The 121,896-nt window shown below is 44.3% G+C and overlaps 4 protein-coding genes across 8 annotated transcripts in view; 2 read left to right on the plus strand and 2 right to left on the minus strand.

The window, feature by feature from the left end:
• Positions 1-9,869, plus strand: part of LOC119180887 (uncharacterized) — a 459,598-nt gene extending 449,729 nt beyond the window's left edge. For both annotated transcript variants that reach the window (XM_075875563.1, XM_075875564.1), the window contains 2 exons: positions 6,513-6,573; positions 7,498-9,869. In XM_075875563.1, coding sequence (XP_075731678.1) covers positions 6,513-6,573; positions 7,498-7,668 — 232 coding nt within the window. In that variant the 3' untranslated portion in view covers positions 7,669-9,869. The remainder of the gene's footprint in view (positions 1-6,512; positions 6,574-7,497) is intronic.
• Positions 9,870-12,100: 2,231 nt separating this feature from the next.
• On the minus strand, positions 12,101-51,693 carry LOC119180850 (lysosomal alpha-glucosidase-like). Its single transcript, XM_037431988.2, has 24 exons — positions 51,406-51,693; positions 49,506-49,745; positions 47,212-47,447; positions 42,941-43,113; positions 41,494-41,674; positions 40,459-40,555; positions 39,537-39,649; positions 37,176-37,301; positions 35,698-35,820; positions 33,853-33,981; positions 33,536-33,655; positions 32,184-32,292; positions 29,765-29,909; positions 28,863-28,999; positions 28,750-28,784; positions 28,540-28,650; positions 27,580-27,713; positions 24,347-24,431; positions 22,403-22,459; positions 19,036-19,163; positions 16,674-16,759; positions 15,638-15,687; positions 15,332-15,493; positions 12,101-14,498 (listed from the first exon to the last, which is right to left on the minus strand). The coding sequence occupies exons 1-24, from the start codon at positions 51,509-51,511 to the stop codon at positions 14,421-14,423; spliced, it is 2,961 nt and encodes a 986-aa protein (XP_037287885.2). The 5' UTR covers positions 51,512-51,693; the 3' UTR covers positions 12,101-14,420.
• Positions 51,694-57,541: 5,848 nt separating this feature from the next.
• Ythdc1 (YTH domain containing 1) lies at positions 57,542-98,812 on the minus strand. 4 transcript variants are annotated; one of them, XM_037432473.2, is made up of 20 exons: positions 98,656-98,812; positions 98,046-98,135; positions 94,618-94,961; positions 93,881-94,016; positions 92,067-92,231; positions 88,220-88,663; positions 86,773-86,856; positions 85,919-85,963; positions 83,729-83,841; positions 83,359-83,412; positions 82,754-82,808; positions 81,097-81,214; positions 80,473-80,557; positions 74,980-75,197; positions 72,639-72,718; positions 71,984-72,026; positions 69,954-70,005; positions 65,334-65,408; positions 58,979-59,089; positions 57,542-58,077 (listed from the first exon to the last, which is right to left on the minus strand). In XM_037432473.2, the coding sequence occupies exons 1-20, from the start codon at positions 98,681-98,683 to the stop codon at positions 57,991-57,993; spliced, it is 2,427 nt and encodes an 808-aa protein (XP_037288370.2). In that variant the 5' UTR covers positions 98,684-98,812; the 3' UTR covers positions 57,542-57,990. The 4 variants fall into 4 exon arrangements, with proteins under 4 accessions (XP_037288370.2, XP_037288369.2, XP_037288367.2 ...); XM_037432472.2 differs by having other exon boundaries at positions 93,881-94,013; positions 98,046-98,150; positions 98,656-98,807; XM_037432470.2 differs by having other exon boundaries at positions 98,046-98,150; positions 98,656-98,807.
• An 8,569-nt stretch (positions 98,813-107,381) lies between these two features.
• On the plus strand, positions 107,382-119,985 carry LOC119180723 (store-operated calcium entry-associated regulatory factor-like). The gene is made up of 8 exons (XM_037431853.2): positions 107,382-107,724; positions 109,967-110,145; positions 110,720-110,830; positions 112,804-112,865; positions 115,851-116,131; positions 117,527-117,632; positions 118,529-118,650; positions 119,852-119,985. Exons 1-8 carry the CDS (start codon positions 107,634-107,636, stop codon positions 119,875-119,877), a joined length of 978 nt encoding a protein of 325 aa, XP_037287750.2. The 5' UTR covers positions 107,382-107,633; the 3' UTR covers positions 119,878-119,985.
• The last annotated feature ends 1,911 nt before the right edge of the window (positions 119,986-121,896 follow it).

The following is a 121,896-nucleotide window of genomic DNA, read 5'->3' on the forward strand; positions in this document are numbered from 1 at the left end:
TCGAGATTTGCTGGAATTTTTTCTGCTTTTTTCTCAACACTTTTTTTCGGTGTAGGGAGAGTGGGGAAGTGGGACACGAGTGATAGCGTACTGCCTCTTCGTCGATGCGTTGAAGTCTGCGGCCTGCTAAGACCATGACGAGTGTGAGGCACGCCCTACATTGCAGGGTTCCGATTTGAACCTCAACGACTAGTGATCCATGCAGCTAAATAGAAGTACGCAGGTTGCGTTGAATTTTAACGCGACAGCGTTAAGGAGCCCCCTGTAGGAGACGTTCCGGTGTCGTCGTCGTTGGTTGTGAGCGAACAACCATCATTGCCCGTGACAGAGAAAAAAAAAACGTGGCTCTTTCTAGAAACTCCTTCTAAGAATCGGTATAACACGAAAGTGAAACACGTTGTCACAGAGGTAGTTGAGCGATTATTGTGCATCGTTTCGCCACAAGGGCGAAGCAATGAATGCTTCAGCAACAAAGTGTGAAGTGAAGCGAAGAACTGAAAACACTTGCAGCGCGCATCTCAAGCGGAAAGCACGCACGAAATCAGCATACACAGGACGAGCGCGGATAATCAACTTTCACAGCGTGACACTTAAAGCGCGCTGTTCAAACAGAAAAGAAAAAGACGCAGGAAACGAATGCACGAACATACACAAGGCAAACAAGGCAAGCTTGAACAACTGCCACAATTCTTACTTCTTCGTGTGTGAGCAGCGAGATCTTTTCGCGAACGCTGCCGTGGCAGCGAGCGAAGTGACTTTTGTGCCCTCCCGAATCGCGAGTCTGAAGAGCGCGCGTGCAGGAGAGACCACGCCCCGTGGAGGTGGCGCTCAACGAAACGCGATACGCGACAACCTTAGCGCACCCAATGCGAGCACGTCGCGCCATCTCGCTACTGATGACGAAAACGGGCCAAAGTTTCGAATTTCTGAGGAGCGCCAAACAGTGTATGGCGCAAATAAATGGCTTGCCGTTGGAAAGCTTGACAACGTACGCTTCATCGAAATTGTGTTTTGCCTCTATCGATAGTCCAACCCGCCGCCTTGACACCTCGCTTGTCCAAATACCACGGCAAGTCCTCGACGCACGCTTAAGTACATATGAGCCTGTTTACAATGGGTCAACGGTTTCATCTCGTTTTCTTATAAAATACTACTTATAAGACAACCAATGGCAAAAAAAATGCTTACGCAACCGCCGTACCGGAGCAGTCTTTAATTTTTCTTTTTTTTTCGTTAGATGATAGCACGCCGTTTTCAATTCTGAGTTTTCTTTGAAGTGCTCTATACGTCATATAATATGCAGAAGGTGCAAACAGCCGATGATAATCAAAACTTTATTTCTCCCAAAAGAGGGGACCGACCCGAAGATGCGTTAAGCCCCTCACTGAAAACTGATGGTGGAGCAGCGACGCCCTTAAAAGTGCTGGGCGAGCGATTCGTGGTAGAGCATCTGCAAGCCGCAGTCCCCTAGCGCCATCTCTTGGCTATAGTGTCTACTCGAAGTGGCGTCTCCCTCGTTTAGCGGCTATATTGCAGTTCGAATGCTTGCAAACTGCGACCATTTTATTTATGCGGAGCGTGCTTGAGCTTATCAATGAGGTCTTCTTGTGGAAAACAGCGTGGAAAGTGAACAAGGCAGACAAACTGCGTGGTTCGCCTTCAAGCTCATGTCCTGTAGTAGTAGTTGCAGCGACGTGAGGGTAGAAAAGGTGCTCGTTTCTACAACCCCGAACCAGACACAACGCAGCGTGGTTGAGGTCAAGTGGTCAAACAAATGAAATTAAAAGAAGATGCCACCTTAAAGAGCAAGGAGTGCCCGAAATACCGAGCGCCAGGCTACAATACGTCTTCCCCCCCCCCCCCCTCCAAAAAAAAGCCTTTGGGTCCCCGGTGGCACTGGCGGTCGAACTGTTTTTCGCATAGCAAGAGAGTTGATCGCTGCCCTATTGTTTCCTCGTTTTTTTTTTTTTTTGCGGTTTCCACACACGCACACACAAATAATATCATTTTTTTTTTCTTTGGCTTCTCCTCAAGCAAGGCATATGTGCCGTGAAAACAGCTCTACAGGCAGGCCGGGGGCAACGTTGGCTAGAGGGTAAAACGTGGGCTAGAGGCGTTCTGGTGGCCAAGAGGTGTAACGAGACATAGTTATTAATGACTTAAGTAAATGGTCACTAAAGTAAATGGTGATTATTATGACGACGACGAGGATGATGATGATGATGATGATGATGATGATGATGATGATGATGATGGTGGTGGTGGTGGTGGTGGTGGTGGTGGTGGTGGTGGTGATGAAATAATCACATAGAATAACCTGTCGGACATTTTAACATGTGTTCACCGTTTTACCTGCCATGTGTTAGTGTCCAGCAAATAATTACTAATATAGATAACCAGTTTTGTAATAATGAATAATCAACAACATGATCACTAATAAAAAGGCCCAGGTGAGCTCTAAATGTTTTTGTTTTTTTTTTTGCTCATTTTTGTGCCTTTTACGCATCTTATTTGCTGTGAAACGTATCCGGTGCTATACAAAAGCACTAATATTTTGTAAACAAGGTATATGAAAAAAACTGGTCTATAGTTCCTTTTTTTTTGGGGGGGGGGGGGTTGTTTTTCACTTTCCTTGACAATCTTCACCGAGCTTTAGCCTTCACGCATAGAAACTTTCACAATGTACTGACTTACAAAATGTTTTGTTCGAGTTCATTCAGTGCAATATTAGTCAAACAGAACGCGAGCGTAACACAATTTAGAAATTGAAACACTCTTTCGAATGTTAACGCTTATCAGCTTCTCAGTCAAGTAGACGTGAGATGCGTAAGAAAATTTTGTTTAAGAAGTAAGGAGGGGGATAAATTTTGTTTGACAATTCAACGTCCAGTCAGCTGAAACTGGCCCTGAAGTTTGGATGATACTTTCAACGTGAGTGACTTTTCACGTAGTCAGGGTGTAGCCATCGTCTAAAACTCGCGTAGTCGATTTTCCGAATCATTTGATGGTTAATTTTTTCCAAATCGCATCATTCCGCTGCAAGATATTGATGATGAGTGTTGGGGCTTCGCGTTAATTGTTCGGGTTTTTAAACAAAGCAAAACACAACTCAATTCGTGCTCTCCTTTCCGAGCAGTCTCCACTTCTTTCCGAAACATTCACTTCACGATCGAGCCAGCTGCCCGCGGCAGCTACGCGCAGTCGCCGCCGCATTCCGTAATAAAGCAGAGAGAACCAGCTTCGCCCAAGCAGTGTGCGGTAGCTTCATTACCTAATCTCGCAGTGTCTCTAATTTCCTCGCCGTACACCTCCCCCTTTTAAGTGGCTCGGGCGGCGGCAATTTTGATGGAGAGCTTGCGAGAGAGCGCGAGCTGCCGGAGCAGGCGTCGATTATGCCTATAAAAAAACGTTTTCCTCTTGGGCAGCCAGCTTGCCGATTTGGTCCGCACCGAGGAGTTTCTTTTCCTCGACTCCAAAAGAGCTCCGCCGGGGCCCAGCGAAGCGAGCCAAAGTGTGCGTTCTTCGCACTCCGATGCGGCAACGACTTTTCGCGGTGAATGTGCGTGACTTCGCGTTCGTCTGTCGGGCCGGCGGCGAGTCTTTTTCCGCAGTGCGCGCATTGCCTAATTTCGGCTCGACAATTAAGAGAGCAGCAGCCCGAGTGCTCGAATTTCGCTCGTGCGCGTAACAGACGACCACGGAGTGAGAGCTAGCGCAGACGCAAGCGCTTCCTTTTCGCCTCCGCCGCCTAAATTAGCCAGTCGTCGCCGCGCCGGTGTGCAAACGCCGTATAAGGAACGAAAGAGTGGTCGACGAAAAACCGTAAAGACCTTCGAAACAGGCCAACTTTTTCGCATTCCCGGTGCTTTCAACGTTACTCACGACGCCCCAACCTGCGCCAACCTCCCGCTTTCAGCCCAACTCCGGGGTGTGTACGCTTGCACGCGTTTTTTTCCCTGACTGCGCACCAAATCCGACCCCTCCTCCGCCCCCCCCCCGGCTTCACCGTTACGTCTCTGGCACCCGTTGTACTTTACCGAAACTTCTTTCCGTCCTCGCAGTCGTGGGTGCGAGAGCAGACCTCCTCCGCGGCGCCGTTCCACTGTATATCATAAACGCTCATTACGGAGTGTAAGCGCGGCAAAAATGTTTCCCCCCGGTAGTTTTGGGAGATGCCGCTCCATACACGTCTAAACGCCTCGGTCTTTTTCGTGCCCTCCTTTCGCAATTCGGGAGCTCTAAACCCGTTCCCCATCTCCCCATTTTCTCCTCGTGTCATCCCCCTTTCCCCTTTTCCTCTGCGTGCCCACGCTGAAAGTGGCGACGTACCTGCGGTGCGTATTTTTTTCGTTCGCCGCTTTAGTTCTCGAGCGCGCGTCTCCTCGCAAAACCTTCCATCTCTCGCGCGTGTGTACGCCTGCGCACATTGCGGCGCGACCTTACGCACGCACGTCTCCGCTATTCTCGAACCGCTACAGTCCACTTCCCCTCTTTTTCCTGGCTCTCTTTTCCCCACACACCCTGACGGCCCCGTCTCTCCAACGCCCCCTTGAGACGTCGAGCCGTTTTGAGTTCAGCATCTGATCACCAGCCTACCATCCTCTACCTCCCCCCCCCCTTCCAACTACAGTCACCATTCCGTTTTTTTTTTTCGTGCGTTCCTTCGTTCGGCTGTTCTTTATTTTTTCGTGTATGGATTTGTTCTCCCCTTCACAGCCGCAAGGACTCACAATGCAGGCGATGGGCGGGCGTTTTCATCGCCAGAGCGGCTCCTTCCCCGCCGTCCACCGTAAACGCTGCCAATGTTTTTCGAAATTTACATCCCTGCAACTTTTGCGGCATGCGGGAATCCGCTCTGGCCTCCTTTTACTCCGCAGGACTCTGTTCCTCTCCGCTCCCTGCGGTCTCTCTCTCTCTCTCCCCTAGATGGCTTCTTCATGTTCCCTCTCTGGACCCCGTTCTTGCATTTCGTTGGAATAATCTCTCTCTCCTTCGTGTCTGTTCTGTCGTAAGATGTTCCCTTATTTGTTTCGTTCATTATGTTGTTACGCGTACAAGTGTTCGAATGACCGGGACACAGTCGGCAGCCATAGCGGCGGAACAGATGTGATATCTACTGTGGAGATCCAGGTCCGACTTTCGTAGAGACTATACCCAGCCCCTCTACCAAAATGTTTCGCGTAAAGTTGCAGTATGTGCTATCTGGGTCAAGTAAAGCCCGAACAGCGGCAATCGTTTGTGATGGTATAGTGCCCAACGTCCACCTATCAGCATGAACAGGCACTTATACAAGCGCAGAGATGCGTGCGCCTGTCAATCGTGATAACTGAACGGCGCGCACTATACCGTTGCGAAGGCTTGCCACTGTTCGGGTTTCATTTGAGCCAGATAGTGTGGTATATTTACAATGTGTAAGAGGTGTAGCGCTGACGCACTATGTCAAGTGCAAAACCATCGATGTAAGCCCGAGTCACTTCAACTTCGTCTTCTGCTAGTATCCTCTAATCCACAATTGCACAATCACCTATGTGACAATATGACGTACGCTTTGACGAGGACATTGACAAGCAGCCCTGTTATCTAAACGCCTCCTGGGCACAGTTAGACATGAAGGCTAAGCTAAAGTCTGCCCTAAGCTGCTGTGTCAACCCAATTTATTTCAGCGCTAAACACAGACGCAACGTTGGCTGCGCAGTACAATTGCGCAGTACTAGTGCTGAGAGATAGCTCCTCTAACTGCTGTCTTGTTCGCTCCGCTTACTTCATATAGTAATGATAGTTGTGGTTTAACGTCCCAAAACCGCCGTATGATTAGTAGAGACGCCGTGGTGGAGAGCTCCGGGAATTTCGACCACTTGGCGTTCTTCAACACGCACCTCAATTGAAGCACGCAGGGCTTAAGCATTATCGCCTGCACTCAGCCGCCGCGGCCGGGATTCGATCCCACGACCTTCGGGTCAGCAGCCGAGTGCCTCAACCACTAGACCACCGCTGCGGGTGCTCAACTTCTTTTGCTGTCGGTGCGGGAATGGCGAGCGCTTTTAGCGCGCAGAGCGGAATGTGGAAATCAACTAACGCCCATCAAACAAGAAGAAAAAAAAGAATAATAAAGTGTGAAAATGCACAAGTTGTTTCGTGCAAGCTTGTGTGCTTAGGTTTTGATTCTCCGCCATGGTTATGTTGAATGTGGGTGGGGTCAGGCAGTTGGGATGTAGGCGTTCTAATTCATTAGACTTGCTTGCGAATCATGTGACAGCTGCAACAGTAGATATTTGTTTTCTTGCAATGTCATGCGACTATGTGTGGGCGCATCATGTGTGAACAGCTGCAAAACCACTTGAAATTACTCTGTCTCTTGATTGTCAGAAATTCTTGGTTTGATCGCCTGAAGTCATTGAGTCATCCAATGCCTTTTGTTTTACTAATGTACATTTGTTTGTTGGTCAGCAATTTCTCTTCAAACTGGCATTCTAACTGTTCCATCTGTATCAATCTTCTTTTTTTTTTTTTAGTGAACACCGTCTTCAAGGCATCGTGTCAGAGAGGGTGCAGAAAAACAGCAGCATCGAACAGGTAAGCCATTGGCATGCAGCTTCGGCTTGAATACGCAAGTTTATGAGCAAAGTTGCAGTGGTACTTTAATAAGGGTGTGCTAATATTTCGGTAATGTCTACTATCGGATCGAATAGTTTCCTATTCGATACGGCCTTAGAATCAAATGGCTTCTTTTTGTAAACAAACATATTTTGAGTGCTCTACAAGTATTTGAATACGTATTCAAATAGGCACAGAATCTGAGCAAATGCACGAGAAATTTCTTCCGACATGTAAGTATAAAATGTGCATGCCCACCTTCGTGCACCAAATCACATCGCTGGTGGTGCCCCACTTTACCATCCACACTGCAATCAGTCGCACTCCCCGAAAAGTTTTGTACACGCAAATATTCTGCTTATTTCTTTCTGGCACTCATATTTTGCTTTGAATACTGAAAATAATGGCAAGAAAAGTTGTTAAACACTCGGAAACTAATCGAAAAGTATTAGACATTCAATTGTATTCTTCTTGTTAGTGGTGCTACTGGACGTGACTAATATTATATGACATTTCTCCTGTACCTATAATTGTATCATATTATCAAATTATAAAGACACGTTATTCCTCAGTGACTGACACAAGAAGCTGCTTGACTGAACGACACACGTCTGTTTACTGCACCTTCACTTCGATACTGATTATTTCTCACAACATTTTCATTAAGGTATTCGTGCACATTTGTCACGCAAAAAGCACCTTCTTCTTGAAGGTCACGTGAAGCTTCGAAGGAAAATTAATACCGGCATGTCAGGAAAGGAAACTTTGCACCTGCAGAAGCATTCGTACTTGTTCTTCAACCACAACCAACAGTTTTTAGTTGGAAGCTAAAGAAAAAATTACCGATACGTTCGTGGTGTAGAACAGTCGATGACAATGGGCCTTTTTCTTTGCCCCACGCAGGAGTACCGCGACATCTCAAGCATGTGCACAGCTGCCCAGATGGAGATTCTGGAGCTGGAGCTCCGAGCCCGTGCCATCCGCTCGCTCATGTCCGCCAAGGCGCGCGACGCGACCGCTAAGACGACTGCAGCGCCCTCTTCGAATTCCAGTGGCGGATATGGGCAGCACTGAGCCTGCGCCATTGGAAGTTGCCGGGCCGTTGATCTCGACAGTTTTGGAGATTGAGATTTATCGCGCCAGAATCGTCTCAATCGCCTCTTTCTAACCGGACCTTAGGCAGATACACTAAGCCCTGTATTCTAGAACACTCCTCCACTTGACACTTCACCCTGACTAAACGAAGTCGATGGCAGCGCCACCTATTGATGGAGCTGGTCACTACGCTTCACGAATGCACCACGGTAATTCATGAGGAGTGTATAAATTGTGGCACGCCTGACAGGTGGGCGAGTTAAAACCTATGCATTGTTGGGTACGGCACGATCGCCTCATAACTCTCCTCTGGGTCCCTGCGCGTAGTGGGCACTCAAGCAACACGGCCGCTCACACCCGAGTCCTAGCACTCCTCAACGAGGCCCAAAGTGACCTGCCTTCGCTTCGTGGTGTCAGGCATCGACTCCTCAGCTGCCACGATATAACACTGTTTTGCCGTGATTCCTCCTTAACGTCTCGCATCACACATATCTCTTTTCAGAAACGACCAGGTTTTGTGGCGTAGACTTCAAACGGCCACATCATGACTCCTTTCTTTCTCTTTCTTACAACGCATGGCACAACCTCTTCTCACTCACACTTGTTCCCTAGCACCAGAGCGGCTTCGATCGCGTCATTGTGAATTGGCTCAGCGAGCCTAAGCTCCCGTGGCAAGGTTCAGAACACCAAGAGCGATGGGGGTGGCTGCTTTGCGCAGCTCGCAACCAGAGTTCTAGTTTTAGACAGTGTGCTGGACCGGAGGGGTCGCCGAAGAACATAAGTATACGGCCACCAAGAGCGGCCCGAGGGTCCATCATCGTCATGCTTCCACTTCTCCCCACACCCCTCTCGCATAATCTTTTTTTATGAATCAATAGAGTTATGTTACCTACGTACAAACAAATGGAACACGACGGAAAAAAAAAGATCAGCGCTTCTACTGTCCTCTTCCTTTCAGTATTGTCCATTTGTGCGCAACCCAAAAATAGAGCGCATAGATTACACTTGCGTCATCTTGGTGGTCATGTTGGAAGACCATAATTGTCAGAAACTTGCAGCTGTTGTAATCAGGCGCATCGTTTGTACTGTAAGTTTACACACACACACACACACACACACACACGCGCACACACACACACACACGCACGCACGCACACACACACACACGCACACACACACACACACAAGCACGCACACACGCACGCACACACACACACACTAACACACACACACACACACACACACGCACGCACGCACGCCAGAGGCGTCCCTATTGCGTCTCGGTGACATTGCGTTGGTCGTGGCACTGACATCCTTTAGCCATCATGTTGGAGCACTGGTATGGTTGTACGTGCAAGGCATCTACGGCATTTTTCTTTAGCCAAGAAGCAGTGCTGTGCTCTACTCGTTGAAGGAAGGGGACGAATTCAGTTTAGGTTTGTTTGAGAATACCGGGGCAATAAATATCTTTCAATTATAAAGAACTCCTTCACAACAGGTTGACGTCGCGGATTTTAGGGGGTATTTTTATCCTAATGTGTTTCTTGCTCCATTTCAGCCGTTTTCGATAAGTGGGCATGGTGTCTCACGCTGTGGCGAAAAATATGTGTGAACCTTGAACTCAGTGCTGTCTAAGTCGCGCAACTTCTACTACTGTATCTACTTGCACATGAAAACACACGCTAGCGCTGCTCATTTAGGGTTAGTTACCGATTTCTGGTGTTACCTTTGCGGAGAACCTTGCGTGCTATTTCGTTGTAAATGTGGTTTGTTGCCACATCTCGCGTGAATGCTGTGTATATGTTTGACGTCGTTCTTCGAAGGTCGCACGTTCGGTTTCTGCTCACGGCAGGAACCGAACCCACTTTTATTTCTTCACATTTACATTACAATCGGGTCTAATGACTTCCCCTATACATTCCTTGGAATTATTTGTCTGTTAAATATCATTAATATTCTGTCAAAACACGGAAAAATGAGCCCTTAAGTATTCACTTCTTTCGTCAACACCCTTCACCTTTCGGCATGCCGGTGCTGGAAGTTTGTACTTTCAAAAGTGATCCTAGCTGGACTTTTAAGAAATAATGTGTATGTTCTCACAGTTGTGGCGCGCCTCGCATTGTGTCTTACCTGTATTAGGGCTGAGGGCAATCTTCTAAATAAAAAGCACACATACACGACTCTTCTATCAATCATTCTCGCAATGCTACTGTCTTACGCAATATCACAGAAACCATGTCGACAGGCCGCGAAAGTGTGCCTAGCGAAATGCGCCTGCATTGGGAATTCATTTTATTCAGGACGTTTAGTACAGCGTTGTTAGTGGCGCTCGTTTTGAATCTCTTCTTTGTTTTCTTGTCTACTGTGTGTGCTAAAATATTCACTGTGAATGCTGGAGTGAACTTTTAAGCTCCCACCCTCCGTTCTTTCTCAGTCATTGACACATTCCCTGCCCTCCGAAAAAAAAATGGTTGGGGTATCTACACCTTTACGTCTAGTACATGCCTTGAATAGTGAATTATATTACTTTCACTCATATGGTCAACTACCTTTGTATACAAGGACTTCTGCCTTTTTCTTCAACTTCCAATTTCGCAAGTAGTATTTTCGTGGGACTACGTTCCTTCCTCCACTTCTCTGATTACCGGAAAACCTTTTCTCCACATCTCGCAAGAGATGCGTTGTTTTCCCCGACGCTATGACTTGACATACCAGTGAAGCGCCAGTGACCGGCCGCATGTTGTTGAATCAGCCGCGTAGACCAACGCCCGCCATCTCACCGGTAGCTCCACTGCATTCGTGATTCGTGATTAACTTACCATCCTAAGGTTCGAAGCCCTGTGTCATACGAAGCGAACTTGAAGAATTATCAGTCTGTCGTCGTAGGCTTTCCCTGTTTTCATGATTTTTTTTTAACAACGGATCTGTTAAGGCCGGAAGTAATATGTCTCCTGAATTGTCAACATGAACGTGCATGCGCTCTTTTACAGAGCGGCATTAGTTTTCTACAAGTAAGCTAGCCAGAGACTGAGCTCCAGGACTCTCATCAATGGTTCTATAGACGTTCCAGGGCGTGGTTGGCGTTCAAGAGATAAGCTAGCCAGAGACCGCTAGGACGCTTGTCAACGCGAGCCAGAGCTACAGTGAACTAGTACTTGAGCTGGAACTTAGTTTGCACTTTGATAAACGTGGGTGACTGATGGGAACCAGCTTGCGTAAGAAAGGGGGGGGGGGGGGGCTAAATGGTGAATTAGGCATAAATATTGTCCAGCTTAATAGAATCACCACTGTAATATAAGCGTTAAAAGCTCTTGTGACTTTCCGAATTAATTCGAACTTAATACCGCTCTTCTGTCCCTTTAGCCTTGCAACGCCATGCAAAGCTAGCCGTTGCCCTTTTTTTTTCTCTCTCTCTCAATGCGTGAGGTGCTCCACAACTGCGGTTTCCTTGTTGGTTGCTTTCATGTTCTCTGTATTTACGTGTAAACACCCCGATTTCTTTAAAAATAACGCTGTATAGTGGTGAATTCCGGATACATTTCAGCCAACTGAGGTGAACCCAATTATCAGTACCCGAGTGTTCGAAATGCGGCTGTCATGGCAGTGAATCCATCCTGCGTCCTCGAGCTTTAAAACGGGACACTTCGCCTGTTAGGCTACCGTGACCTACTTTAGCCCGGGTCCCCACTAGCTTGAACTTACCCTGCTCGCAACTCAACGCGAAACGTAGTCGCGCCATCTCTGATTGCTTCAGAGCTGCCTTGAAAGAATTTGCTGCAGGTTGTAGTCCCGCCAAAGCTGTGCGAACCAGAGAAAGATGTGGTCCGCCTTACACTCGCAGTTTTCACTTTCGCCACAAAAAATGGTTACGCTTATTTGGTACACTCAAGTGAAGTATACCATCGTACGTAGAACGAAACAGAAATACAGAAGCACATACACTCATACCTCAATATAACGAACACGGATATAACGAAATATCAGTTATAACGAAGTAAATAAAAAAGTAGTTTTGCGATAAAAAGTGCTAAGAATAACTTTATGGCAAATTTTTGGATATAACGAACGAGCTTGTAAGATGCTACTTTGTTATAAAGAGGTGTTAGTGTATCACGTGGTTACGTACAGCGCTGTGTGTTTGTCTACGCGTGGCCTCGGTGGCGTGTGACCGGAGGGGATCACGGAGGTTACAACCTTTGTATTGCTCTTTCGTCTTGTTGCGACAGAAGTGCTCGGGTAGGCGGAATTTTGAAGTGATCGAAAATTCGTCAACACGGGGGGCCCGTGCGGCCACCTCGTGGCTTCAGCAGAACCCCATGTCGAATTTTTCATCTCTTCCTTTTTTTTTTGTCTTTTGTGGAATGCGCGACAGCTATAAGCTGCGTCGGCAAAAAAGAGCCAGAAAAACAGCCCTGTTTGCATTTGTTTATTTACAAAACAGCTCATTTAATAGGCTTTCTGACGTAGTTTTCTTTACAGTATTACATCACTCTATAATCACCCATGCTGGAAAAATGTCTTCGATCGTACTAGGCACTCAACTGGAGTCAAGCCCTTTTGCTTATCAGTAATAGAGCGGTTACGCTTCACGTGTAACCTAAGAGGTTACAAATGGTGATTTATGATGACGACGAAAATCACACCATACGTTACAGCGAATCTGCATTTTAGGGCGTATGCTATAAATAACACTCCAAATCATTCGCATGCAAACACTCAATCAAACGGACACTTCGTGCACTTTTATGGCTGTGAAGTTGCAGACAAGTATGTAACGCACATCACTCGGATAACAAACGCGCGCATTAAATCACATCTATTTCGACATGCCAGACGCATTAAAAAAATATTTTGACAGCAACACACGTATCACTTTCCTTGTATCTTCGCTTGAACTTGCTCTCCTAAAATCGGGAGGAATGGTTTCATGCTCCTGCAATACTCCAGACCTGAGGCAAGCTATGGTTGTTTCAATCCGGCTAATAGATAATGGCGCTGAGAGGCTGTTGTACGCACAATAATTGCGCATAGAGGGTGCGTAAGTGTAACTTTTCCGTCGCAAGAAAGAGGTATAGAAAGAGAGAGAAAAGAGGGGTAGAAAAAGAGTGTCTTGAAGGCGTGACACATAGTGATCAACATTGCGGTGCTTTGATGGATCGCTCCGAAAGGAGCACGCAAAATGCAGACATCGTATTGTGTGTAATTGTTGTTTTAACTAGTTCTTTCGATCGTGTTCGACCTAAACGCTTCGGAGAGCTGAATAGTCAGCCAAAAACACTTCATGATCAGTATGCGTCGGTTTCAAAATTCATTCACATAGGTTGTTATGTTTTTGTTTGTTTGTTTGTTTGTTTGTTTTGTTGTCTTGATTTTTGTTTCTGCAGTATGCGAGCACGCAGCAAAATAATGCGAATTAATTAACCAAATCTGAAGATGTGCTTAGAAGAATTATTTGACAATTTCTAGTACATCGTAGACAACTATGGCAGAGCAGTGAGCCCTCCCGATAACTGTATTCTGTGTTCAGGCAAACGTTCGACGTTTTAGAATGCGATGCACTCTACTATGGGAGAACAATAAGCTGTACCGGTTTCAAGGTGATTAACGACTCGTAGTACTTGGTACTCTACTATTGAAGAGCAGAGAACCAACACAGCACACGAAAAAGTGTTTAGAAATAGTGGTTAGGGATTTAGAGTACCAGGTACCCTACTGTGCATAGCTGAAAGCCGTTCCCTGGGCCTCACACTAGGCCAGTTTATGGAGACGACCGGTTGCCATCTTCGAAAAAGTGTTTAGAAAAAAATATTTAACAATTTCGAGTACTTCGTACTCGACTATGAAAGTGCACTGAGCCGTCCCGCTAAATCCCTAAATTTACAAAAATCCACGCACAGTCACAAAGAGAGTTTTGTGTTTATATAAAGTGGTGAACGATGTAGAGTACTTAGTACTCTACTATGGGAGAGCATGAAGCCGTCCCGTAACAGAAATTGTCTCACAAAGTGTGTATAGAAAAAGTTGTGAACGATTTAGAGTACGATGTACCCTACTATGGGAGAGCAGAAAGACGTCACGTGGGCGTTAATACATGTACATCTTAATGCTAGCGTAGCACCACATTCGTAAATAACCACAAAGGAGGGTTTAGAAAAATGTCTAACGATTTAGAGTACTTGGTACTCTACTGTGGAAGCGAACGCTCGAGAAAACCTTTGCTGCAACGCAGCCGCAACGACGAGTGTGGTTGAATTACGCTGAATCACACGCTGAACCCTTCGCGCACGTCCTGGTATTTGCATGCAAAAACTGACTGTTAGTATACTCGCGCGTGCAATCCCAGATTAAAAGGTTTTACATCCAGCTGAACCATTGAACCGGAAATAATTTCTTTAGCTGGAAGTATTGGTGGTTTAATAATTCAACCCAAATCAGATAGATAATCATCCGGAACTTTATCAGTTATCGGCTGGAATACAGCCGTGTTCCAGCTGAATATTCATCGAATTGTGTTGCATTGCTGAATTAGCGAACCGCAGATCTTTCCAGCTGGACAGGTTTCAAAAACCATGTGGAACGCAACTTTTTTTTTTTCGTGTGAGATGGCACCGTATTTCTATCACGGTAGTGTTGTGACAAACCCTTTGCTTCATTCTTCGAACTCGCGCAAGCCCTTCTGACAGTTCAACTGCGCATAGCGCTGATAGGACTCATTAGAACCGTCAACTGCGTTAGTACAGTTGCAGAACGGCCTCCGTAGACATACTGTTGAGCGAGCGTAGCTGCAGGTTCACTGTGACTGTCAGACTCTGTAAAGATGCAGGAAAACGTTTATACATCGAAACATCTATATCTATCTATCTATCTATCTATCTATCTATCTATCTATCTATCTATCTATCTGTCTATCTATTTTAACAGTAATAACTGACGGGCTTTAACGTCCCAGCACCACGATATGATTATGAGAGGTACCGTAGCGGAGTGCTCCCAAAATATAGACCACCTGGCGGTCTTTGAAGTGCGCCTCTGCCAAAGTACACAGGTTTGAATAATTTTCTGCACCATCGATTAACGCGGCTATCTATCTATCTATCTATCTATCTATCTATCTATCTATCTATCTATATATATATATATATATATATATATATATATATATATATATATATATATATATATATATATATATATATATATATATATATATATATATATATATATATATATATATATATTAACAGTAATAACTGATGGGCTTTAACGTCCCAACACAACGATATGATTATGAGTGGTACCGTAGTGGAGTGCTCCCAAAATTTAGACCACCTGGCGGTCTTTGAAATGCGCCTCTGCCGAAGTACACAGGTTTGAATCATTTTATGCACCATCGATAAACGTGGCCCCCGCATTCAGGTTTCGAACCCGCGACTTTCGGTTAAGCACTCCAAGAACCATGACCACTAGACCACCGCGACGGGTATCTAAGCCAGATCTACGCCTAACTATCTAAGAAGTGCAGGGACACATGGAAGCCATAACAGAGTACAAATCCATGAATCATCGCTACACCTAATTCGTTGTGCGTGCCGTACAAGAATTAAATCACTGTACAGGGCTAGCAGAGGTCACTGTCGCTCACCTTCTTGGTAGAGTTGTGAATAACCGAGTTCTGTGCGACGCCGTTCTTGTTCATGGTCACCCTCGACGGCGGAGTGTCGACGTCAAAGAACACAATGTTCCTGACCGTCGCGTTCTGTCTCGTCCCGTTCCCGAAGTGACTGATCGACACGCGCAAGAGGTTCTGAAAGGAAAGTGGGCGTTCTGCAATTACGACGGCATCTTTACGGTGTATAGCCGAGCTGTTCAGAACAACACTAGACGATCGCACCTCTCCCACCCCCTCAAAAAAGAGAGAGAGGGGGGGGAAAGCGCGCTGCCACTTTACCTGGGCGAGAATGAAGCTGAAGAGGTCATACTGATTTGATTCAACGGTGCCTGCATGAAAGCATAAAACGCAGCAAAAAAAAAAGGTTGTTTTCAAAACACTCGCACAGCAATAAGGAAATTTTCTCTTTGCATTCACTGGAATCGTGGGGTATAGTTGAGGAAATCGGTGAATAAATATTGTTTTAGTCTGTTTCACTTTCAACAAAACAGAATCCAAAAGAACTGCAGCGTGTAAACAGTTTTTTTTTGTTTTTGTTAACTTTGCGGTCTCTCATATTTGCGTAATTGAAGGCTCCAAGAGCCTGCCAAACAGAAATACGTTATGCAATCATGTACAAAACGCTCATAAACCCTAATACCAAAGCTACCTTTGTATTAAAAGAAAAATGAGAACCGACGTATATTAAGAGTATACTGTCCTTGAAAGGCAGTGATAAAACTTGTGGTGCCTGTGCATATGATTGGAGATACGCAAGTTGACTATATGTGGGCTTCAACGTCCCAATACCACTATACGATTATGAGAGACGCTGAACTGAAGGGCTTCGGAAATTTTGACCCTTGCTGTTGTTGTTGATGGTTCGAGGAAGAATGTTCTTTAACGTGCAGCTAAATTTGAGAACTCGGGCCCACAGCATTCTCGCCTCCATCGAAATTTCAGCCACCGCTGCCGGTATTCAATCCCGCGACCTGCGGGTCAGCAGCCGAGTACCTTATCCATCAGACCACTGCGGCAGGGCGGAGATATGCAACTGCGTGCTAGATTCAGTAAGTGCGAAACAGGCTTTCGTGTTAGTAACGGATTTGCAAACCAAAGACTACTTACTATCGAGTGTATTATCCGTATTTTGTGTTTTATTTATTACCCAATTTTTTGTGAATGGTTTGAATAATGTTTACCGCAAAATTTACCTTGGTTATCCAATTCATGTGTGCCTCGCCTTCACAAAGCTCGACCTACGTGTTTGTACTTAACTTTTCATTTTTTTAAGTACCGTCCGTGTCAATTTGAGGCCATTTACGTTTCAACTTACCTTGAGATATGCCGTCATCTACAAAAAGTTCGCCGCTGGCGAATCCGTCTTTCGGGTAAACATATAGGTCATACGGAACTTTTGTTCTGCAACAAATATGTACACAAAACACAATAAGTAATAAACGTTTGGGACAATAATGCTTACGGCAAACGCTTACTTAAATCTCGAGTTTCGCCACGAAATTTTTTTAATCAACTGCTTGTAGGTGACCTACATTACGATGAACTCTGCTACGAACAAACGATATCACGGCGCTATCGGGACTTCAGTCTCGATGTTGTAATATGCTTATAACCGAAAGTTTACTGCAGCTGCCCTAAGTGACTCAGCAGACATCATACGATACCGTTAGTCACGCTCAATTTCCCGACTACGTTCGAACAACAGCAAAAATAACAGAGAAAAGAATCTGGTAATATATTAGGTGTATTGTGTGATGTACCAGTCAGTGCTATATAGCGTACAGCCGTGATGAGCACAGCTAAGGTGAACACGCGAGCGCGTGGCCGACAGCACTACCACCATCATCATCATCATCATCATCACCCTGACTACGCCCACTGCAGGACAAAGGCCTCTCCCATTTCCGCCAGTCAACTCGGTCCTGTGCTTGCTGCTGCCAATTTATACCCGCAAACTTCTTAATCTCATCTGCCAACCTAACCTTCTGTCTCCCCCTAACCCGCTTGCCTTCTCTGGGAATCCAGTCAGTTACCCTTAATGACCAGCGGTTATCCTGTCTACAGCACCATCAGTGCCGCTTAAAACCAATCGTTGTAAATGTTGCACATGTGCTTTGCGATAGTCTTTTTCACCGCGCGTGCCACGTCATGGATACGCCTGTTCGTCGTCCGCGAGCCGCATTTGTGTCGGCTGAGCTGGTGCGTCCTGCATTTGTAAATTCCTTTCCTTAGCACAATGCAGACGGTCGTTTTAAGGACTGGCTAACTTCCCTGTCTTCTGTTTCTCGCTTCCGCCTCCGCCTTTTAGTCGTGTCCGCTTGCGGATAAAATTGTCCACAAAGCAATATTAGCGCCAGAACTAAACGTACACGTCACCAGGTTTTTTTTTTTTTCCTTTTTTTAAGGAACGGGGAAGCACTTTTTGCATGCCTTCACATTTCGAGAAAAAAAATGCCAGGCCTGCGCGGTAGGCGGAGCAAGTCACAGCGAAAGCTAGAAGAGCGGTCGTTCAGAGCCTTTTCAAAGCACTCATTGGGTAACTACTGCCAGCGCACTTGCTTGGTACCCACTAGGGCATTAATAATAAACTTTTGGGTAGTAAGTAGCCCGGCATTCTCTAGGTTATTTTTCGTCATTCTTCGGAAAAGTCGGCTAAACACTTGCAAGGAATTTTGTGCCAATTGTCCATGCAGTGGCTTATGAGGACGATGAATTATGGCTCAAGTGGACATGCGCCACCGTTAATAGGGAAACGAGAACAAGCTTTTGTGATGGTTTGGAGCATTGGACGGCCCACTCGTTATGCTATTCGCATTGTGCGACGACTGGTTGTTTTTTTCGCTGTTTTAAAACGCTTTATAAGTCGTATTAACGCGATTGCTTTCCCGACATCAAGCCTGCCTAAGGCACGTTTGACAAGTCACAAGCACCGGTGTAGCTCAGTGGTAGACAAATGGGCTGGTAACCAGCGGACCCGGGTTCGAGCCCCACTGTGCCATTGGTGCTAGGTCATGCTTGCCTAAAGACAAGTTTGACAACTAGTTATAAGCACCAGCGTAACTCAGAGGTAAAATATTAGGCTGGCACGCAGCAGACCAGGGTTCAAGCCTCACTGTGGCATTGATGCAAGGTTGTTTTTTTTTTTCGCACGATGTGGTTACGGATACAGGCAGCGGCGGACAATTGCGCGTGAACCGAAAAGTGACTTCATAACAGCTTTCACTGTAAAACTTTTCTTTTGTGAAATACTCCCTCCATCAAAACTGGGGGAGGGTGTGCTCTAGCATACACCCTCCCCCCACCCCGGTTTCTGGCTTCGGGTCTGCGACCAACACTAGGATGCCGCAGTAGACCCAGTGTGTATTGTGTAATGGGGTTTTGTACAATATGGTGCTATATATATGTCGTTATAGGGTTTTGTACAATATGTATACCTCGCTCCTTTCCTTGGAGGTGGTTGGAAAGGGTTGGGGTGCTCTCTGCATTGCTTTTTGTTTCTCTCTATGTCTTGTTCAAAATTACCATTTGACAACTGTCCTATTATTTTTTTTTTGTGAATTCGGTAGCCTGCGATACTTAGGGGCATTAGTCAGGGCATTGTTTGTTGCTTTATATTCACATTTTATGATCAAATTTTATCCACACGAACATATCAGTCAGTCGACGCACGCACTTACCTGTCCATTGTGTTCTTCAACGTGGGCTGAACAGGGAGAACCTGGCCTCCCCGAACGTGGACAAGTAGCGTCGAATTCTCCGTCACGCTGCGGCTCATCATTTCTGTGGATCCGTCTTTTCGTAGTCCCTGTGGAGGCAAGCAGAAGGAAGACACGCTTCCGCTACACGTCAGATCTCGAGCCGTGGAAGCATCGGACATCGTAAGATGAAGGCCCTGGACAAAAGAGGCACTGCTGTCTGGACTGGGTCTCTGGCATAGTATTACGACGGTGGACGTATGATGCTGTTTCGAGGAAACGTATGGGATGGTAGCTGTTTGTGTAACCAGAAGAACGTTTCGGTGGCTATGTACGATAATGTAGAGTTTTAGTTTAGCGCGCGCAACGGCCTTACGCACGCAACGGTCGAAAAAGAGCAACACTGCGCGTGCGCCGAACCTAAGCGAGATGAGTACGTTTGCGCACGCTAGATTTCGGCGCTTACGTTGCGCCCGCGGTACGGCCGTTGCGTACCTTACCGGAGGCTGTCTCGCGAGATCTTGACGGCTGCGAGCGTCGACGGCAAAGAGGTTCTTCCTTGGTGGACGGCGTGGCTGCTGCGAAAATAAGACCGCGCCCGTGGCCTACTGCAGTTCATTTATTCACCTATAGATGGCGCAGAGCAGCACTCAAATTCAAGGCTGTTCACGCCGAAGCGCACTACGCATTTCGTTCGTTGCGTACGGTAAACTAACGCTGTGCGCGACAGCCTCGGCCATTGCGTACCCAACGCGCCGTGCGTTGCGTTCCTTTGGCGTTGCGCGCGCAAAACTAAAATTAAAATAATAAGACTACAGTAAACTTCATAGACAAATTGTGACGCGAAAGGCTGCTTTGCAACCAGTGGTGTGGAAGTAAGTCGAAATCTGGGCAGAAATTTAAAAACACGTTATATTGAAACAGTTGTAATTAGGCACCCCGAATAGGGCGTGTGAAACGATCACGTATATTTGATATTCGAGCCACAAAGTACATCATCTCAGTGAGTTTTACGCAGGCTAATGACAAGTCTCGGCGAAATTTCCAGAGACATGTTTCAGTGGTGTGTCACCAGTGAAACTGCGTTGGCAAAATTACTCATGTCAATGTGCGTTCAATACTTCCACAAACTTTTATAATAAAGGTGCTATAAGCAGTGATGTAAGTGCTGCTCCAATTGCTCTAACTGCTTCAAAAGAGAAACGCTCCTCCATGCTGCCCTAAACAGCAGTTTTTGTTAGTAATTGCTCCAAACTTGCTCAAAAAATGACACTTAGAGAATGATAATGACGAACATTTACTCTTGGACCAACACATAAGTCCTAAAGAAACTGAAAAAGAATTTGTGTACTATCATCCCAGTGTCCTACTAGCGTGGAGCATTATCGGCTGTGATCTCATCTGTGCGACAGGAACTGGCATGTTAAGCATATGGCTCATTCGGCAGTTTTTTTCTCTCTCTCTCAGCTAGACATGCAGGCTAGTGTGGTGAAATGTGAAAATGAAAATTGTTGCTTCTATCTCGCACCGATCATCTATTGCTTATTTAGCAACAGTTATATGGCACTGCGGTTACTCCTAAAATGTGGCACTCAGCTCTTCTGGTTTGATTCGATTTCTGCCACAAATACTAGTATTTGAAATTGTTGCTCATTTTACAGCACATTTTTGACAACCTGCCATTGTTTGCTACACGAAATTTGCATTGGTTGTTGTCTGATAAATATATATTATAATAAATATTATTATTTACGAGATGCTTCGACAATGCTCGGGACTCCAATTAATGTATGGCAGATTTAATATCTGCTTCTAAAACAACAATAGGTGCTCCAAACTGGCATTTTTTCCCGCTCCGAAAACACTTATGGCTGCTCCGAAGCAGTACTTTTCCTGCTCCAAAGTATGCTCCAAAAAGCAGTGAGTCACTTCTATCAACTGCACGTGTGGCTGAATTTTACGCTGCTTCTAAAGACTAAGTATCGAACTGGTGATCCACATTAGTGAAACAATAACCGGCTAAAGAGGCGAGGAGGGTGGCTTTTCTACGTGCAAAACACATCATTAAGCTCTCATATCACTCCAGAAGGTTGGGTGTTGTTTTTCATTTCTTCTGTTGTTTTTCATTTCATTTCTTTCTTCATTAAAGTACCTCGGCGTTACGTTAACAAACAACTTATGATGGAACAGCACATAGATAATATTTGCTCGTCTGCCTTTCGGAAATTATGCTTCCTAAGGTATAAGCTCAGAAATTCCCCTCCAAACGTAAAGCTTCTAGTTATTTCACTTTCGTTAGGCCGAAGCTGGAGTATGCGAGTATCGTGTGGGACCCCCATACTAAACAAAACGTTAAAAAACTTGAAAGGATTCAGCGGAAAGCCATTCCGTTTGTTTATTCTAGGTTTTTGCGAACGGACTCCCCCACAGACCTCATGCTAGCTAATAATATTCCTTCTCTTCAGGATCGTAGAAATAAGTCCCGCCTTGATTTTCTTTCTCTTTTATATAATCGCAAACTTTCCCTTGATCCAACCCCTTTTCTTTCTCCATTAAACACAAGACCGACAAGACATCGCCAACCAAATGCACTAACTCCGTACTTCGCGAGAACAGACACGTTCAAATTTTTATTTTTTCCACGCACCATTTCAGACTGGAACCAGACAATCGAATGTAGTACTTGCGATACTGAGTAACTGTGCACTGTTTTTTTTTGTTTTGCGTGTATTGTATTTCTCTTTGCATTACACCATGCCCTCCTGCTTGGACCGAAGTGTGGTCCGCAGTATGTATTAAACAAATAAAATAAATAAATAAATAAATTTCTAAACACCTGCACCAGTACTACCACTGGAGGTAACTTAAATTTGTATCTTAAAACTTTATGCGTTATGCTCCTAGGAATAATTAAGCTGGGAAGATCATATTCGGAGCAAGTTCTGTAGCAATTACCTTTCAGGGACTATTCGAATGAAAAAGGAAAAAGAAAAATTGCGTTTCGGGTGTCGATGTGACAACGCTGTTTTTAAAGAAGGCTACCGTTTTGTTTCAAGTGTGAAGCGGACACGTCGAAATTGGGAACAGGCTTGCCGACTGTGAATTCGTCACCAAGCGAAGTGCCAGATGATCCAGCAACCAGTAGATATTAGTTCAATATTTTCAAGAGCGCTATGAACAAGAAAAAATTGTGAGCGTGAAAGAAAATATACTCGGCCTGCAACCCTTTGCTACAATCATGTCGTACTCGTTGCTTTAAACAACTAAATGCAGTAAGCTGATGGAAAAATGACTTTTACGTGTTCTAGTGCTTGCAATACTGAGAGCATTCATTGTTTGAAGTACTCACCGACTTGAAGTCAAACCAGACGTCGGGTGGGAGGTAGTAGGAATGACTAGTAACACCCTGCAAAAAAAGAAAATAAAATCAACGCATGAGTACGACACTATGACAACTAAAGAACAAAAATGGTTGGATGCTGGCAATGATCATCTCGATTCTTTTTTAAATATTTTCGTCGTGCTATCACTTCGTTCTGCCGAATCATTCGTATAGTTAGTTCGTACGTGACACAGCGCACTAAGAAAAATACGTGGCGTGCTTCAAGGTACCGACAACTGGCCAGAATATGTGGGATTAGATCCTAGCAGAAACGAAAAGACCATGTCATATAGCGACAGATTCCAGCATTCCTTTTTGCGTTGTGAGTAGGATTCATAATTTTAAAACGTGCTCAAATATAACGAAACCCGTTACGTCACGCCACCTAGCGGAAGAAGCTGGATTAGGAAATGTCGAGTCGATGACATTGCTGTACGTAGTCGTGTAGTCTGATGATGCCATGCACGCTAGTCTTCAAAAATTAGGGTACGTATACTATTATCCAGCCCCGCTCAATTCTGTGCTGCTTACGACGTGTAAAGTGAATCGGACATTGAGAAGCGGCGGCGCTGCCGTCGCTGCCGCCCGTGGACTTAGTCGAGCCGCGGTGCATGCGCAGTAAACCAACACGCTCGAACACGAACCACTCTCGTGCTATGATCAGCATGCTGATGATATCAGCATGCTGATTATCGTGCTATTACCAGCAGACTTCATATTCGCTGCAGGTAGAAAAATTCTGGTTACTGATATTTCGCTGAGTTTCCCAATTCACAATTCCCAATTCACAATTTCGAGATTAGACTCACTGATCGGTAAGCTTTCCGTTGCACCAAAGAACAATTGCGCACCATAAAAATGGGTTATCGGTCCTTTTAAAAGAATAATAAACTAATAACGCATTCGGGTGATCATTTGACAATGCTCCGACTCTGTTTTAAAGTGGTGTGTTCAACATCTTCAAGGCTCTAAAACTAGAACAGTCATGTTACCACTTCCTCATTATATATTGGCCCTATCGTTTGAGCAGCTATGTTTATTTGCTATTTTGCATGATTTGTTTTTCAGAACCTCCGCGGAGGGCTCGAACACGCCCAGTCGAATGTGGCGCGATTATTTTTTCAGCTATACCAGATAGTCTGTCGTTACCGTATCCGGCTACACCCTCTGAAAACTGTGGATTCGTACCGTCTTATCTGTCGCACCGCGGAAAATGGGGAACGTGGTGAAATTCTTGTCGCCCCTTGCCAGTCTTCACGCGATAAGGTTGACTAGTTTACACTGTTATTTTGAGCGACCAGTACGAATAGGCTGCTTTTAACCGGTAGTTCACTAATAACACTCATTATTAGAGTCGGTCCGCCTTTTCCATTTTCCTATGCTGCCCTCTGCCATTTTGGTATATAGGGCTCTGGTAGGGGCCGGGACAACCGGCATTGCCAAAAGCAAGGCCTCCGAGATGAACAGGCGTTTCGTGACTTTTATGCTAAGTCAGGACAGGAAATAACGTTAATTATTTCTGCTGTCTCCCTTCTAGTTTTCCTTCAGCTAGAGCAGCAAATCGAGTTTTCAAGTATAAGCCAACTATTCTGCAGAGAAGTATTGCTTCACTTAGCGCGAAAGTCACAAAACGCCTCTTCATCTCGGATGTCTTGCATTTGGCAATGCCGTTTGTCCAGGAGGAAGACAGTAAAGAACGCTCTCTCCTGTCTCCCTTCTCGTTTTCCTGCAGCTTCGAGTTTTCGAGTTTTCGACAACGCGGAGTGAAGGCCGCTTGCGCTGGAACATCGTGAAAAAGGCGGATTTTCCCAGTGACTCTACAAATCATCGGTCAACGGCGCCATGCGGTGTAGATGGCGTTTGGTGTTATCACAGCACCTGCATAGTGGAAGGAAAGCGCCGAAACCTTACCTCGTCTAAAATTGGAGAAAACAGGATGGAGGAGCCCCACATGAATTGCTCGTCCAGGGTGTACGTAGCTTTGTCCAGCGGAAACCTTGACAAAAGAACAAGAAATACAAAGTGGCTTGCGTGGGCTTTCACGTTCGATTAATGATTGATTGATTGATTGATTGATTGATTGATTGATTGATTGATTGATTGATTGATTGATTGATTGATTGATTGATTGATTGATTGATTGATTGATTGATGTGTGGAATTTAACGTCCCAAAACCACTATATGATTATGAGAGACGCCGTAGTGGAGGGCTCCGGAAATTTAGACCACCTGGGGTTTCACGTTCGATTAGTGTCGCACAAGCGAGCTTGAAATGCTCCAGCGATACCTGTCTTAGTTTACGGCAGTAAAAATACGTTAAACCGCTACAATTCGAGCCACAGTGGCATGTGTGAGTTATCGGAGCCGTATATCTCCTTCGCTCTTTGTTATCGTAGCTGTGGCTCTGGCTCCGGCTCTGGCTGTAGCTCTGGCTGTGGTTCTCGCTGCAGCGTTTGTAATGCCGTATTCAGCGGCCATGACTTGTTTTTTAGAATCTATTTAGTCGTGTCTTATCTCGGAAGCAGGGAAGAGGTGCCACCTGCGAACTGCGCTTCCCAGAGTTCCTTCAACAGCTAAGGCACCGGAAGTGTCGCTTTCTGACGACACCAACTGCAACAGCCAAAGTCACAGCCCAATCAACAGCGACTCCAATGGTCGTGTCAGCCACTAATTTATAGTTGATTGATTGATTTGTGGGGTTTAACGTCCCAAAACCACTATATGATTATGAGAGACGCCGTAGTGGAGGGCTCCGGAAATTTTGACCACCTGGGGTTCTTTAACGTGCGCCCAAATCTGAGCACACGGGCCTACAACATTTCCGCCTCCATCGGAAATGCAGCCGCCGCAGCCGGGAATCACTAATTTATAGTCAACGACGGTACTGGTGCCCCGTGACTCTCCCGGCAAAAACCAGGACGTTGCTGCGATAATTCGATCTCTTCTGGAAATCATGCTATGCTTTTTAATAGGCTAACTAATCCGACAGCCCCAACTGCTCCGCAACTCTTGAAGGTCCTTAATTCGGTGTTTTCAGCGCTTCATTGATTACCATGGCTCGCCTACGGTTGCCTCAGAGGGCGATATTCGCTAATCAAATGTCCCAGCGCTAAAGTCGTGTAGGTACGAAATGCTCCAGCCTCAGTGATCGATCGCACCTCTTTGTACATGAAGTGCTCTCCTTATCTCTCTCCTTATCTCTCTCCTTATCTCTTTCCCTAACTCTTTCCTTCTCTTTCTGATCCACATTTCCTTATCCCTTGTGCACGGTAGAAAACCGGCCGCTCGTCGGGTTTTCTTTCCTATTCTTGCTTTCTTTCTCTCTCCCCTGTCATCGTAACCATCGCAGCCTCTATTACGTACACTGCACGACGAAGGCGTCGGATGTCTTTATCGCATGTATGTAAATACAGGTTTTACCAACTTTTTTTCTTAATTTTATAACGCTGCCTATCTGCTGTCCTCGATTGTGCTCTCCTTCCCTTGGCCCCCAATCCGCGTATTGTAACGACGCTCGACACTCTTGATTTCCCTGGTGTCGCTTAAGCCGCCTGACTCACGCGCCAAGCATTCCCTTCAAACTGAGGTAGACTATCTCCCCTATTTAATACATGACCTGTGATACTCCAGTTTTAAAGACGATAATTTTTTCTTGGGGGGGGGGGGGGGGGACCTTTGACGCAAAAATTTTGGTCTGTCTGTCTGTAAATTTGTCTGTTTGTCCACTCTTAACAGCATCGGATAACTGAAACGGCCGACCCCATCCACAGCGCCCACCTATGTTGCTCAAGATTCAGCGTTCATACTTGCAATTGTCGATTAAAAAGCAATTATTGTGCGTGTCTGGGGCACCATAACAACACGTATATATTCTCTATATGCGCCTTTTACAAGAAAAGGCATGCATAAGTAATTTTAAGGACTGTAACACTTATCACGCTGCGCTGACCATCCAACGCTTGCACGGAAAGGCGAGTGTTTCCAACGCTTCGCTAAAACAAGACGGTGGTGGCACCTACCCGTCGCCTTGCGTTCTACACCTTATCACCTCTGAGGCGGGAGCGCACACCCGTCTCAGAGCCACGCGCTTCGTTTTCGAAGAAAACTGCCAGATGGTGCTCATGTCTCACGTGTGACGTGACTTGATATGCTCGTTCGCCTCCGCTGCACGCTCGAGGCACTCTAACGCAGCGCCTCCAGAATACCATTCACCGATTTTCTTGAGCAGAACATCAAATAAATCTCTTGTTCACTCTCTCCATACGCAAGACTATCGTCTTTCGACGGCATTTGCAAAATAAATGCTGATACGGGGCCAATTTTTCTCTCTTATTATGTCATCTAGTGTACTTGATTCCCTTTTGTGTCCTCTAATACACGCTTTCTTTCTAGAAAGAAAATTCTGCTCATGGCTTCTTGCGTAGTTCTTAACTTTCCCCTAACTTCGTCGCCGATTATGACAAGAATCTTCAGGCTTCCACCGTATGTTCTGGTTCTGCACACATGCGAATTTTACATATTTTTCGAGTACATATGTGAGTGTTAAAAGCAATGGTGCGCGTGAAGAACTCATTGTCTCCGCTCTTTGCTATGCATCCTCAGTCGTGTGCACCAACCAGTCGAGTTCATATTTCCCCAGAGCAAGCAGTTGAACACTCGAACATATCTGGTGGGCTGATCGCCCCGCCGAGGTGGTCTCGTGGCTAAGGTACTCGGCTGCTGACCCGCAGGTCGCGGGATCGAATCCCAGCTGCGGTGGCCAGATTTTAGATGGAGGCGAAAATGCCGTAGGACCGTATGCTCAGATTCGGATGCACATTAAATAACCCCAGGTGGTCGAAATTTTCGGAGTCCTTCCCTACGGCGTCTCTCATAAACATATGGTGGCTGTGGGACGTGAAACCCCACATATCAATCAATGGTGGGCTGATTGATGTGCGTGAAAGTAATTCAAGTGGGAACTACCCCGTCGACATCGAAAGGCTCGAAACCAAACTCAGCACCAATAGTGTGTTGATTTGTCGCATACTTACACATTTATTGAGCATTCGTGCCTAATGTTAGAACGGTTAAAATTTTTTCTGCGACATTCAAACGCGATGTACGACATTGCACAACGGAGAGCACGTGTTTGGAACTCACTCGAAGAACAGGGGTCTCACGACCGTTCCGCCGCTGAGGCTGACCCTGAAGAAAAGCGTGTACAGAACAGGCAGTAGACTGTACCTCATGGAGACCGCTTCAAGAGCTGCCGGTGTCATGGGAAGCGTGTCTGCCTGCGCCAAACGGAACGGTGAAAATGGAATCGATTAGGCATACCTTAAACCTGAGTCATTCTTAATCTCGGATCACTCGGAAGGTCCCGTTGCAGTCTGGCACTTCGGGACCCTCGTCTGTGTATTTTATACTCTTTAAGAATATTTTCTTTGCCACAATAGTAATGAAAACGATTGATTGATTGATTGATTGATTGATTGATTGATTGATTGATTGATTGATTGATTGATTGATTGATTGATTGATTGATTGATTGATTGATTCTTACAGCTCTCAATGTTTTGTACTCGTTTTTTCTTTCGCATTGCACATTGCTATGCTGAATCTCTTCTAATCAAGACTACGAAAAAACAGTGAGCACGAATGGGGGATATCGGCCACCAGCGTATGCCAGGTGCCTAGGCTACATACCATCGTCTGGCCAATTTCATGCAAGCAAGGCTTTTCTACGGAAGCCAAAACCTCATTTCACTACGATAGTTATAGCGCGAGAACAAAACGATGACACAGAGACAAGAAGGACACGAAAGACACGAGCGCTCGTGTCTTTCGTGTCCTTCTTGTCTCTGTGTCGTCGTGTTGTTCTCGCGCTATAACTATCGTCATGCTATATGAACTAGCCCAAGCTGCCACACTCATTTCACTGTTTTAATCCTTTCATTTTCGTCGGCGTTTATTGCCAACTGTTACGCAGGTTCACCAACACTAGCGTTATAAGCGGCGGGAGTGATATGTTTTGTGCTTTTCAAAAAGGTGGCATAATGTTGCCTTTTTTTTTTCTAGAAGTAAATTTCTTCAATGTATGAGCCGTCCAGTAGCACTCACGCTTGATCGCTTCATCCTGAAGTCGAGCCCAAGAGGAAAGAAAGCGCCCATTTCGATCCATCGCTGGCACAATAGTGTTGAACTGGTGCCCGAACATAGGGGAACTCCAACCTGCGCAGATGTTCTAGTGTTATCTCTATGGTATTGCGAGCGTTTATAAATAACACACAAAGTGTGACAAGCAGTAGAGGGGGGGGATTATCTACTTACATAGGGGATGCCGAACATGTTGAATTCCAGGACAGCTACGAGAAAACACAAAAATTGATGTAATGGCGAGGAGTTGGTTACACTGATCACAGCGCATGCCACCGATTACCCACCCACAATGGCTCTCCGTAGGCCCGACCACTCTCCGAAGTCTGGCAGTTCGACGAGATGGCCCGCATACCGGCCTGTCGAAGGGTACGTCGACTCTGAAATCACGAGGGTCCTGTCGCCGATCAGATCGGTCAGAGCCCTGCAAGAGTAGAAGATACACCTAGGTCTGGGCGCCATCGTTTATGCACCAGCCTGAAATGAAGTTAAACAGTCGAAGTCAGCGGCGTTAATCACAGTAGCGGGTGGGGGGTCAAGTTGTATTCAGGCTGGGCTAACACCCCTAGCAAGCATCCTCCCTACAAATATATCTTCGAAGCATCTAATTCGAATTCTGTTACAGCTAAGTATAGCGTCCGTAAAACCGACTCGTAAATCAGACGCCCTTTTAATACGCAGAAACGAAGCACAAAAGTGAAAGCTGCTTGTCGTTGAAAAACAAACAAAAACATTCTACAGCACGAGCTTTGAAATGCAAAGTAAATAATGGCGGAGGGGGAAGGACATTTTATTGGCGGTGCTTAGCAAATGCTTGCATTGGTACAGGTTATGGCACTATGGCAGATTTCAATGTGAAGGCCGTGCTATTTACAACCTGTAGTTTGAGTTAATAGGTTATTGAGAACCAAAGATTCGCCAACATTTCTTTGTACACCAAATAAACAAAAAAAGTTCACAGCTTATGACGAGTTTTCAGTGTGTTAGCATTAAGAGGTATACGCTCATACAAAAAAAAAATATGTATTTTTGTGTAGGTTTGTTGCCACTCGAAGTAACTGAAAGTAATCAGAGGTAATTGTAGGTAGCGCCAACGCGTTTCCCTCCAATTTACCGTTACGAACTACCGCGGGTCTCGTTTTTTCAGGCAACTCATTGGGGCTGCTTCCTCACTGCGGCAACTTATTACCATTGCGTTGCCATGCTGTGGCTCCAGCCGTAGATGCTGTGAACATCGTAGTGTCTGTACCGCAGCCGTTCGCCGAACGCCGCGTTCATGCAGAGGGTTCCGTTGTGAAGCTGCGTTGCGTTGCCTTCTTCGGTCCTGTAGGCGACTTAATTAAGAAAGACAGCTAATTACTCATGTTGTTCACGAGAGAACGAGAAATGCGAAGATGAAGAGAGAGATAGAGAGAGATGAAAAGAACAAATTTTTTGTGTACTGTGTTAAAACGATAGCTTTTGAACTTACCTAATGGTGCACCTTATGAAGTCTATATATATGTTGTTTTTCCTAAATGTTACTTTTATATTAACAACTAATTAACAAGGGGGGACCGTCTCGAAGAAATGGCAAATGCTTTGTTTGTTTGTTTTTATTCATCAATAAAGGCATTTCGTTCGTTCCTGAAGAGTCTAGCGTAGACCTAAATACTGCGTTGAGAATACAGAACGTATATTGGGGCTTAAAAAACAACATAAATTAAATGCCTCTTAAATACTGCGTTGAGAATACAGTCGAAAGTAGATTTAACCAAACGATGACGTTCCAATTATTCCGCTTTACCGGGAATTTCGTTAAATTAAAAAAACAGAATTTGCAGTCTCTAATAATCTAAAATTTAACGTAGCGATACCTAAAAGCATACCACAGGATTGTGTTTGCCGGTAATCCACAACTGCGCATCAGAAAAGTCCGCGAAGGCGGTCCGAGGCCGGACACGGATGACATTATCCGGGTGATGGAGGCCAGGCAGGCAGGCCACGTAAAGAACTACAATAGTCTGCCAATATGTGTTGACGCGGAGAGCGAACGGGATGATTATGTGAGCGATCAGGTCGAGCAAGAAGGTTGCGAGGAGATTATCAATGTTATGTGTCACGTGATCCGATATTAGTGCATTTTTTAAAGATGCCAACCTTATTTTTGTCAGTGTCGGCTATTATATGTTGCCAATTATGTTACTGTTGGCTGTATGCATTGGTAACTCTTCAGTTTGTTAACATCACCGCATATTCACATATATGAGACTGTTGAATACGTTGTTTTCAAACCTCATGTCCTAACCGTTATATCTTGTATATTGTTTTGTTATAATTGTATACTGTATGCGTTGTGGACTTCTTACGATTGGAGACTTGAACCCACCGTGCTCTAAGTTAGATACCTCTAAAGGAAAAGGAGTAGCCGGGGCCTAATTTGTGCGCCAACATCTCCTTACGTCTCGTCAATAAAAAAAACAAAAAAATAACTAAAAATAACTAAAGCGCCCACCATCGCCTCCAGCACCAACCGGTGCGTAATGAACGCTGTCGAGTGTGTTGTCCGTACTTCCGTGCATGGGCGCAGCGCGAAGCCTGGTCGAAAGCTAGCGCCGTAAATAGGGCGCTCAATGTTCGATGCAACATTGCTAAAACGCATGCTTGAAAAAAAAAAGAATAGCCCGTCTGTGTTTATACCATCAACGTTCTTTTACTCTCTTAATACAAGGAAAACTTCGTTAAATCAGCTTTGCTGGCCACATTTGTTCGTTTATACATGTTGATGGCAAAACTGGACCCTATGGGTGTTCTCCGGGCAATAGAATTTTTTTTTCGTTATATTGAGAACTTCGTAAAATCGGGGTTCGCTATATCGAGTTTAACTGTATGTTAGTAATATGCTAGTAAAAAATGACGACAATGATGACATTCTTGACGTCACGTCGTCACGTGTTCTAATGGGCGAATGAACGTGCTCAAAGCAATATCAGGCGTCCCGAGTATTACTCCTGAAGCACCCCTTTACGGCTAAGTGCTATACATCATTATACTTAGTATCCTGCTGGACAAAACTGCGAGAAATCACTATATTTTAGGCGGCAGATGTCTGTTCTGGTCTTTTCTGTTCTGTTCTGTTCTGTTCTGTTCTGTTCTGTTCTAACTGACATGTGAAATAGGTTGATGCTGAGATACATCATCTCTACGGCTACATTCCTATAGGTCTTTCAGCCATAAAAAAAGGTGGAGGAGGGGGGATTGCAGATGTCACGAATGACGTATCAAAAGCTATTTCATTCTCAGGACTACTACCTGGTTTAAAATGCTTTGACGCGCACTATGAATTGACGATCAAATGATACTCTAACAAGTCACCGTCATAAGAAGTTGTGAGGCAAAGTTTTGTGATTATTTCCCTACTGCGATCTCAGCTTGTTATACAAGAAAGAATGGGGGATTGTACTAGATCTACGGGGAGAGTTCCAGACGTCGGCGTCGTATAAGACGAATAAGAAATTGATAAGGAAAGGCTAATATCAACAAACGCTGCTAAACAATTCGTGTCTTGCTATCTTAGCCATAAGATCTAGCATAACAAATTAACTAATTAGGCTTAAGCAACTCCTCACCAGGCACATACGGCGGGTATTCCCACCGACTCTGAGGACACACTTGGCACCATACGTCGTTTTGTTGGCAGGAAGCGGATCCGCTGAACTCGGCTGGTTCATTCATCCTCTTGAAGGATACGTGCACAGAAGAAGTAAGAATAATAAGTAATGGCGTTCAACGTTCCAGAATCGCGATATGATTATTACGAGAGATGCCGTAATGGAGGGCTTCAGAAATTTTGACTATGTGGGGTTCTTACAGGGTTAACCCTGTAAATGCCCACTGTACATATTCGATACATTGAATATAATACCTCAGTAAAGCTACTAAAAGCTACTAGAGGTGTCATGATAAGCAGCTATTGCAGATTTGGCATGTTATGAATAAGGTACAATAACTAACATATTAATTAATTACTTACATGTTAATTAATGCTAATTAATTGGTTCGAATTATTACTAATTGGGTTATGCCTCAAACAAAACTTTGTTCATATTTTTCTTAAAATGAACTGTACAAGTAGAGCCCGTGTGCTCAGATTTGGGTGCACGTTAAAGAACCCCAGGTGGTCAAAATTTCCGGAGCCCTCCACTACGGCGTCTCTCATAATCAAACGGTGGTTTTGGGACGTTAAACCCCACAAATCAATCAATCAACTGTACAAGTAGAGTAAAAACAGCGTTTTCTCACAATTTTTCTGAAGGCCTAACTGTTTGCGGGCAATACAGGGTTAACGTGCACCTAAATCTGAGCACTCAGGGCACGAAAACGCATGATTTGCAAAGCCCTCGAGTGAAACTTGGCATTTCAGAATCGCGACCTACAGGCGCGAAGTCTTCAGGCTAAGGCGAAGCATACACAGTGTGCCCTTTTAGAAGTACTTTTTTTTATTAAATAGCTATAAGCACAGTGAACACGAGAGTTTCGTAGAGATTTTCAGTATGTTGCAGCCCGAAGTTATTATATACAAATTTTAAAAAGTCTTCCCTTTTTTTTTCTTGCTGCCTTCATGTCTTTTTTTTTCATACTGCAACTTAGGAGGTAAAGACAGTATTTATTTTCATCCCCACTTAGTAAAGAACAAACATGAAATACCCACTTGATATGAGATGTTCATTTCTAAATTCAAATGAGGCAATAATTACACAAAATAACAGTCTAAACATGAAAATATCTAATATATTTGAGCTATTTTGTTTCTTTTGAATTGATCGGACCTGATTAAATTTGGAGTAATTGACGCCAAACAACGTTATTTCTCTTCTGTATCTCCTTTGTGAAGCCCATCAAATTAGGTGTTTCATTATTCTCGATGTACAATACTATTGAATGCGCTAATTAGGACACGCCAAACTTTCGATAGACTTACGAGGAACATCGCGTCAAAGTCAACCGTGGATTCCTGGTAGTCTAGGATCGTATTCCTCCACCACTGCCTGGTGGAGTTTTTCAGGAAATCCGGGAATGCCGAAGGTCCCGACGGAAGCCCCTGCCCAGCAAGACACCGTATAATTACATGCGCGCGTACCACACTCAAAACTATAAGCAGTAAGCGCTTTCAAGCAAACATGGGACATGCGTTTGCGCAAATGAAAACTTGCAGACAAGTCCATTATTGTTGTTTATTAAGCTCATTATTGGTGTGTCTAACAAAGAAAACGAACCCCCTAAATTTTCACCTCTTACCTTTGCATAAAGTACAGCGTTAGGGTCAGAACCGCTCGTTCCTGACCCTCTCTTAACGAACACGTCATCTTCAAGTCCCGTTGTGTAGGGGGCGTACCGCGTTACGTTGTCGGCAGGAATGGCCGGATTCTGCGAAGGAAGAAAGTAATGAAGAAAGGTCAGTTCAGTTTCATTTTCTTAAAGGCCCCCATTCAGCGGGAGTGTTACATAAGGGGTGAGGTTACAACTAAAAATCTAACACTGATGATTCAATTACAATTGCAGATGATCAGTGATGTGTTCTTGGAAAGTAGATGATGAGGCAATGTTGATGATGTCATAGGGTAGGCCGCTCCAGTCTGAAGCTGCTCTTAGGAATAACGAGGCAGAAAACGTAGTGGTACGCGATGGTGGGTGGGCAACTTGAAGTGGATTACTGGTCCGGTGGGAAATGCGTTCATCAGGTCGAGCGATTATCAGAGCTAAAGACAACGTCTATGTGCGTGGTGGTTTTAATGATTATACGATTGAATTTTGAATATGTATCCCTTGGTATTTTGTATCTATTATCGAGTTGCGTTAGTGAAAGCCGTGTTGATGTGTGGGCACCTCTGTGATAGTTATTAGTCGCAAATAGACTTTTATTTTAGCACTATTTTACATGGTTTGTTGAGGGATAATCAATAATTCTCCGTCTTCGTGTAAATTTTGGTGTATGGCGGCGTTCATCGTACTCAGGTTCGACTGTATGTGTCATTTTTCAAGCGCGACTACACGAAGAAAATGAGTTATGGCATACAGTATATTCCAAGGATAACGCAAAGAACATTACGTAAAGACATGGTTCGATATATTCGGCAATTCGAAGCGCCCGAACAAATCTATAACGAACTGTATACAGTGAACTATGTCTCATTGTACGTGTTTGTTAAAAAGAGCATGACATGGACTCATATTACTACACGAGGCAAAAAAAAAATCTTCACACGCCAACTCCCACGTAATTGTCGCACTGAGCCTGAACCCTTGCAGTATGCAAACAGTTGGCCTTGTGCCACTGGCGACGGGAGACGCTCGGTGAATTTCGTGGCTCACAGTCTCGACCCCTACGTCCTCTCTATGACCACCTTTTGAAAGATTTTTTAGTAGCGCGAGGAGGAATACGGAAACAGGAAGTGATAGACTGAGAGGACAGAGTTATTATTTCGCCTCGCACTACAATAATGTATTTTAAATGCATCACCAACAAGCTCACATTGCAACGCTCGTCTATGACGACCGCTCCCCGATCAGGGCCCCGTCCGCGGACTTGTCCAGCCGTCTCCCAATCTTTTACTTTTCTCTAACTTTCCTTCGCTATCTCTTTTTATCACTTCTTATCCCTTCCCCTGTGAGCAACTGCTGCTGTGTCGCACTCTGATGCTGACATGACTGAGAAAAATTGCGCTACGATTGCTGCTGAAAACGAAGTTACGGAGGAGACAAAAAAAAAAAGGTGGACAATACAAGTGCGGGGGGTTTCGCTTGTATTGTCCACTTGTTTTGTTTTTTTTTTTTGTCTCCTCCATAACTTCGTTTTCCGCAGCAATTGTAGCACAATTTTTCTCAGTCACGAAAAACCAACTACCCCAACGCCTCACTTTGCTAACCTGACGCAGACAGTTGCGGGACCTGTATAAAAATCAATGCCCCCTCGTCCCCCCCACCCCTTCCACGGGCGACGGGTGTCAACAGTTTGTTGAATGCAATGTTTTGTCAGTTATTAGCCACGTATTTACCGTGAATGACGGCCTGCAATTATACGACGTGGTGTTCGATGTAGGGAACCATTTGTTTTATCGAGGTTTGGCACATTCGGGTACGTACTGTGACCAGGCCCACTTGAACGCCCGCGCTCGCCAGTTGCCGGACGTAGGTCTGAAGGCCGCCGAAAGCGGAGTTCAGAGTGAATGCCTTCGAATCTTGGAATACGTCCAGCCAGATCATGTCCTGCAAATAAGGCAGTGTTATTTCTCTGGATAAAAAAAAAAACAGGTCGATATCTCCCGGTAAAAAATGTACGACGATTGATTTCATTCGTGAAGCCGGAGTGCACTTGTCACGGATCGAAGCCGTGAAATGAAAGGATGACTTTCATTGTCCTGTTAAAGAAGTTAACCAAAGACTGAAATCTACACTAATTTGTCTCGTCTATCAATTTATTGAAGGCAGCAGCAGCAGTTAACATTCCCTAAGGCATTTCACTAAGAACTAACAATTAGTAACCTTGCTTCAACAGTCCATTTAAATGATCCAAAGCGAAAACATGCAAACCCCGACACGCATGGCAGCGATTCATACATGATGAATAATTTTCAATATAACTTGCATCAGAGATACGAACACTGTTTTTGCATTGAGCTGCTTTTACTGTCACACATGAGCAAACGGTCGCCTTAATATATGAAAAAAGGCTTTTCGGCACATTACCGTGGTATTTCAACGAATCAATAAATAAATAATTAAATAAATCAATGTTTCTTTTTTAAATTTTTTTTAAATTTAAATTGTGATTAAGTTTGCAGGAGGAGGTCCCAAGGTAGTAAACCGCAGGCGGGACTCCTGTGTTAATACAAAGAAAAAGCTAAAATACGAATAACGAAAAAGCAAGTCACAAGAACATTTCGAATTTTTTTTTACAGACGAAGCAAGATATCAAAAATTAACAAAATGAAGCAGTTATACGTTTAATTGAGACTTTTTCAATTTTGTCTTAAAAACATGAATGCGCATTAGGTCTTTCAAGTCATGTGATGAAGAATTCTTAAATGAAATTGATGAAAAATTTATTTTATTATTAAATTATTTTATTAATAATTTGAAGGACATGTGTATTTCACATATACGCATTAACATAATAATTGATTATTGCTGTAGTTTTACAGTGCCAAAGCCACGATATGATCATGCTGGAGGCCGTAGCGGAGGGCTCCACAATTTTTTTTGTTTTACAGCCTGGGATTCTCTAACGTGTTCTTAAATCTAATACACAGCTTTTCGTCTCCGTTGAAATGCAGCCAACGCTGGAATCGAACCCGCGATCTTCACATCAGCGACCGAGAATTACACACGCGCAGCAAACTATGCGCTCAACAACGAAAGCGACTTTAGAATTTTTTCTTCCCCTATCAGTGTTGGAGTCTCAGGAACCATGGTGATCTGGGGGTTCAAGCAGTTCCGGCGTTATCTTATCGACTGCAGCTTGGCACCGCTGCTTACTTATTCGTTAATTTATTAATTATGCAAATATGTTTTGTCCGTGGGCTCGTGTGTGAGCATTGGCACGGTTTATTTGCTGATCTCACCTTGGGCAGGCCCGCTTGGTCCAGCGCTGTCACCGCGCCCCTAACCTCGTTGAGCGACGTGTAGTTCGTCATCCACACTTGATAGCCCAGAGCCCAGATCGGGGGCATGAAGGGAAGACCGACGAGCTGAAAGGCAACTGTCGTGTGTATCGAACGAATTCGGTCGTGTGCACTCACATTATACGAATGAACGCTTCACTTGTCACAACGGCATATTCCTTCGACGAAAATGGTGATTTTTCGTCCACTTCAATTATTTCAATTTGCATCACGATTAGTACCCTACAATTAATGCCAACAATTACCATCGCATGTGGTTTCTCCAGCCTATGTTTGATTGATATGGATGCGTCCAACATATAAATGAGCATCTCGAGAAAAAAACCTTCTTTTAGGTAGTTTTATAATAAGTTACGAACTGAAGCCGCCAAATGCTTTGTACAAATTTAAATTCTACATCAACAGTTTCTAATTAGGTGCCGTGAAACTTGCGGTAAACCTTGCTGTCAATCTCGTTGGGTTTTTTTTTTTAATGGATGCATAATCATTACGTATTGCCTGGATTTTGGAAATGATTAGCACCAACGCACTTCGTCGTAAACTAGAATGCATACCACTAAACAGGAGTCGTTTTTAAAGTGTGCTCAGGATCTACACACGCCGTTAGAACGAAGCAGGTACATACGATTCCTAAGGTGCGACTTGTCCAAGATGAATAGTTGAAAATTCAACTAGGATGACCTTGTCTGTTGTAGTCAATTATGAATTCCCCGTGAAAATAATCAACATCATTTTGTACTCCAGAACTGTGACGGCATATACTGGGGATTTTATAAAATGTTAATGTTTCAAAACGCACCCTATTCCACAAGATCGAGCAGTTATAGGAGTCGGGGATCCTTACATAAACAAATTAAGCGGGAGTGCGTTGTAAGTCAAATGGTGCAGGCGCACGGGTAAATGATTGTTGTTAAATATACACAGTCTATTTAATTAATGCGACTTTTTGATGAGTCGGTAATACTGAAAAGTCCCGACGGGGAACTACATCGTCATATGGAAGCGCAATTCAAGTTAGACCACTCTGGGTGCTGTCATCCAATTATTCCGGGTTTGAACACTTGGAACACTCGTCCGTCTAGCATGGCGTTGCGTGGCAATTGCACAGTGTTGCCCACCGATGTCGAGAAAGAAATTCTTCAAAATAAAACATAGCAACTCTAAATGTTCGAGCTAGCTGGTGGGGTCGTCCTCAACTATTCTCCTATGCGCACAGTTTAATTTTACACGTGGAAAAAACAAGAGACCAAAAGATACGAACAGCGTCGACTTCCAAGTGATTTTTTTTAATTGCCAAGAAAATACTTATATGATGGCCACAGCGATAGCTCAGTGGTTAGAGCATCGAACGCGTTATTCGAAAATACTTATATGGTTGTTACAATAAAACTGCTGGCGCGAATACGTTTTTGTCCTGGAATAGTCAGAAATATAGTTTGGTATCATGCTTAGGACACGGGTTAGAATAGAACAGCTTAGCGTTTTATCGTTTAAAACGACTCATAACACGCCAACGCCCAAGTTTATACAGCCTGCCATCCATCACAAGATTTTATCAGACGAAGCATTAACATAACGCTATTGATGATGTCATCATGTGACGTCATAAAATGACGTCACTCGGCCACGTGAACTTTGTTACCACTCATGTTCACTATACCGGTGGCCGCCGTTTCTTCTTTTTTTTCTTACTCGTGAGATCTTTAAGGTTTATCTGGTTGTTTTTTAGCAATTTCTACCAACATGCACGCAACCCTCAGAATTCAGTCTTCATTAACACTCCTTAAAGTGTACAGCCTAATGACTTCCCATGCTCAACTTCCTTCAGGATGCCTAACTTGGTTGAATGCTTGATTTGTGGAGTTTAACGCCTCAAAGCCACCATATGATTATGAGGGACGCCGTAGTGGAGGGCTCCGGAAATTTCGACCTCCTGGGGTTCTTTAAGGTGCACATAAATCTGAGTACACGGGCCTCAGATTTGGGTGCACCTTAAAAAACCACAGGAGCAACATTGAACAACATTTCAGTTTCCATCGGAAATGCAGCCGCCACAGCCGGGATTTGATCCCACTACCTGCGGGTCAGCAGCCGAGTATCTTAGCCACTAGACCACCGTGGCGGGGCAGGATGCGTAACTTAGAAAAAGACATAGTTCATCAATTATGCCGCTATATATAATGCACCTTTCCGGATGATTCGACCAACTCTTGGACACCGTCGCGAGAAATGCATTTTCTAGAGTTGACCGATTACTGTGAGTCAGTTGCCTCAGAGAGAAGTCAGTTGAGTGTGTCTTACCTTTTGGTATTGTTGAACCACCTGAGCGGGTGTGGATCCCACGAAGAAATAAAGGTCCAGGATGCCGCCCGTGGTCGCAATGGCGATGTTTCCGCCCGATGTCACCGTGTAATCTGTTTGAGTAAATGACATACAAACGCACGTTTTGTGGGTGCCTGGAAAAACGGCACCAATGCGTTTATTACCTCCGTTCCATTTACCTCCGTTGTTGCTATATGCTAAGCGATTTCAAAAATTTTACGACATACCTTATGCTGTTATACTACTTGCAAAATAAGACGTGTCCACAGCCACCACCACGATATTGCAAATTTAATAGTAAGTAGCTGTTCTAAAAATAAATATGTAAGGACGGGTGGGCGGACGGATGGACAGACAGACAGACAGACAGACAGACAGACAGACAGACAGACAGACAGACAGACAGACAGATAGATAGATAGATAGATAGATAGATAGATAGATAGATAGATAGATAGATAGATAGATAGATAGATAGATAGATAGATAGATAGATAGATAGATAGATAGATAGATAGATAGATAGATAGATAGATAGATAGATAGATAGATAGATAGATAGATAGATAGATAGATAGATAGATAGATAGATAGATAGATAGATCAAGAAAGAAACAAAAAGAAAGAAAGAAGGAAAGAAAGAAAGAAAAGAAGAAAGAGAGAAAGAGAGAAAGAGAGAGAGAAAGAAAGAGAAAGAAAGAAAGAAAGAAAGAAAGAAAGAAAGAAAGAAAGAAAGAAAGAAAGAAAGAAAGAAAGAAAGAAAGAAAGAAAGAAAGAAAGAAAGAAAGAAAGAAGAAAACGTTCTCGTGAGTACTTTCGGTTAAATTAAGGGTTAAAATCACCCAAAAGAAGAAGCGCTAAGTTTATCCATCAAGATAAGAAGGTTAATTATTAAACTCACCCATCGCGTTGCTGTTGAGGATGAGAACTCCCCATGCTGTTCCGTCTCCTTTGGGATTCATGAAGAACGGGTGAACTCCAGCGAAGTTATCCCAGTTCTTGAAGAAAATGTACGATGTGTGTAATCGTTAGCTTCGCTGCTTGAAATACTCATCAAGTACACTTGTAAAAAAAAAATATAGGGACGAAGGGGGACTCATACAGACCCATGAATGTGATAGTCGGGGCTTAACTCAGGTTAACTTCATTCTGAGATCGTTATTGTGCTCCCAAAACTAGTTATAACACATTAACTAAACACATTGCCACGCATGCAGCCGACCTGCTATTGGGGTCGGTTGCACAACGATTCGCCATCTAGTACGACACGATGCGCACGGCTGGCACATCGCGAACGCATCAAGTGGCTAATAAATAACCTCCAGAGCCCCCCTTTACCAAGTACAAGAAGGTATACGCGTTGGCTGCGACAAATTTAAATATTAGTTTGCTCGATCTAGCGTGATATGTTTATCCCAGCTACAAATACGGACATGTACGCGTAGGCGTCTACAATTTGTTGAGTCATTTATTTATTGGATACAAAAATTATATATTAAAGAAAACTCTTTATCTGGAGCTTTGCGTCGTCAAAAACGATGAGAAGCAGCAACGATGTACGTTTCTAATACCGCGATGCTACGCCGAAAAGAAAACGCAGGAAGTGGCATCACCAAGCAAGTTCGCCACCTTGTGTAACACCTTACGTTTAGATTAAACAAAAAGTTCTTGCTTTTTTTTGTCTCCTTGTAAAGCATCGTGGCATTCTTCGCGAACACGGAAACATGGAGATGTTTCTTGACAGAATTAAAAATGGTGCTAACGTAAGTAATGATTTTTTATTGTTCGTTACATAACAAAAGGTAAGGTGAAGCAGCTTGAAATGCGACTGTATTCGTGAACTCTACTCTCAGTAAAAAAGTGTGTAGGGAGAGAGAAGCAAGCAAGTGGTCTCCAATAAATGCTTCCGGTAAGATCGGAGTGTATACACACGTACTGCGTTTGCGTCATCCGTGGCGCTGTAGTTGCTGACACGCCTGGAGAACATCGTGCCGCTTCCCATCGCAAGGTTGATGTGCTCGTGTCCGCTCTCTCCGAATCCGTACAGCTGTTCGCCGCTGTAAGGTAGCACCACCTGAAGGAACTGCTCGGTCATCACCAGGTGCCACGAGTCCAGCCTGGGTTTCAAGGGCAAAGGGTCATTTCGGCTTCAAAGGTTCCTGGGGTTTCAAGGGCAATTGATATTTTCAGACGTCTCAATGTCGTCGCAAAGCAAGAAGTGAACTTCGTTAGAGATTCGACAGATATAGGTGATACATGGCTATTTTTTAAATATCCGCAGTATCGCCGCAGGAGCGAAGCAATGAATGCGAGAGCAACAAATAGAAATATTATTCTAAGGCCAGCACCTAAATACTATATAATCCTAACTGGCGTAACTCACCACCATTAAAACATTTCATTGATGCCGCTACTAACCGCTTCGAACATATGTAAGCTCTTGTTTGCAATATGCAAAGTGCTGTATTCTTGCGAATTGCTCTAATATATTGTTGTTTCTTGCTCTGTTGCTTTCGTCCTGTATTACTCATCCACTCCTGCTTTAGCCCTGTACTTGGACTGCTGTATAATCAAATAAATAAAATAAATAAATAAAGTGCAAAGTAAAGAAACGTGGAGGCTGCAATGAGTGGAGGGACCTTCTTGCTGCTACTTCAACGCAAAATGAGTGGTGGGAACACGGCACGTACTAAGGTATGGGCCGTCTGCTGATCCCTGTCAACATAGGACGAGGGCGACTGCGCCTGGTATAGCTCAAAGTACACAGTTCCTGCCGGAGCCACAAAGCAGCCCCCACCACCACCACCACGCCAAGGACCTTTAGCGTCAACAGATTGTCATTGCGTAATTGTCGGCTCCTTTCGCATGATTTCACTTGCACATGTAACATACGACGCGCGGGCGGATGTTGTCGTCCTTGAAGTTTTTATAGAGAACCTCACGGCGACGGCGACGGCGAAAAAGTGACATTGACAATTTTGGATGTAGGCACTTGTGTTTTCGCTTGCTTACTTACTATTTCTGTGTCTGAAGTCAAGACCTACGCCAATAATTCGTGTGTGTTTTTTTATTCGTTATTATACATTGTACGTTCGTTTTTGCTTGTTTTTTTTTTCCTCGTGCGTTATTTTTTATGTAGAATTATTCATATCCACACCTTTGTGGGACAATTCGTGACATATAATAATGAGATAACGAAATTGATCAGTAATTCCTCCGCATTGGCGTTGTGATACACATCACAAAGGACAGACCGTAGGCATACTTCTGCAGCTGATCAGCGCCTGATGGGTTTGTAAAGCTAATTTTTTTCAAAGTGACACAATTTAACGGTCGCTTTACCTTGGCTTTACCGACAGGTTATCGTTCAAACGGGGACTCACATGACGACGTAATTGTCCGAGCGCAGCACCCTCAGCCTGGCGCGTCCGCGTCTCGTCTCGTTGGCCTCGATGAGGTACCGCAAGCGGCTCCTGTCCACAGCGGGAGGGCTTCGCATCAGCGGTGAGTCGTCCAGCACGGGCACCTCGTAGCGACGTCTGTCCTCGTCGTGAATCTGCCATCCCGCGCATATCGTGCACAACGGAGGCAGATTTGATTAGGAAGGGAGAACGACAAGGGAGAAGGCAGGAAGCTTAACCAGGCACGTGCTCGGTTTGCTACCCTACGCTGGGGGAATGGGAAGGGAGAGTACAAAGATGAAAGAGAGAGAAGAGAAGGAGAGACGAGGAAACGGTCTGTACATGGGATGACGTGTGTGCTGTGGAGGTATTATGCGAAAAAATCAAAGGCGTTCACATATTCCCGTAGTCCTCGGAAAGAGCAAAAGGGCTTTGACTGCCTTTTGGCACCGACGAAAGACGAGAACGGTGCTTCAGCCAGATTCCGTTAGATTACTGAAATAACAAGCGCCAGAGGTCAGGTATAGCGAAGAAATGTGCCCTCGGGTTTGTTTGTCTTTCATCAAGTGAAAGGACCATTTGGAGAGGTTGGGGCCTATACGGCTACACCGGCTACTCCTTCTCGCTTAGTAAATGAAATATGCATTACTGAAAAGAAAGGACAATCAGAAAGGCACAAAATATGTTAACACATGTCGACATCCTAATCCATGACAAGTCTCTGCGTATACTTAAAAACAAAGAGATATACACGTTCACAGACTTTTTGGGATATGTAGGAGGAATGCCTAAGGACATATTGCCATGAAATTACAACTGCCAAAAATGAATATTATTCCTAGGATTTGCCTTCACTCCTGAAGTTCAATCCGAAAAAGTTCAGGAAAGTGAGAACTCGTGATCGTGACGATAACGTCATTTCATTGCACAATCAACACAACACTTCTTTTGCTGGCACTGATTGTCCTTACGTCTTTAATTCATTATCCTTATCCGTGTTTACTAGAAAACATGACCAGCTTCCTGAAATTGTCGAAGGTGATTACTAATTCATGATACCTATCGATATCACAATTGAAAGTATATCTAGAAAACCTGAAGATATCTTCATCTTCTGATATTGATGATATCAGTTCTAAAATATTAAAAAAAACACTGTATATGCCTCCAGTACCATTTTATTTGACATTTTTCGGCAGTCGCTCACTACAGGAATGTTGCCTTCTGGCTGAAAGATAGCGAAGGTAGTGGCAGAACATAAAAGTTGCAGTAAAAGTTCACCTGAATGTTATCGCCCCATTTCTGCGACGTGCACATGTTGCAAGATGTTTGAGCATATTTATTTATTTATTTATTTATTTATTTATTTATTTATTTATTTATTTATTTATTTATTTATTTATTTATTCTGCAGCCCTATACAGGGCTATGGCAGGAACGGGATATTATACAATACTAGAAGCATGGAAAAAATCAAGAAAAGTAACACACATGGCAAAGCAAGAACACATCAAATCATAGCTTCCAACATTTACACTCATCTAAAATCAAACAATTTATTTTTCTGTAACCAGCATGGGTTTCGAAGGGGTCGTTTTTGCGAGACTTGACTCTTTTAGTTCACCGTCGACTTACATTTTAACATGAACAGTAATATGCAAACAAATTAGTTATTCCTTCACTTTGCAAAGGCCTTCGATCGTGTTGCTCGCTGTCGCTTGATTTTAAAAATGGTATCTCTAAAACTACATTACCTTACGCTAACATGGCTCAGAAACTAACAGGCAACAATTCACTATCGCGAACAATCGCTCTTCATCACTTTCTTACGTTTCCTCTGGTGTTTCACAAGACAGTGTTCTTAATCCCCTTACTTTTTCTCGTCCACATTAATGACCCGCCGGACAACTTATCCTAGTTTGTGCGTATAAAATAGGGTGTTTGGAAGCAGTCATTGTTCATCAGACAAGATAACAGTCTCGACAGCTGGCGTCGATATGGTGGATCCAGCCAGATAGATAGATAGATACCGCCGAGAGAACAAAACGCCATGATCTTCTCGTCCTGGCAAGTACTCGCTGCCTCCTCGAGAAGCGTCCATCTTCTTCACTACAAGAATATTTGCTGACGAGAGCATTGTCTATCGTCCCATCCGCAACAGTAGCGATTATCTCACCCTTCAAAAGAAGCGCATTAGAGAGAGAGAGAGAGAGAGAGAGAGAGAGAATAAGGATGAAAGAAAGGCATGTAGGTTAACCATGGCTGAGCCCGGTAGGCTACCTGGCACTGGGGAGAGGGTAAGGGGAATAAAAGTTAGAGAGAGAGAGAGAGAGGAGAAAAATGTCACTCATGCCGTCGACAAAACGGCAGTTATAAGCGGATTAATGAGTGGTGAAAAACGAGGCAAACGACACTAAATGTTTTCAGATGCAAACTAATCACCTTTAGTCGAAAACACGATAACCTTAATGGTCAATACATATTTGATAATATCATTGTATAACCCACCGAGCATTACAAGTACCTAGGCACAAACTTAACTCCTACTCTTTCTTGGTCTACACGTACCAATTCCATCTGTGCTAACAAATCAAGATCATTAGGTTTTCTGTGCCGAAACCTATACAGTGCTCCCTTCGATGTACGTAAACGCCATGGCTTGTCTTGCTCTAATCCGTCTTCAACTAGAGTTCGCCTCCTCCATTTGGTCACCACATTAACAACACCCCATACAAAAGTTAGAATCTATACAGAACAGAGCTAGTCGATTCATAGCACGTAATTACAGCTATATTAATACCCATCCAGCCTAACACAGGTTAAACAGTGTCGCAGTCCAGCCACTGAAAATTCGCCGCGACATTTCACCTTTTTCACTATTCAACAAACTCATCCACACCATCACGATGCTATCTGTTCACCTTAATATAGCTCATCAAATTACGAGCCGACTTTGTAACAGCGTTAGTTTATCACGCATGTACGGTAATACTATAACGCTTTCCACCAATCGACTCTTCCACAAGCTATTCGCTTGCCAGATGATCTTGTCTCAGAGCAAGACCAGGCAAAGTTCTGCCACGCTCTTTAAAAAATGTGTGTTCACTGAAAACTAGTGTATTACATTTATAGTACAGCTACCTACGTTTTTTTTATTCTTTCTCCTGCTTTTTTCTTATGTACATTTATTTGCAGTAAACTGTTTTGTCAGTTTTATTTTTATTTTGAACTATTGCTGGTTTATAGTTACTGTTAAATTGCCTTTTGCATTACACCTTCACATTATAATTTACTTTTATAGTACGTATTGTGCTTATATGTTCACGTGTTGAATCGTATTTTCTTTAATAATCAATATTTACCTACGTATGCATATATATCTCCCGCGTATAATCTGTACCGCCCCCTCCCCCCCTACACGATCCCCCTCGAGGTCTCTATAAGGTACTGTAAATAAGTAAATAAAAATAAAGAAAACATTATCTGAAAACTCAGTACAATCCAATGGCACGTGAGTCACAAATATTATTTGTGGTCAACTGTTGCACTAGCGTCACACGGTCGCGATACAGCTCGATCGATGTGAAATTTCTGAACAGTGATTTCTGAAGCTTACGTAAAGCAGCCAATTACGATCGAGAAATTCAATCCCCATCAGTCCCGATCGCGATCAAACGTGACCGCGTGACAGTGCTGTGAAACGAAAACTTCAGACCGCCACTTCTCTGTTCCCTCTGGGTCAGTAAAATGTAAACGGCTTGACGTGCGCAGGGTTCTTCATTATATGTGGAGAAGGAGGGGGGGGGGGGGGGGGCAGTGGTTTTTTTTTTTTTTTTACAGCTTACCCTCTCAATTGGTAGTGTGTGTAGTGTCCGAAATCCAACTTTCTTCACAGCGGGCGACAAAAAAAAAAACGGAAATGAAACCATGCCATGCTTCTTACAATGACGCGCCTTTCGTCCGTCCCTGGGTTCCCGGAAGTAAAAAATGAGAAGCAAGCATTTCTTGGAATGGGGGCCGTTGGCCCTCATTGTATATCCAAAACCTGCGTTGCCACAAACCATGCTCTTTTTAAGAATTGTGGTAAGGTCCAACTGAATAAAAGTACAGCGCAAAAGTAGCGCTTCCAGGGGGCAGCCGCCTCCCCAGTGCACGCCCTTGGAGAGAGGTCAGTTAGCGCATGGCCTCCGAGATGGCGGAGCCGCGCGCCCGTCATTTCGGGTGCCATGGTTAACGCAGAGTGAGCGACTCACCCGTAACCTCAACGTATCTTCAGTGATGTATACCGCCTGCACGCGCACGTTGTTGATGACATCATCGGCGAAAGGGCCCTGCGAGGTCATGTCGTAGGTGAGGCTGTAGTTCACCTCCCGGTCTCCGTACGTGGTGTGCCGGTACCGGTAGCCGAACGCGTCGTCCCGCAGAAAGCAGCGAGTGGCCCCGCCGTGTCCTGGATCCGGCATCGCCTTGCACCCGTGCTTCTCGCAGTCTGCGCGTGGGAAAAACAGAGTACAGCTGTCGTAATTGAGACTGGGAGACACAGAGTGCGTCTCTTTGTACACGGCCCTCCGACTCAACCACGCGACGAAGGGCCATCCAGCGGCTTGAGGAGGCCCTGGCAAAGCAGAGGAGAAAGGGAGCCGACGCCCCGGACAACGGGAGCGGAGGAGCCCGAGTATCCAACGCCTAGCCGGAGCACAACGTCCTCAAGATCTAGGGCCTGGTACTATAGGACTATTAGCCATAGTCTTCAGATAGGGAATACCCGCGCCCTGCGTGGCCGGTGACTTCCCGCACGCCGGATGCGTGAATAAATGTTGTTTCTCTCTCTCTGCACGGCCCTTCGTTGAGAGAACCGAGGAAGTGTACGCTCCTCAGCATTCTCTAACCCAGCACCTAAAGCTCAAGGTGTTCGTGAAACGTGTGTTGGCAAATTCACGATAGTTCACGGGGTCGTGACATGAGAGAAGTCCTGCAGGTTGCCACATCAGTAACAGCTTCGTTTGTAGGTAATAGCATAAGATCGATCAACCGACCAACCAACCGATCAGCAAATCGATCATTGACAAATCAATAAATCAAAACATCACTTTTTATCTACTTATAAAAACTACAAATATACATTGCTTATTCAGATGGAGGCCCATGGCTGAAAGGAGATCTGTTAGAAAAACTGGCGCTCTTTAGCCTTAGATGCCCTTGCGCCAATAAAACTTAATAATAATAATAATAATAATAATAACAATAACAATAATAATCTGTTAGAAATGCAGTGGACATAAATACAAGAATATAGCAACATAACAACTTTACTCAATCAGCTAAACAATAAAATCAGTGAAGGTATACGTAATAAAGAGACCTTTAATTATTTAATGAGATGGTGTGCAAAAAATGTACTTAATATGTAATATTCTAGATACCACGTAATACCGTATGTAATATCACTCCTTCCCAACCGACTGGTGCAAGTAATGGTGTGTGTTGTCATACGGGAAATAAAACGAAACAGAATTTTAAGTATTGCAGCCGCGTGGTCGTGTGGCCATCGCACAACTCTTTAACTCTCCACATCCACGCCGCACGTCGTGACGCGATGATCTGCAACAGCTACATGTTGAGCATTAATATCTCCGCGGATAAGACTTGTCTCATTCGATAAGCTTGATCTGGTCTGCAATAACACGTAAAGGGGGGCTAGTTGGTTTTCATGCATACTGATAGTTTAGCGCATATAGACACGAGGACACAGAGGGACGGATCTGTGCTTGTCCTTGTGCGCTGGACACACACGATTCTGCGCTGGTCCTTGTGATCCTTTCGACTGTGTCCTCGTGTGTGTGCCCTAAAGTATCAAGTATTGATCGGATCCATGCACTTTAGACAGGCACCGGTGCTCTTCGAGTGATTCGGCGTAAAATGAATGCACTGCGCGGACGCCTGACCACTCGTTGTTCTAGCGAGAGCGACTGCAGCCAATGACGTTCTTTCTCGGACCTCTTGTCTTAAGGCCTGACCACACGCATTCGTGCAGCGCGTCAGCGCGTAGCTTTCTGGCGTGGCGTCACCCGCTCTCCCTATGAAGAGAGAAAACGTGCAGCTTAGCGTAACCGCGCGCCCTCTTTTTCCATGAGGAGGGAGAGATGGCTGCTCTCTCTGCGTACTGATGTAGTCATGGCCTTTAGCTTTGTTCTCTTGCGAGAACGCGCCGCGTCGTCTTTGCGCCACATCATCTCCGGTTTCTCGCAGCGATCTACGTCATAGCGCAGCAGCGCCATCCCACTATACCACGAGGCAGGTGCCGCCACGTGAACGCGCTCCACTTGTTGCACAGCCCCGGCACTTTATTTGTCTGTACGATTTCGTCTACATGCAGGCGTGAGCTGGCCAAATACACATCTCCCTCAGCGGAGGGGAGGGGGTCGCATAGGCTAGAAGCAAGCATATTTGCTGAAGTTCAATTGTGCTGTGATCGGCGACTGCGGTCGTCTCGATCAGTCCGATGCCGTTCGAGGGATCAGCTATCTCAAATTGGCGGGACGCTTACCTTCGACGGTTTGCACCGGACAAGGGATGTCCGTGATGATATCGGGCTCGGAGGGTCCAGGACCTCCTCCGTCGGGGCCGCCGCCACCTGCGGGGCCTCCCGGCGATCCCGCAGGGGCCACGTTGTAGTAGAAGTAGCGGTGCGTCGCTATCGTCACGGCCAGAGCCACCAGGATGATGATCATGCACGCCAGAAAGAAGACCACGCAGCCGATGGCCAGGTGCGTCTTCGATATGTTCGCTGTCGGGGAGACCAGGCCGGCAATTCAATGAAATCTTGATAATATTTTACTTCCAGCAAACGGCGAAAATAAACCGCAGTCCTGTGAATGAGCCAGAAATTAAAGGGAGGAATGAAGGAAATAAAGAAAGGAAGGAAGGAAGGAAGGAAGGAAGGAAGGAAGGAAGGAAGGAAGGAAGGAAGGAAGGAAGGAAGGAAGGAAGGAAGGAAGGAAGGAAGGAAGGAAGGGGAAATGGAGAGGTTTTAACTAGTCTAGGAGGGCCGGTATGCTACCCTACACAGGGGAAGGGGTGGAGGAGTTGTAGGATACAATAATAACATCTGGTGTTTCACGTCCCGAAACCACCGTATCATTACGAGAGACACCGTAGTGAAGGGCTCCGGAAGTTTCCACTGCCTGGGTTCTTTTTTTGTTGTTGTTGTTCGAGGGGAGGGGAGGGCTCAGGGGGGCGCATAAGCTCGGTGTGCCAGCCCTTGGCTACACCGCTGTCTCGGATCTTTTTTTCTTTGTTTTTTTAGTACTGTTGCGTTCCGAGTTTAAAGTGACCACAGCCATGCACATGGCGGTAGGGTCGGGGCTGCCACCTAAGTCATTTAAAGATGTGTGTGTGTGTGTGTGTGTGTGTGTGTGTGTGTGTGTGTGTGTGTGTGTGTGTGTGTGTGTGTGTGTGTGTGTGTGTGTGTGTTTGGCGATGATGGTAACCAAGGAACCGTATATTTGGACACAAAGAACTCTTTGCATCCTATATTTACCCCGGAAATCAGGGTACCTTTGGGAGAAGCACGCAAATGCTTCATTTTCATTTTCTTGCATCCATTACGGAGCTCGTTCTCTTTCAGAATAGCCAACAAAAAAATGTGTAGCGGCACTCAACAGTGCGTACAATTTTCAAATGGCTTATTAGTGGAGAACACGGCGCACGCCTATGCTCCTGTATGATTTAATCACTTTGTATCTTTATGTGCACTCTGCGCCTATGATAGAAGTCTATTTAACTAGAGTATTTCTTTTTTTCACGTGCCGTTAAAAGAGATTGTGGCACATTAATTTAGGATCCAAGAAACCACGAGCGCTGAGAATACGAGTAACCATCTCCGAAAAAAACTCCGCTGCCTTTAGACAAAACGTTTGCCGTAAATGGCATCCTACAGCTTTTAAAAATTCAACGAAATTTGTAGAAAACGTACTGAAACGCGCAAGTGTGCTTTCGCATCGAGGCGGACCTCTGGCGCACAAAGGGGGCAGGAGGTGCAGCCGCCACCCCCCCCCCTTGTCACCTCAAAAAAGGAGGGGGGGGGGGGCAAAGTCTGCCCCGTACATTGACTTAGTAGAAAGGAAGGGGGGGGGGGGGGGTGCGACGATGACCGTTCGGCCCCATCCCCCTGATGGAGAACGCCGCGCACGCTAATGCGTGGTAGGCCTAGCATCGTGTTAGCCCTCGCGGTCATGACGGCGTGCTGTCTGTTAATCGAACCCTGATCCGATACGAAGAACGCTTTCTTGCTATTGACCATTCCAATGTTAGCATACACAATCGTCAACAGCGATCAATGAATTGCATGCGTGTGTGTTTGTTATAAAACAAAAACATTCCGTACACCGTAGGCCACGAGCCAGCGATTAGGAAATACCAGGGAGTTTTGGGGAAGACACACTTACGCATGTGTAGCCGCTCCCAGCAGCTCGTGCTGGCCGTCGAAGCCGTGCGATCCAGCCTGAAAGTGTGAGACCGTCCGAATCCACTGCCGTCGACGTCTCGCGCCATGTAGGCAGCGAGCAGCCAGTCCTAGATCGCGCCCGGCGCGGGCCACGTCCTCGGCACGGTTACGCTCCGACTCTCTGCCCCGCTTCCAGGGAACGCCAAAACCAGAGCCGCACCGCGAGCGGCGTCGCATACACACGGCTCGATGCGACGTATGTCGGCCGCTCTCCGAGAGCGCTCTGGCTTGATTCCTATGCACAGCGGAACAATGGCCGCCCTGCCGTCACGACGCGGCTCAATGTCGTCCGGAACGACGGCGTCCGGTGGCGGGGGCATCGGGACCGTTAATACATTGCTTAATCCGGCTCGCCGTCCATATCACAGCCGTCGGAAAGCCGACGCATCACATCAAGCGTTTTTTTTTTTTTTCTTTCCCAGCCCGCCAAACGAGATGCACATGAATTAACATTGAACGACCATGCCACCCCGGGTTTGTGACGGGACTGTTGTTCCGGTATGCCCGCAATGCGACGCCAATGTTCCAGCGCGTATACGTGCAGCAAACAAACGAGAACACGTATGATAGCTTCGCATGTACGCGTGCAGGCGACGTCCTTTCCAGTTAAGCGACGGCAGGCCTTCGCTGCTGCACGGACTGCGCAATCTGCAGTGGCTGCGCACGAGCGGTTGCGAAATGGACATTGCGGAGCATCGAGTTGTCAGTGAACCTGAACGGATGCCCATGAGTGGATAATTATGGCGCTCATTCGCTGAGGCGCGTGTCGTGAGCGGGGCGCATCTAAATTGGTGCGTCTTGAAAGGTTTACACTTGAAACGTTACACGCCTTTTCACGGAAGACAAATAAGCATTAGGCACCACCCCCACCCCTCAAGTCTATCAAAACGCACTACCGAGGCAGTGATGTCAGCTCTTGTACCATGGGCGTATCCAAGCGGGGTTGGAAGAGGGGGGTTCAAACTCCTCAAAACTTTTCAATTCTGCTTTCGTACATATATACACTCACACATACAAACGAACCACGAGCATATATATTGCATGAATACACCCCCCCCCCCCCCTCAAGAAAAAAAATTCTGGCTACGCTCCTGCCTTAGTTAAAAAACGAAGTGTTTCTTCTCTCTTGTCAAAAGTAAAGAGACTTGCCATTGTGTGACATGGGCCCAACGGGGCATGTTCTAGCACCATCTTTTCCAGGCTTACCGCGTTCGTTCATATTGCTTCTCCGACATTCCCTTGCTGAGCGGGAGATGTAAGGTATAATTCAATTTACTGTTTTACCTGTGGGGATCAGAATGTGCGGGAGCAACTAATATTCCAGATTTATCGCGGTACATGACATGGTGTAAGTTGTCTACTTTGTCTATGGCCGGACACTGTCACCATCTGCTACTGAACTTCGACTGCCTGCCGTTTTATGCAATGAGAGAGAAACCAACATCGACAGCTCTGAGCGCAAGAGGCCCACCAAGCTGATACCACCTTTCAATACAAAGAATGTAACTCTGCACTCGGGCACTGTGTAGTTGCGTCGAGTGACTGTTTGGCTGCATTGCAAACTAATCACACCAGCTAACTGTATTTATGTACGATTAGCAATAACAAGAGGCGTGCGCAGCGCTCTTCATTATGAAAGGCGTAGTACCACCACAGCGCCCCCCCCTCCCCAGCTTGAGTAGCCGAGTCCAGAATAAAGATTAACTTCGTAACTTCAAAGAAAAAAAAACTTCTTAACGGATGCAAAAATCAAATTGAAGTGATCACGTGCTCCACGCAAGGGCCTGCCTTCAGACCCCTTGCAGTGTGTGCGCACGCCTACAGAAATAACTAAGACTGCGTGTACAAGAGCTACGGAGCTTCAAGCGTGAAGGCACAGAGTATGATCGAACGTCGCGAGACCACACACAAGGTCTTGCTAACGTTAGCGTGCGCGGGATCGCTACAACAGAGCGCAATGTATGTCACAGCATGTCGCGCTTCCGGGTTTGCCACTTTGGAATCCGAAATGACGCATGTCTCGGCAAAACAGCTGCACCTCGTGCAGTCAAGGTTCCGGGACGTCAAAGTCCTGCAGCCAAGGCCCCCGTCGACGCGTTTTGCCATTACAATATATGTAGTTGCGCAGGTACCGGTATACGCCAAGGTATTTCACCTTTGTCGCAGCGGCAAATGAAACTTGCAAGACAATAGTCAAGCGGTGAACAGATTAGCTGTATGTCATATAGCACAACAGCAAACGTGAAGCCTGTCAAAGAGAACGCGTGGTTCACGTTAAAGGGACACAAAACGAAAATAATTCAAAGCAGTCATCAGTGACTCTAAATCTGCCATCATCTGACTTGTCCGTGGTACGGTCGCCACAACTAGGGCACACATCCTCCGACATTTGCCCCAGGTGGCATACAACTCCTCAGGCAACACGGCCATCAGCAGCGCCACCGACGAGGATCCCACTTAAATCCATTTCATCCAACTCGTCTGGGTCCCAGTGCACGCAGGCGACGCGGACAACGACGCCGGCCAGACAAGCTTGAAGAATCGTACGCCTAGCGGTGCGTCAGAACGTGAACACCACGGCGGAGAAACTAACGAACCACTCCTCCTTTTACCGACATCGTGCAACACATGTTAACCAAATCATCCCCGCAAACAGAACTAAAAAAGCACAAAAATCACTCGGCGGCGGCTTGAAACTTATTCGTTCCCATCACCGCCCACCTGTCGACGCATCTACCTAGCCCTCGTCACATCTGCTTGAACTCTTTGCAAGACACAGACTGCGACTCTGAACCGCTGCGTCATTACAGGATGCAGCAGGGACCCTCCCCCAACATCCCTCCTGGGAAAGTCACCGTCAGTTGAGGCCTGGAAGAGAACTCTCACGACCAGAAACCCTGGACGGCCAGTTCCAGGTCATCAAACTTGAAGAGGAGGCGAGCAGGCCCGACCAGGAAGTCATTTCCTCTGCGGAAACCGACGGCTTGGCGATTGAAGTTGTTGACTATTACTACTAGTATACTACTACTATCACTACTAGTCAACGCAGACTGTCGGAATGTCATTCAAACCTCGCAGCGCATTGCGAGCCAAGAAGATTTTTATTTTTAAAGAAAAGAAGGTTATAGACACGGTGCAAGCGTGTGTCTTTATCTCAACATAACGTGTCTAATCATACTGATTCAATTGCCTTCAAAAATCTTGCCCGTCAGTTTGCATGTTTTAACACAGTCCGAAACAGTCTTCTACGAGAGAGTCGTGACGTGCGCATACCAACATGCACCGTCTTTTACTGTCGGACATTCGGCGCTACCACTTCTCGCATAAAAAATCATCGCGCTGAAGTAAACGCCATACGGACGCCATGGTATTTGTCTCTATTTTCGGGACCACACGCATTTGCGCTGGTCGTGGTTAAGGGCAATATGTGTTCATCTTATAGCCATTTGCGCGAGACAAACAAGTCTTGAATTCGTTTCAACTAGGCTGGCTCGCAGTTTTGCTTCAGTTAATATGTGTTCTTTGTTTTGAGTTGCTGTTTATTCTCTAGCTGTATAAGGGGCTTTTTGTATACTTTTAAAACACTATTATAACTTTAGGGACGGCGGGGAGCTAGGGATAGGGCGGTGACTGCTGCCTCACAGCTGCCACCACCACACCTGCAGCTAGCGCGATAACTTCACTGCAATTAAAAACTGCAAATAGCAACCACTATGCATTCCTTGGATTCAATGTTAATCCGCCCCATTTGGTTGTGTCGACCTAAAAATTGCGATTCGTCACTTTCATTGTTGTCAAGTGCTGTCACACCTTAGATGATACCGCGGCACCCCTTTTCTTTCCCGCAGGCGGGGCTCCCGATATTCAAAAAAGTGATTCAAAAAGCGCGCTCTCAACGGCACCAAAGCATCTAAGCTTGAGCCACGGCCAGGCTCCTCCTCCGCTGAGATACAGTTCTAATACACTTTATCTGAGGAGAGACTCCAGAGTAGAGTTTGGCCGTGCTTGAGCGCGCGTGATCTTACGACGCCCCACCGCCAGGGGCGCTAGTTTATGATTCTTGGCGGGCGTTTTTAAGTTACGTGTAAGTTGGTTATAATTACCCAGGAGCCTTTAAAACAAATTGCCGGAGTGTTAATCATTACCCTTGAGTGCCCACAAAACGTTGATGCCAACCCAAAAAGTGGCAACAACCAACGTTCATAGAACAAACTTGGCAACAACTGCCGCCATCTTAGTACGGGCATAATGAACTGTTGGCGTTTGAAAAAGAAAACTGAGCGTTTTCCTCGCACGCTCGAAGAGTTTACAACTTTTTCCGAGTCAGAAGCTGCTCGGCATCTGTCTGTGTTTCTAATTTTTCTTAATATATATAAAATTCTTGCCAAATTTTATTAGGAATTAAGTCACCAATATTCGACTCGATGTGTTATTTCATCGCGAACAATTATACTATACAATAAACGTAGCACTTACACTGATCTCTAAATGGGCACCACCATAAAAGAGCATGTTTCCGAGATCTTTGGAAAGCAAAAGCTGGCGTCGCCTTTGCTGGCAAGGCGTTGCGCGAAATTAGACTCAAGCACTAAATCCTTGTAGATGCTAACGCTAGTGCTAATTATACACCCATCTAAAGGGGGCGCTGACTATGTCCCCGACTTGGCGACCTGTCACGTCGTTGTATGAAGTGCAGGCTCATGGCTACTTTGAGCGTGCACGTCGGGAACCAAAGGCAGCCCGTTACGAGAAGCACGTTATCGCTCCATATTGCTTTGCATCCAGTACAAAGCTTGTTTTTGTTCGCACTCGACCAACAGGGGTGTGAGCTATGCTCACAACTCGCCTTTTTCATTTTCCTGTCCTGCTTTCTGCCATTTTGGTACGGGCCAGAATAATCGGTATCGCCAGAACGAGAGCCTCAAAGATCAGGCAGGACTTTTCCGCCAGAAAGATGCGTGCGCCGTGGAATCGCGAAAAAGGGGGCGGATTGCTCGCTGCCCCAGAGATAGAATTACAGTGAGTAAATATCACAGCAACTGAAAGCGGTGCATAGTTCAAACACGGGCAGTTCACGATCTCGGGGTTTCTTATGCGTTCGATTGAGCACTTTGTCTGTTGACAAATACTTAAGCATGTGCTTTCTTCTCGTAATGTACAAATCACACAATGCAAAATTAATAGGCAGCAATACTCATGAGGCACAACGTAAACCAAAAATGTTTTGACATTCTTTCATAAACTTAAGGCCATAGATTAGATTTAAAGGGGCACTAACAGGCAAGATTTTTTACGCATTAATAAAGATTTCACAATCCCAGAAAAGCCCTTCACCGCGATACGACGCTTAGCAAGTGAGAAAATGCACGGAAAGAAAATGTAAAGGGGTAAGAAAATGTAGAGATACTGTATATGCTACCTTTAGGTAGCATATACAGTAATTCTAAGAAAATGCGTGTGGAGACGCTACCATTGCGATTCCCGCACCATGCACCGTGACGTCGTAGACTTTGAAGGCATGTACTGGGTCCTACGTAGCTTTTGATAAATGAAGTACATTGCCATCACTCTGTGCCATTATCTCAGCATACAAAGTTTCAGAAGATTTCATCACGCGAATCTAGCGAAAATACCAATAACACATATCGAAATTTTCGACGTCACGCGCGAACTTTATCGGCGCGAAGTTTAAAAATAAAATTTCAACCTTGCATTTTCTCTGCTAATAATAAACCTATGAAACTTAAAAATAAAATTTCAACCTTGATTTCCTCTGCTAATAATAAACCTATGATAACAAAACGTATGGCAATAGAGTTCTTAGAGTGCATTTTGTCAATTTCAAACAAGTCCTTGTTTCTCTTCAAGAGCTTCATACATTGATTCCCTCGAAAGGTCGGTCTGACACGGTACACGATTCCACGTATGTGACACAAGAACAGTCCGTTATGGGACTCTTAACAAAACACCAAATTACATGCAAAGCAGTAATAAATTTCAACTGCATGGTTGACTTAACACCACCTTCGATAAAGCCTAGCAGAGAAAGTTAAGCAAGAAAAGTCACTAAGACAAAGTTCGATTATACATGTCAGCCTTTTTATTGTTCCACAACACACATTTTTTCGAGTGTTCGTTTGTAACTTCTGAACAGGATTTGTTTTTGAATAACATACAAAAATAATGGGAAGTCGCAACGCTCAAATGTTAGTTCTCTTGAACACACAGAAAAAGATAGTACACCGAAACACCACTTTCAGGTGGCATGGTGCTCACTTTCACAAGTAGGAGCAAATGCACACTGACTTCTATGTACAAAATATTTAGGAAGAGGGGTGGGATTATGGGGTCAAGCCAAACACAGCACTGTAAAAACGAATTTCGCAGGCCACATACAGCAACAACAACCAACACCTCTAGGCCATTCAGAAGGCCACCGAGGCCACAAATAAGAATGAGTTGGCAACTATGATACGATGAATGTACATGGTCTTTCTTCAGTGAGATCAACTGTGGTGATTCCCATTCACCGTCGCTCGCGATATCGGCGCTCCACACGGCTTGGCGGGGGTCGCGCTGTTCTCCTGATGAAGTCGTCGACCGTCATTTCGTACTGTGAATGAACGAGAACAGAACAGTAAAAATGGTTGTAAGCCTTTCGGTCGCATTAGTACCTCTGTCATGCACACATGCCTGACTGTTTAAGTCTCTGAGCGCTATTAACTACTCGTTGTGAGAAGACTTGTGCCAACAGGACCTTTGCATTGACACCTTTTGATTAAGTGTGACACACCAACAGCCAGCCTTGAAAACAGGCACACAAAAAAATGGGAGAGGGGGGCAAGAAAAAAGATACACCTTAAAGGAGGAGTAAACTTTCAAACCTTGCTTTCCAGTTGCAACTAACAACAAACGGCCCACTTATCGAAACCGAAAATGTTGTGTGCTCAAGAGTGGTGGTTACTTATTTGGAGGCGTATTAGAGCACCCAGTTGCAAAATCAGAGAGAGTGCGATCCAGTGTGGATATTTTGTAAACAAGCTGGCCATGTGAGAACACAAGAAAGCCACGTACTTTCCATGCACTCCACACGAGCATAGCTGCAAATGCAAACTTGAGACGTGTATGTTTGAAGGTTGCTTACATTAAGACCAAGTTGAGTTTGACGTTGCAAGGTACTCAGTTTCACACGCGGTTGCGTAATAAACACTTTAAAATTGATCTGAAACACATTCTCGGCTACATTAGCCGTTCATATCTGGTCACAATTTAACGTGCCTTCGATATCATGCAAATCTGCCTGTCCACACAAATCAATCTCGCAGATTATCGCGCCTTCATAATTTTATGTCGGAACTCCTTAAAAATAGTACAAGGAAGTGCAATAATCTTACGAAAGCCCTGTCATCACGCAAGGCTGCCAAAACCGACACCTAATAAGTTCACCAGAGTGCCAGACAAACATGAATTTCCGTACCACTAAGAAATTGCGAAAAGGTGTCAGCCCAACGTACCGATCGCTTCTCTGGCTGCCTTGAGGGTCGTGACGGCACACCGTGATTGTACTCAACGTGATGGAGGCTTCGCTCATAGTGGTAGGACATGGCATCCATGGGGAAAGGTGGCTGCAAAAACCAGAAATACCAGGTCCAGTTGACCGCTATTGAAATGGAAGCATACACGTTCTATTGAGTTGCGGAAAAAGCAGCTCATTGGTAATATTTCATGACCATAATAATGCTTTAACCTCCCTGCCTTTCCTTGCATCTTTATCTCTCTCTCATAATAATGCCAGTGATGTGCATGCCACTGCGTGAATAAGATTTTTTAAAATATTTTATGGCATCATGCAAAGTACAGTCGACTCTTGTTAATTCAAACTGGAAGGGACCTCTGAATTTCGTTTGAATTATCAGAAGTTTTCATATATATGACTGTGGGTGAGCTGACACCTTACTTTATGATTAGGCATTGATCTTATCAGATTTAAAAATTTTTAGAGCGTTTTAAAACACAAACTGCACACTATGAACAGAAAGCAGAGGTGTAAGAGCCACAAGTTTATCGGCCATTTACTTCTGATCAGACCTTTTAAAGAAATCGTAAATTGCCAACCGATTCCTTGCTATATGTGCCTTCAACACAAAGCTCTCTAAACCAGTTGAGAAGCATCACGATTTACCATGCGTGTGCTTCGTTTCAAACATTTGTTTACTAGCAAAGCCTTCTCCCTTGAAAGCCTAAGGCGCACATTTTTTTATTTTTAGACTGTTAGGATCATATAAGCACGCAAGTTTTAAAACAGTAGTGGGAAAGCCGCAGATATTTTTTTGTATGAAACCTCAAAAAGAATGAATTAACCGAATAATAAGAGTTCAGTACAAGTGGCGGCACTACCAAATCTCTAAACAATTCAGCACATCAGGCCCCATGACCTTGCGCTCGAGTGACTGAGGGAACGATCTAGATTATAGAAGCAGTGTTAAGCAAGGAGTGAGTGTATTTACTATGCGTAACAGTACCAAACGTTACATTCTATTAAAAAATTTCTCGCTGATACTAATTAATAATATATGGCAAATGAAAACGCTCATGCGTCAAAACTTCACCTTTCGAACAAAATCGTCTTTCTAGCAACCATCCAAGTTCAGTAACATAACATTTCTGTGAAAGCTCTTTAAAAACAATTCACTCACTGCACGGAGCAATGCTCGCTGTATTCCTTTTAAGGGGGGACGTGGCAAGTAAAACTAATTTTTTTATTAATGTACTGTTTGTGATGAAATTTGGTGTGTGTATGTGGATGATTGTGAGGATTCCAAATATGAAAACCGTTTTCAAATACCTTTTGTACTTTTTGAGTTACAAGCATAATTATACTAATTAATGCTCTTCACACTTAAAGAGATAATTATTGCTAAATGAAATTATTTTTTCATATTATTATGTTCCCAAAGCATCAACTTGTGCAAAGAAGCTATTAGTTGATTTTTCTAGTTCTTGTAACCATAAATAAAATTTCCAAAACATGGATGTTGTTTTGCGCACACATCGCAGTAATTATAAAATGTGTTCTAAAAATTTTAAATGATGAGTAAGAAGAGAGATAAAGCTTTATTGCACTGCTAAAGGCCTCCTGAGCCTAGTGCAAAAAACGGAACGACTCTATCAGTCTTTGTTAGAAAATGACAGATGTTCTAGCGAAGGCACATAGGCGAAAATCAAGAGTTGAGAAAACTGACTTTGAAAGTTCACTCTTGTTTGGAAGTTCACAACATGCCTAAAACACTCAGAATCCTCCTGGGCAGTAATCCTGAGATGCTGTGGCCTTGGCCTCTGTAGAGCGCAACCCAGTTTTGCGCTTCTTTGTCGTGGAACAATGCGCCTTTTGAGCCCTCTTTACCCTTTTGGCATCCTTTTCGGCTGCTCGCCGCAAAGAGCAGTCTCCTGGATTGAAGCCCAGTTGAGCAGTGATCTCTTGCAGCGCACTCTTGCAGCCACCATTGAAACGGCAGACTGCATCTGCAACTGCACTTTCCACACTTCGAAGGGACGCGAACTGGCTCTTGGACTGGAGTGACCAAATGAGGCTGTTCATACTCTCCACAGCGTTCTGGGTTTTTCCCTGCGCACACCTTTCAAGGAGCTCTTTGTTCGAGAGGCGCTTGTAGATTGGCAGCAGTGCCACTTGCACGTGAGGGGGCAGTTTATGTTTGTGAGGCGGCAGCGGCTCTCCCTTGGCCAATGCCTGATTGTGCGGGCACCAGGAGTCAGTCCCACTTGGGCACAGGTCGTGGTGTGGATCCTGGTCTGTGGATGTTACATGGTAATAAGTGGCCATGATGGCCCTCTCCATGCCAGGAACATCATTGGGGTGGCTCTTAATGGCCCAGCCATAATAATTCGTCAACTTCTTTATCAGGCCCTGCGTCAGCCGGCCTTTGCCACCCATGCTCAGTCCTCGGCCTTTGGATTTGTGCTCATCAAGAAGGTTGCGCAAGGAAGTGCCCATTCTTTTTTTCACATGGTTCACACACTCCTGTTTCTTAATCACCATGTAGCCATACACCTTGTCTTGCGTGAGGGCAAGGTACGTACGGCTGTCACCGTCGCAGAGCACATTGATGTATCGAAGCTTGTACTTGGTAAACGATCTTTCAAACATGATCCTAGCTGCTTCTACTTCCATTTGGCCTGCATTAGCATCGGTGTTCTTTTGGCACTGTGGCTTGTGTTTCTCAAGCCACTCCTCATAGTTGTCGTCACCTGGCTTGGGGCCAACAGCACAGCCTTGGCAGTAGTTGGACAGGACACAGTGGTCCAAGACCAAGCCTGTGTACAGCTCGATTACACAGCCCACGCCAATATGACTTCTGTGCCCCCTCGTCATCCACGTGCCGTCGTAAATGACGTCAATGTTGCCTGGCACTCCTCCTAGGTCCTTGTAAATGTCATGCACCTTCTGTGCACTTTCTGCTTCAATGCGGGTGGCAGCTGATGTGGTGGCAGGGTGGCTGTACTTCCTTTGCAGTCTCTGGTAGGACTTGTGGTGCAGTGCTCGATGCGAAATGTCCATCGCAGAAAAAATGTCATTTATGGCAGATTGTTTTCTGCCAACTGACTGCACAGCCCTCAAAGCACGCACGTTTACCTCAAAGGGGTTCGTTTTTTGTTGCCCGGAGCACCTCGGGGACGACCACGCACTGTTCACTATGCCACAATTGTCACAAAAAAGTCCCATCCTCGCCGCGAGTCCAAGGCAGTGCGTAGTCTCGAGGCGTATCGACCCTTCGTCGCACTTGTTGCACTTTACTGACGAAAGCAGACCGTTCAGCATCTTCTTATTTACAATGAAGAATGTGGAGTCCTTACCGCCGTCATTTTCGTCGCAGCCTTCGTTCAGAAGCTCGAGCTTCCGCTTTGAAGCGGACTTCGATGCTACGGCATCCAAAACATCCCGCCTTGTCTGCGCCCGCTGCGCGATTTCTTCACTGCTCGGAATCTGGGCCGAAACTCGCGATAGAATGTTCGACGCGCGCACGCCCGGAGTTGCAACGGCTGCCGACGCGGTGCCACCGCAATCGGGTTCGCGAGAGCGTCCATCACGGTCGACGGCATCCGGCGGTCTGACATACGACGATGTGGCACCTTCCACACTCTCGGCCTCACAACAATCAGCGAAGGGTCTGAGTAGAGGCTCCGTGACGCTTGAAGAGCATGCTCCGTCCGGAACTGCGACTGGGACGGCAGCCGCAGTCGTCTGCCCTTTGTTCCAAGCTTTCCGACGCTTGCCGTACTTGTGGACGCTCCGGAACTTTTTTTGCGACAACATAGCACCGCAGTATGAGCAAGCACTCAGAAGAGACCACCGATGTAAACAAAGCTTGGTAAAAAAAAAGCGGCGGCCGCAGATGCGCTCGCGCTTCCAAGGTTGCCAAGGTGCGCGGCGCAGCTTTGACCAGTAAGAGGTCGCGCCTGCTACCACGTGACCCGCGCAGCCAATTGCCGTTCTTCGTTTTTGTTTTTTTACTTGCTCCTCGCGCTTTTATTTTCACTCGGCGAAATACGAGACCGCGACCATCGGGAAGCCGGCTTTCTCCTCTTTCCAAAGCTACCAAAATGGCGGCCCACAGTCAACAACTTAGCGCGTTTGTGCGGCGTGAACAACACCGTTTCAGGGGCTTTTTTTTCGCACTTTTCGGCGACTAGCCTCGGCAAAAACACTATTTGCGGGATTTGTAGCGCACGTTTCGCTGTAATATTTTAGAACAAGGAAGTTGAAGGTCTGAAGATTACGAAAAAAAATAAATCAGAAAATCGCATATTTTGACCAAAATCGGCACTTTACTTGCCGCGCCCCCCCTTAAAGAAATAACGTGAGAAATTCTGTACAAGCAGGGCTTCGCATAACTGCATTGGCCAATTGCTAATGGCATTTACAAAAAAAGGGTCTTGTTCATGAATACGAGCCTTCACCTAAAAAAAAAAGTATGCAAGCACAGCTTTAACACATTTATGTAGTTACACCTGCAAGATCATTAGCTCCTTCCTTACCACGCCACTAGGCATCGTTCACCGGTGAACGATGATTTCGCGCCCCTATTTTTCAAAAAACACCGTGCCTATGGACTTGTAGCGCCATCTAGGCGATAGTACACACACTAGAATTGCTTTTTCTGTACTGTTTGCATATTTACCGCGTGGCGGTGATTTTTAACGGTCAAGCCCGTTCAAAGGTTGAAGCGCATGTGATTCACGCGATGGCGTCAACATCGGAAACCACGCGCGCTCGGAAAAAAGCGATTTCGCTCGATGCCGACGCCTCGACGAGCGATCTTTTGAATTCCTCGAGTGGTGAGGAATCGGACAACGATGTGGTGACATCGGATTTCAGCTCCGATGAAGAAATTTCATCAGATCAGCCGGGAACGTCAGCTGTTAGTCGCGGGTATGTTTGGTTTTCACCTTCTGTTTTGTTTGTCGTGTTCTGGAGCTGGCTGACTTGCTCTGTATGTGTCCCACATATTGTTATTATTATTTCTAGCGTGTCTACTTCATATGGGGGCGATGTGCTGCCTCCAGTACAAAGACGCGTGGACTTCCGACCCCAGAGGGATCCGGGCATCGACCTCGGCATGGCCCTCCGCAGTCGCGCTCATCGGCTGACGAGAGCACTAGATTTTTTTCGCCTCTTCTTCACGGCGGAGGTGATCCTCGCAATCTGTCTCAACACCAACAAGTATGCGTGGACCCACATACTTGAAAAGCCGACATACAGTGAGAAAGACGGATCGTGGAAGGAAGTGACGCCGGAGGAGATGATGAAGTTCATTGGACTCCTGATGTATATGGGGATATTAGAACTTCCGCGTCTAAATTTGTACTGGAGTACGACTAAAATGCTTTCTGGACTTCTTCCGCCAAAAGTCATGTCAAGGCGGCGTTTCACCGCACTTTTGGCCATGCTGCATGTTTCGGATCCCGAAACGAACGGCGCTACCGCACAAAAACTAGACAAGGTGTCTTGGCTTCTTCAACACATCAATGACTGCTCTGCAACGTTTTCCCAGCCATATTGCGAAATTTCAGTTGATGAAAGAATGGTTAAATACACTGTTTTAAATATTTTGCATCTCTCATAATTTTCCATAATTTTGTACTCGGAAGATATAGGTAAATCATTACATTTGTTGTGAACGTACCTAATTATTTGTGTTTGTCAATTTTTGTTACCTATTTAGATCTGCCAGTTCTTCCGTCAAATGTACCTTTCAAACCCTACATTTAGTACTTGCATTTTGGTAAGTAATATTTTGCTGTAAAGTTTTTTTTTCTTAAAAAAAAATTCTCGCATATGACCAACTCAGAATTTCGCTATGCATCAGGCAATTTTTTTGTAACTCAAGAACAGCTTTGTCAATTTTAATGATTCTTCTAAATAATGTTGCCCTGTGATTACTAAACATTTTGTATATTTCGAAATTTCTCAGAAAAATTTTTTGTCCGAAATATCGCTTCGTTTTCGTATAAAATTTTTGAAAATTTTTTATTTTTTTGTATACGATTTTTTTTGCCAAATAAATTTTCTTTATTGTTTTAAAATTAAAAGCATTCAAAAGCACATTCATTCTTCTTTATTTTGATGTATTGCATGGCACTGTAAATCTAGTAGCGACGGCACAGAAAATTCCTAGCTGCAACATACAAAAATAGGCCAATTTTCCCGTGGTAAGGAAAGAGTTAACAGAAGGAACAGCAGTTACTCTGCTCTCTAGGAATGCCAGGCGGCCTGCTTACAACAATTTCGTTCAAGCACAGGTGTTCTGTCATTCCAAATGTCAGCATTAAATGATGTAAAGAAAGTCATACCGGTGGCCCATATGGCATCGGTGGCAAGGGTGGTCTCTGATGGTGGTGGTACTCCCTGAGGTAGTCTTGGTAGGCCTAGTGGTTCAAAACAAAAGGCAGGGGGACATGATCACGACAAAAGATTAGAACTTTCGCCTAATGTTCAAGAAAGAACGTACGTCTAAAAGACAATATAACACGACGCTTCACATTGTATGAACTGCACATAATGCCACAGTAGGCGGAGAACTTGCATCAGTGCTGAATAGTGCATTGAGTCGTTCAGTTTAAGAGTTTAGTGCACTGGCATCAATTCTCCCAAGCGACTAATGAGCTTTCATGAGATACGCCGAGCCTCATGTGCCATCTTGTGTGACTGCATAAAGTAGGCCTCGTTCTTCATGTTAGTTCTTTTCCTGCGCTTCGATACCCTTCTTAATCTAAGGCATGCAAATCAATCGAAATTTATAGGAAAATGAACCTTATCTATGTCCGTTTTCATTATTTGCCCCATAATTATGAAGTTATTTTTGGTACACAACAGTTTGCTTACTTCGAAAAATTAAAGATGGATAATTTCACATTGCAAACAACTTGAGCTTAGTCTACACGGTATGTGTGACCTATCTTCGGAACTATTGGAAGTACCAGAATTTAAGGGGGGACATGGCAATGAGAATTGTAAATTTGGTGAAAATGTTGTTTTTCAATTAATTTTTTTCTTCAATCCTGAGACCATTTTTTATATAATAGTGTGATTTTAGACCATAATAAGTAGTAGAAGTCGAGAAACAACTATTTTACAGATGGGCTTTAGTCAAAAGCTATGTGAAAATCGGGCATAGCAAAACGCAAGTTTGCAGCTTTCCCTTTGCAAAGTGCCACCATATTGGCATCGTTATAAAAAGGACAGATTGGAGCTCAAGATAGCCTCAAAGATGCATTTCTCCGATGAAAAATAAAGCCAGCTTCCTTCCAAGTTCCATTTTATCAGCTTCTAGCTCCAATTTCTTTGAGCTCCATTTTCTCAGGTTTCATTTTTTGAGCAGCTGCTGTCGGTCATCTCTGTGCCATTTCACAACAAATTAAGCTACAGCCATTCCGTTTCCTGCACTAGAATTCTGAGACATTGGTGAGCACCATAAAGCTGTCCATACTTGTGTGCACAACATACAGACTTCTGTAATGATTGGCTTTTTGTAAAATTTGTTGGTAAGACAATATGCTCAGGACATTTGAGAAAAAAAATTTTGTGTGCTTACTTCAATATTAAAAATAAACCAATAGCATTACGGCACAAAATGGACCCTTGTAAATATTCTTATGAAAAAATGTTGACAAACTTGTGCCAATTAGCTAACTAATTTTAGGGTGACGAGAGCCTATCAAGTGTTGTAACTCAACAGTTATACTAGATAGCTTAAAACCGACTTCAGTTATGATATCAGCACAACAAATGAGATTTGAATGCTGAATTTCAACCCTTTAGCTTCATAAATAACAAAGATAATTTTCATTGCCACGTCCCCCCTTAAAAAGTGGTCAAGTGTCAGGTTACATCTTTTACACAGCACACCTTAACGCTAAAACTTGAAAATCTCTGTTACATGCTTAGAAACTGCAGCTCAGAACTTTGATATATGCAATAGGCAAGATAATTACCACCACAGAAAGAAGAAAAAAATGGAGAAGAAGAAGAAGAAGGCATGCCAAGCATACTTGCAAGTGTATCTCCCAGAAAGACTTCTACACATGCAAAGAAAAATATCAAGGAAGCAAAAAAAACAGTGAAAAGAACGAATGAAAACAGACACTACAAGTGACATGACATTACAACAGAGAGGACACAACTCCGTGCACCATGTTTTGGCAGAATTCCCAGTAAATTGTAATCTAGTCTGCCTCTCTAACACAGTAGTGACAGCGTATAACACAAAGCATTTCCACAGGAATCATTTAAGGAAAGGGGGGGGGGGGGGTATACCACAAAGAATTTCCACAGGAACCAATAAAGGGGGGGGGGGGGGGTGTACACCACAAAGAATTTCCACAGGAATCATTTAAGGGGGGATAGATAGCACAAACAGGTGTGCAACTACTACTGCCCATCGTACAGTTATTTTTTTTTTTAAGCAAGCCTTAAAAAATTTTGCAAGTTGCTTGAATGGGGATTTTACTGCATGTTTTGTGAATTTGGCGAGTGAATGCGAAGCCATTCTAAAAACAATTAAAAATACAGTGGAACTTCGATTATATGTCACCCGGTTCCACGACAACCTGCATTTTACGACGAATCAGTTTGGTCCCGGCAAAATCTTTATAAAAAAAATGTATTGAAAACCTTGGTTGTACGACACAGTTATACACTGACCCCGCATCATACAACGACTTTCACATTCCGTCGGAAAGAAAAAAACACCTTTACTAGAATCACACGTCGACCAAATATTCCCTATTCCCGAGTGCAAAATATGAACTTTCATACCCCAAGGAGGACTGCAGGAAAAGTAGTCATCTTCATCGAATGGAAAATTCGTTCTCCCGAAAGTGCATGCACTTCTACATACGCCTCAATCACGTGCATACATATCCGAGGTCGTTACCTAGTCGAGCTCTATCCACATATCGTAGGTTCAGCCGACCAAAAAGCTGATATTTTCACATTTTCGGTTTGTCGAAACATTTCCTGGTTGACACACGGCCAATCTCCTGCTTCTGCCACACTCACAGTCACTGGTTTGCGCACGCATAAGGGCACAACGCAGCTGCTTTCGCCGTGCAAAATTACTTTCACTTAACGTCAGCGTTCGTAACAACAGCGGGACACTGCTAGTTGCACTTCACGAGGCAACAAATTACAACGCGCACTAACGCATCGTACATAAACTCCGTAATAAACTCATTGTCCCTTGCCATTATGCGATAGTGATGACACTGCATCTGACTCTTCTGATGGGAGGCTCACGGCAACATGGTTTCATTTCCACTTGCAGGCAATTTACGGACTCTACTTATCGGTAGAAAGATGTGCGTTGGATTTGATTGTTGTAATGGATGAGAATAAAGATTCACTCAGACCTCCTTCAACTAATTATTTCTGCCATTAGCTATCACTGGCAACAATAATTTAATCTAGCCTCATTGCAGAGGCAGAAGGTCGTGCCATGGGTTTATTCAGGCAGTCTGTACCCGTTTTTCAGGCAAGGATGAGTGTCGCGGTCTATAATCTTAGGTTTTCGATTATATGACGCCCAGGTTCTGCGACGGTTTTGCGTGGTCCCCTAAAAGTTGTATAATCGAGGTTCCACTGTAAATTATTTGACTGTTTTTATTTGTGAAGGAACATTTGTCAAAAGATTTTGCATGTAAAATGGTGAAATCTCAACTGGTTATAACGTGTGCCCAGGGTATCCTTCATAACCAAAACAATAACTGTAGGCACGACCATTCTATAAATGACCAAAGATACAACTGTCTTACGACTAGAATTTTAGGCCTTTTCGTGAAACTTTCACTTTCATGAAAAATACAATTCTGGCGGACGCACTATTTTTTTGCTTCAAAAAGGGCACATCTTATTCAGAAAGAAGCCACAGAATTTTGCATTCGATAGCTTCTGCAGTTAAAGAGAAAATGTTCGTTTTTGTAACAACGTAGTTCTAGAAAACAACTCCATTAAAAGGTCGAGTTGCCGTGGTGCAGTCACAGGATCAGGCGCATTCGGGATCACTTTTAGATGCTTCCCACTGAGCTCCCCACTTCGTGGAAGCACCTGTCAGTACTTCTGGAATATTGTGCCATGAAAATTGAAAAATCGCATTTTCAGTAGTCTTTGGCCTCCATCCCCCCCTTAAGTGAAATACTGTGCGACTTGCCTTAATAAATCTATCAATACCATGTTAATAGGGCTTGCAAAGCAGGCACAAAAGTGCTGAAAGCAACCAACTAAACCAACAAGCCATTCTTCATCTATCAATACCTCTCACACTTGGCCTCAATTATTAATTCACCTCCTTACAAGTTGAGCTTTTCAGGGGCCTCTGTTTGGCTTCCGACAGAGTCAATGTGTTGAAGCTACCAGTGACAGAACAAATGCTCAATTATACATTATGACATTAAGCGCGACTGCGAAAATAGCAACAGCGCGAAGCCCGGTGAACTGGAATGCTTTCTTGGCAGCAAGAACAGTAATTCTAATTAAAGCACCCCTCAAACAATTTTTCCCATAAAATGGGAGCAACAAAGCGTATATCTTTCTAAGCAAAAGCGGTCATATGAAAAATTTTCTTTTGGTAGAAACTAGCAACAATGCCAGTCCTTTTTCTTAGCCTAGTTTCCCAGTGGCAGACATTACATCTAGAATAAATAAGTATGCACAAATCAGTAACTACATTTATGACTGATTACAGCACACTTCAAAATTCAAGCGAGAGAGATAGCAAGAAATATTCACTTCCAACTTGAAACAAGTTCTAAGCATAGTATCAGTTTCCGCAGACTTGCAATAAAAATTACACTGCTGTTCCAATCACTCAACGCATGCGTGTAGAATTACACTGAACAAGGCAACAACTTTTTAGTTCTACTTCGAATGATCTATCCGTAGCACCCACACAAACAAAATTCGTTCAGAGCACGTACCCCGTTCATAGAAGGCTGATCTCTCCTGGCTTGGTATCGGTCCATTGGTACCCTGTAAGAAAGTTTTGCACCCAATTAAATCAGTAATTAAATACACATCCCAAGACACATCACGCCAACATGGAAAGCCAGAATAAAGCATTCATAAACTCATTTGCTGTCATTTGCTGAGAGATCAAGTGAAGTCACCAACTGGTGGAACAAGATGAACTATGACAGTCTGGTTGACGCAACATGTCGTCTGCTAAACTGTTAAAACCTTCGAAAGCATGGAGGCTCTGCCTACAGAAACAACGCCAGCTATACACCGAGCAGTGCTGCTGCTCTAAATGGGAGCAATGTCCACTGCACGTCTCCTTTCGTCACAACACTGCTGCTCCCACTTCCACACATGTGAAAAGTTCTCATATTACATCTGTGGTGCGTCACAATGCTACCGCCAACCAGCAAAATGCTGCGATGCCCTCGTTGTTAAATACCCTTGAACCATTCACTAACTACTTAGCCATCGGAGAACCTTGTATTAAGAGCAGAAGGCCCAAAGGCTTTCTACCTTTCTCGGGATGCGGGGGGATGTCAAAAACATGTATTACATGGGTTCAAATAAAAGGTTTGACTAAGCATTGCAAGGCTTGGCTATGTGAAGCGTAGAACCACATTGTCTGGCGAAGTGTCATTGTGGCAACGTGAAGTGAATGATTAGCATCTTCTTAATTATCCCGGCATTAATTAAAAGCGTCATAGCATCATAATTAGCGATATCCTTCTAGCATAGATTTAATTAGAAAGGTTTTAATGATTAACATTAGATAGCAAGGTCTGCGAAAACCGAAGATGATAAGGAAGACTAAGAAAAAAGCCACCGCTGAGCAATACACTAGAAGGTAGAGGCCGACTATGATGGTATTTTGTCCTCTCTACACAACCCAACCTCCAACTTAAACAGCTCCGCTGCTAAAATTGCAGTTGTCGGGTCATTTTGGTGCTCCCCCAGAAAGCAGAATTTTTGCTTTTCAGCAGTGTAGCCCATGGGAACAAACTAACTTACTGTAATCACACGCATTTAATCAAGTACTAGTTCTTAATTATTTATCACCACTGCTGCTTCAATGAGGGCCGCTCTTAGGGCCACGCCACCACAGTGCTTCGGGCTGAACAAGTAACAAATCTGGCGACAACCACCTTCACCAGCAGCGTCTGTCCCTCCCCAATGATGCATAGCTCGGCCGCGTGAGCGTCATTGCAGCGCGGTCATCGAGTGCCCAGCCTTAAGCTTGGGCTCCCATCACCGCCATTTTACGCATTTATGCACAGGACTGGCAGTATCAACATGCAATGCTTTTTGATGAAGCCAGCTGTTTCCCTCTGCAATGAAGAGTGAGCTATAGATTTAGTATTGTACCAAGATCGGCAACTGCATGTGCCCCATGTGCAATATGCACTTGTTTCAAGTTTGTAGCTGCGATATGTTTCAAGCAGATTATGAAGTGCGTCTGGCGCCCTCTTAAACTAGTCGCTGCAACACCTGATCGCGACACTTTAGAGGTCTTCTGTTGAGGTGCATTCCGCACCTTTGAAATGTCACAAATGTAAACACAGATAAACATCAAGTACCCAAAGCAAAGCTGTCTTGCTTTTCTTTTACACACACTGCCACAGCTAACTAGGGCTAACTAGGGTACACCTAATTAGTGGGAGCAGCTGTGCTCTGTTAGCCACTGCCTTGTGCAATGATGTTTTTGGTTAGCAATGATCACCGTAAGAATAAAAATTACCTATATTGCTTATTGTATATTTTCTTAGCCAGCATGGCAAACTGATATTAATGATGAAATTTATACTAGTTTAAAGGGCTGTACGATGCATAAATTCTGCCCACATACATGTGTCGTATGCGACAGAAAACAGCAACTGCCTAAAGTTATACACAATACACCATGCCCTACACACGTGCCTGATGACCAAAAGCTTGAAAAGCACGAATACGCACACACACAGTATTTAATAAAAGATAAAGACCAGATACTAACTCATGATCAGGACAATACCTCCCACGGCGAATCATGCGGTAACCTAAATGAGTGGAGGAGAATGCAAAGTAACAGCAACATGTGCAAATGATTAATCTCTCAGTAAAGCACACGAAAGGCCAGAATATATTAACTCTATTCTAGCGCAGGCGCTCATAACACACTCGAGATTCACTCCTGAACACAAGCAACGAAGATGAAATACAAGAATCTTAGAGAAAATAAGTTTCAATAACTTTTCAACTCGGTACTAAAACAACCCGTTAATTAGAACTTCACGGGAATGGCAAAAGATTAATTGAATGTTGAACTGAATTATTATTTTGGGCAAAGGTGATGGCCTGGTTTCACTGAATGGTAGCATATTGGCATAATAGCAGCATACAAAACATGGAGCATTACTGAAAGGTATTCCTAAGAAAAATAGTTCACTTTTGGAAAAATCGCTCATTCTCACAGTATGACATCGGGTCTATTCCTGCTGTTCATCCCTTCCTAGAAGACAACCCTCACACACAAACTCACATTTCAAGAAGTTGAAGCAAATGAAATTTCAGACTTATAGAACAGTGCGTAGCCCTAATTTGGGAAGCTCTGACTCTAGCTTACATGAGCAAATCTGCTCGCATCCTGAAAATGTACAGATATACATTACCATCATCCGAACTTTCCCTACGGTGTCTTGGTCGCGGCGAATGTGAACCATGGCTATTTCTGGACCGGCGACTATGCACTCTGGAAAAACGGCGCAAAAAAGCAAAGGCAGGTTAAACATGTACACAAGCTCGATCGCCGATCACATAAGACCGTCACATTTATGCCAAAAATGCACGGCAATTCTGCCAACACTACCGACAATAAAATACGTCCTACGTGCGTCGCACTGCTACAACCAGCCGCTCATGACGTTGCACCTGCAAAAGAGGGCAAAGATCACAACAGCCAAGAGGCAGGAAAAAAAAAAAGAGACTAAGCCTTCTTTCTACACGAGTTCTAATAGCTCTACTACTCTTCACGGCACACCAGCTTCAAGTGTAAAGCAGCTTTTGACACCCTTAGTATAGTCTTTATATAATAAAAATGTCTAGCCTTGATACATTACAGAGTGCCCTTAGAATTACACCCCAGTACGTAAATTCAAACCATTTCAGAATGAAGTAGTGTTATCCTTGTGTTTTGCTATGCCTCTAAAACTATATCTATATATATCCCAACACTGAGGCTCAAATGCAAGCAATTTCCCTGCGGTATCTGACATAGAAGTGACATTACTGCTTGCAAACTTTTACATATAAAGTATCATGCTATGCTCAACTAAAATTTTGTAGTAAGTAAACTACTCGCTAGAAAATTTTACCGGGCAAATTTGTTCACACAGAACAAAAGAATGAGAAATAATAAGGCATCCAGAAGGCAAGGCATAGGAACCATTGGGTGCCCCTTTTCCCAGAATTGTAATTAGAAACCCAACAGCGTAACTGATGAAGCAAAAAACAAAAAAAAACAAGAAGTGCCACTAATGGATCAAGGTAGAAAGCACGCACCTACCGCAAAAGCGATCTGCACAACGTCCACACACGTTTGAGGTCTCACTCGCGCACAGATCGCAACTGAGTGTCCCATAGTGGGCAGTGTAGGCTAAACAGTTCCAGCACAGGGCAACACGACAAACAAATTTTTTCTTTTTTTCCCAGCCAGTTGCTGGTTTGAAACAGGGGAAGGGTCTGTCAGCTCGGTGAGACCCCAACCTTCAGAGAGATAAAGTCCACGCGCACAACTGCCCTCCCTTCCGCACGTAGTACACCACGACACAAATTTCTTCCAAGCTCACTAGCCGCAACTTCTCTAGCTATGGTCCACCACTCTTACAGCCAAAACCCCCATCCCACGAGCTCTCTCGTCACATGCCAGACAGTTCTCTTAATCACAAACATCCTCTTTAAGATACGCGTTCACTGGTACGAACGGGGAGAGCTCGGAGAGCCCACGATAAGACGCTCTCCCTGGCAGAATCCTCGCACGCTGGTGGCGGCAAAACACACCATGCCGCAAGTCCGCAGAGAACCGAGCACCTTCCACCTCTCTCCAGGCGAACACGCAGTAGTGTAGCGCAGTCCATGCAACAACCCACCACCCATCCTCCCTAGCGCACGCACCGCTCTTCTTTTTTTCCCGCCTTCCCATCACACTTCCCACGGCAAAAACAAAAAACTTCCATCATCTCCGGAGAAGACAGCACAAGCCGTTGCATAATAGTCCCAGCAGCTGGGCAAGAAGTGGAGCACTTCCCTCACACTGCCCACACAGTCCAGGATAGGAGGCGCCGTGGCAACTCTCCGGGTAATGGTGAAAAAAGAAAAACAGGGCAAGTGATGAGCATCGTACAGGCAGTTACGATCTTAAGCGCTGCATTCGTTTTGTTACGGGCACTTAAAACGTCTAAGCCTCAAGAAGGCCACCACTAAGCGAAGCTTTAGCTGATTCTCACAAGCTTTGTCTTCGGTAACGAACCAACAGTATAAAACGGTTCTAATTATCAACAGAGATCGACGTCTGCCTTTGTGGCGAAAATTTGTCCTTTTCAGAAGATTAACCTGTGGTTCTTAACTACGATAACTGCCAAGCCCACGAATTACAGGTTCCCAAATGAAAGCTATCTCCTCGGTCTTCTTTCCTACAAACACTGCAAACAGCATTTCTAAACTACCATCATCCTGCCTGCAAGATAAGCTTGCGCAGCCCAAATTGGCTTTCAGTCAGACTTGAAAGAGATTCGCAGAAATGGCTTCTTGCTGTTGAAGGGCTATTGTCGCTTGCCAGCGCAATTTCTCGAATGGCCAATATCGCCAGCTATCCATGCTTCTTTCAGTGAACACATTCGAAACTAGAGGGGGGCCTCGCAACTTGCTCAGCCACCCTCGAGAGTCCCGCGGCAGCACGGGTGGTGCACAGTCCAGCACAGCCACAGCAACAAGCGTCCAGGTGTCATGTCTAACCTCGCCAGACGCAAACGAGCTTCATCCCTTCCACTGGTGCGAGCGTGGCGATGACGGTGGCCACAGGGGGATGCGGAACGACGTGATGGGGTGCGGCGGCGGTGCGTCGAGCTTCGGCGCGACGTGCGACTGCGGCGGTGCAGGATGCTGCGCAGGTCGATGTTTTCATCCACGGGAAACAGCTGGCACAGCTCTTCAGCCACGCGGGGCTCAATTTCCTGTTGCAAGTGCAAGCAGACAACAAATAATTAATAATATAACTACTGAGGTGTTACATCCCAAAACTACAGCATGATCATTAGAGACAACATGGTGTAGGCCTCCGAAAACTTCATTCAAGCAGCTGGGGTTCTCTAAGGGGGGAGGTGGCGTTGAAAAAACTTTATTTGTTGACCTACAGCAATGAAATTTGGCATGCATACTCATAAGTGTCTCGAATAGAGAAATATGCAGTTTCATCATGATACCTTCAGTAGTTCTCAAGTTACATAATGCTACATGGTCCAATTACATGGTCTGCTTGTAGAAAGCCTAGCGCTGTAACAAAACGTGCCAAGGAGCTGCGAATGATGTTGATCTTTACTCAAAAGAAATCTACAGGTATGACACTCTCAGAATTTTTGAATAAGTTCTTTTTTTAGAGATCATCATGGCTGCCGGCACACATCAGAAACAGTGGCACGGACAAATCATCGTCTAGAAAAAAAAACAGGGCGATAAAACAGCAATTGAAGATTGCTATACCCACAAGCAGTGTTCAGGATTTCGGGGGGAAAAAACAATCAAAATCGGTCCAGTCATTCCCGTGCTACTCTTTCCACGAGCAATGCACAATGTCCAAAACACACTTTGAGAAAAATGAACTTTTTTCGATTAACTTTTTTTATTCTCGTTGGATATTGATGAAAATTGGCACAGACACTGAGAATGATGTCACAGTGCTTCCATAAACATTTTGAAGCGATACCACAAATACTTTACGAGAGACAAATTATTTCTTCATTGAACCATGTGGAGGGGCTGAGCATAATGTCAAAAAAACAGTATTGAGAAAGCTGCGTTTAAAGTTTTAACTTTTTTTTTACGTCTCTAAGACATTTGAAAATTGTGATCTCAGGTTTGTCTTGTGATATTTGACTTCTTTTCATGATTTACTCCTTTTCATGATTTACTAAGAACAAGTATGGATTTCAAACCAAGTTCTTTGTATGAAGGAATGGTGTGATAGGTATGACAGAAAAGATTGTAATTGAATAAAACCATATACTGAAATTATTACATACTTTTAGTGCTGAAGTAGTAATTAGCATAATTAAGTACTTCATTACAAATATTCACTGAACTTTCCCTTATTTGGAGAGAGATTTATTGCATCAGAAAAATGGATCACACCATGACTGCCTATGCCTTCTTTCCAAATAACAAAGTTATGGGCAGAAGACTGGTGGCGCAAGAATGTTTAGCAGTATAATTAATGACGCGACACGGGCATACAAAAATTCGTGCCCCTGATTCATACATGCTCTTTTGCCGCTCTAGCCGTGAAACACATCATCATACAGCCGGTCGCGGAAACTCTTATCTACAGCAATTCATTAACCTCGGAACATTCATAGACGTTCGTGGCGATATCAAGCACGGCTCCAAGCACGTCTGAATCGCATCACAAAAGCTTATTGACAGCACTCCATATGACCATGGGGTGCGCAGCCGCGTGGACAGTGCAGCCGGCACATAATGCACTTGCTGGCGGCGTTCGATGACGATGCGCGAAATATGCAACTACGATGACAGAAAATCGGCGCGCACTGCGCTTGGCATCGCATTTTCAAATGATGACGCGTGAAACTGCTAGCCGCTATTCCGAGCAATCCTTGGCAGTGAATGGGGGGGGGGGGGGGGGGGGCGTGCTTGACTGTGTTGTCTGCTGCCAATGCGCAAAATGCCCGTACGTGATTAAGAGGAGCTAGCGAGTGATGTGCTACATTCCTTGCGAAGAAGCACGTCACCAAGAGTGCGCTTGCGCATCGTTCTTGCCCGCAGTCTCGCTGTCAGCGGAGTTATGGCTAAAGCCGACTCCGATGACGCGCCGCACTCGTAGACCGCGCGCCCGCTCGTGCATCCGGTGCGCCCACTCGTAGTAGTCAGATCATGCCGCCGCTTACAGCTTAGTTGCTTGCAAAGAAGCACGTCGCCACGAATGCGCCAGTACGACGTTCCTGCCCGCAGTTTCGCTGTCGGCGAAGTTAGGGCTAAAGACGACTCCGATGACGCGCGGCGCTCGTAGATCGCCCGCCCGCTCATAGTAACCTGATCGCGCATCCGCTTACTGCTCGTAACTAAAGCGTAATTATATCTTAAGTGATCATCAAGCCGTGAACACGTCACGAACTAGCGATTTTCGAGAGCCATGTCCTCGCGACGCACAAGCAGCAGACGGCGATCTCCCGGAGCAAGCATCAGGCCAATGGCGAGGCGAGCTGAGGCAACATGGCGGCCACGGCCAATGAAGGGCCTCAAAATGACCTTCAAACATTTGCTTTTTGTGCACTTGTTGTTAAAGGGAGGAGCCAGCTGAGGCTCCTCCCTTTAACACACGGAGAAATGCTCTTTCACACACGGAGAAATGCTCTAAACACGGAGAAATGCTCTTTCTGATGAGCCCAAGAAGCCGGCTCCCGGCCCAAGCATCGCGAAGCTACAATTTTTTGAAGATCGCTGTTTTCTCGCCATTTCCAGAAAAAGTTTTGCAACCTAGGTGGGTGAAACGAATTTTCCGAAGCACTTCTGCGCGGTTTTCGGTGCAGATATTTTGGAACCAGATAGAAAAAGGGTTCCAGAAACTGAAAACTTGAGTTTCAAAAAATCAATTTTTTTGCCATTTTTCTCGATCCCAAAGCCGCATCCCCCCTTAAATTCAAACCCATATCTAAACACACAGGCCTTCAAAATTTCACCACCATCGATATGTGGATGTGGCAGATGGGATTCGATCCCCAACCTACGGGTCAGCAGCCAAGCCCCATAAGGACTGACCACCGCGGCGGTTGAAGAATTGGCTTAGTGCACATTGTCATGCCGGTGAGGAATATAGAAGAGCAAGAGGATTGAGAGCCAATTTTTATGGTACTTACTTTTTTTAGTGCAACAGAAAGCTTACTGGTTCGAGCATGGAATGGTAATACGTACAACACCATGAAGTTTTTGATTGATAGATATGTGGGGTTTAACGTCCCAAAACCACTATATGATTATGAGAGACGCCGTAGTGGAGGGCTCCGGAAATTTTGACCACCTGGGGTTCTTTAACGTGCACCCAAATCTGAGCACACGGGCCTACGACATTTCCGCCTCCATCGGAAATGCAGCCGCCGCAGCCGCGATTCGAACCCGCGCCCTGCGGGTCAGCAGCCGAGTACCTTAGCCACTAGACCACCGCGGCGGGGCACCATGAAGTTTTTGTAATCAGAATTTTTCTATTAGTGGCGAGTATGAGGTCCTATATGCAATGTGACAATGAATACTGCAAACAATGAACGCGAGAGCAGTTCATGGACGAGCACGGTGGTTTACCGCACAAGCACCGCAGCTCGACATGGTTCGCTGGAGGCCACGAACGCTGCGTGACTTCTTACCACACAGCTCGGTTTACCTAGTAGGCAGTGCAGTATTGAGCACAGCTGGACAAAAACATACTCTTGAGACCAATATTGCACGTGACAGCATCGGACGCCGAAAATGACGAAAATAAACTACAGTCGAAACCCGCAATAACGAAACCCCATGAGTACGAAATATTTCCGGATCTCCGGCGAACGTTCATAGAAGCCCATGTATTACGTATCTCGCTGCAACAAAATGTTTTTGGACAGCGATCCCGCATTAACGAATTTTCCACCACGGTACTTCGCGATGGCGGGGCCGGGAGCCGGCTTCTTGGGCTCATCAGAAAAAGCATTTCCCCGTGCTTAACTTTCCCGCCTCAGCTGGCTCCTCCCTTTAAAAACAAGCGCACAAAAAGCAAATATTTGAAGGTCGTTTCGAGGCCCTTGATTGGCTGTGGCCGCCATGTTGCCTCAGCTCGCCTCGCCATTGGCCCGATGCTTGCTCCAGGAGATCGTCGTCTGCTGCTTGTGCGTCGCGAGGACATGGCTCTCGAAAATTGCTACTTCGTTATGTGTTCACTGCTCGATCATCACTTAAGATATAATTACGCTTTAGTTAGGAGCAGTAGGCGGATGCGCGATCAGGTTACTACGAGCGCAGCGCATCATCGGAGTCGTCTTTAGCCCTCACTCCGCCGACAGCAAGACTGCGGGCAGGAACGACGCGCTAGCGCACTCGTGGCGACGTGCTTCGTCGCAAGCAACGAAGCTGTGAGCGGCAGCATGGTCAGATTACTACGAGTGGATGACCGGATGCACGATCAGATTACTACGAGCGGGCGCGCGGTCTACGAGCGCGGCGCATCATCGGAGTCGGCCTTAGCCCTAACTTCGCTGACAGCGAGACTGCGAGCAGGAACGATGCGCAGGACACCCTTCGCTCCTTTGGCGCACATGATGATGATGTAGCAATGGACCACTTTTTCCAGTGCGAAGGCAGAGCATTGAAGTTGTTGCATGGCAAGGGTCGGCAAAGTAAGTTGACCGACTTCTGGCAATAAATTTTCATTCTGCTCGCCGTATCACAGTTTTTATATAAAGTCTCATACTCGCGGCAACGAAATTCTTGCGAAAACGAATTTTTTCGGTTTCCCCGGCGATTTCGTTATTGCGGGTTTCGACTGTACATTGAAAAATTACACGATGGCCACTTTCGCTCGCTCACTACGGCCATGCTTGCTGCCATCAGCAACCAATAAGGTTGTTGTATCCCCTTTTTAGCCCTACCTGTCATCCTGACTTTACAGCTTATACATTCAAACCTTATTATAACAAAGTTGGACATTGCATCAAAAATAAGTTCGTTATATCGAAAAATTCGCTATAACAGTACATTCATAACACTACCTAATGCAAGAATATTCTTTATAGCTAAAATTTCGTAATATTCGGGTTCGTTACAGAGAGGTTACAATGTGTACCTACACGCAAGTTCTCTCTATCACAGTGAGCCTGTCAGTACATGTCAATATGAAACCAAAAAAACACACACACAGTGCACCTATGTTGCGGGGAATGTTAGATTTCCATTAGAACTTGTACTTCCTCCTACTCTTAGACTTGGGCAGCAGCTCCATGAGCAGGATCGTTTACAAGAAAGTAATAGCAGACTACCCAACTTGGCCATAAAAATAAAAAAGTTTGCTGCTGGGATAGCTAGGTTTTCAAAGTTGTTGAGATTTCAGCATGTCTATCGGTCTGATTCCCTTGAAACTCGTAGGCTTGTTTTCCATTATTCTTTAGAAATTCTTGGCCAATTCTTTCTGTGCACTTTGCTAATTACGACAACTGCTCAAAATTTTCGTGCAATCCTCTTTTCCTGCATTACCTGTCCATCCCGACCAATCTTGACTTGTTTTCCGTCATTCCAAGGGTTGTACAGATGGGTAGTCTTGGTGAAAGGTAGTTCACGTCTGAAACAATGAGTACACCGTTATGTAGTTTGATGATGCATTTGAAGAACTTTGCATAACAGTGGGTAGCAGCAGTGCGACATCCACTGCAAACTGTTTACGAGAGTACCGACGCATGTTCCTGAAGTTCCGTAAGTTTCAGACCACATACCTTACAAGTGAAAGGATGTCAACAGCACCAAAAAGAAACTGGCACGAACACAAGCTCAAGTCACCAGATGCCCAACAAATCGTTCAGTCATAGCTATAAGTGGCTTCTCGATCAAGAAACTTCAATATTCATGATGTCATAACAACTGCATGCTTGGGTGCCACGGAACGCTACTTCCTCAAGCAAGACGAAAAAACATCTGTTCATTCATTAAAACTGCACCGACATTTACTAAAGATGAGAGGGAAAAGAGTGCATGAGAGGAAAGGCTGCAGGAAAGAAACTTTAAAAGCTGCTATTAACAGGGGGCTAATTAACTGGGGGCAAATGTTGAGCCAATACATTACATAACAGGCTGTTCACTCAACAAGACTAAGCAGGTTCTCACCTGCAGATCCAGTCCACCTGGAAGACACCGCCCAGGGCCCTGGCACTCAGACCGGGCGGCAGCACCCACTGGATTGTTGGGCAGTCGTGGTTCGACTCAGACCCCAGGCGTGCAAAGCCTAGAGAAGAAAACATTGAAAACAGGGAAGTTAAAATGCACACTCCACATGTGTACAATAGCGGAAGGATGCCGAACTTTGAAGTGATAATGAAAAAAGTTTTCTTCCGCCACCATTTTCAGCCAGACAGACAGATTGGGTGCTGAAATCGAAATACCTACACAATCTTCATTTCAGGCAGAACTCAGAGAAAAATTTAATTTAATGCTTTCTTAACAGCCTGCAGTATCAAGCGGCCGCACCATGAACTAGAGGACTTCACATTTAATGCACTCAAATTTGAAATGCAATTCCTAGAACCAGGATGATCAACACTGGCAGCGAACAATTTTCCCGTATGGGATAAAGCCCTTAATGGTGGGGCATGCCTCTGCGCCTCTGTAGAAGGGAGAGAGTGAGATTTTGTAAAGAGGCAAAGAAACGAAAGAACCAGGACCGCAAGACAGGCGTTCATTGCGGTGGCTGACGTCACAGCTTGTGCTAACCTGCAGTCTTTATATAATGATATAATGTTAGTAATATACCTTTATAACAAATTTTTGAATATAACAAACTTATTTTTCAGTAAGATTCAATTTTGTCAACTGTTGAAAAAAAATATGTGAAATAAGCTTTACCAAACAGAAGTTTGATGTTTTTCAAATTTTCTGTGTTCAAGAATTAGGATTCCAGATTCCCAACAAAAAAAAAGTTCTGAACACATTCCGAAACAAGGTGATCCACCTCTACAATCTAACAAAATAAACGGAACCGCTGTTAATTGGAACACATGATTACAGTCACTTATAGTACAGGCAGTGCACGGAGGCATGCTCATCACCGCTCAAGCAATCTACGCAGCTGCACAGTTTCAGGAAACTTGTTAGAGGGAAGCTCACCAAATGAGGCATAACTGTCATCGAAACTCTCTTTTACTGGCCCACTGAAGAAGCTCATTTCAGCGTGCTTCGCACTACAGGTATAGTACCAGATGCTGCAGGTCACACACACACACACACAGTGTTACCGTGTTACTGCGCAGTGCTTCTGTCTCGCATGTTGTTATTGCAAAGAACATGCCATTTACTGCAGCCAGTGCCTACAAATATGCACAGTCCCCAAATTATGCCTGCACGCTGCACACATTTGCGGAGATAACTTTCATCACTTTACCCCGTACTGCTAAGCGCAAAGCATTTGCAAACCTTGGCATGCAAGACAAACATTTCACTGATGGCAAGTGTACCAAAGTGGCAGATGCACCAGAGTGTTAAATGTACAGTAGGAAAAGGAAACTCGGCCACATTTTCTCAGAGTCTTTTTTTTGGGGGGCTACTCCTATAGTGTTTTTAGGATAGCCAGCTATCTCAACAGTCCGTTCACCTACGATAAAAAAAACATGGTGTCAAATTTATGTGACATGACCAAAAAGTAACACAATTCATTACAAGAGGAACTTAAGGCGTTCACCTTTACACCTCGAATGAGCCCTCCACAAGGCCACAAGCTTCAAAACATTTATTCACAGAACAGCAAAACAAAGTTAACAAAAGCACTCACCTTGGAACTTGCCACTTTCCTTGACTGAGTAGATCAGAATGACATTTTTGCACTCCTGCAACGTAACAGGAGGCAATTATTTTCTCTACAGTCTTTAACTAATGTGCAGCACGTACAGCACAGTTTACGTTAAAGAAAGTTCAGAGGTAGAATTAAACTACCACCAATGTAAACATCACGTAGAAAGTTCCTGAAATTTTAGCAATATTTTCATTACTTATACTCAGGTATCCTAAAAACCTGGAGAGCAATGCATGAAAGAGCACCACAGTGAATGGAACACGACAGTACTTCTTAGCATACATAAATGAAAAGGCACAGCAACAACTGACGTGTTGTCATATGACGGCAGTGGTTTCGATGATGAACATTTGTACTAAGTTCACAAGGGAACAGAAAACGCTCCAGACCATTCACAGCGCATCATGATCGCTAATACATGCTGTGAGAGTTGAGAATGAAGACTAATGGAACAAGTGCAAACACAGCTGATCGAAACAGCCACATTATTCTGATAAATATAAACATTGCAGTCATATTGGCATTATTTCTCGTTAGGCACTTCCTTGAACCCCGGTTAGTTGCACGTGATTGACACAACTTACCCTGAAGGCCTGATTCAGTTTAGCTTCGTTCTGAGGCGGTGTTGACCACACCCCCTGAAAGCAAAAAAACACAAGCCATAAAGTTATCATAAAACAACTCGGTACTTCAGGCATAATCTTTATCAGAAAACACACAAACATCCAACACATGCCCAAGGTAAAGCATTAGCAAGAGAGTAAAAAAAAAAAAAAAAAAAAAGAGCTCGCACAAGATAGCACAAAATAGGGTGTTGCGCAAGTGCTCAGATGTACATTTATTGAAACAAATTACTTGTATGACCCTGTTGCGTGCAGCCTAATGCGTTTCAAACTGGCGAGCCGATAGAAGCCGAGGCCATACAATCCAGGATTCTCGCAGCGAGCGACTCACCTTGGCCTTTGAGAGCACAACGTTCTCATGGTTATTGCTTTTCACTAGGAAGAACCTGGCGTTCCGGAAGAAGTACTTTATGAGGTGCTGTTGTTCAATCAGCTCAGAATGCTCTGAAAACAAGCGAGATAAATTGTTTTCACGAGAACGACGCAAGAATGAGTAAGCGCACTGTTCTATGCGACTTCCAACACATTCACGAGCAGAATCCCAGCTTGACATTGACTCACTTGCAAATACTCAACATATCATAATATTCAGAGGGTCTATTTTTGTTTCACTACACACAGTTATGATTCCAGATTGTCGCGACACCCTCACTTTACTTATTCACCAACAAATACTTTCTATCTCTCTCAATTCAAACGATCCTTGCTTCTGAAAGGCACAGAAAATGTGATGCTGTAAAGGCCCCATATTGCACCAGAAAAACAGTAGGAAACAAGAAATCACCACACACATATACACATAACTTCGCAAGTTTCATCAAAATCGATCAATAATTATTATTTCTCGATATTTAAAGAGCACCATGTCCCCTTTAAACCCCTTTCAACTCGAAACTAGTCAATGGTGCCAAGCTAGAGCTTCACAAAACAAAAAGAACTGGCTTCAACATTTGCCAAATGTTACTGAAGGTGAGGTGTGCTTACAGGCCTTTTCATGTGGATGTTCAAGGAGCATGGCGGCAAAGTACAACAAATATGCTAGTGAATACTATGCGCAGAGCATGCAAAAATATCGTAATCATAAGAGAGCGATAATTTATTGTTAGCTCTCCCTTACCAGAATACACTAACTCATGCCATAGGCACCAGAATGCCGTTACTATTGAGTCACCACTGCACTTCTAGAGTGCTCTCTCTATGGCAAATTAACAGCTATAATTAATTATAGTGATCATGTGCATAGTGAAACCCACTTATAACGATGCCAGATATAACGATTAATGGGAGATTCTGACCACACTTTGCTGAACTTGTGATTTTCCCAAGCTGCATATAGAAACTGCATCCCCATAAAGCAGACATTTTTCAAAGCCTCCAACTTTTACAAGGAACATTTCAGACACGGTCTTAGTAATATTACAGCATATGTGAAGTAAAAAAAAAAAGAAGCCTTCTAAACATAAGGAAAGGCTTTCTAAGTATAGCTTCAAAGCATGCACCACTACAGTTTACTCGTGACCAAAATATCCTCCATCAGCGAGCACCGCAATCAAGGTCACTAACTTTTCAGACGTTTTTTCATGGACAGAATGGCAGCGAGAGATAAAAAAAAATACATGAGAGGAAGCATAAAGCCTCACACTCAACCTTTATGCAACAATTTTTTATGATGACCTAGTGCCTACAATGAACCATACAGTTCCTGGGAACGCACAAAGCGTAAATGCAAGAAGCGATGACCAGGATAACTTTCCATTGCACCAAAAAGTTCACTGCGCTCTTTAATTCATTGATGCATCTTTTCCATAACAGCAGAGGCCCATTGATCGATGACTACGACTTTCGCACAATTTTCACGAATAAGCGTTAAAACAGAGCAAAGAGGACGTGGTGGCCGGCAATGAACATGTCATTATGACTCGTCACTGACAACCTTATCATAGTCATCTGCAGCCATCTGCTCAGCTGTGTGCATGGCATAAAGTGTCGGTGGTGCAAGCGTGTCACGCTACCACTCACAACATCACCACCGCCGCTTCATGCATGAAGCAACACAGCTTTAGTGCACGTCGCTTTGTAGAAATTCAAGCAGCTTGCTGTTGTTGAGTGGCACGTGAACCGAGAAATATTGACGCACTGACAGGCAAGCATACAGCGCGTGTTCTATCAGACGACAAGCCAAGTGTGTGGCGCCTCGGCCTACACGTCGCTTGCAAATTGGTTGTCTTCGCTTATCTCCCCCCAAGCACGGTCTGTGCAGGCACGAAGAATGCACCAATGCACACATAGGGCTAGCCTAGCTGTGACGGCATGAGCCAAGTAGGCAAAGCACTGCACGCAACTAGCCAGGCACGACTGCTCCACATGCGGTACCGCGCTTCAGTAAACGCTGTAAATTTATTACAAATGTGGTTTATTTGACTCATGCACCATACAATAAACGGGTTCGACTGTATAACCTTTAACATGACTGATGTAGTTACTATGGAGGTCACAAGAGGTCCAGCCAAGACTGACTTACCTCGTCTTCCAACAGATGAAGATACTCGTGGCCGCTTTGGTGTTCCTGAAAACAAGATGCCACCTGTCAGCTAACAGCACAATAGATCGGTTTGTCTAGCAGAATGGAAAATTTGCCCCACATAGGCCCCACATGAGCAACGTTCATTTTTTTAAGTCAATTTACAGGCACTGCATTTGTGTGTGTGTGTGTGCAATGCTTGATTTTTGTAATTGGTTATGGAAGCACAGCTGAATCCCTTTACAGGAGACACTGATGTAAGAAACAGTTGGGTATGAGAGACACCAGTCTGCCTACAATGAAATAGGAGTCGATCAAGAAATTAGAACCTTGCTTATAAGAGATACCTCAAATAAGGGACAAGAGCTGCTCCCCAATGGGTTTTTCTCATTAAGGGTTTCAACAGTACAGCAAAAGGGTCCACTTCCACAACTTTTTAATGACGACCAGACAACCTCGTCATTTCTTTATATCTCATGAAGGCCCTCATTAAGCCTATCGAGGACATCAGTATTGCCAGCATAAGAGCTCCTTTCAAGCTGGTGTTAGCATAGTTACTTCTAGGCACTCTTGGCAGTGTGCTTTGATCCACACTAAAAGGCACGTTAAACACTCCCCAATTTTCTTTTACATTTTCTTACTTAAGAATATCATAATCGTAAGCAGCCTACATCATCCTACAATGCAGCCTAAACAGCCTTGCCAAATTGTGCATGTGCAAGAAAGAGTCGCTAGATCAGTAAGTAAGCTTCAAAAAATGGTACGTCAGATGTAGCACGTCACATACACCACACCAGTCATGTCTTCGACCCCGCTAGCTCCTTATAACTTGAAGAGTTCGCACAAACACTCACTTTCCACACTTCTGTTCTTTCTGTCGTAGACGATTGGAGAATGACGCCTCTTGCGAGAGACGTGGTGCCTCGGTGAACGGTCACCTGTAAAAGATTTTGAGAGCTCTATAGAGAATGACAGTAATGAAAAAAAGCAAGTTGAAGGTAATTCGTGACTTTACAATAACAGAAAGTGATGTCCCGAACTATCACACATCGATGCGAGTGATACCAAAACTTTGCAATGCGAGACACATGCTACTAACTGGATGAACTAGCATACATTACATTTCTTGTAACTCAACAGACAACACGAAAAATCCATAGGTATGCTCTCTACCTGAGCATACATTACATTTCTTGTAACTCAACAGACAACACGAAAAATCCATAGGTATGCTCTCTACCTGAGCATGGACTAGGACTATGCTCTGAAGAATTGGTTGCACGCATCGACTTGCCTACAGTTTCCTTTCTCAGAAACTCCAGACTGATTACTTTACTATCCCAATGACTGTGTAACTCTAAAGTTTGCAACTCGAAAGTGCAGGGCACAGAAATAGTTGGCATAAGAACGGAAGAATTAAAAGTAAAATGTATCGCTGTTCGTCTGTAAAACGTGTGTTTAATAATGGCCACATTCTTTCTATATGTTAGCAGTTAAGAAGAACCAATGCAGCAACATGTCATTTGCTGTGAGCAACGAGTGAGGCACCGATGCACCGACAGCTGTTAGCCCGATTTTCCTGCGATGTTTGTTTTTTCCAAGAAAAGCTACTTCGTACTGTTATGCACCCATACATGAGCACCAGCTTCGCTAATCGCTACAGTACATGTTTCTGATAGTACCCCTTTAGGAGTGCGCTCAAAGGTCATTATAACGACGTCACATCTTACACAGAAATAAGTTCATTATATTTAAAAACTCATTAGAAAGGTTTATTTGTAATGCGATATCTATTGCAAAATTATTTTTTATTTACTTCATCACACCCGATATTTTGTTGTACTTGGGTTTGTTACATGAATGTTTGAGTGCACACCAAAGCAGGTGCCTGGAGTATATCGCGTAATGCCATTTCCGCAGCAGTTAGTCACAACACCGCATTGAATAGCAGAGGCATACAAGAAAAGCGCAGAGCAGCTTCGTGGACAGAGCTTCTATGTATTTTTAAGTTGTAGCCAATTTTAGTGTTATGAGACACACAAGAGCCACAAAAGGCATTTTTGTAATGTAAGCCAGTATTCTAAGCAAAGCGTCGGCAGATGAAATGCTGCACCCACTCGCCTTTGAAAGCGCTAATAGAGCGAGCTATCTTTTCCTAGGCCAAATTATACGCGCGAATATCTTCTGCTTGTCAAAAGGCATACTAGTAAGGGCAACACACCAATTACACAAGAAACCTGCAGTCAACTAACAGCGTGATTCAACTGCAACACACCAATGCCCTCCTCACAAACAACTCACCCTGTTCCGAAGCTGCTGACGATGACACGCTGTAGGACTGCGACCTGGAACGTGACCTAGACCGGGACACCGACCGCGACCTCGAAGTACTTGAGCCAAGGCTACACGAGCAGCTCTCGTGGCCGGAAGACGTTATGTCGCTTCGGCCATCGTCATAGGTCTGTTTACCCGAGGTATGTCCACCCCCTCGACCCTCGGAGATGCCGCTCACCTGACTCGTACTACCACCAATGATGAAGCTCGAGATGGGGTCTAGGGGGCGCGTGTGCATGCTAGACTGCGAGCTTCCTTCGCCGACCACCGGCGGTGGCGGTAGGGGCTCTTCTGCCACTTGCAACTCCTCCGCGGTGGGCGTCACGTGGAGTCGATCCGGGTCTTCGTCAGGCACGTGCATCTTGTTCGAGGCCACGGCGACAACTGGCGAGACTGGACTTGGCTTGGAAGCTGCCGAGAAGCAGGTACTCACGTTGAATGCAATGCTGTTGTATTTGCAACAAAAGCTCAGTGTGCGTCACGAGTCATTTGACACTTTTTTTCATTAGCCTGATTTTTCAGAGAATGTCATGTACACTATGCCTTTTAATCAGCAGTGTAATCTTGTTTTCCACTGACGGTTTAACTTTCACCTTTGTTTGGCAATCACTGCAAGTTTACCACTAAATTCTCATCTATTTCACAATGAAATTCATAATGCCATGCCATAAATGAGGGTTTTATTGATTCATTAACAAGGAATGTGCACCTATATTTCAATAGATACTATACCCCACTTCTCAAAATTCTTTATTTACTATGTATGTACCATTTCTTCCACTTCTCACGAAAGCTCGTTGCACATTGCATAACATCAACTTTTATAAATGATCTAATGCTGTTTCATTGCCTGTGAGGCCTCATTCTCTACAAAGGACTTCTTGTAACATATTTCGAATTTATGAGAACAAAATACACTGATGTCGAAAAAATAACAGAGAAACGCTTATGCGCTCAAGTGCACTCGAGAAAACACATTTGCAGCCACTTTTCTAGGGCCAACAGCGACACTACCTTATCAGGAAATATTCACCACCTTGCTGCTCGATGAGGCAACCACGTTAACAGATATTAAGTCACCATACGCCAGCAGAGGCTGTCTAATTGCACCTACACAGCACAGAGACGATATCATCCTGGTTGTTTCGGCTTCCAAACAGCTCTCTGTAAAACTCCTCCGTCACCTCAACTATCCTATCCATATTAGTTATTACATAGCCTTCCTTGTCCCTTAATGCATACATCCGATTTTTGCCTATGCAGAAGTTTGCCTTCCCAGCTTTTAGGCTTCTGCCGCTTTTTACAGCCTGCTCAATTCTCCCCATGTTGTACCTTTTGATGTCGGCTACCTTGCGCCTATTGGTTAACTTCGAAAGCTCGACTAGCTCTATATTATCGATTGCATTTGAGGCTTCCATGGTCTAGCGCGTCTTAATGAGATTTTTCATCTGCTGAGAAAGTTTGCCAGTGTCCCGACTAGTGAATGTACCTCCGACTTCCGTTGCACACCCTTTGATGATACTAGTACGATTATCGTTCACTGTGTCAATACTGACGTTGGTTACCTCGTTTAGAGCTTCAAAGCTATTCTGAAGCAGAACTCTGAATTCCTGTACTCCTAACCAATGAATGTACCTGGCGAAATTCCAGGAAAAGCACTGGTTTGAGTTTTGCTTAACAGGTCATGAATGGCTTCGGAACAATTTGAGGAATACAACAAAGCCACGATTTTTTTATCGATGACACTAAAGCAACCATTATGACACTACAAAGTGAATCGACTTCAAGTTTGAACAGACATGATGTATCAAAAACCTTGATCGAAGTCTAACTATCCTTTCTCGAAGACTGAGCAAGGGAAACTGTTTGCCTTGCTGAAATTAAGCAAAGAAGAGCAGCTGACAAAACTTGAATAAATGAGAGAACCTCATTATTGAAGTGCATGAGACTGTATTTAATGTACCTACAAAGTATTAACATTTTTTAAATGTTTGTATTACTTGAATATCAAAGCAGTATGGGGGTAGTTGACAGAAACTGGTTTTTCAGCAAAGTTTCACTAACACTTCATTATTTAACATGCTTTAACAACCACAGCAAGACGACATGGTCAGGGCATTTCCATCCAGCTACAACTCGTCACCAACACCCAGGAATGTCATCGTGCAGTCGGGTCATGCGAGAGCCATAAATGGCAGCCTCATAAAAGTTCGGGAAGCAAACCAATCAGGTGACCGACCAGAATCACAATTCCGTCAGCAAAAATGTCCCTCTAACCAATCATGCGAGGGCAAGCAGTTGGCCTTCCGAACTGCCGTAATGTCGCAGTCGCGCCCCGACGCGGTGGTCTAGTGGCTAAGGTACTCGGCTGCTGACCCACAGGTCGCAGAATCGAATCCCGGCTGCGGCGGCTGCATTTCCGATGGAGGTGGAAATGCTGTAGGCCCATGTGCTCAGATTTGGGTGCACATTAAAGAGCCCCAAAAGGTCGAAATTTCCGGAGCCCTCTACTATGGCGTCTCTCATAATCATATGGTGGTTTTGGGACGTTAAACCCCACATATCATCAATGTCGCAGTCGCCTCACTAGAGCAGCGATTCAACCTGCCCCCTGACAGTAAAATGGTATTTTCTTTTTCTTTTAAAGTAGCGCCGTAGTACCTAAATAAAGGGAAAATCCGACTGTTGTTTGACCATTACTACAAAAACATTTTCGAACAAAAACAATGCTAAGCACCATCTCAACACAAACTGGGGGTCAGGGGGGCAACCCCGATAGCTAGACCATAGCCTCCCGAAATCAAGGACGTACCTTATCAAAGACCCAACACAAAGGCTGACAACAACGAAATTTCGGTTTGGCTACGTTGAATATGAGCGAGTAGCATCTGCCACTGACACAATCTTGGCAAGGCCAAAAAAGGTGTTAATAGCACAGTTTTCTTGCTATCAGCCTTTTATGCGGCATCAAATGTGACACGTCCACCCTTGTTCCTGTCGCCACAATGCCAGTATATACTGCCCCGGAGACTTTTCAGAGCTCTACGATCACTGAGGTCATGTTACGAAGCCGCACATTCCAAGTCATCCTGCCATTTTATTTTTCAGTAAAGATGTAAAGGGCTAGCCATAATTTGTGGCTAGCCCTCAAAGGCTCTGCTTGCATGGTGCATGCGTCAGAACCGATTACAGAAGATGAAGGCGCACTGTGACAGCTAATTATCGGTCGTCATAGGAGAATTGAACCATTCCTGAAAGTCTCTGCAATATCATGAAGATTCGCTTTTTCCCTTTGGCTCAAAATTACAGGTGAAAATTCCCCAAAAAAAGGAAAAATTCCTTGCACGGAACATCACAGAGTACGAGACAGACCGTAGCTTTGTTGTTTAGCTCTTAACCTCTCTGCACTGAAAAGAGATGTTGAAATGACTTATCACCTAGCTAAAGCCTAGCAGCAACATTTAAACAGTCTGCATCACCTAGCTAAGGCCTAGAAATAGCCTGGAAGCCAACTTACATTAGTCATCAGAATTACCCAGTATCACTGTTTTAAGGCTTCACGGATTAGTACAAACATCACCTCTCTTCTTCCATTTTTTTTTTTTTTTTCTCCCCGAGGTGGGGGCATCAAAAGCCTCTATTCTGACTAGCTTTGCATGACACTTCTGCATGTACTTCAAGCGTCAGGTTTCTTACTAGGACCAATCTATATCCACATTACCTCATAAAAAGCTTTCAGTGTGGTCGGCCTTTAAACAACAGAAAAATGCATAAGAGCAAGCAATGAGTGGTTCTCGAAATGCACTAGACTCACCTGTGGCAGCCACCTTCTCAGGCTTTGCCTTTGTTGCAGATGCAGTAGTCTGGGAGACTTTTGGGGCAGCTGCCTTTGGTGGCGCCACAGGCTTTTTGACTGGCTTGTTCTGTGTTTGATGGGTGGTCGGTATCTTTTTCCCTACTGTCTTCTTAATTGTCATTCCTGCCGAGGCCAACATGTTCTATCAGATTTCACGTTGGCAAGCATATTTACAAGCAAAACGGTACAAGGCAATCCAATGTTCACCTCAAAATAAACCATAGAAGGAAAACACAAAGCTCAGAATTTTTCCTTTGGAAGTGAAAATGGTGTCAGTGTTGTGACAAGCGAGGGCTCAGCAAAATAGAAAGAACTAGAAACATCGTAGAGGGGTCGGGATGCAGTGAATTCACAGTAAGAGAGCCACATGCTTAGAATTCTCGGAACTAGAAGTTGCATATTAATTTTGCAACTACAGTCGCCGACCGATTTTCCGGACTCCAAAAATTCGGACTTGTTGGATATTCCGGACTTTATAAATGCACCGTCAGGGATCCCATAGAGCTAATGCATTGTTTCGACCGATTTTTCGGGCGAATTTGCCCCTGAAAGTTCGATGTTTCGGACTAAATCGCTCGTTTTGTGCCACGCCCTAAGCCATTGTGAACGCCGCCATGTTGGATTTTCTGTCGGCTTGGCTAAGCTTGGTCTTCTGATGCTTTTCCTGCCTCCGAGATTGGAATGCGCACGCCATATTTTAAGTTTCGGAGGCCGTGTTTGCTTTTTAAAAGACGCGGCGATGGATGCCGTTTTTTCGTCTTCGGTCAGCACTATCGTCATCACATCGCACGGGGAGGAGGCGAAAGAAGGATTCTCTACCTGCCACAATGACATTTAAAGACTTCACTCGTGCGGACGACGACATTGTTTCGTGCGCGGAGGCCACTGACGACGAAATTCTACACCAGGTTGTCCCGGAGCCGGAGAGCGGCTCGGATGACGACAACGACGACCGCCCGCAGCCGTCGGCGGCGGAGATCGCCAACGCGGTGACAATTTTGTCGAGCGTTTATGGCGACGATGTCACCTTGGCGCAAATACGGGCAAACCAAATTGCCTCCAAGCGTAGTTTGAGGCAAGGCAGCATCAAGGACTTTTTTAAACCTGCCTGATGCAATAAACTTCAAATTTTTGGCGGAAACGAATTTTTCGGACTGTTCGATTTTTCGTACTTTTTTTCGGTCCCCGCCAGGTCCGAAAAATCGGTCGGCGACTGTATAGCACTTCAAAGGGGCACTGAAACAAAAACAATGGCTAGGCATTTTTTCACTAGAACAAGTTGCTGGAGGCTTGCGGCATAACGCTTCCAGAAGTACACGGCAGATAATTGTCATCAATTAGCCTGCTGATCATCAGTAGTCTCTGCTTCGATTTGGGAGAGCACAGAGATGACGAACTGCCAAGTGCAAATGCATCTGGCGCATGAAATGGCTCACGGAGCTGCATGCAACGCACTTCTGTGCTGCCCGCATTGTCTGCTAGCGTTCTTTCACCTGCCACACGTGCTGCCCCCTCAGCATCGTTGCCTTCTGGCCCAAACAACTTTCTTCCAAGTGCGCCACATGACACACGACAGGCATACCATCTGTCCTGTAGCGTCAAAACCTGCATTTCCTCCTTGCCGGGTCGCGACATCATGTGACCTGCCTGTGCTGTGATAGACTGACAGATTCTTCTTTTCAAATGCTTCTTTTACAATGATATGTGTAAAGCCTCATTCATTTCTTGCCAAAAACTAGCCATTTGAAACGTTGTCCTATAAGTGCCAATACCTTTCTGAGCAGCTTCATCTTTCAAGAGGTCCTCCGCTGACAGCTTTGGCTCTCCCGTAGCAGACACCACCGGCTTGGCTTTCATCACTACTGGCTTCTCAACAGTTGCTGGAGGCTTGGTAGCAATCTTAGTCTGCTGCAAACCATCGAGAAGAAATGAAAATAATTTAGTTCAGAACCAGTGGAACAGGCAGAGGCAATGATTCAATAGTAACGGTAGGGAATTCATGCCCCAAGACTATGATATAAGAGATGCAATAATGGAGGGCTTCGAAAATATCGGCCACCTGGTGTTCTTAAACATGCACCTACATCAAAATACATGGGCCTCTAGCATCTCGCCTCCATTGAAATGCAGCCACCCCAAAAGGCAATGATACGACATGTTCTGTGTGCAAACAAACAAACGCAGCAACATCAATGTCTTTCTCTTTCATTAATTTGCTCCTAAACAACACAGGAACTTTTCTAAGTGAGCTTCAATGCATTTAGGAAATAAGAGTAAATTTAAGGGTTCGTTTTTTCTGTGAGACACAATATTGATGACAACTAACAGACAAATATACAAAGGAGGATAGAGGGGATGTACGCATTAATATTAAATGCTGTCAGACACAAGCATATACAGCATTTTACGATTGTTTACTCGCACGCTAATTTACGATTGCGACAGCGGTTAACAACCACTGTTCGACAACAGGCTGAATACGAGGAGATAGCGCAAGACCAGCACTGACCGGTAACTTTTTGACCAACTTCGGCTGGGCACCGGTCTTGGACTGAGCCAACGTGGAGCTTGCTGAAGAAGCCGACGCTGTAGTGGCAGGCGCGGCTGAGGATGAACTTACAGGCGCACTAGCAGGAGACTTCTTCTTGGGAACCAAAGCAGCAGGCTTTGCTGGAGGGGCCTTCAGGGAAGGCAAGGCTTTCTTCTGCGAAGAGGCCTTGTCGGTTGAAGCCACCCTCTTGACAGGCTTAGAAGCGGTAGAGCTTTTAGGAGTAGTGGAGGCCTTTTTAGTAGCGGCAGATATGGAGGTCTTTGTGGACGGCGGTGTGCTGGGTGTCGAGGGCGGCCGCTTGCCTGTGGGGGCGGTTGATAGGGCTTCAATTACAAAGAAGGAACTAGTTAACTTCACCTTATGTATCCCAAAAAGTCATATCAAATATAATCCCCAAGTTTACAATATGGCACTGTCTAGCATCACATAAAAAAAAGACAATGAAAGTCTATGTGCCATGCTTTTAGTGCAAGTTTGACGCAGTAATGCACAGTGCACTGCGTTTGAGGCCAACACAGCCTCAGTTCAAGGCACACATTCTCTTTATTTTCTTTGGAAGGGGCCATGCAACACTTTTGAACATGATCACAAAATGCTGATCGGTAGTTATGGCTCCTGCGGACATGGGACCCAAGCGTTACAGCGCAGCACATGGTGTGGAATTAACAACCAGGCTTCAAAGCTAGAAATCTATCACTGCCCATGACAAATCACAATTTGGCTTATGACATCAACTTGGCTAATAGCCAAGGGCCGAGTAGAGCATCGTGATCTGCACAGTTACCACACCAGCCATCCGTTACTGCAACGTACCCACCCAGCGCTCTATAGGAGGGTTGCACTCGACGTCATCCACTTGGGGTGCTGGCGGCATCCGCCACCTACGCCACGTCTGTGATCCTTGATGGCACACTCCTTTTGAAATAGCGAGCGGTGACGAGAGGTTGTGTTCATGACAGTGTGCATGAAACTACAGTGTCTATGGGTGAAATTCGATTGAGTCCCTTCGCACATTACCCCAGAGGTCCCGAAAAATGTTCGTTCCAAAAATAAGGTAGCGCTTTGTGGCGGCATCAATCCGATGGCAATGAAGCTGTGTGTGATGCAAAAATTTATCCTGGCATTAACTTCGCAGACATCAAAGACTACTTTGTTCAAAGCCAAAGCTTCACAACAAGGGCTTAACTGAAAGCTTACAAATCAGTGAAGGCCACAACTACGTAACAAGTGGATGGATGCTACAGCCATAGGTGAAAGACCTCAAAGACAGTTGCCACCTCGTTGGAAGCACAAGCAGAGCTGATGCTTCACATTCCCCTTGCTCATCGCTCGAGAATGAATCAGTTTCGTCACCACAATAGTGTCCCCTCCCAAATTTCTTTGTGTGGAAGGGCTTCACCGTTAGCAAGCGCATGAGGGGTGATACAAGTAGAATCGTGAAACCCTCAAATTAGTAGCCGTGCAACTTTGTTCATGGGTGAGCCCAAGCCACTTGCAATCGTAAATGATCTTTGCAGCATACTCTAACGCATGCATAGGCACAGTTTGCATACCAAGAGGCCACCTATGATCTTGATTGACAGGATTCCAGGTGATCAACCAAAAGCGGCCGTGTACTCACATTCCATCCTGACCTCAGCTGGTTCCCGTGCGGTAGGAGCACGAGAGAACTGTGCAATCGGGCTTCCAAGGAAGTATAATAAAGCAATATACTTATTCACTTGAAAAATTATAATGGACAAAGCGATTGTGGAAAGTTAAGATAGCATAGCTTAATGCTACTCTTCTTTTGTTGCCATTTGCACAGTAGCCATTTCCTTATGCTGACTGATGTTACACCCCTTTTTTCAGGTTTGACATGTTTTACAGGTTGTTAGCAAAAAAGTATGGTGAAATCTTTAACGCTCATTGCACTTGCAAGGCGTGCCTGGAACAGGCTTGTTCGTACGTTGCAGAACTAGCATTTTATGCAGAGGTTGTGTAACTGCACAGTTCACCATTGTCGCTGAAACCTGCCCGCAGGAATTCCATAATGATGCCCCTCACATTCTTCACCCACTTGTCCATGCAACTACTTGCCAGGCCAGCCAAGGACAACCACAAACATGGATGTGCGGCCATTCTAACGCAGGAGACATGTCGGGGGGCCCCACCCCTGCGCAATCCTCCTATGGTGCTAGAATTACACTCGATATAACATTACACGAGTGCGCTCACAATCGAAACGAAAGTGAGCCACATGGTCAAAAAAAAAAATGGAATACTCATGGTCCTGACGTATATTGCTGAACGAATATAACCTGTAGCCTTCTTGCTATCTGACCTGAACAGACCTTTTTAACGGAGTAGAGAATCCCCGCCTTTCTTGGCTGTTGCACGAGAGAACAAAAGCAGACGTCACAGCCTCGGCAGTGCTTTTCTTTTTTTTTGGGAGGTGGAGAGGGTCACGTATGTTAATGGCCCAGAGAGGACTATGGCGGCGCCCAGGGAGCCTTCAGTGAGAAGGTCTATAGATTTTTAGTGTGTTTGCTGAGACAAAAGGTAAGAGAATGCAAGTGAGGAATGCAATAAACCCTCACAACTCCACTCGCACCTGACCAACTAAAAATTTTTTTGCTATAGTCAATTCTGATACAATAAACTCTAATACAAAGGTCTTTCTATGATTTCTTGAAAAACTGCTGCAGGGCCCTTTAGGTTTAATTATTAATGCTTCGAAGAAGCCATAATTTTCTTTCAATGGGGAACCGCGATGTCAGCTCATCTCTTAAGACCTTGGTTCTGACAGTGGTGAGAGGAGCATAACAGTGGCTGAGCAATGTTATGCTCAAACTGCGAGGGCACGCTTTAGCTCCGGACAATGAACAAAGTACAAACTTGATGAGACGATACAGAGTTTTTATCATTACGGTCACACTCCGCCTCTTTAAATGTTACTGCCTAGGCATTGTCGGTGGTGAAACGATTAAAATATCGCAGAAAATTGGGCGTTAGTGTATCATCCTAAACACGAGCATATATTTCAGCACAACAGCCGTGCTTATTGGAACGTAATGAATATGGCACCGCAGTTGTGTAAAACAAAGTAATTTACACAAAAAAACACGCCCTTGAACGATACGCGAAAATCGGTAACAAAAATCGTCTGCGCCACCGAAATGGGGTGCCGCAACGAAATCGAAAGAGATGCGGTTTTCAACGCCGCCTCCATCAGTGCTGAGTTGACATGTGCTGCTCGTACGCAACGGTTCACATCCAGAAGCCCCGCGTAGATACGACAGTACGTTCTGGGCAAATTCGCTTCCGAAACCGCTTGGGAAGTGAGAAACGCCAAGCACACAAAGCGAAGGAAGGCCTCCGTCGAATAGCGTAGCAAGTTCACTCACCAACTTTTTTTTCTTCATTGTTCAACTCCGCCGCCAGGTCGTCGTCGTCAGCGTTTTCCAGGAGTTCGTCCAAGACGTTGACCTCCATGTCTGCGGAATGTTTCACTGCATAAGTTATTCGGAAGAAGCACAACTAATGGCGTCGCACAGGTGACAGAACGAGCAGCGCTGAGGCACGCCGTCAAGGCGAAATGGCACAGCCCCACGAACTGCAGTCTAAAAGGCTTTCGGTGCCACAAACGGTACAAGCTAACGTGCGCACAAGATAACAGCCCCGATTTTACCCACACAAGGGGGAACGAGCCGATTACATAACAAGCAAAACAATCGATTTAGCTTGGTCCCCCGATTCTCGATCTGCGCCCAAGACTAGAATTCCCCCCCCCCCCCCATCTCGGCAATTAAAAAAAAAAATCTTAAACAGAGGCACAAGGTTTGAGTAATTTTTCTTTTGATGGCTAATTATATCCACCAGATGAAAAATAGAAGTTTATCACAAGACGACTAACCTATGACCCTACTAGAAAGCAGCGACGGCACCTCATGAGGCCCAACATCAAAATCACAATTACATCATCGCGACAGCTATAGCGGCGATGCGAGTGCTTACCTTTGGTTTCGGCGTCTTGGGAGGTCATTATTTCATCTAGTGCCTCTCAAGAAACGAAGAAATTAACGCGGCTACAGCATAGAACTACCTGCAATCCCGCAATAACAAGGAAACAACCGATCACCAGAGAGCGCATGCGCAAACTGAGAGTCTTCGTCCTTCTCGTTTATTATTTTCTTTTTGGCTTCGGCTGGATCGGTAGCGTGATCGGCTTTGTGTGCGGCCACTCGGCCATTGATGCAATGCGTTTCGAAAAGTTTCGGTTCCGGCTGCCCTCACCACTGCTTTGATTTTTGGTCAAATTTCGCGTTAATGTCGTATTTTATGGCATTTGGTGGCTTTTGTTAGCTAAAAAATAAAAATATGTGTTAGTTGACAAAATCGCTGCCGTAAGCATAGAGTAAATATTGTGGGAAACTCTATGGCCGTAAGGATACGCCAAAAACACGGCGGTGTGCGTCCACTTCATGGAGGCAAAATAAATTTAAAAAAAAACTGTATTTTTTGCGTCTCGTTACACTTTTATGCTTTTGCCTTCTACGTGTTGCACGAAATGATCACACTAGTCCCAACTATGTGTGTGGCGTTACAAACTTTGCAGTGCCCACAAAACTTCGAAAGCACTCGTCTTAATTACCTTAGTGTTCTCTCGGACCACTAATTTTCACTAACTATGCTGCGCCCATAAACTTAAAAACTAAGTATCTAAATTATCTCTTTCCTTACGCTTTTGTTATACCTTAGAATCTCAAATGTTATTAGTTATGGTAATAACGAAATCTATCATCGGAAATGAGCGCGTACTGATCTGTATGTCAGTACGGCTCCTGCATTGGAACAAAAAAAAAATGCAGCAGATGCAGCACTGCCGAGCATCGTCGCTACACTTTACCCTGTTGTCTTTGATGAGCATTGCATGAGCGCATTAGGCCATTAGCTTTATTTTCAAGCGCTGGCGGACCAGCGCTCGCCGCGGTGTTGTGCGCGGTTACTCGAGCGTGTTTACCGCAGAAGAGAGCACGCATTAGGCAAGTTCTGTAGTTAAACAAGTCTTTTCCTTAAAATCTGAATTAAAAGGTCGCCTTCGGTAAAATGTTTCGTACAGGTACGCTCTTTTATTTTTCTTTTAATTTGCAATTTTTTGTGCAATTTTCACGTTTGTTATGCCCTTCCACCATGGCTGCTGTGAAGGTTCTTTAAGATGGGTGCAACGCCTGTGCCGGCAAACTTTATCGGTATAGGCCGCTTGGCCGAGACAGTATTTGCTGGGCTTAGGAATGTTTTCAGGGACTTTCCCTCGGGACGGCTTCATGCTCTCCCATAGCAGAGTACCTAGCTAGTACTCTAAATCGTTAACCACTTGTTCTAAACACTGCTCTCCCGTAATTGAGTACCATGTACTCCAGTCCCCATGCGGGGGCACACTATTAAATCGAAAATCAGGAAGAAATGTGAATGAAACGTTGAAACTGTTGCTCATGCCATGAAGTAGCAAAAACATTGTCAAGTGGCGCGAAGCTTCGAAGAGTTTTATCCATAGGGTAATGAGTCAGTATATTAACTTTATGGTTTTATCGGTAAACCATAAATCCCCCGTCAGTCCGCACCTGCCGAGTGAGTCGTAGAAGTAGGCAGTCACGTACCCAGAAGAGACGGGCATGTATAGACGCACAATTTAAAGAGCATCGCCCCTTTAAAAGAATACTAAAAAGAAATGCCGCCATATCCACGAAGTGAATGATGATGAGTGGGTGAAGCTCCGGAGGTAAACCTGGTAAACCATGAATCCTCCGTACATTTTGCCCACTCGATTTTATTGCAACGCTCCCCCTAGCGTACGTCGCCGCACTATATCGAACGATGACACGCGCCATATGTGGCATCATTCCTATTTTATAACACCTCGCATCTTTCATAATCAACTACACGTACCGCCGTCTAGTTTATAACATCTTGCATCTTTTGGACGGACGGACGGACGGACGGACGAACGGATGGACGGACGGACGGATAGATGGATGGATGGATGGATGGATGGATGGATGGATGGATGGATGGATGGATGGATGGATGGATGGATGGATGGATGGATGGATGGATGGATGGATGGATGGATGGACGGACGGATGGATATGGCTGTACCCTTTAGATCGGGCGGTGGCTAGCGTAATACTTAGAACTGAACGAGAGGTGGCTACATACAGGGGACGCACAGCCCACGCCTTAAGGAGCTTCGCTCCTAATAGCACAGTCACGGCGAAAGCTAGAGGAACAGCCTTTCAGAGCCTTTCCTACACACTCTTTGGGTAAAAAGGCTAAAAGCACATTGGCTGGGTACCCACTACGCCATAAATAATCATAATTTCTGTGTAGTAGGCCGGCATTCACTATATGCTACCCATCGTCATTCTTAGGAGAAGCATGGTATCCGCTAAACACTTGCAACGAATTTTGTGTTTCATTCAGTGGCAGACAACGATGAAGAATTATGTCTGAAGTGGGTATGTGCCACTATTAATAGTTTATGAAGAACAAGCTTTTGGCCCCGCCACGGTGGTCTAGTGGCTAAGGTACTCGGCTGCTGACCCGCAGGTCGCGGGCTCAAATCCCGGCTGCGGCGGCTGCATTTCCGACGGAGGCGGAAATGTCGTAGGCCCGTGTGCTCAGATTTGGGTGCACGTTAAGGAACCCCAGGTGGTCGAAATTTCCGGAGCCCTCCACCACGGCGTCTCTCATAATCATATGGTGGTTTTCGGACGTTGAACCCCACAAATCAATCGATCGAGAACAAGCTTTTGTGATGATGGGTTGAAGCATTGGACGACCTTATCAATACGCAATTTGCAGTGTGTGATGCCTGGTTGTTCTTTTGCTGTTCTAAAACGTTTTATTACTCATATTGCCGAAAACTTTCCCGACGAGTCCCAAGCACTGGCGTGATTCAGAGGTAGGATAATGGGCTGGCACGCGGTGGACCCGGGTTCAAAGCCCACCATGTTCATGGTGTCTTTTATTTGGTTTCTTGTTCTTATTTCGTACGTTAGTGGTTACGAATGGCGGCGGTGGATAACTACGGCGCCACACGTGACTTGTGTTGTAATCTCATAACAGCTTTCTCTGAAGAACAGGTGTAAACAATTGAAATGAAATAGTATATATTGCATTTTTATGTTTGGTTAGATAATGCTTTATAATCTAGTTGATTTGCTTTTTGAAATTGTGGCAAAACAGCAATATTTACTTGATGTGATGCCAATCGACCTGCATATAAAATTTAAACAGTGAAAGTATTCAGATAAACTATAGCAAATCTTTTGGTAAATATTTGAAGCACGGTGTAAATAATTATCCAATCATTTGTACAGTCATGTTATTTCTTGATAAATCAAATTCAACAACCCACTGAAATTGCATGTGATAGTTAACTGCTGGCAGTGGACATTTCTAAAAAGACCATTGCTGTTCATTGCTGTACTGTTAGAACGCGGCTTTGGGGAAAGGCAACAAAAATGCAAAAAAAAAAAAACATAACTCAGCCATTAAAACCATAAGTGAGGAACAGAAGTCAAGAAGCAAAGGGAGTTACAAAGGTGGCTCTTGACAACAATGCAGCACATTCGGTCTCTACCAAGGGCATTAGATTATGTGGTAGTGGTGCAAAACTCACAATACATTGTCTATCGATAGAATTCATAGCTATTTTTTTAATCTATCAATAGTGTAAAGAAACTATTGAAAGTACTATCAAAGAACTATCGGTAGTGGGAACATCAGTAGTTTTAATACCAATAATAGTACTATCAACAGTGTTGTGAATAATTGTGCTGTTTCTGGCTAACCTGCTATCAGCAATACTCAGTTCACTTAATTGATGAGCAATATTTTGGTGAAGTAAGAAGTATAATTATTTTACTGTGAAAATGCTGGAATATGCCGATTTTAAATCGGTAATAAAGATTATCCAGTTATAACTTACAATTAACAAATTTATTTCATGATATGTTTATTTCAAAACCACATAATGCAATATAAATTTGAGGCCAGGTAGATACAACACATCTAATGGCTGTCTTTTCTGCTAAAGCTGGACTGTTCAATTGAATTATGTCCAATTATGTCAATTTAAATTGTGTTCACAAAGCATTCTGTTGAAGGAATGCAACTTTCTTGGCTCTTCAGCATGCTACTGCTGTTCCACCTTATATACCTCTTACTTGTAAAATAAACTTTTGTCAGAATTAGTTGACATGGTTAATATTGTACTATTCATACTGTTCAAATTTTACTGTTCATCAAACTTACCATTGATATCACTGTAAAAGGTTTTTGACCATCGATAGTTCAATAACCACCCCACTATCGATCATACCAATAGTGCCATCGATAGGCCTGGATTACTATAATTTTTTCATAGAGCACTGGGCGTAGAAGGTGTCATCTTTCTGCACACCCACATCGACTTCGTGGACTGCTTGCTGAAAATAAGGCAGGCCTATCGAGACAAACACCTAGTACCTGACACTATAGCTTGCAGGCTGCAAAAGAGAAATTCATTTATTACCAAGGCACGAACAACCGTTTCATTTTTTCAACAAATTTCTCTTTTTTCTTTCTCTCTGCTTTTCATTAACATCACACCAGTGCTGGTGGTAACGTGTTCATTATTGGGTCAATTCCTTCTCGTGCCTGTGCTTGCAATGTACTTATGTTTGTACATTTTGGTTTGTCACATTACTTGTTCATCAAATTACTCGTTAGCTTTTGTTCCAATTATCCTGGGATTCTTAACAAAACTCCTTTGTTTTGTATGCAACACATGCCCAGAACTATTTTTTTTGCCACAGGTAGTGGCAAACCGCTGTTAACCTACCAGGTGTTGACAATTGGAGTATCGTATAATGCATCCGTTGATCGCCCATTCGTTTACTGTAGGTGGGGACGTATTAAATAAGGTGTGAGGTGAAGCACGCTGTCTAACAGCTTTGAAATGAAGTTGTTGCTTAAGTTTTTCAAGTTGTAGTTGTTAGAAATTTGTCCTTGCATTGATATAGCGCAAGTCAGCATAAAATTTTATTTTCAAAATAAAAATTTGTTTCTACCTGCTTGGTTGTAGTAAGGTTGACGTTAATCGCCTTCACATATACACTCACAATTTTGGCGGCACTTATATATAGATTAAAGGGTCAATAATGCTGCAGACTTGGACTATGCAATTCTTGGACTATGCAGTTTAAGCATTTCCTTATTCCTACAAGATCTGTGCATAAGTTTTGTACACTAGTAGAAGCGTACCGTCAGAATTACTGTAAATCTGTTGAGGGATCAGTAATGTTTTATTTTCGGGGAGTGCTGATGATGAAATTCCCTTTTTAGTTTAATGTCCCTCTTAGAAATGGTATTGCCGTGCACCACAAAGTTAAGCCACCATATGCAACTGTACAGTCAACATTAGGCCACTATCAGTGGCATATCCGAGGGGTGGCACACAGGGCCTGTGCCTCCCTCAATTTTTTTTTCGCCATGGCATACAGAGCGAAAAATGACCACTTCAAGGAGGTGCCCCCCCTCCTCACCCCCAAAAAAGAAAAGATAAATTCTGTCTACACCCCTGGCCAATATAATGTTACGTAAAATGAGACGAGACGTGACTTTTTGTGAATGTTTTTACACTGATCCAGATGAAGCACAGTAGACAGAGTGTCTCGCCCAAGACGTGCTAGCTACATAGCTATATTGCTAAAATTTGGCACTTGTTTCTTATTTATAAGGATTCGTATTTATAAAGGTCATTGCGCGAGTCATGACATGAAACATCACATTTCTATATAGTATATATTAAGTGATTCTAAGAAATCCTGAAATCCATATTAGACGTATATTATCATAGTATGGGAACATGTGCACTTAAACAAAGTATAAAATGCAAAAACTAATTTAGTTACTCTTACCATGTGCTGTGTAACGACGAGTCGATGATTAGTCCTGGACATTTATAGCTGCTAATTTATTGGACTCTTTTCTCTTCAAGGCACAATTTGCATGTCTTATGGCTCTTCTGTCAGTTTTAGGTGACCCTGGGTACTTGGGCTTCTTCAAGTTAAAACACTTAGGCAAGTTAGTTTCAAAGTATGATCGTTTTTTTTGAAACTCTGAGCATTATCATACTTCATCGAGAAATTGGCTAGTCAGAATTATTAAGCTCACATGCGGCCTGCATATAAGATACAGGAAGAATTATGAATGTTTTTAGGTATATTATTAATAAAGAATAGTGTGCTCAATATTTCGATCTTTGCAAAAGTCATCCTTGGTTTCTTTTGTAGAGATTATTAATTTTTCACTAGCTGAATAATGACTGTAACTTGTTAAATAGCAAATGCAGACATAGAAATTCATGCTCGTACTCTAAGTTTACAGTGCTCTAATTTATGCTACAGTGAGCCATGATCTGCTGAGACAAATGCTCGATCCTTTATTAGTATTTCAAATGACGCTGTAGATGAAGTAGACAGAGCTTGGTTTACAATTTCTCACAGTGTGCTTATGGCATGCTGCGACATGGTTAGCATCTCGAAAGTAGTGCTGTGCATAATTGAAAGGCATACCATTTTTTGAGGGCATTTGTATAATGTAATTTGCAATTACTTTTTTGAAGAGCATATCAGAACACGACAGAATAGTCAATACATTTAGTGGGTTGCCTGGTCATATGTTTTTTTTTTATTGACTTCATCTACTGGCACTGCTCTTTTAACCTTCATATGGTTGTTACAGGATGTATCTGATTAAAGAACAAGCTTGTAAGAGCTGGAGTCAATATTGGAGACATTGACGTTATCTGACAGCATAATTTTCACTTTATCTAAAAAGGACATGACCATCGTTGTTTTTAATAGACCAGATTTTTTTTCAGCTCGGAAAGTATTGGAATGAGAGATGTTGACACTAACTGGTGCTCTAAAGAAAAACACAAATGTTTGGAAGCACAAAAAAAGTGTCAGAGTGCAATGGGATGCATCATTGAATGCATTTGTGTGCGTATATATATATATATATATATATATATATATATATATATATATATATATATATATATATATATATATATATATATATATATATATATATATATATATATATATATATATATATATATATATATATATATATATATATATATATATATATATATATATATATATATATATATATATATATATATATATATATATATATATATATATATATATATATATATATATATATATATATATATATATATATATATATATATATATATATATATATATATGGCGCAACGGGATTGATTGATTGATTGATTTGTGGGGTTTAACGTCCCAAAACCACCATTTGATTATGAGAGACGCCGTAGTGGAGGGCTCCGGAAATTTTGACCACCTGTGTTCTTTAACGTGCACCCAAATCTGAGTACACGGGCCTACAACATTTCCGCCTCCATCGGAAATGCAGCCGCCGCAGCCGGGAATCGAACCCGCGACCTGCGGGTATGGCGCAACGGGAGCGTTGTCAACAAGGATAAATATATTAAATCTCCTGATGAAGGGAGGACCCCACCGGAAACTGTTGGGAAATAAATATATTTATTCTTGTTGACAACGCTCCCGTTGTGCCATATCCCATACCTTCACGAAGACTAACTGGCCCAATGAATTATTACTCCCACTATATATATATATATATATATATATATATATATATATATATATATATATATATATATATGGCAAAGTATTTGTAGGGCAAAATACTCGCATATAGTGATCCTGACGTAAACTACGACGCGTGCTTGCTACTTTTTATTTATGTATTACAGTTTTCTTCAAATAAATTTTTATGTCCTCGCCTCTCTATCTTGAAGAACTTCAGTCTGGGCAAAATTACTTATTGTTTGGGTAAAGTTGCTCGTTATTATCCACTTTGCACACACACGTACCACGCCCCGCACTTGATCACCCTAATGTCTCAACACCTGGTCATGCCTTAGTTTCAATTAGAGATCATTTAATTAACCACTTGGTGGATCTAGTAAGTGGGACGGCTGTGCTGCGACGCCGAAAACCTTGAACAAGTATTTGAACGTCCGCTACAGGGATCAGGCACACGGGTAAGCACGATAATCGTATTTAAGAAGGAAGGGGGGGGGGGGGAGGGGGCTAGTTTGTATTTCATAATTGAAAAAAAATTACTGCACGAAAGATGAGACATCAAAAACGAAGTGGACAGGACGGCCGCAGGTCTAGTCCGCTTGATTTTTTAATCGCAGGTAAGCACACCGTTTGAAGCGGCAAGCAAGGTTATCCCAACAAATTGATAGTAAATGTCATTAATTGAGTCGAAAATAATCTCCGGTTCAAAATTTTGAGGTAACGCGGTTTTAAAAAGGACTGGTACTTTCAAATTCACTTGAGCTAGAACATTCTATAGTACACGTATAGTACTCGTCAGCATCGCCATTCAAGTTTACCGCGTTTCACGTGCAGAGGCACTTTTTCTCGGAAGCAGTTTCGTATTGTTTTTCAAATTTATTGTTTTATATATATTAAAATATTAGAAGATAGATGTTCTGATGTAATTTTGATGCTTAAAACAAAATTATTTAGAGTTTTAATTATAAAATGATGATTTGCGTCACTATGACGTAATAAAGTGGAATCATAACAAAGTACACGTTATCGTTCCGGTAAGTTTCGGTCTCGGAGTCAAGCTGGCGAGGCGTCGTCGTCTTCGCGCTGTTGTAACTTCAGTGTTGGTCATGTTCGGCGTCGTTCAAACAGCGCTGTAGCAGCGTTTATGCGGTTTAGCGGTGTCGGCTGCGTAGCTACATACAATGCGTGTTTTTTAGGTTCGGTATTGTTGGAAGATTCGGCGTGTTGTGATGTGCCTCGGTGTGCTCTGACATTGCATCTCGAAGAAACGCCTGTTCGATTGTCGGAACAATGTCGGCCCGGACATTTAGCTCGCGTACGCCGCTAGCTCTTTCACTGACAGTCATCTTACTACTTATCGACGCAGCACACCCGTGGGGAGGTGAGTTTTTTGTTTAGAAGTGTTCGCGATCTTCGTAAACCGTGAAAGGCGGCCGCAATTGCCGCCGGTTTCTCTGGAAATATTCGGAAGGGCTGATGCTTATTCCATACCCAGTTTTATCAGTCGATACTTGATGGCTGAGTAGGAACCTTCACACTAGTGAGCGCCTTATTCTTTAATCTGTGTTAGCACGGCATGTGATGCGTCGTGGCTATAGGTCGCCGTTGCGCGTCGAGAGAGTACTTGTCCTGGCAAATGACAAAATGCCGCCTTCGCGTTGCAAGTTTCCTTCCCGTCTGATTTCGCTTGTTTCGCTTAACTTAACGACTGTGTAGGTGTAACCTAGTGTTTGAGATGTAGAAGTGTGGCTATCTGTTGCGGCATTGACTCACCCTTGGAAAATAGAACATTCTAGTACTGCTTTTAACCTAACGCAGGCGAGAGGTCGCACTACTGCGACTTAAACTGAGGGAGTGTTTAAATGCAGTTGCGGTTGCTCTGTCACACATGACAAGACGTGATCAAGGCGTGATTCGCACGCCAGTGACGTCTAATTTTTGTGCTATTCTCTGTAGCCATGCTCATGCGTACATAGGACAAAATTAATTTACACGTTAATTCACTGGACCACATACCTGCGAAAACACCTTCACATGGGTAAATTGTTGCGTTTCTTCAGGCGCCATCTGTTTTTTTCTGCGATGACTTGCATTTTGGTTCATTAGGGGTGCATTGCATCAGCTGAATGTGGTGTTGCATGAACCAGCTCTGTACGAGTTTCCGGTTACAGCTGTCGCCTTTAAAATTGTAGCAAGCTGTGTCGTACCATTCAGTTTGAACACGCTTGATATTTGTGAATCTGGTGATTTTGAGCGCATGCATTGTTGCCACATGTAGATGGTGAATATCGGATCGTATTTCATTTGGATTATTCTCACCATTTCAGAGTACTTCATTGTGTTGAGGCATCATCCAATCAGGTCGTATGTCAGATGTTTATGAAAAAATAAACTCCGAAAACCTGACAAACAGTTAATTTGTTTCAAGTGACACAACCCAGCTGTCATGTGTGACGGCTGCGTTAGTGCCGTTCGGGCTGTTAACCCTTTGCAAGATTGTTTTTGATCATGTGGGAACAAGTTTTCCACTGGAACAGCTTCAACCATGGTGTATCAGGCAATTTATTTTTTTCTATTCAATCGTTGTCTCTGCATTTCTTCTATTTGGTCACTGCCTTTGTCTCTGTAAACCACAGAGTTTATTTTAAAACTTACATTCCCACACAAATTTTCTGAAAAGCCCTTATTGCAAGCACCCTTCAATGGAATGTGGAGGCGTGAACGCACTTAGAGGAAGAAAGCAGTCTAGGGACAAGTGGTTCGCAGTGGAAAATATTGCTACGTGCCAGTGCAGGGAATTGAAGAACACAAAGCATATAGACTGGCGCAAGCTAATCTGTGTGGCTGGCGCTGCTCGCTTAACCGGCTGAAAATACATCTCTGACTACCCCTCCGAGTCTGTCTCCTTCTCGTAACATATTTGGTGGAGGTGCTGGGAAGACAGGCCGGGCAGAAGGGCGGGCAACCGGGGAGGATGTAGCTGAGTTTTGAGTGGTCATGTTGAAAGCAGCGAGGGAGTGTGCGCTTCAGAGTTCCGTGGCGAGGACGGGGATCACACAACTCCACCAATTATGTTACGAGAAGGAGACCGAATCGGAGGGGTAGTCAGAGATGTATTTTCTGCCGGTTAAGCAAGCAGCGCCAGCCACACAGATTAGCTCGCACCAGTCTATATGTTTTGTCTTCTTCAACTCCCTGCACTGGCACGTAGCAATATTCTTGCATGAAGGCTAGCCGACACACCCCAAAATCTGGAGCAAGCGTATCCCACTCATCCGACCATTTTCGCTGTGTTATTCACCGTTTTTAATCGCCCATTGAGGGCAAACAAAAACAGTGAATTCATGCATATTCCTTAAAAGCATTTCATTAGACACATGGGTGTGCATTCTTTATTCCGATCAGCTATTCCGCCAACATCTCGAATTTTGAGCCATCACCGAGCAAGGGCCCCTCCCCCCTCTACATCTTGTTGGATCATCCTTCAACGACTTGCTCAGAATTTTGCAGTATTTTTGTAGAGTGTGCGCTCGGGGGTGCTCACTATTTTGAAAAGTCTGCCCATTCTCTCAACACCTGGCACCATTTGAGCCAACGTGCATTTCTCTGCTTATGCATTGCAGGAAAGAAAGTGAAGCTCAAGGACGTTGAAGTGCTCACGCTTCGACAGGGACAGTACACAACAGGTCGCAGGTCAAGCCCTGTGCCTCAGCTGACCTGCCTCGGCGGCAGTGCTGGCTGCCAGAATGCGCCTGCCGTTGTTCAGTGCTACAACCGAGGCAGTGACGGCTATAGCACTCAGGTGACTCGTCATCTCGTTTTCATCCAGTCCTTCTTTGACATCAATTGTGAAACCATATCTCTGGAACTTGAAAATATGTTCCCTTGTTTACTTGTTACTCTTAGTAAAAACAAACTTCCTAACAAAAAATTCTCTTTTATAATTGCATTAAATATGTTTCATAGCAAATATTTTGATTAGTTATCACTTTATCTGTCCAAATTGTTTAGAGTACAGTTGTCCTGTCTGTTTTTAGTTTGGTTTCTTTAAGAATGTATTTGGTGTGCAGATGCATTCTTGAGATCACCTATTCTACATATTGCGATATTGACCTTTTTAAGGTGTTTTATGACTATATACTGTGCTGTTCTTTTCACATTTGAGATGTTTATTCACCCGATCAGAATTCGCTGATTGGGAGTCGTATAAAATTTTGTTTCTTTACAAGCGTCTCAGTTGTGTATGACGTGTTTTCTGTGTACCAGGCTGTATTTCGGAGCAAAAGTTTTCTTTTCTTTCTTTTTTTCTGTTATATATACAGAAAAGTAACTTTAGAAAAACTTGCTATAATAAGTATTTACTATTTATTTTTCAGTGGGAGTGCAAGGCCGACATGAGCAAGTCTCAAAAGTTTGGAACAGTCGAAGTGACATGCGAAGGCTATGATTACGCCGACGATGATTACATCTTGGCTGGATCATGTGGTGTAAGAAGTCTTCTTTCAATTCTGTCACTGGGAGAAAAAACTCGCACCCCTTTTTAGGCTCATTTAGCACTTGAGCAACAGGTTATTGTTATCTGCGTTGCAGGTCGGTCGTCTTTTCAACGCATTGTGTCCTCTACCTACTCTCAGGTCACGAAAGGCGCTTGTGTTACGAGCAGTTAATATTGTATCATAGCATTCATGATAGCTAATCTGCAATTTTGTAATGCTCTAGAAAAAAAAAAGCACTGGCATAACAAGTAACTCCTCTTGTTTTATGTTGATCTTGTAATACACCTATTTTAGAGTGAGGTTGCATGCACAATATTCCAGTTTTCTCATACAAAATTTTGTGACAGATTGATTCGTCACTGCCTCACTGTGTTACTCGACATGCTCAATGCTAACAGCCCGGAACTTGACAGATTGAGCAGCATAAAATAACAGAAATTCTTTTTTGTGCGTTAAATTTGTAGTTTTATAATGTTTTTATTACCAGTTGGCTAAAGTGCTGTGTGATTGGTTAAAATGCTTGTTGAGGCTGTGCTGTGCTTAACGAGGATTTTTTTGTTCATTTAATAATATGACCTGTACTGTACACTATAAAGGAAAAAACTTCAGGGAAAGACTGGTGCTTGAAGTGGTGAAAAATAGATGGAACAAGAGGTGTCGCCTTATCCAACATTCAGCATGCCGAACGTTTCGCTTCAGTGAGCTTTCCTGTCTGATTTCCCTATACTTTGCACTGAGAAGTGTGTTTTGGTCTGCAGCAGGGCTGCGCCATTGTATATTTTTAGTTTAAATCTATTGCATCAACACTTTAGTTTTTTTCATGTATATCCAGTACTTATTTTGTGCAAAAGCAGTGTAAAATCTGCATTTTTTATTATTCACGACTTCGGTTACTATGTGACTGCTGCTTAAGACCCCGTATCAAATTGAAAACGAAACAAGCTTGCCACTGAATCCTTGGCCGCCAGCAGAATGATTGGGGTAGGATTGGGGATAGTGACCATGCCTTTTTAAAAGTTTGCAACTGTTTAGCTCGTGAATGCCATTTTCACTCCTCTGCATCCAGTGGCAGATCCAGAGGGGGGGGGGGCGGTAGGGGGGATTGCACCCCACCCCCACCCAAAGCCTGTGTCGGCACCCACCCCCTATTTGGGTTCTTGTCCTCCACCTCCTATCAGCAATTAAAACAATTGAGTGGGACCATTTGTGAGCACACATCAACAGTATTAATGATACAACAAGGTTTTCACATGCTACTAAAAAGAAAAAAAGTGAGGACCCCCCCCCCCCCCCCCACCCCTTCAATGTTACTTCAAGCGACCGCCCCCCCTAAAATGAATCGAAATCTCTGGATCCGCCCCTGTTTGCATCACATATTTGTGGTGTTTCATGCTTGGTGCCCCCATAGATTGTCCAAATTAACCGGTTTGTGACCAAATTAATGAGAATTTGATGCCGTTAAATAATACATATGCTTGCCATGACCAGTGTTCACTTCTGAACTCTCTAACTTCCCAAATTAATTGGGGTTGCATGAAATACTTTTTAACTCTATTCCTTGCTCAAGCTATTTTGGTCTGTGTGAGCTGAGGCACGTTGCAGAATTGTGATTCCTGACAGTGCTTCTTTGTGCGAATGAAGCCGGATGCACGTGTGAATGCTGGATATTTCAGAACTCGTGTTGGTGAGTGCAATATAATCAAATGTGTTGATCTTTGTTTTTTAATGTTTTAAGATATAGCACAGCAAGACTTGATAATGAAATGCGCGTAAGCCTTCAGGGCACGCTAAGTTTTTATTTCGTAGATTTATTGCTAACATTTATTTAATAGTGGATGGGCTAGGAGAGCTCTGGTAACGTGAGACTACTACTTTAGTAGCGAAGCGTTCTTGTTGATGATATTGTGGTATTTACTTCTAGTATCGCACACAACTTACGGTATTTTATTATTTTTCCATCACAGTTGGAGTACCGATTGGAGAAAACTGGGTATGGTGGTGGCTCGACATATGATTCATATAAGCAGTAAGTTTTCAGTTTTTATTATTGTCTAGTGTGCACTGTTCACTACATGGCGTTGAGGCCCAGTTGCTACTGTGCTTGTGTTCTTAATGTAGGCATTCACATTGCCCTGTAAAATGGAGAAGTACATAGTACTTTCCTGGTTCTTAATTATAATGAAAATTTGGGGGCCTAATACCAAGCCTAAGCAAAATGTTCAACAAATGACTTTAAAAATGTTTTCAAACAAGAGCTTGACGAATTCCATAGATTGATTTATCCATTAGAAAATTACTGTCATCACGTGCAAAAGATGCTCAAGTTTGTTTAAGCAGTGGATGCTTCCAAGCTTTTGCTGAATGACAACGATTGAAAAGTAAATCAAGGAAGTGTCAAAGTATATAGGTTGAAGATGAATACACAGAAGACAAAGATTGTACTAGGTAGTTCGGTGACCAAGCGAGAGTTCCCGATACTACTATGCCGTTAAATCAGTAGAAGAGCATGCATATGAACACCAACTATTAACAGGAGAGCAGACTCTTGTAAAGCAAATTCACTGAAGAATAAACATGGGATGGAAAGCATACGGTAAATGTACTAAACTTATAACCTATAACTTACCACTTTCACTAAAGCAGAAAACGTACAATCATTGCATTTTACCAGTTCTAACATATGATGCGGAAGCGTAGGGAACAACTAGGAAACTGAAGCGGTAGCTAAGGAACACCAAGAATGCGATAGAACAAGAGATGATAGGTTTAAATCTAAGAAATATGGCTGAGTGGATCAATAGAATATGGTGTATCAGTGTATCAACAGGATAGGAATGGAAATGTGGCAGAGGGAATCAAAACATTGGTGGCTGATATCTTGGTAGGTATGAAAAAGAAAAAAAAATTGGCAGCATATCCACGGAGTGAATGATGGAGAGTGGGGCGAAGCATTCGTCCGTCCATTCGTTCTTGCTTCTATCCGTCCATGCGTCTGTCTGTGTGACCGTCCATGTGTCCATCTGCCCGTGCGTGCATCTGTTCGTGGGCCCGTCCCTGCGTTCGTCCATGCATCCGCCCCTACGTCCGTTTATGCATCCATCCATGCATCTGTCTGTGTGTACGTCCGTCCATCTATTCAACACTCCAAGTACCACCATCTCGCATCTTTTCATCATATATTCCTCATATAGAAGCACCGCCATCCAGCAGACATTCGAAGGACTAAACGAGAGGTGGCACACGCACACTTTCTTACGGCTTGTGCTTCGGGTCTACTTCCCACCTTTAACCACCTCAAGTTCATGGTATATACTAGTTCACTGTATTCATGGCGCTGCGGCCCAACGCTCGCTAAACCTTTCTAAAACCAAGGAGGTTACACCCAGCGAGTATAATGTAGCAACCTTTTCCTGTCAGATAGTGCTTAATGTACATGCCAATGGCTGCTAATGGGAAATGAGAGACAGAAGAATTCGGCTTTTACTTTCTTACGGCTTGCGCTTCGTATCTACTTCCCACTTTTAACCACCACGAGTTCATTCATGGTATATACTAGTTCATTGTATTCATGGCACTGCGGCTCAACGCTCGCTAAACCTTTCTAAAACGAAGGAGGTTACACCCTGTGAGTATAACGTAGCAACCCTTTCTTGTCAGATAGTGCACAATGTACATCCCAATGGCTGCTAATGGAGATCGCAGCGTGCGCGTTAACTAAAGCCGAGTGCTCCTGTCTCTCATTCCCAATTGCCCCGCCGTGGTGGTCTAGTGGCTAAGGTACTCGGCTGCTGACCCGCAGGTCGCGGGTTCGAATCCCGGCTGCGGCGGCTGCATTTCCGATGGAGGCGGAAATGTTGTAGGCCCGTGTGCTCAGATTTGGGTGCACGTTAAAGAACCCCAGGTGGTCTAAATTTCCGGAGCCCTCCACTACGGCGTCTCTCATAATCATATGGTGGTTTTGGGACGTTAAACCCCACATGTCAATCTATCAATCTCATTCCCAATTAGCAGCCATGGGCATGTACATTGAGCACTATTTTTTATTGTTCAACAACGCACAGAAGAAATCTCTCACCGGCACCACCTTGGAGGTCAAAATGTTATACTTGTTACAATCTACAATGGCTACAAGGGTGGAACGGGTGCCGCTATAAGGAGCTTCGCCCCTAAAAAATAGACCTGGTCAGGTCATGTCATGAGAACATAATCGACGGTCACTTATAGCTTTAGAAGGGACACCAAGAGATGGGAAGTGCGTCCAAGGATGTCGCATGATAGATGGAACTATGAATTTAAGAAATTTGAAGGCATAAAGTGGAATTGCTTCGCGTGAAGATGGAGGGTTGGAGATTCTTGGGAGGGGGCCTTTGTCATGTACTTGGCTTAAAATATGCTGATAATGTGGAATATGAATGCACAATGACCCAGAAAAAAATGAAGTAAATTTGAATTAGTTGTGCGAGAGTAGATTAATGTGCGCATTGTATCTCTGCACGTCTTTTTGGTAAGCATTTTGTTTCATTCGGCGCCAGCGAATAAGTCATTCAAAATTGGTACATGCCAGCATGTGTAGAACAACTAGTATGTGAACTGTAGCTATCTACGGTTGCCTTTTAAGTATTATTGAACCACAGTGCCATAGAAATGAATTTTTGTATGTAACAACGTAAATCTAAGATTTGCTATTCTTTATTACCCTTCTTTTATCTATATCAGTGACAGCTTTCATAGGGAAACGGATGTTACGTAAAGCACTTGCCATGTCCCGTTACTGGGGTGCAAGTCACTTGCCCAGGCTCTTGGTACCACTTCGTTGCGTTGCTGCCGGTACTTCGAGCTTTGCAGTGCTATGAATATAACTACCTCCCATTTGACTTAGTGTAAGATGTAAAGTGTAAGATGTAACAAACGTAATTTTTGTTGGATGCAGCTGCACTGTATACAGGCTTCGACGCCACTAAAAGCTCACTTCAAAACTTCAGTGTTTAAATGTCGCTATGTTGCCTTCCAGCTCAGCGTACACCTACGGTTCCAAGTCTGGTTCAACCTTTCAAACAATCCTCTTCCTTGCTGTGGTCGCGTTCGTCATCTACGCGATATACCGGACTTGCCTCGCTCCGGGACAAATGGATGATGCTCCTCCAGCCTACGATGACGGTCCCCCGCCTGACTATCCAGGCCCTCCGAGAGGAGGAGGCTTCTTTGGCAGCGGCTTCTTTGGTGGCGGTGGTGGCAGAGGTGGTGGCGTGCCCCCGCCTCCAGGCTTCAGACCTGCGTATCAAACTGATGCCAGTGAGTTGAAGTTGCTTTAATTGCTCATATATTTAGCTTGTTTGATATGGCTAGAGGTTTTGTCTAGGAAATATAGTAGGAATAAATTTTTTCCATTCATTTGACAGTTTTGATGCATCAAATGCATCAACTTTCTAGTTTTTGTGATATGCAACTTTACCATCAACACTGTCTTTCCAGTGGCTCTTCCGATCACTAAAAAGTCCCTGGAATGCAAACACTGGAAGGCTCTTTAACTCCCTTGTTATGGCCTCTCCAATAGCCTGGTGAGCTCTGGTGCTGTCCTTGTATGGCCTTTTTTCAGTTGGGCAACAACAGAAGAAGTCTGGAGGAGCGACATCTGGACAACAAAGTGGCTGAGAAAGCCGTGTGACGCCATGCTTAGTCAGGGAGTCCTTCACTGCAAAAGTTTATGACAGCTTGGCGCATTGTGGTTGCTTTTTTGCTGCCGAAGGGTGTCCTGACCATTGCTAATATTCAAGTTGCTCTCTTCCATCTCGAAACAATTCGTGCCACTCTAGAACACAGATTAATCCATGGCATTACTTTCACGATCAGTCTCGATCATTCTATGGGCCTCACTCGCAGTTTTACCCTGTTTGACACAAAGCCTCACGTGTAACGCTGTTCTAAACAACGCTTCCTCGAAAAAGATGCCTGTGACATCACTTGCTTTTTCATTAGGACGGGAGTTTTCTTGTAATTCGGTGTAGTCTCAGATGTGAGTGTTCGCAGCCGGCTGTACTTCCGGTAGTGTGGGAAGTGACCGTAACACACCCACTGGTTACAGTGTGTGCCGCTCCCGCTGGCACAGTGTGTGAGGTGAACGTTGCCTCCAGAACTGCAATAGACATTGCTTTGATCTTGGAGGCATAAAGTTTTGGAGCGGCCACCATAATGAGCGCTTGCAGCCGACACCTCTCTTTTGTGGCAGAAAAGGCAAGAGAAGGCGGAATCAGGCAAAAAAAATCAGTTTTTCGGCTCGCATCACAAGCTTCCAGAGGAGGCATTGGTCGGACAAATGATTTATTGTAGAGATGACCCCGCACCGTGATGGGGTTTCACCTTAAATTATGTGTACACTTCAGGAAGGCTAGGAGACGACTGGTGCACTGGTAGATATGACCCTCCACCACCCAACCAACATCTGCCTCCTTTGCCACGTTTTGGCAGGAAAAAAAATCAGTCCTACTATTTCCCAGACAAACTCTCTATGTCCTGTCGAGGAAGGAGAAACTTAGAGTGCATCATTGTAACTGTAACACATTGGAAACGGAAGCGATTGGTAGAGGCACAATTAATGCGTCATGAAAAGTTGTAATGTCATGGCAGATTTTCTGCAATCACACGGTCCGCATGTTTGTTGAGAAGACTGGTTGTGTGTAAACTTTTCAGGCTGTGGCTCAGCACGTGCCCCCGGTGCCGGTGGCGTAGGTGGTGGTGGATTCTGGACTGGGGCGGCCGCAGGCGGCCTGCTGGGATATCTCTTGGGAAACAGCAAGTAAGTCTGGAATGAGCTTTCTACTTTATTGTTTTGTTGGATGATACAGTATGAAAGTGTTTCAGCTAACTTGTGCCTACTATTGAAAAAAAAAATCTGCTGCTACATGTGTAGAATTGGACATGTGCTGTTCTGAGCCATTTGCAGTACAGCATAGCGAGGTAATTACTAATTAACATAGATCGCATTAACTTATTAGTAGTAAATCTAGCAATAAATCTTCATAAAAAGTCATATCGCTTGTTCGGAAACATCAAACTATATCGTCTGTGTTAAGATAACTGCCAATTTGCTAAGCTGGGTAAATAACAGATTGCTCAATTAACCTTGAATATAACTACATTGAAAACAATTAAATAGAAGAGTTTTAACGCTTGGTCTGCAAGCCCCGTCGCGGTGGTCTAGTGGCTAAGGTACTCGGCTGCTGACCCGCAGGTCGCGGGTTCGATTCCCGGCTGCGGCGACTGCATTTCTGATGGAGGCGGAAATGTTGTAGGCCCATGTACTCAGATTTGGGTGCGTGTTAAAGAACCCCAGGTGATCAAAATTTCCGGAGCCCTCCACTACGGCGTCTCTCATAATCATATGGTGGTTTTGGGAGGTTAAACTCCACAAATCAATCAAATCAATCGCTTGGTCTGCTATGTCGGATTATCTTACTTCGCCGAGATGACTGCCCTGTTTAACTTTTTCCCAACTTTCCTTTTGCACACGCAAAGTATTAAAAATGTATTTAGCACAAGTTCGTCTAAACAACCCGTGTGGCTAAGAGATTGTGCCTGTATGCTTCAGTAACAGTTCAGCTCAGTTTTGTTGGTGCCAGAAATGTTAAAACGCATCGTCGTCGTCATTTTTGGGTGTCGACCTAACCTGCTTACCACGTTTAACTCTTGCAGTAATGCAGGCTACAGTACTGGGTATGGATACCCCAGGGAGGGAACGTTTCGCCCCTCTCCGTCATTCAGCACATCATCATTTGGCGGTGCTTCAATGTCGAGTGAAACACATACATCCTCTGGTAAGAGAACCGATTACTATCTTGGTTCCTGAACAGAAAATGAAAGAACCCTTTTTAATTTCTTAAAGGGCCAGTAAACAGCCCTGTGGTCCAAAAAATTTTAAAAAGAGATATATGTGTAGTTTTTTTTTTTTTTTTTTTCGAACATGCTGCCATGAGAATTTTGCGAATACATGCTATAATAAGGCAGTTGCAGGGGTTAGAACATCGGTCCAAGCTGGTTTCAAATTTTCGCGCGGCCTCGCCCCCCTTCTCCCTTCTATGAAGGGGAAGGCGTAGCCCATTGTCATGATTCCACCGACTTCGGCAACGTGACACTACGTCAGCGAATGACGTCATCGGCGATTCGCTTTAGCCATGCAGCGCGCAGGGCCCCATCGTGAGGCACCCGGTGCCGATGCTTCTCCGCTGCCCAGTCGCTCGATTTGCAGTCGACGACTGAGCAACGCTTTTTACTCGTGTTGCTCATATCAAGAGCGAAGTACGTTTGTACGTGCGCACAGGCGCTGTAGTTGAGCGAGGAGTGTACATGTGCATGCGACAACTGAGAGGCTGGTTCTTTCAGTGCAGTGCCAAGAAACAAGGGGCAGTTTCGTAGCTGTGGGTGGGAACAGGAACTGACGTTGACTTCACTGTTTTTTAACACCTGATTTAGACGAATCGGCGAGATGTTTCGGCGAGCTACACGCCTGATTTAGACCAATCGGCGAGCTACATGCTACGTCACGTCGCCGAGTTGACGTCACTGTACGTGCAAGGGGGTCGGTTAGACGTAGGAAAGATGAGTGGGAATCGTTTTTCGAAATAGAGGCTCTGCGCCGCGCGCTGCACTGTAATATTTAGAAAACGTGATCGGTGCGGTCTAATCTACGAATTGCCGAGCTTGTAAGGGGGGTGTAAAAAAAAAGTCTGAGCCTGTTTACTGGCCCTTTAAGTGATATCATGTATAATTTATGGCACAATAGACTATCAGTGTCAACTTCACTATTGCTGCTTTTATTTCTATCTTTAGCAGTGGCACTGCATTTGCATGAATGGTTGCTGCCTAGCGTTCTGTTGGAGCAGTTTTACAAGATCGTAAGCCGCACAAACGATGATGCCAAGCTATTCAATACCTTTTCACATTTACCAGTGCTACCCTTCACAACCTCAGCCGCAGTGATTTTATTTCGATGAGCTGCTTTTCGTCTTAAATTTGCAGGTTTTGGAGGCACACGTCGAAGGTAGTCAAGATGGTGCCCAACCAAAATTATGATGCACAGCCTCATCAAGCACCGATCTCCCCATTGTGATCACCCGAAATCTTGTCATTGAAATAAAATTATTTTACCTTTCCATGTTGCACTTGCTTATTTCTTGGGTACTACAAGAAATAAGAGACTTGAGGCTCGGACAGATCTGATGTTCTGCAGGGTTACAGTGGTGATGCTGGGGATTCTGTAAAAGCTCACAGTGATTCTGAATTCAAATGAATATTTATTACTGTGAAAACGACAGAAACTTAGCATTGCTTGTGTCTCCAACTACGCCATCTCGTGATGGTGCAGGAATATTGTAGCAGTGCTAAGTTTGAATTCAGTACATTTATTCACAATTATTCCCGAATAAAAGCAAATACAAAGCATAAAAGTTTCAGAAAAAGTGTGTTTTACTTGTAGCCTGCATTATTCCTCGTTTGTTATTATTTGTACGTTCTGTACAAAGGAAAGTCTCTAGGTGCAAGTGCTCAAGGCAATTTTCAACTGAACTCTAGGTGTGTGCATGCTCGCAAATATTTGTGAGGACGCTGGGGCTCCGGTGCACGGGCGGCTAGGGAAAAGCAAGAAAAAATGGCAGAATATAGACCAGCTGGCCCAAGGAATGGGTGCTGTTTCTGTATATTGTTTATTACATGCTATAAATGCTACAAAACTAAACAGGCCAGTATGCACCGGACAAAGATCTTCAATGTACACCTGAAGTGGCCTTTGATGAGCAAGCATGTCTGGCGCAGTGTCGAAGTGCTGCAGTGTTTGCGGAACTCCAGTCCAAACTAATTTATTAAAACATTGGGCTCAACACCCAAGGCTGATAATTTAGCAAGTAAGGTATTCCATTGTTGAGAACGAGATCAAAGGTGGTGGCGGTCAAACTTTTCGATAACCATTAAATGGTTACAGAGAGGTTAGGTGATTGGGTTGAGGCCGTATTGGCCATCTATTCTCGCAGTATTAGGTAAAAGCCCACTTCCAAAGCTTCATTACACTACAGGAGAGAGTGCTATCAAAGTGTGTAGCTTATTGCTACTGAATATAAAGATATCCAAAACTCCAAGGAAGCGCAGCCGCCCCCTCCCGAACGCCCATGCTGCTGTGTGAAAATCTATAGTTATTTTCGAAATGATGTGCCTGACAACTTTATACGGTTGTCGCCTGTTTTGTCACCATTGCGTTTAAATGCCCCGTAACTGCGATGTTACTTTCGTCGAGCGTAAAAGCTGACCCTGTATTAACAAATTGCTATTTTTGAACAGCTAAGAGATAACTCGTGCCTTTCAAGGGCATTTGGCGAGTCAGAAAATGCGCAAGACGCCGCATTTGAAGTTCGCGTCGTTTCCACCGATTGACTCGCTCCTGTCCAGTCGCTTCCTATGCTGACGTCATCAATTAGGATCACATTTTCGACATAATGAACACAGATTACGCTTTACTGTCGGAGTAAAAACAAATTTAGTGAGCCATAAAAAAGCCACAGCTTTATCAAAAATTTATATGGTGCCTTATCTTTACGCTTGTTTTGGCGCAAAATTCAAAAAGGAACAATTGCATTTGTTTTTTTTTTAATTCTTCTTGTAATTGTATATGAAGGGTGAGTGGAGGAAACTTGAGCCTTGAAATATCGCGTTACCATTTTAAAGCTTTGCGTTAGAGGCTAATAGCATTTTTTTTTTTTTTTGAATGCGTGATGGGCTGCAGGTAGCACAGCAAAAGATCACCACCGATGGCGGTGGTAGTGGTTAGAAGCGAGAGGAGAAAGGCACTCATATTCTGCAGCCCGGTCGGCGCAGTGCCTCCGCCGATGGTGCAGCGCGCATGCCATCTGCGTAAACGTGCTGCAACTGAGAGAGAAATACACACAAAAAAAAACGTTTATTAGGTGAGATAAACGACTGTGCATTTCCCTCTATCACCAGCATCACCCAGAGTTGAACCTCGAGAAAGGTCCGACAGACCAATAAGCAATAAACGTGGTTTAACTGCTATAGCT

This window comes from Rhipicephalus microplus, chromosome 10 (genome assembly GCF_043290135.1).
Source record: "Rhipicephalus microplus isolate Deutch F79 chromosome 10, USDA_Rmic, whole genome shotgun sequence".
Classification (NCBI taxonomy): domain Eukaryota; kingdom Metazoa; phylum Arthropoda; class Arachnida; order Ixodida; family Ixodidae; genus Rhipicephalus; species Rhipicephalus microplus.

Bases quoted from the DNA above. Each gene is read 5' to 3' on its own strand.
- Ythdc1 (XM_037432470.2), bottom strand. From the start codon at position 98,683: ATGACCTCCCAAGACGCCGAAACCAAAG. The intron at 82,809-83,358 runs GTAAGTTGTGTC...GTTACGTTGCAG, and splicing joins AACTGAATCAGGCCTTCAGG to GAGTGCAAAAATGTCATTCT. The intron at 70,006-71,983 runs GTTAGTATCTGG...ACTTTCTTACAG, and splicing joins AGGTATTGTCCTGATCATGA to GGTACCAATGGACCGATACC.
- LOC119180723 (XM_037431853.2), top strand. From the start codon at position 107,634: ATGTCGGCCCGGACATTTAGCTCGCGTACGCCGCTAGCTCTTTCACTG. The intron at 110,146-110,719 runs GTGACTCGTCAT...TTTATTTTTCAG, and splicing joins GTGACGGCTATAGCACTCAG to TGGGAGTGCAAGGCCGACAT. The intron at 118,651-119,851 runs GTAAGAGAACCG...TTAAATTTGCAG, and splicing joins TGAAACACATACATCCTCTG to GTTTTGGAGGCACACGTCGA.
- LOC119180850 (XM_037431988.2), bottom strand. From the start codon at position 51,511: ATGGCGCGAGACGTCGACGGCAGTGGATTCGGACGGTCTCACACTTTC. The intron at 35,821-37,175 runs GTGAGATCAGCA...CCTTATTTGCAG, and splicing joins ACCAAGCGGGCCTGCCCAAG to GACATGATCTGGCTGGACGT. The intron at 29,000-29,764 runs GTAATAAGTTGC...CTACTCTTGCAG, and splicing joins CACAGCATGGCAACGCAATG to GGCTCTGACCGATCTGATCG.